This window comes from Hippopotamus amphibius, chromosome 6 (assembly GCF_030028045.1).
Source record: "Hippopotamus amphibius kiboko isolate mHipAmp2 chromosome 6, mHipAmp2.hap2, whole genome shotgun sequence".
In the NCBI taxonomy this organism is placed as follows: Eukaryota; Metazoa; Chordata; class Mammalia; order Artiodactyla; family Hippopotamidae; genus Hippopotamus; species Hippopotamus amphibius.
Window position 1 is genome coordinate 30,817,607 of NC_080191.1, and position 144,179 is coordinate 30,961,785.

At 36.6% G+C, this 144,179-nt stretch overlaps 1 protein-coding gene across 1 annotated transcript; it reads left to right on the plus strand.

The window, feature by feature from the left end:
- Positions 1-33,636: 33,636 nt before the first annotated feature.
- On the plus strand, positions 33,637-96,687 carry CLVS2 (clavesin 2). The gene is made up of 5 exons (XM_057740085.1): positions 33,637-34,195; positions 45,144-45,318; positions 83,020-83,130; positions 88,891-89,111; positions 95,583-96,687. Exons 1-5 carry the CDS (start codon positions 33,807-33,809, stop codon positions 95,668-95,670), a joined length of 984 nt encoding a protein of 327 aa, XP_057596068.1. The 5' UTR covers positions 33,637-33,806; the 3' UTR covers positions 95,671-96,687.
- Positions 96,688-144,179: the final 47,492 nt, after the last annotated feature.

The following is a 144,179-nucleotide window of genomic DNA, read 5'->3' on the forward strand; positions in this document are numbered from 1 at the left end:
GTAATCAGCAATTTTATGTCTTAATTCTGAAGGAGCTTTATCATACCAAAAATGATTTGTAAATGTATTTGTTTGATATAAATATACATATACATTATATAGATAATCTTAACCATCCTCTGCTTTTAGGCAGAAGAGTATATCTGTCTTTCTATGTTTTCAAGATCCAGATACAAATTATAGCCAATCTCTACACAATAAAGTCTTCAGAGAGAAAAAGTTAACAGAATTGGTATACCTCAGATCTTCCTTCCTTCTCAAAAACATCTAATGTCATTTTGACTGCAACTCGAAGTCCTTTCTAATATTGACTAAAGGAATTAGCTAAACAGGAATGAAGGTGTTGCGCTTGTTATATACTGATGACTGATTTAAGAGTGCACTTAGAAGAATATACCTGGTTTTTCGATCTAATTATTGTAAACAAATTTGCAATATATGAACCACAGCTGCACTGAAGAAAAAATGTTTTATTTATACATATATAAAATATAGCCAGAGCAGGGCTAGCGAGATACATAAGTATGCAGATCCCCCAAGCTAAAGGGTCTCCTTTAGTTGAGATTGCCCTCGGTTATCTCATTTTCATGGAATCACGACACATCCCAGTGAGGAAATGGACTCAGGAATCTGTGTCTGTCAGTTCAAGGCCTTTGCTATGATTATGCTGGACATACTGCTTCACTTGTCATATCTCTTGCTAAGCGTCAGTAAAGCCTGGTACTGGATAAGACTTGTGCTTTGGAACAGTCTATCTGATGTTCTCAGCCTTTGTGATCATGCTGCTTGTTTAGGTATAAACATCTACTATTCATGGTGTCTTCTAAAGAGAAATATGTTCAGGCAAACACACACATCTCATACGCTAGTTGAATACAAGCACAAAAGAGGAACTGCTGTATAATTTAAAGAATAAGGACTTTGCAGTTGGACCTAGGCTTGAATCTCATTTTTGTAATTAACCACTGTGTACATTTTAGCAAGTTTCTTACCTCTCTGAATTCTAGTTTCCTCATTAGCAAGAAGAGGACATATTAGTATTCTTAATAGACCATGGCAATTACATGAGATAATTTATTGATGGTATTTGAGTCTTGTCAAATAGTAGATTCTTAAAACCCCTGATTTTCTCCTTCTCTTTATTTCTCACAGGTTCCACTTGGAAGTCTTTTCTGGCACAGCTGTTACACTGCGCCACATGCATGTATACATAAATGTACCCAGTGACACACATACCCAATTACGCACTTAGATTCATTGAGGGGGTTTGATGAGCATAAATAATGATACCTGAATAGGTAAGAAGACAGAAAAAGAAAATTTTCTTAAAAATGTGAATCAGTAATAAGCAGTAAAATCAGGTATCAAAGGCTGAATATTAAATAAAGAACCAAGATTTTCTATTACAATACAGATATCACAGCTTGTGTTTTGCAAAAAATATCTAGGTTTTTGTTTTGGAATAATTTTCAACCTTGCACTCTATTTCCATACATAACCCATTTATAGTTTATATGTTAATCTCATGCCTTAGTCCTTCTTTGGATAACCTGGCACAGCCCGTTGCCTGTAATGGCTTTTAAGTGCCTGTCATACAACTATAGCATGGGAGGTTTTGATGAAGAAATTTGTTGGTTGCTAGTTATAAGAATCAGGAAATGTCAGCAAAAGGTAGAAAGAGTATTTTTTTTAGTGTTATCGAAATAATATTGGTATTATTGATTTTTTTTGAAGGGGTGTCTTGACATCACTTCCAGAAAGATACAGATCTAAAAATTATAATTTTATATGGTATATAGTCTAGTGCCTAGGGTTATGATATTTATAATTTTACATATATGCATATATTTAAATAATTATTTCCAGTTATAATTTTATTCATATTGTGTGTGTTGAACTACTTTCTGGCAACACTTTTGTTAAAAAAAACCCCAGATTAAGTAACTTAATGAGGTATTGATTTTGACTGATAGAGTGGGAATTCCAGCTTAGGCTCAAGCAATATTCCTATCTGGGAATCAGACATACATGGGCATCTCTGGAGAACTGGTGGGACAATCATATGGAAATCCATTTTTATGGATGGCAATTCATCCTAAGAAGATGGAACAATGCACAAAGAAATTGACTTAGTAAGAAAATTTAAAGTAATGGTGATTCTTCATTGTGTAACATCAGATTACTATGGAACGCTGGCATTTTGAAGACTGTAGTACATCTCCTTCCATGGAGACAAAGTGGAAATTAGATACCTTAAGACTGCAAGAAAGACCTTCAGTGCTCTTGTCAACTTAGAGGCAGTGGTGAAACAGAAACCTGCATGGAGCACAGTGAGCACGATGTGGAGTGGACTGATAATTAGGGATGAATTTTAACTGGTTCATTACATGGATTGAACTCAGTAAGATATGACCAGGAAACAGGGATTTTCTCCTAACACTACCACTCAAACACAGTCTCCAGGATCAATCTTTCCTACCCCTTCTTGGTATTTTGGGAAAATTTCATAGTTTTCAGTCATTTTCATTGCCAAGTGAAATCTACTATAAATCAAAATTCTAATTTTACCTACAATTTAAGGTCTCTCTCCCTTTTTTTTCTTTCAGATCTTTATTGGATTATAATTGCTTTGTACTGTTGTGCCAGTTTCTGCTATACAACAAAATGAATCAACTGTATTTATACATATATCCCCATATCCCCACCCTCTTGAGCCTCCTTCCCACCCTCCCTATCCCACACCTCTAGTTTATCACCAATTATCGAGTTGATCTCCCTGTGTATGCAACATCTTCCCACAAGCGATCTATTTTACCTTTGGTAGTGTATATATGTCAATGCTACTCTCTCACTTCGTCCCAGCTTCCCCTTCCCCCTCTCACTGGTGTCCTCAAGTCCGTTCTGTACATCTGCATCTTAATGCAAGCCTAACCCAAGGCTTAAGAACAGGAATGGAAAGGAGAATCAGAGAGAAAGAAAGCGAGAGAGAGAGCAAACACCTAAGCAAGCACCTGAGGTGAGGTGGCTATTTAAGAAAGAATCACTGATGAGTGCAGAAATCTCCCTTTAGAATGACAATAGAGTGGCATTTATGACATACTTAAAAAAATTGTCCAGACATTTCTGGTTAGATCATAAAATGTAACAACCGAAATCCATTTTGTTTCTTCTCAAACCATTTCTCCTGTGGAGTTGTGCAAAATGATTTAAGTAAGTGATAATGAGAGCAGGAGGTTTTCCTATCCTCCCAAATGCTTAGAATGTGTGTGTGAAAACATAAGTAATATACCCTCATCCCTGCAAAATTTAAGTGTGGAAACTGAGAGCTTGGAGTGTTGATATAGATTGAGGTTACCCTGGAGGGAAATAAGATATGCTAATGAATATTTATGTTAATAAATAAGTAAAGAATTTCTACTATGGATATATAGCTAAAATTGCTGTACTGAAATCAGGTTAGAGGCAATGAGGAACTGAAACATCTGAAGGTGTTCAACATTCAGTTGGAAATAGCTGTTTTACAAGCACTCTGTGAGTTCTTTTCAAAAAATAAGTTAATGTTGATGTCATGATGCACATATACTTAAACTTCTGTGGTTTACCAGTAAAACTTTGAATTAAAATTATTTTTCTGCTTTTAAAAATTCTACTCAGTGATGTATAGAAAAAATTTTTAAGAAAAAAATTAAAAAATTAGAAGCTGAAATTCTACCATCTAGAAATAACAACTATTGCTAAGTGTTTGATGTCTTTTTAGTTTCTTTTTCTGTATAAATATAAATTTATATACATATTTTATAAACATGGCATATAAAATATATTTTTAATTTGAACTTTTTAATCACATGATTTTTTGATAAGATGTCATAATTTTTTTGTTACTGTAAATCGTGCTACAATAAAAATTCTTGCAGTTCTATTTTAGGTACTGCTATGATCTGAATCTTTTTGTCATGCCCTCCCCTCACCAAAAGAGTCAAATATTGAAATCCTAACACCCAATGTGATGGTATTAGGAGGTGGTACCTTTGGTAGGTGCTTTAGTCATAAGAGTAGAGCCCGCATGAATGGAATTAATGCCCTTATGAAAGAGGTTCTGCTGAACTCCCCAGCTCTATCTGTCATGTGAAGATACTAAAAAGTCTGCAGCCTGGAAGAGGGCCTTCATCCAATCACGCTGGCACCCTGATCTCAGACTTCTAGCTTCCAGAGCTTTGAGAAATAAATGTTTGTTTTTCATAAGCCATCCAGGCTATGATATTCTGTTATAGCAACCTGAAGAGACTAATATAAGTACATACAAGACTAAGATAGGTTCAGGACTTCCCTGGTGGTGCAGTGGTAAAGAATCTGCCTGCCAATGCAGGGGACACGGGTTCGATCCCTGGTCCAGGAAGATATCACATGCTGTGGAGCAACTAAGCCCGAGGGCCACAACTACTGAGCCTGTGCTCTAGAGCCTGTGAGCCACAACCACTGAGCTTGAGTGCCACAACTACTGAAGCCTGCACACTTAGAGCCTGTGCTCCACAAGAAGAGAAGCCACCGCAAGGAGAAGCCTGAGCAGGGCAACGAAGAGTAGCCCCCACTAGCCTCAACTAGAGAAAGCCCACATGCAGCAATGGAGACCCAATGCAGCCAATAAAAAGCAAATAAATAAATAAATTTATTAAAAAAAAGACTAAGATAGGTTCATCATTTATATATACCTATATCTGATACAGTTGTATTTTTATTTTTATTTGTCTTTTTACCTTTTAGTGAACTTTGCCATAACTTATATTTGTCTGAAATTAACATGCTACCTTGGCTTTCTTTTGATTAGTTTTTGCAAAATATATCTTCTCCCATGTAAGTTCAATATGTGTGTGTGTGTATGTGTACTTATGTTTGTGTATGTGTGTGAGCGTTTTGGATGTCATTCATCGGCATAGAGCTGGATTTCTTTCAAAAATCTAACCCAACAATGTTTTTTTTTTAATAGCTGAATTTAATACATTTACATATATTGGAGCTAATGATTATAATTAATGAATAACAATATGGGTTTATTTTTGCAACTTATCTTGTGTTTTATGGTTTTTATATATTTTTTCTTTTCTTATATTTCTCCTTCCCTGCTTTCTGCTGGATTGTTTCTTTTTATTCCTCAATTATTTTAGAAATTTCATTCAGTTTGATATTAATTTGGCATTTTATGTATATTAAATGAATTATATACTAATTCTTTCAAACAGCTCCATGAGTTATATACTGTTAGCATGTTAATTTTATGGGTAAAGGAAAATGAGCCCTGGAGAGATAAAACAATTAGCCTAAAGTTACACAGTCAGTGAGTAAAAGAACAAGAATTCAACTCGAACATTTTTGCTCCAGAGTCTATGCTCTTCCCAATCACTGGGCTAAGTCAGTGCCATGGAGCAAAATATAGAGTTTTGGACAAGGCTGTAGGATATTTTGTGACAATATTATATACAATGGTAGTAAATAACATAGTAAGAAAAGCTTCATTAAAAGGTGATATTTGAGCAAAGTCTTGAAGGGGGTAAAGAAACAAGTTATACAGATATCTGAGGAAAGAGAATTCCAGGTAGAAACGAATACTAAGCCCTGTGCTGGTGGCCACAAACAGGGAGTCCTTGTGTCTGCAAGCAAGAAGGGTTGAATGATGACCCTGAGCAAGCCAGAGGCTCGGGCGTGCAGAGCCTTGTAGGACGATCTTTCATTTTATTGGAACACAAACGTACCCATTCACTTGTGCCTTGTGGGACTGCAGAGAAGAATGGTTCCAACAAAGATGATATGGATTGCAAAACCTAAAATGTGTACTATCTGGCTCCTTACAAAAAAGTTTGCCAACCTCTGTTTTACTCCAAAAATGTTCGTTGAATGAATGAAAAAAACAACTCAATTTTGATACTTTATCATGTAATTATGTTATTATAGACCACATAATGCATATTATATAATATATGCTGTATGCGTATTAAATACATAAATGTGATGTATTAATATATGTATATACATAAAAGTGTATATTGTAAATAAAATATTCATTTGATGTATACTAGATGCATAATAAAACCATGTTATATAATATATAAATAATATATAATAGTACAGCTATATATGCTATATAATTATATATAAGTATTCAACAATATGTAATTATAGCTCTTATATAATACTTATATGTGTGTGTATTAAAAATATATATGTCTCTACAACTTTTATTCTCCTTTCTCAACCAAATTCTAAAATAGGAACTATGCCTTATAATTTCTTCATTACTTTGTTCCCAATGTAGCCTGGTGTTAAAGTGTTTAATAAATACTTGAGTTGGCATAAAATTGTTTTAGTTATAGGAATTCTTAACCTCCTGGCCTGTTTTAACCATTTGCTCTTAACTTGGAGGTTTATGTCTCTTAGAGATCCAGAAGAAAGATATGAAATGGGAGTAAAATAAGTGATTCAAATATAAATCAGTAACTTCTTGCTGGAACAATTACATGTGTGCAGGATAAATACACTGTCTTTTGTGAGTTGTGATTAAGCAGTCTCACAGAGTTAATGAACTTCTTAAAATGCCTTGTTAGCAACAAATAGTTATACATAGGGAGTAGCTAGCTTGAGGTAGTACTGAGTCAGAACTTTCTGTGTTAGATTCGTATGCTTCTTTTCCACAGGGGTTTTGGTCCATTTTAAAAGCTATGGACGTTGATGGATTAAAAAGTAACATGGCCAACATTGCTTGAAACCATGTAGTCCCAAACTAGATGCTTCATTGAAGCTGCTTAAAGAAGTGCAACTCTTGTTTAGAAAGAAAATGTAAGTGACAGAAGTGAAAACAACTTGGAGGAAGCTAAATCCACAAGTGAAGGGCAGTGATGTGCGTCAAGTCTGAAAAAAAATGTCTTTAATAATGTGTTCTGAGAGTAAAAATCCATAGTAGGGTCATTTTAGAGCTAGCTGTCTCTTCGATTATAATTTGTCACTAGCTGTGTGGAAACTTTGTGTGTGTGTGGGGGGTGGGGGTGTGTGTGTAGACGCTTTAAAGTATCATAAACACTGCCTGACAATGCACAAAATTCAAAATCTCTGTGTTACACAATGGACACTATTTGTATTGGTGTCACTTATCCAATGACTCTGCAAACCATATAAATGATATAGTTCATAAATGCATAAATATTTCACAAGGGGACATGAAATACTAAACTTTTATTGTATCAGCTTAAATCTCTTCTAGCTTATTATGTGGCATGGCATCCATCTGATTGATCTTCCCAGGTCTCTACGAAAAAGATGGAAGTTTAAATCACAATTTACAGTTTAGAAGTTACTGAATCAATTGACTCCTGGAATTACAAATGGTAATATGCAGGACCTTAGGTCTCCCACTCCTTTGGCATATGCATTTATGTCTTTTTGGCTGAGTAAAACCCAGTGGTCTCCTCCAGTGCCTACAAGGCTAGTACATTTTCTCCTTTGCTTTTGTGTAAATATTACTGCCTAAACATATTCTGTAGAGTTTGGTGAGGGAACACTCTTTCTGGTCTTAAACTTCATGAACATGAACATGAACTGTCAGCTCTGGATCCCATATTCTTAAGCTCCTATTTTTATTACGTAATAAACAACAGTTCTCTCAGGCATGTAAATTAAGAGTTTTGTCGAAAAATTGGGGCTGAGGCATAGGGTAGGAATTGACAAGGGATTTGTACTAATCTTGTTCATGGGAACAAAAGACAAAAAGCATTTTTTCTTCTGGAGGAACTGTACTCTTTTCTTTGGGGAACAATGTGAGATTTATTTGTTTTTACCTTAGGAAGCAAGAAACAGGAAGCACTTTCCTTCATAAGTCTAAGGGTATGTGGAGAAAGAAATGCTGAGTCTCAGTATACAAGAAAGAAGAGGGAACTAATGTTTATTGAGAACTGAATGTGCGTGATGCTGATAGAAACTTTACAAACATTATCACATTAATCATGACAAGAGCTTTACAGATCTGAGAATTGAGCTTTAGAGATATTAATGAAGTTCTCCAATTCATCCCATTATGCTTTGGTCAGCAACTATTAAATTTATGACTCAACTTACACAACAAGAATTCATATTGCATGAAATTCAAAACTAAGGGTGGGCTTCAGTGTTGATTGATTTACTGAACCAAGTATGTTATCAAGGATCCAGGCTTCTTTGGTCTCTCTGTGCAGCCATACACAGTATTTGGGTATGAACCTAAGGCCAGTGCTTTCATGGCCATAAGATTCCTGTCAATAGCAATTGAGCATACTTCCTTGCTCTTATTCAAGGGGAGTGAGAAAGATTATTGCTTTTGGAGGCTCTCCCAGAAGAGGAAGGCAGACTTTCCCCAAACCTTCCAACAACAACAGCCCTTTCCTTGAATTTCATTGGCTCCAATGAAATCTCATCTAATTGCATTGCCATGGAACCCAACTAATCGCATCACTAGCAAAAGAGATGAGATGATCTTTAGCGGGGTCAGGTCCACCTCCAGTAGCTGGTGGTAGAGTCAATTCTCTTGGAAGTCAGGGACTGAATAGGATGGAGTGAATAAAGGATTAAAGTTGAGTTCTGTTAGAGCTAGATGCCAGAATAGGAAATCCCAATATTTCCTTTCCCCACACGGACACTGTATGATACACAACATTAACAGAACAAAGGATAAAAAACACATGGTCAATAGACAAAGAAAAAGCACTTGACAAAATTCAACACACTTTCGTAAAAACACTCAACAAACTATGAATAGAACAATTTATGTCAGTATAGTAAAGGCCATATTATGAAGAACCCACAGCTAACATCATCTCAATGGTGAAAACATGAAAGCTTTTTCTCTAAGATTGGAATAAGGCAATGATGCCCACTGTTGCCACCTCTATTCAACATAGTACTTAAAGTCCTAGTTAGAGCAATTAGGGAAGAAAAAGAAATAAAATCATCAAAATTGGAAAGTAAGAATTCAAATTATTTCTTACGGATAACATGATTTTATGTGTAGAAAACCCTAAAGACTAGCAACAACAAAAACCTGTTAGACAAAGGGAGATCAACTCGATGATGGGTGATGCCTTAGAGGGCCAGGACAGGGAGAGCGGGAGGGAGTCGCGGGAGGGAGGGGATGTGGGGATATATGTAAAAATACAGCTGATTCACTTTGGTGTATCTCAAAAGCTGGTATAAGAGTGTAAAGCAGTTATAGTCCAATAAAGAGCTTAAAAAAAAACCTGTTAGACCTAATAAATTAATTTAGTAAAGTTGCAAGATATAAAATCAACACATAAAAACCAGTTGCATTTCTACATAATAAAAATGAATAATCCCAAAGGAAATTAAGAAAACAATCCTATTCATAATAGAATCTAAATGCATAAAATAGTTATAGACTTAACCAGGAGGTGAAAAATTTGTACACTGAAAACTTCAAAATAGAGGAAAAGAAATTAAAGACAAATAAATGGAAAGATATCCCATGTTGACAGATTGGAAGAATTAATATTGTTAAAATTTCCATGCTACCTGAAGTGATCTACATATTCAGTGCAATCCCTATCAAAATTCTAATGGCGTGTTTTATTGAAAAAGGAAAAACAGGCTTTATTCATATGGAATGACGAAGGATCCCAAATAGTCAAAAGAATCTTGATAAAGAAAAATAAGGCTGGAGGCTCACACACTTTCTGACTTCAAAACATATTACAACACTGTAGCATTCAAAACAGTGTAGTACTGGCATAAATACAGACATATACACTAATGGAATAGAATAAAGAGACTAGAAATAAATTTAAGTATATACAATTAAATAATAGTCGATAAGGATGCTAAGACTACACAATGGGGAAAAGAAAATCTCTTCAACAAATGGTGTTGGGAAAGCTGGATATCCACATGCAAAAGAATAAAATCGAACTCTTATATTATACTACACACAAAATCAACTCAACTTGGATTAAAGACTTAAAAGTAAGGCCTGAAACTATAAGACTCCTAAAAGAAAACACTGTGGTGAAGCTTTACAACATTGGTCTCAGCAATGATTTCTTGGACATGACACTGAAAGCACAGGCAACAAAAGCAAAAATAGACAAGTAAGACTACCTCAAACTAAAATGCTTTGCACAGCAAAGGAAACAATCAACAAAGTGAAAAGGTAATATATCGATAAGAGAAAATATTTGCAAACTATATATACGATGAGGTTAATATCCAAGGTATATAAGAAACTCCTACAACTTAATAACACAAAAACAAATAACCCAATTAAAAATTAGGTAAAAGACTTGGATAGACATTTCTCCAAAGAGGACATACAAATGGCCGAAAGGTATATAAAAAGATTCTCAATAACACTAATCATCAGGAAAATGCAAGTCAAAATCACAAGGAGTAATATTCCATTGTATATATGTGCCACATCTTCTTTATTCATTCATTTGTTGATGGGCATTTAGGTTGCTTCCATGTCCTGGCTATTGTAAATAGTGCTGCAATAAACATTACGGTACATGTTTCTTTTTGGATTATGGTATTCTCTGGGCATATGCCCAGTAGTGGGATTACTGGATCATATGGTAGTTCTATTTTTAGTTTTTTATGGAACCTCCAAACTGTTTTCCATAGTGGCTGTACCAACTTACATATTACTCAGCTATAAAAAGGAATGAGATGGAACGATATGTAATGAGGTGGAGAGACCTAGAGTCTGTCATACAGAGTGAAGTAAGCCAGAAAGAGAAAAACAAATATTGTATGCTAACTCATATATACGGAATCTAAAAAAAAAAAAAAAAGGTACTGATGAACCCAGTGACAAGACAAGAATAAGGATGCAGATGCAGAGAATGGACTTGAGGACATGAGGTTGGGGGGTGCAGGGGGTGAAGGGGAAGCTGGGACGAAGTGAGAGAGTAGCAAAGACATATATATACTATCAACTGTAAAATAGATAGCCAGTGGGAAGTTGCTGTATAAAAAAGGGAGATCAACTCGATGATGGATGATGCCTTAGAGGGCCAGGATGCGGGGGGGGGGGGGGGGGGGGGGTGGGGGGGGGCAGTCGCGGGAGGGAGGGAATATGGGGATATGTGTATAAATATAGCTGATTGACTTTGGTATACCTCAAAAACTGGTACAAGAGTATAAAGCAATTATATTCCAATAAAAAAAAAAGCCACAAGGAGATACCACCTCATATCTGTTAAGATGGCCATTATGAATAAAAACAAAATAACAAACCATGATGTGGAGAAATTGGAAGTCGTATGCACTGCTAGTGGGAATGTAAAATGGTGTAGCTACTATGGCAAACAGTGTGAAGTTTCTTCAAAAAATTAAAAATTAAATTACCATATGATCCAGCCCAATATCCCATTTCTGGGTGTATCCCCAAAGAAATTGAAAACAGGATTTGAAAGAGATATTCGCCTTCTCATGTTCATTGCAGCATTATTCACAATGGCCAAGATGTAGAAATAAATTAAATATTCGTTGATAGGAGTGGATAAAGAAAATGCGGTATGTATATGCAACAGAATATTATTGATCCTTAAAAATAAGAAAATCCTGTCATATGCTACAATATGGGTAAAACTTGAGGACATTATGCTAAGTGAAATAAACCAGTCAAAGAAGGACAAACACTGTGTTATTCCACTTATATAAGGTAACTAAAGTAGTCAAACTCACAGAAGCAGGAAGTAGAATGGTGGTTGCCTGGGGCTGGGGGGAGGGGGAGATGGGGAGTTGCTGTTCAATGGGTATAGTCTCATTCATGCAAGATGAAAAAGTTCTAGGGATTTACTGTGCAACAATGTGCATAGAGTTAACAATACTGACTGTACTCTTAAAATTTTGTTGAGGGTAGATTCCATGTTATATGTTTTTTACCACAATAAAAACAATAAAAAACAATTGAGTTCTGTTAAAAGGAAGAACAGAGTTAAATTCTGGGTAAGTAAACAATGTATTAAAACAGGATCTTTGATTCCTGAGGAAACAAGACTATTTCAGCATCAGAGGTTGGGATGTGTTGGCCTATGACCAACTAGTTTTCATTCAAAATAGAAAACTTACTTTAGAAAAAGGAATGTATGGTATATACAGCATAATATTATTAACTACCATTACTTAAGTATGTGTCAAACACTTACCTAATCTCTTTATATATGTTACCTAAATTAACCCTCACAACAATCTTATTAAAGCAGGTAGAGTTCTGTCCATTTACCGATACGAAAATTGAGAGCAGAGAATTTAAGCAACTTGCTCCAGTTAAGCAAGGTGTAGAAGAAGAATTCAAACACAGGTAGCATAACTGCAGAGTCTGCTCTCTTAAAACATGTGAGAGAAAAATCCAAAGAGGGGTCTATTATGAGAAAATCTATGTTAGAGTTAACCTGCCTTACATGATTGACAAAATCAGTAAAGCAGCTCAAAAGCAACAAAAATATTAACATTGATTCACAGCATTTTGTGTGATCGCCTGAAGACAAAGGGAAGAACTAGGATCATTAATAATATTCATATTTTGTCTCCCCTGAGGTGACTCTAACATACACTCTTCTCCTTCTCTGTTTAAGTGTGATATGCTCTTGACTTCCTGACAGGAAAATTGTCCTTCGTTAATGCAGAAACAATTAGAGACCTAATGTTTGCATTCTTTTCTTTTAACTCCTGCCTACTTTGACAGACACAGAGTACAATTAAATGTTCGAAGAGGTGGCCATAAATCACTTAAGGTAATTAGCTACTCTCCACAGAAAGTTCAGCTCTGTATCTCTTTAGAAGAAACTGGAAAAATTGTCTTGACTGACCAGTACTAGCAGAGTCTCCAGGGGACATTTAATCTCTTGGGCTAAATATTACTTTTGTGTCGCTATGAGTAGGAGCAAAGCTGATGTTTTTCATTTCCATTTTTACTTTTACATTTTTACTTTATGTTCCTTCCCTTCCACAGGTGGCATGCCAAGGGCTGTCACACCTACACTGTGGTGCAATCACAAAGAATCTGTAGTCATTTTCCTGTGTGACACTTCCCCTGTATTGCCATATAAGGGTCTCAGAGTATATTAGTTGTCCAATATCATGATTTTTTTAATGATTTTTTAAAAATTTATTTATTTTATCTTTTAATTTTTTATTTTTGGCTGCGTTCGGTCTTTGTTGCTGCACGTGGGCTTTCTCTAGTTGTGGCGAGCGGGGGCTACTCTCCGTTACAGTGCACGGGCTTCTCATTGTGGTAGCTTCTCTCTTGAAGCACAGGCTCTAGGCTCACAGCCTCAGTGGTTGTGGCTGGTGGGCTCAGAATTTGTGGCTCGCGAGCTCTAGATCACAGGCTCAGTAGTTGTGGCTCACAGGCTTAGTTGCTCCATGGCAACACCATCATGATTTTTAAGGTCAAACTCTTCATTTTTCTTCTCAACACTGCATTAAATTTGTATGTATCCTTAGTCTTATTCTTGAATTATTTAAAACAATATATTCTAAGTTCCATTAAGTCTTAAATTTCTAGTGTGCCAAGTCATGGTATAATATAATTTGAAAATAATATATTCAAATTTATTTCTTATCATTTCCCTTTTCCACATAGTTCTTCTTATCCATTGTCCTGAGAAGGAATATTAACTTTTGCTTTTTTATGCATAATTTTCCCTTAGACTGTTTTTTTCTTTTTCTTTTTGGTTAGTCTAGGGAAAAATTTGAATAATCAGTGAACATTCTGAAAAGTGAAAGCTTTGTCTATTGAAAGGGGATGAATTAAGTGTACTATCCAGGTCTAAAACTCTAAGAACTGTAATCTTGGACTTTCTCCAAAATTATCCTCTTGTCAGCATCCCAAGGAATCATTTACTTGAATAATTTACCATCTATGCTCCCAAGTGTGTATTTCAAAATCCTCTTTAATTTCTTTAACTTTTCATTATGGGTATTTTCAAACATACACAAAGTTAGAGAGAATAGCATAACAAATGCCCTTATATCCATAACCCAGATTCAACAATTATCAACATTATCCCAATTGTTTTTAAACTTTCCACTACTCTCCATTGTTTTCTTAGTGTGTGCTTTAAAGTAAATCTGAGGCATCATGTCATTCACCTATAAATAGTTTCATTTGCATAGAGCTCTTGTTAAAGAGTTAGAATTGTGCAAGAAAAACATTCAAATGAATATGAAAATCACAGTTATCCCTTTAAATACACTCAAATAGTAGAGACTGAAAAGGAGCCTTGGCAAGCTTCTAGTTCCCTGGAGTTACAATCCTACTCATATTAACAATAAGATTTCAGTCATGCACCTTCCCTTCTGTGTCCTCAGGTCTCATTTCTAAAGTGGAAAATTTAAAATGTCTTTTACCTCAGAGACAAATACTTGGTTGTTATAAGGATGCAGTATACAAAGAATGTAAACTGACTTGGTAAACCTCAAATACAACGGCACCTTTTTTAGAAACTTAGCATAAAAGCACCAAATAAATATGTGTTAAATGGAAGAACAAGTATGTAAAAATGAGTTAAAGACTTTATCTGTACACTGTCAGATTGTTGTATGAAATATGTAAAGTTGAGTCACTTCAACAAATATTTTGCTCAACTGATATTGAGCAGTAGCTATTTAGTAATAGCAATTGAATATACAGTGTATATAAAATATACCTTTAGACCATTCGACATGTTAGTCTTTTGTCAATAAAATATCATATAATTTACAGACATTTTCATTCTTCATTTAGAGGCTTTATTATTATGTAGCAATAGCAAGAAATGCTATGTTTTGCACACTACTGTTTACGTTAAATGTCAGATCTTTGCATCTAGTCTGCAACCTGTGTGTTTAGGGCATTTTGTTGCCTAGAACAGTGACTAAATGGACGTTCTCACGTGAACTCCTGTTGATCACTGTTCACGGCGACTGCAGTGATTTACGGTTTGCAAGAAATTATGTTTTCTCTAAGAATTTTTTAAAGTTAGAATATTTGGGGCTGGTTAAATTAAACTCAATTAGACAGTAAAATACTGAATTTTGTCTCTTTGGAGAGTACCATATTTTGTGGCTGTGAGGGATGCAAAGATGAAAAAGTCACAGGCACTGCCCTTTAAGAGCTTGAAATTCTGTCATAGAGAGAAACATGGTGCCGAGACCAGCTCGGCGACTCGAGGCGAGTGACGGGTGCCGCAAGCTTGAAGAAGACACAGACACAGACTGAAGAGAAAAGTGGGACCGGGGGGCTCAAGACCTCTCGGATCAAGAGCCCTGCTGATTAATCCCACGTTGCTTTTATTGAGTTTTCGGCATAGTCTAAGGGTCTGACACTCCCAGGTTAATCCCATAAACAATCAAAGGCCTCACATGACTGGGGGCAATGATCTTTGTTTGCCTCCTGGGTCCTGATTTGAGCTGGGTGTGGAGAGCAAAGCAGCCCTGGGGGAGGGAGACCTCTCTCAGAAGGATTAAGGGTCTGTGCCCCACCCGTGTTGGCCCCTCTGTGACTGTGCCTGTCTTAGGTTGTTCCTCCCTTGAGGAATCTTACCTGTCTCTGGCTAACCAGTCATCCTCCAGGGCCAAACACGGTGATATAAGGAAGGCTCTATGCACCACCCCTGTTGGCCCCTCTGCGGCTGTGCCTGTCTTAGGTTGTTCCTCCTCTGAGGAATCTTACCCGTCTTTGGCTAACCAGCCATCCCTCAGGACCAAACAGGGTGATGTTAGTCTCCATGCCCCGCACCCTCAGCTCCTCCACTGCTCAAGCAGGACATTCTGAATCCCATCGCTCGGCCCACATACTTAAACATTTTCAAGGTTTCAAAAAGGTTCCAGAATGTCTTCCCACAACATGGCAAAAAAAAAAAAAAAGTCTGCTGCTAGACAGAATAAAACATATACTTTAATAGAGGTACAAATAAGTGAGGACAGAGGAAGGAGCAACTAAGGCCAGAGGAAAAGAGCAGGAAAGAAACTAAATGTTGGACTAGTTGGTTACAGTTTGTATCCAGAGCCTAAAAATAAAAATCAAATATCATATTCTTGATCTGAGATACCACTAAAAAAAATGCATGAAATAAGTATGAAGTCTAAAAAAAAATCAACATAGGCTTTTCCTTTCTTCTTTTTATCTACAACAGCAAAAGAAGGTTGGTATTATGTAGAGTATTTATTATTGACAATAGAAAAAAATCTATAAATAAAAATAAGAAAAAAAGAGGGTTTTAATCAGCATTTTCCCTAAATATACCATATAACATTGTAGAATTAAATAGTTTTTGTGGGGAAAAATGGCCCAGAGTCACAGTAAGCTTTTTAGTCAAAGCAGCTGCTCTTGTTATTCACATGAGGTTTACTGAATGCATATGACCCAGAGAGCTTACTCTGGCACCATAGGGATCGCTCTTTGTCTCATCACACTGCAATACCCAACAGTCTGCATAAACCATAAAAGGTTTACAGCATGTAATAAATGGAGCTGATGAGATTTAAGGCCTTTGCTCTCGCAAAGTAACAAACTGTGTAGAACCTCAGAATTTTATTTTTTCTGTTTTAAAAATGTTTTGGGGGAATCTTTGAGCGTATCATATCATAGCCACATAGGGAGGATGTGTTTCCATTGCTGTAAGGCCTGGTGAGGGATACGATACATTGGCACCCAACACTTTAAAGTCATGTAATTTATGCTTCTGTCCTCATAATGGACACCACCTGGCTATAATGGGAGAAGAGGCTTCTTCTGCCCCTCACCCAGATACTCCCCTAAGTGCAGGCTTCCTCCATGGAGAAGCTCTGGATGTCCCTGGGGCTAGCACTGAACAGAGTTCTCTCTACAGTATCCTCTTTGGGCCAACTGGTACCTAAGTCGATTGGGTCATGAATTGTGCGCTGTGTCTGTTTTTTCCTTGGCCACAGATTCTTTGGGACCATCCTTAGCTTTCCAGAACTTCACTACAGTGCTGTGCGACATACAGATGAAGCTCATCTCTCTTCCCAGCCATCTTCGTAGCTCCATTATTCTGGACAGTGAAGGGAGTATCCTGCTTATCATACAGATAGAGTCAATTGATTTCCATTCAGTGTGAGTCATGTTTGCTTTAATTGGTACATAATCAATGTCCATTCTACTAAAACAGTCAGTATGCTCTTTGATGAATTGCTTTTAATTTTGCTCTGACAGTTTGTGATAGATTCTCAAAGGTGATATTACCTTACTCATTTAAAACTGGAAATTCTACATCTATAACCACGTAGTAACATACTGACATTAAATCACACTCATTTGAAAGAGCATAATACTAATGTTTTGAATTCTCTGTGCCAGCTTCCATACTGCTCTAATTAAAGAAGGTAACTCATAAAGAGGTACTAATAAAAGACACAGAGTCAGAGAATAAAGACCATTCAATTGAAAAGTGAATTTCTATCTAAGATTGAATCCTAGTGATTAAAATTACTAAGAGTAGATTTAAGAGTGGGTTTCAAGACACCATTTAGAGTTGAGACAAACTTGTTTTCCATTTCAATTTTATTTAAGAATTAAAATTTTCTTTTAGTAGCAAAAACACAAAACTAAACCAATGTATAAAGAGAATGTGAAAGACATTTAATCAAATCATAATGGCTAAGATATATATTTACATATACATATATAATTTCATTTACTCCCATTTTACACAACTGAATAGAAGTAAACCATATTGCTAAATAACCTGGTAAACATTTATATTTCACATAGATACTACCTACATTTAATGTTATTATCTGAGTAGAGGATTTTAAATTTGAAAGAAATGTTAGAAATTGTCTAACTGAACATCTTTACTTTATAAGTGAAGAAAAAGTGGTTAAGGGATCTTAAATAACCTAACCTAATAGTTCAGCAAGTAAGAAAGACATAATTAATATCTGGTCTCTTGATTCCTACTAACGTAATTTCTACCATATAATTCATAAAACTTTTTCTTATCTGTTTTAAATTACTGCTATTATATTATTTTATTCAAGATATTTGAGTTTTTGAATCCACTGAGAAATCTGGTATATTCTCTAAACCAGAAAACCAAATGGTGTTACTTGTTAATTCAACATATATTTATTACAACTCTACAAGACAAAGCCCTAACTTTACAGTACTTATGCATACTAGGGAACAGAATAAACAGGAGAAAGCAGACAATTACACTGGAGCATGATATGTGATACAGTAAGGTTATCATACATTGTTGTGAGTACAGAGTAGGAGCACAGATCAATCTTGGACAGAGGTGGGTGGGTCGTATAATTAGGTTGTTTTCAAACTGAGCCCTGAATGGTTAGTAGTTGTCAACACCACAGTAAAGAAGGATGGAAGAAGTATGTTCCAGGATTAGGGAGCAGAGTGTGGAAAGGCTCAAAAGTGAGACTGTGCAGTAGTTTTACTTTCAAGGATGTGCTAGGACATTGATTTTACCGAAGCTGAGTGAATGACAAGAGAAATGAGTAGAGGAGTAAGCAAGGGTCAGATAATATATGGACTTTAAACTGAGGGAAATAGAGATGTGTTGAAGGGGCTTAAGGAGGAGATACAAAGTTCGCTCTGATTGAAGGGCAGGGACTGGCACCGCTGTGCTTAGCGCAGTCGTCTTGCTATGTGACTTCCTGCTTTCAATCATGCGATGGCTTCCATGTCCTTAGGACAGAGTCTAATCTCCTTACACATTTTGATAGCTCATCAAAATATTTTTCTTTGATTTATAATTGGATGAATATAGAAACATCAGAGAAGATGGGTGATCATGTACCTAAAGACAAAAATTATACTAAATAAATATGTGTGCATGACCTACCTTGACCTGTATATACGAGTCACCAAAGTATGTACGTGACTGAAGCAACTCCGATTTCTTCTTTCAAAGCTTATTGTGAAATATTTAAGACATGGCAATAGATAGAAAGCGTATTATGAGGTAACCCTTATACCCACTGATATACTAAAAAATAAAATAGTGCCAAATTACTTAAAGCCCCATGGTGTCCCTCTTTGATTTTATCTCCCTGCCTTCGCTTGGATCTGCCTCTGTTTCTTCTACCTTGGTGCCAAATTTCAGCCACACTGGAACATTGTGATTCATGCTAAGAAGTCTGGCTTCTGGGACATTGAAAATTCCCAGTACGTCAGCATGTTACTATGTGGTTTCTAACCTGGGACACTTCTCCTCTTCCTCCTTGTCCAGGTAGCACCTACTCATAATTTAGGTTTCAGCCCAAATGCTACGTCCTCCTTTCCTGAAATCACACAGTCCTACCCCAAGCTGTTTTTCATCTACTCTGTGTCTTCCAGACCAACTGTACTATCACTATCATATCATTGGCATCCATAATATGATTGCATGAAAATGCTTGTAGTCTTAAAAAAATCGAATGTGAATAATACGTGTAATATTATACGAAATAAGAATAATAAAGCCAATGTTGGAAACAGAAGTTGTGATTGCAAATTCACTTATCTTTCTCTTCACTGTCTATAACCTCTGCTCAGCAAATGCTTGTTGAATAAGTAAATTGGCCTAAAGCTGGGGCATTGAGACTGCTGTGAGGTGGTTACAGATGTGATGTAACCAAGGGAATGGCAAGGGCGTTGGAAGGAAGTGGGTGGTCTGTGGAACTATTAAAGAGACACAGTGGAAGAACGGCCTGAACCAAGGGATCATTTGTGAAGGATGATGGTAGAACAGTGGTTGACCTTCAGGTTCAGCTTACACAATGGCTTGCTGGGGGTACCAGTCCCTGAAATAGGGATCCCAGAGGCAGGGTACTTATGGAAGGTCAGATGAAGACTTCAGTTTAATGCATGTTGCATTTTTAGGCTGAAGGATCTACAAGTAGAAATAAACTCAAGACTGTGGTAGGTGGGTCTGGAGCTCCTCAGGGAAATTTGGGTAGAGAGGTGTGAGTCATTGGCATAAGAATGGCAGGGGAAGTGTGTAGAGTGCTAGAAAAGAGCTGGAAATGCAACCCTGAGGAGCAGAAAAGTTTTAGGATTGGGAGAAGAATAATGAAACTACAAAGGTACAGAGAGATAATAATAATAATAATAATGATAGTTAACATTTGCTGTGGGCTTACAATATACCACAGATGGTGCCAAGTTCCATATCATTTAATTCGCCTGACAATACAATGAGGTATATTACATCCCTATCATCTCTCACCTTTTCTTTCATATTTTATAGCTATCAAAATAATATATGCTTTTACAAAATTCACAATGATATAAACACATAATTAGAAGTTAGCTGTATTATATAATCCATTCTACAAAATAACCTTCAGCAAAGTTTAGTTCATAGCCTTCTAATTTTTCCTACTCTCTGCACATTTATATTGTGATTGATAATTCTTTTTTTTAAAGATTGTGTTACTTTTGTGCAACTTAATTTTTCCAGATGATCACAACTGGTTTACTTTATATTTTAAAATAGCTGCCAGGTATTTCATTGCATGGATGCAATAAGCAGTCCAACTAATACGGCAATGAGTAATCTTTACAGTGACGAAAGTTAGGCTTATAGGTAAAAATAGGCTTAGAGTAAAATTGTCAAGGGAAACGGCTAATAAGCAGTGGAAGCAGGACTCAAAAGAGAGAAGCCAAATGAATATCAGATCACAGAAGCCTAAAGATGTCTGGATAATATGTCAAGAAATGTGGGCATATTAAGGGTGCAAATGTTGCAGAGATTAAGTAATATTTAGCAAGAATTTGTTTGTGACAACCACTAATGCATAGTGAGTACAAATTTAATGGAGCAAGTCCAAGGGCATGACTGAGAATGAATGGAGGGCAACTAAGAGGAGATAGTGACTTTAAACAGCTTTTTAAAAAAGTTTAAAAGAGAGGAGATAGGGTGATAGAGAGGTTTATAAGGTTGAAGAACCGCATAAAAACATTTTTTAAAAATATAAGGCCGTTTTGATAGCTCATCAAAATATTTTCTTTGGTTTATAATTGGATGAATATAGAAACATCAGAGAAGATGGGTGATCATGTACCTAAAGACAAAAACCATACTAAATAAATAAATGTGCATCACATACCTTGACCTGTATATATGAGTCACCAAAGTATGTATGTGACTGAAGCAACTTTGACTTCTTCTTTCTTAAAAGCTTATTGTGAAACATTTAAGACATGGCAATAGATAGGAGGCATATTATGAAGTAACCCTTATACCCACTGATATACTAAAACGTAAAATAGTGCCAAATTACTTAAAGCCCCATGGTGTCCCTCTTTGATTTTACCTCCCTGCCTTAACCTGAGCAGTTACCAATATCATGAATTTGGTGACTCCTCTGCAAGAGGTAAACTAAGAATACATTCTCATTATGTCATTTTCATGAAAGATGACAGCTGATAGGGATTAGTATAATGCTGATCTATTATTTGACACTATGAGAAATTCTCAATTTTGAAAAAGTTTAAAATATGCTTTTGTACAAACAGGAAAGTGAATTTTAGAAGGTAGTTTAAGGCATACATAAGCTAAGTAAATTTTCATGTAAACCAGACAGTCTGGACATTATAGTAAAAGATAAAGCTTATGAGCTAAACTAAAGCTCTTGCTTTGACTGATGTTCCTAATTTCATGCCATTTCCTTATTCTCATGGTGTCTAATATGGTATTTTATGCTCAAAATGATTTTTTCCGGGGTTAAGCCTCTTAGGCTGAAACACCATTCTTCCTTGTGAATGCTGCAGTTCATTTGGTGGAAAGGCTGTGATGTTTATACAAGCAAGTCTCTCAGCAGCACAAGTCAAGGCACTGGGCTAGTGGTGTGAGATGAGGAGCAGAGAGGATGGGACAAAATTCCAGAAGCACATCATGAGATAGTAATAGAGTTCATTGCGCTTCCACATGGTGCTCCTTACACATCCAATGACTTAAATCCTGCTCACGTTAAAATCACTCTGTCACCAGTATATAGCTAATCATTTCCTATAAGACAGCAGTACTTGGTCTTGCACAGATTTAGCTTCAATTGTCTTTAGTGTTCCAACAAAGTGAAATATTTCAGCTTTATATTAATAAAGAGATGCAATTATTTTTACCAGATTACTCTTTCCCCTCTTTTTGAAAGACTCAATTACCTTTTGATTCACTGGTCATTTTTGAAACAAATATATAGCTCTTGATGCTCTGAAAATCCCACTTATCTCTGGAGAAAAATAATTTTCAGCCTCATAATCACAAAACATCGAATCAACATAAACATCCACAGCAGCTCCTTTGAGACATGATTGCATCAGGTGTTGGGAAGTCAATACAAATAAGATTTAATCCTTTTCTTCTGGAAGCCCAAGCATCTCCTTGTGGATGCAAGCGGACCCAGTTGTTCCTGCTGTTTCCAGGTCCTTTAAACCATAGCACACTTCCTGGGATTATACTCAAAGACACATTTAACTCAAACATCCACTGAGTTTCTCTGAACTTCTAACTCTCCAACATCTCATCTTCCTTGCATGAGACAGAGCAATGTCTTAGAGTCTCTGCCTTCCCTACAAGAGTCAAGGCAATCACATAAGATAGACCAGATAAATCAAATGACCAGCTTCCTAGGCTGCAGACACCAGCCTAGGAAGTGTCTAGCCTAGTGAATTGCAGTGGAAGTTGCCTCCCGAATCCACTGCTCCTATTCCCCATCACGGCTACCCCACAGTCCTGCAGCCCACTCTCCTGCAGACGCTTGATCTTCTGACCTGACAGGTGCAGTGCCATCAGTATGATCCTGGTCTTATTCACCAGCTCCTTCCCTTATTTCTTCTGTGCTTCTATTTCTGGTATTGATAAAATAGGCCCTGTCTTTTACTGCTAAACTTTCTTTCTTCCACTCTGTAGGCAACAGACTTTTCAGCTAAGCTTGCCAGATAAATCATAGGCTATCTGGTTAGTTTTAGCTTTAATTTTTCTTTAGTATAAATATATATCAAGTATTTTAAGGGACATACTTATGCTAAAGTTTTTATTTGTTATTTACCTGAAAATAAAATGTATCTGAGCATATTTTGTTTTGTTTGTTTGTAAATCAGGTAACCTTACTTTCTATTGGCTTTAGATAGCCCAGACACCACGTGACACTGTGCTTTTGGCCCCTGGGTGTTAGTCAAGCTCTATTAGGTTTGTAGCTCCCTCTGCTGGGAATCCAGACCACGTCTTTGACTGGAGCTCCACTGGGAAGCTGTGAGCAGGGAGTAATGGATGGCAATGGAAGAAAGTGTAAAGTGATGATGCGGAATGGTGAGTCAATCCATTTATGTGAAATGGGGTATTTTGAAGATTTGGGCCATACATTTCTTCCCTTAGTTGTTTTATATTTTGGGAATTCTTGCAACCGTATGAAGTCACTTACTGTTTAATTAATTTTGAAGTCGTGACACCAGTGTTTTATTTCTTCTGCTCCACAATGAATATATGTCAAACTATTTTAATATTCCTTTGTAAGCTGGATCCCAGAAAACTTGCAACTATCTTTAGAGTCCTGTTTTGTAGCTTCTGGAGGGTTATAGGATCAGAAGATAGAAGTAGGATATTATTTTCGGTGATGAGTGTTCTAGCAGTAGACAATTTGAAAATTTTAATTGGAGAAAATTGCTCCTAACAGTTTTTTTTTTATTATGATGTTATTTTCTTATTATGTTCACTCATTGTGAGAGTTGTTCAAATCTTTTTCAATAGTAACTTGAGAGGCACATGCTGCGAAGTTGCTGAGGTATGGGGAAGCATTTATAGTAAATATGTCTTTTAACCTCTGCAACCAAGTAGTATGAAAATGGACAGCTAGCAGGTTGACTGAGCCAAATGCCAAGTTTACAGGGCAGTGTATCCTGGCCTGTATATTACAGATGGCCTTCCATCCGGGGGCCAACAGCAAGCTCCCAGTCCGTTTCTTGAAATGTGAGGAGATACATAATCCAGAGAGTGGAGAAGAGAAAGCCTATTCAAGGTATATTTTACCTTGAATTGTAACTTTGGGAGACTCAGGAACAGTGTTGGCTGGATAAAGAAGAAAGATGGAGTCAAAAAAATCTACTCTCTGAGGTGCTACTGGGCTCTGGTGGTTCTCTGGAAGGGCCTATTTCCTTCCCACACAGTGTTGGGAGAGACGTGCCCTTGACCATGATTCTGGAAGCCACAGGTCCTGGGGCCTGGCTGCATGTTCAGGCAGTCAAGGTGCAGCCTCCAGCACTCAGGCTGGTGGGAGAACATTTAGAAACAGTGAGTTCCCGCTCAACTTCTGGAGAAATTTTCTGTTGGGGACTGATGCCTGGTTTCAGCTACAAGGCAATGTTCTAGCCACAAGGCGAGCAACCAGAACCAGCAAAGCAGAATAACAGATGGCTAGTCAGTGAGGAAGGGTCTGGGGCGTGCTTCGTAGCTCAATCCCATGGACGGGGTCCACCTATGGGTCAAATATGAGGGAGTTCTGAGGTGCTGTTACTCAGGGAATGTACAGGAGTGAGCTCTGGCACACCAAGTTCCAGGGAGTTTGGCTGCTAAAGCTGAGGGGCAGGGGAGGTGAGTGGGTCAGCACAACTTGAACATCTGGGAGCTGCAGTGAGTGGTCCACAAAATCTCAAGTTTGCAGCATGATAGAGGAATCGCTTAGGCAGAAAATATTAGCTTATGTCAAGGGATGAAAACCAGCAGCCCAGCAGATGTTCAGGCACCTTACACAGAGTGGAAAGAAACCAGAAGGTCCGAAAGTGGAGTGTGCTTTCAAAATTTGCCACAGTTACCAACACTCCCTGTGGCCTTACGTAGGCTGCTTCATATTTTAAGATACCAGCTGCTGGGTCCCTAATGCCTTTTGAATTTGGAAATGCTGGATGACACCTTCCTTTTATTTTGATTCATCTGGGAGGCTGAGAAGGACCAGAATCTTCAGAAGCAGCTAACACTGGATTTAGCTGTGAGAAGTTGGGTCAACCAGAGACAGAGAAATTAAGGTAGCTGCTGACATCACTAAAGAGAAAACTGTCATCAAAAGTACACGGCCAGGTGCTCTTAATTACAGGGAGCAAACTGACACACTTGGAAGGATTCCTATAACTCACTTTTCTTTTATGATATACTTATTTGAGTGGAAGAATACTAGATAAGCAAGCTTTTTCCAGGGATTGTACAACACCCAAAGATCTACCTGTTTATGGGTTCATGGGACAATACCTAAAATAGGTTGAGAAAACCTGTTTTTGATGGTTGAGAAAAATTTAGCTGATCCTAAAGAAATGCTAAAAGGATGCTCTTTAGGTTAAGGTATCAATTTGAAAAGCCACCAGAGAAAAGGGAACTCTCCTGCACTGTTGGTGGGAATGTAAGTTGGTACAGCCACTATGGAAAACAGTTTGGAGGTTCCTTAAAAAACTACAAATAGAACTACCACATGATCCAGTAATCCCACTACTGGGCATATACCCAGAGAAAACCATAATCCAAAAAGAAACATGTACCGTAATGTTTATTGCAGCACTATTTACAATAGTCAGGACATGGAAGCAACCTAAATGCCCATCAACAGAAGAATGGATAAAGAAGATGTGGCATATATATACAATGGAATATTACTCAGCTATAAAAAGGAACGAAATGGAGCTATATGTAATGAGGTGGATAGACCTAGAGTCTGTCATACAGAGTGAAGTAAGCCAGAAAGAGAAAAACAAATATTGTATGCTAACTCATATATATGGAATCTAAAAAAAAAAAAAAGAAAAAAAAATGGTACTGATGAACCCAGTGACAAGACAAGAATAAGGATGCAGATGCAGAGAATGGACTTGAGGACACGAGGTTGGGGGGGCGGGGGATGAAGGGGAAGCTGGGACGAAGTGAGAGAGTAGCATAGACATATATATACTATCAACTGTAAAATAGATAGCTAGTGGGAAGTTGCTGTATAACAAAGGGAGATCAACTCAATGATGGATGATGCCTTAGAGGGCCGGGACGGGGAGGGTTGGGGGGAGTCGTGGGAGGGAGGGGATATGGGGATATATGTATAAATACAGCTGATTGACTTTGGTGTACCTCAAAAACTGATACAAGAGTGTGAAGCAATTATATTCCAATAAAGAGCTAAAAAAAAAAATGAGGTTATCAAATGATGCTGCACAGATCACTTGAAAGTATCAAAAATTTGTAATCTATTTCAACTGAAATAAAACCAATAATTCAAAAAAAAAAAAAGAAAGAAAGAAAAAAAGAAAAGAAAAGCCACAGTATAACTGATAGTGGTCATTGTCCTGAAAGATTCTGTTTGAACTTATAGACCTTTGTCCATCTGAAACTAGAAAACATGACCTTAGCAATATAACCCTAAAAATGAGGCTTTTGTAAAATAACCCTCTAAGAATGCAGATAATTTAGCAACAACATATTCTACAGTGGTAAGCTAAAAAGGAAGCAGTTACCTAGCACAAGGCCTACATTGGTTCTCAATAAATATTTGGTGAAAGAATAAGTGAATTTGCAAAGAACTGAAACTCCATTCCCATCTTTAAATAACATTTTTTTTCGAACTTCATCTGAGGATCAGTCCATGACTTACTAGAATGATGTTTTAAAGCGCTCTTTGTATCACTAAGAGTGTCATCTTAATAATCTATCAGCACAGATCCAGCTGGACAGTTTCAGGACTTTCTTCAACTATAAAATCCTCTTTAGTAAGCCAGAAGATAAATAGTTTGGGAAAGTCATATGAATGTTTGTAACTGTTGCCTAAGAGGAATTGAACCAATGGAAATCTAAGGAAAGCACTTTCAAAGGATGATTTAAATGAACTGCAAAAGAAGTCCAAGAAAACCAATTTGTAACATTCAGTCAAATGTCAGACAACTGCTTTCAAAAATCTAAAATATTTTACTTATATATATATATTATGTAGACAATTTCCACTTTAAAAAATTTGCTTATAGTTGGAACACGTAGAGATTTTTTTTTTTTAACTCCACAAGTTTTACTTTTCTTCTGTTTGTGGCCTTTTGAGCATTTAATGTGTGCTGAGCATTGGGAACGTAGGCAGGGCAAACATACACATGGTTTCCACATGCTTGTTGTATAAAATTTACTTCAAACTTTCATGAAGTTTAGCTAATTATGTTCCATAGAGCAAACCCAGGTCCTATTAGATGATTATTAACAGATACAATGCAATAACAGGATTCTCAATATTTTGGAGAACAAAAATGAAAGAGACTCAAGTTTGAGCAGTTGGTATGAAAATATGTTATAACTGAAATTACATGCCTCAAAATAAGAGCAATAAGCAGAACTGAATTTGTTCTTATCTACTGATGAGACACTAGCAACAGGATGCCATTTAGTCACAGGCATGTTCACTGCCATTCACAAGCCTAGATACACTCCCTTTATTTAAGAAACGACAACTCTGGGAAATTCAGCAAAATAGTAGTTGCCCACATGTTCTTCTATTGAAGTATCTTCACTCTGACGTTCTCTTTAGTATTGTATTTGGGGGACTCATTTTAGGGGTGTTAGTGTTGCTTGTAACAAATTGCTGCCCATGGAGTGAGCACCAGCTGCTGATTGTGTTAAAAATAGCTGAGATTCATATACATCTCTTCGACCTTCACACACACACACACACACACACACACGCGGCTCCCCCACTTAAACCTTTTATAGAGTGTTTTCCCTTGAGGTGGCCCTCAATGATTATTTTAATCGTTTCACCTGTACAGCTATATTGGAACTATAGACATATAGAATTAAGTGATCCTGGCAGATCCTTTTAGGAAAGCCTTATTTAAAATCAGGGAGCAACTTTGCAAAATAAAATAACTAAATAATTAATTTAATATAGATCTATGATATGAAATAATAATTAAAATAGTTATATATAATACATATTATAAATTTAATAAAACCGGTCAGGCTAATAAGATTTAATGAAATCATCTCCTTGAGTACATTTCCTTCTCTGAAAGAAGAGAGAGCAGAATAATCACCCTCACTGCATCAAATAGGGTCTCTGGGAAGCATTTGCATCATCGGGGGATAGCTGGATCAATTTCCCATTACTGGTTTCTGTGAAGGTGTGATATCACTGGTAATACAACACTAAGATGAAATGAGAATTTGTCAACTACATCTGCAACACCTAGTCTATGCAATGCTATTGAAGGCCATACTCTTGTCTGCAGTATTACCTATATATGAAAAAGAGAGGGAGAAAAAAGAAAACCAAAATGAACCTCTGGAGGAAAGAATCTTGCCTATTAACTACCACAAGAGAAATGATTGTGACAATGGACTCTGGAATGAAAAACAAGGAAAAGGATAAAAATGTATGTAAATCTAGAGTAAAGATTGTCAAACTTTAGTGTAAATTATAAATAACTGAAAGGCTGGTCAGATGACATTTTGAGATCCCTCACCAGGATTTCTAATTCAGTATGTCAGGGGTGGGAATTTACATTTCTTGGAAGTTCCCTGGTGATGCTAATGCTACTGGTCTAGGACCCATGCTTTGAGAACCACTGAGAAATGCATATATGGGCAGTCATTTTGTGACAGCAGTAACCCTTCTGCTCAGAAGGAAAAAGAGATAGTCTTTTCAATGAATAGTCTCAATAAACAGTGCTGAATCAGTTGGATATTCATACACGAAAAGAACAATGCTTGATCCCTTTCTCACACCATGCACTAAACTCAGTCTCAGATAGATTGCAGGTCTAAATGTGAAAGGTAAAAGCAATAAAACTTCTAGAAGGTAATATCAGAGAATATCTCAGTGACCTGTTTAAGATATTCTTGAACAGGACGTAAAAAACACTACTTACAGGGAGAGAATTAAACATTAAACTTTTAAATTATGTTAATCAAAAGACAGTATTAAGAGAGTGAAAAAGCAAGCCACAGATGAGAAAAAGATAGCTGTAACATATGTAACTGACAAGGGGCTCATATTCCGAGTCTATAAAGAACTCCAACAATAATAAACAATCCACTATAAAAATGGGCAAAATTCTTGAAATGACACTTCCCAAAAAAGGTTATACAAATGGCCAAATATATGGAAACTGGCTAACCTCGTTAGCAATCATGGAAATGTGTATGAAAGCCACCATGCAATTCCCCTGTTCAGAATCAAAACATGGTTGCAATGAAAACATAGTGAAAAATGATGGATGATAGTAAGAACTTATGAGAACCGTGGCACAGTGAGAAACGTACTGTTGCGGATAGGGTGAAATGTCACAATCAGGATGTAAATAGTTTGGCATTGTTTACTGAATTTGAAGATGCATATCTCACACGACTCAGCAATTTCATTGCTCGTTATGTCCGTGTACACTAAGAGACTTGTACCAGAATGTCCATACATCATGATTCCTAACAGCCCCAAATAGAAAACAACCCAAATTTCCATCAACAGGAGAATGGATAAGTATGTCATTTATAAAATGGAATTCCACATATCATCATTGACTATGGTTAAACTAACTACATGCAGCAAGATAGGTGACTCTCATAAACATAATATTGAATGAAAGTGGCCAATCTCAAAATTACATATGAATGATTACATTTATTTAAGTTAAAGAACAAAAAACTAATTTGTAGGGCATAGTTACTTAGTTTCTAAAATTTTAAAGAAAAACAAGGAAGGGATTACTTTCGAAATGAAGACAGGATGGTTTTCTTTGTTGTGAAGAGAGGCCAGTAGTTATGAAGGGAAGAGATGGGGGCTTTTGAGGTAACTGCAATGTTCTATTCCTTAATCTGGGTGTATATTTACACAGGTGTTTGCTTTATAATATATCATTGAACTGTACATTTTGTTTTGTGCCTCTTTTGGTATGTATATTTTATTGAACAACAAATGTGATAAAATGCTTTAAAACATAAATCACCCTATCTATTTTTAAATACGGTGGTAAAACAAACTGTCCTTTCAAGTTGCTAGAAAACACTTGAAGTCCTTGATTTAATTATTTCCCAATTATGATTTAATTAAGCCTTTTATTTAGTTAATTTATTTTCATATTCTAGTTTCCACATTACTTTGCATTAATTTGGTCGAGTTAATATGGAATGAGAATCAAATGCTCTGGTGTCACCTGAATAAACACTTTAATTCTTAGATGGCTTTCCATATTTATTGTGGTTTCAGTACTGATTTCAAATGTACAGGCGAAACAGGATTAAAGTACCATCATTGAAGGACTTGATAGTTTGTAAATATAACTAACTGACCAACTCCGACAATGCTACTGCATGACAGGAGCTATCCAGATCATAAACTGATATGTTAAAATGAACCTCATTGGAGGCAATTCTATTATTGATATATAATGAAAATATCATCACTAACTATAAGTTCTGCCATACCAACCACCAGTTTTATTTTATAAACTCCTTTCTAAAAATATAGTCTAATATTTCCTTCTCAGAGAACAAAATTAAGCAATTGCATTTTAAGCAACTTGAAGGACTTGCAGGCTAACAGGTTGGATGGATGCACAGCTCCTGGGTGAGAGATGGAAGACTCAGACACAGCAAGCAGTCTGAGCATCAGCTTATTTTGGATGGTTTTTTGAGCCCCAATCCCCACAGGTCTAAGAGAAGAGGCTCAGGTTATATTTGCATACACAGTGAGCCGTGTTACAGGAGAGCAGCTCTGAGTTGAAGAAAACCAAGTAAGCCTGCTTGCCCTTTGCTCAGGAGACAGACAATATTTCTATCTTCTAAGGCTCTAAGCAAGCCTACCCTTTGTTCAGATGGAGGTACAATCTCCAGCTTCCAAGGCTGTACACTATGCACACAGCCTTGAAAAGACAGTCTCGAAAAAAGGATAGCTCGTGCCTTGCTCATAAGACATGCAGAAACACAAGAGACCCATGGAGAGCTGTCTCTCCATCTGGTGACAGCTAAAACCTCTTTATACAGTTGATATGAGACATTTTCTTCAGTTAGATAGTGAATACTGGCCTAAACCAAAATTTTTTCTTTTTTTCTGAAATGGGAAGCAAAATTTTTTCACAGTTCATATTGCATCCAGAATGCTTTTGAGAGTCATAATCACATAAAGTCCTAGAAGGACCTTAAATATATATATAGTATATACATTTTTTTCTGCCTCCCCCGTTTAAAATGTAAATTCCTTGAGGATAATGACTACAACGTGTGTATAATTTATTTTCTTATTCTGGTTCCTACATAACTTTGCATTGATTTAATTAATAGAGTGGTATAGGTCTGCCACCCCTCTTCTTACTCTTCGTCAACTCCATCACCTTGAGAGCAACAACAAAAAGTGTGTGCCTGTAATCTGAAGGTTCTAATAGTCACCAAATATGACAATGTTTTCTTATCTTCAAGACCACCTATCCATAGAATCTAGGATAATGGCTCACGCAAAGCGGAGCTCGGTAAATATTTGTTGCATTAGTTAACCTGAACTCAGGACCCTATTGGACAGTTTGTAAGCCAAAAGTTGCTCTTAGTAACATGTTCAGTAATACATGCTGTGCTTTGAAAAGAGAAAACATTCCTTTTTCTCAAACCCACAGTCATCTTAAGCTCAAAGACTTCTGTTCATTTATGATGATTTTAGTATACAGATGTGTAAAACTGAGGGAACCATCATATACGTCTCCAGAAATACGTGTTTTATTATGAGATGAGAAGTAAGTCAAGGAGTGCCTGTTTTTCCTTCCTCTGAGAACTGGTCCTTCCACCCTCACCCCGTGCTTATTTGCATCCTCCGCAATAGGAATTTAGCAGCCAGAGTTTATGGTTGAAATACTATTCATATAAGTTCTTCCGGAGGCTTAATCATCAACACAGTGCTTTGGAACCACTCTGGTCTTTTCTAAATTCAACATTTCTGTCAACAGCAAATGCGGAAAGTACAAAATGTTTCCGTACACCTTCCACATCAAAATAACCTCCTACAGGAACTAGAAAATGTGTGTCAATGTGAATTACCATCTACAAGAGCTCCTCGCCGCCGGGCAGCTCCGGGGGTCTAGCACACAAAGGGTGAGAGAGGGGCGTGGGGGAGGCTGCAAGGCGTCGCTGTGCTGCCTGGCCAGGCGATGCCCGCCCGGGTAGCCAGCCCCGTGTGGGGACCAGGAGAAGGCTAAACTTGGGGCTCGGGATATCTGAATGCCACGGAAACTGCGGTCCTACCCAAACGAGTCAGGGAGAGAGGAGAGGAGTGCGTGCGCGAGCTGAGTGCTTACGTCGCAGCGAGATCTGTGCTGGGATAATTAGAGAGTTGGGCTGAGCCGAGTCCTCTTTTAGCAGCGGCAGCCGGAGCCGCAGCAGCGGCAGCAGCAGCAGCAGCAGCCCGGAGGGGCGCGCCTGACTCCGGCCGCCGGGGAGCGCACAGGGTGAGGCCAGCGCCCCGCAGCAGCTGCCCCGCCGCGCCCACGGCCGCGGGGGCTCCCGGCGCACAAAGGCGGCGGCTACCCGCGTGGCCTTCTCCATCCAGGCGTTGGATTCTCGCTCGCTTCCTTCTCCTCTACCCAAGGCGAGAATGGCAGGGCCGGGAGAGGACCTGGGACAGTGGTGGCCCTAGCTCTGCTCCCCCCACCCCTCCCGCTGGGAGAGCAAGAGGGTTGCTCGCGGACGATGTGGTCAGGGCCGCTCCCCAGTGAGTCTTCTGCCCGGGTCCCGGCTGCCGTCTGCTCGCTCCATCCCACCGAGAGGAGTTGATGCTGCTCTCGCCGCCGCCTCCTCTGAAGCCTCGGCTGACGGATGCCAGGGAGTGCCGCATTGCTTACAGTCCCCGCCTCCGGGCTTGCTGGTAGGAGCCGGCTGCTCTTTCTTCTCTCTTGCTTTGGGGTATTACAGAAAAGGTAGAGATTTAAATTTTACTCTCCACTCCTCTTTTCCACCCTCTCCTCCCTCAACCCTTCATTTTGAAATGTACCTTCCCGGAGAAATCCCTCCCCCCGCTCCCCTCCGCTCCAAGTCCGTTGAAATAAAGGGCTAGAGAAAGGCAGAAGTTGGGGGTGGGGTTGGGGGGAGCCCACGCTGGTGCCAACGCCACCAAAAACCCTTCTGGTGCCTTATGAGATCACGGTGTATCCAGGAGGGGAGGAGGGAAGGTGCGCTATCTGCAGAGTCTCCACCGAATTGGATCATAATCGTTTTTAAATAGACTCCCACAAATGTCTTAGAAATAGCATCTTTGAATAAGCTCCTTTCCCCCCTCTTTCTCTTTCTCTCTTTTTCCTTCTGGCAAAGACGCTCTCTCCCCGCCCTGAGCTGAGCGCTGAAGAGCCACCTTGTTATTAATCAGAATTTCCATCGTTATCCCTTGGCAGGAGCATCCTTCAGTAGGGACCGCAGAAGCATCACAGTGCTGGGGCTGAGATGTGCGTGGGGGTTGTTTTTGCTACATCTCGGAAGAGAAGAGGACAGTACCGAGATCAGCACCACCCGTGCTGGGTGCAATTAGGGGTGTTTTGTTAGGAGAAAGAACAAGAAGAGGAGTGCAGGGCCACAGGAGGTCCACATCTCTTTGAAGGAAAGGAAAGCGGGAACCAAAGTGGGACGTTGTTTTTAGGGTGTCGGGAAAGAAGTTTATATCCTTCACAGAAAAGGTGTGGGAAAGCAGGAGCAACAGGATACTTGATTGGACACCAAGACAAATCATTTCCTGTAAAGAGGAGGAAGCAGGCAGCAGCAAGGTCTGGAGGCCAGAGTGTGGTGGTGGCCTGAGCCAGCTTTGTGGTGGGACAGTCAGCAAGAGAAAGGCCAGGCTCAGGAACAAGCAGAACAATGACTCATTTACAAGCTGGTCTCTCTCCTGAGACCCTGGAGAAAGCCCGCCTGGAGCTCAACGAGAATCCAGACACACTGCACCAGGACATCCAGGAGGTGAGGGATATGGTCATCACCAGGCCGGACATTGGCTTTCTCCGCACAGATGATGCCTTCATCTTACGCTTCTTGCGGGCGAGGAAGTTTCATCACTTTGAGGCCTTCCGCCTTCTGGCCCAATACTTTGAGTACCGGCAGCAGAACCTGGACATGTTCAAAAGCTTCAAGGCCACTGACCCTGGCATCAAGCAGGCACTGAAGGATGGCTTCCCTGGGGGCCTGGCCAACCTGGACCACTATGGCAGGAAGATTCTAGTCCTTTTCGCTGCCAACTGGGATCAGAGCAGGTAAATCCTAAATTCAACCTTGTACTAGGGCTTCTTTCACTCTCCCATTTTCCAGAATTTATCTTGAGTAAGTATCATAGTTTTACAGCTTTGATGTTACTATTTGGCTTGGAAAAAAGAGAAACCGGAACTAAGAAATGAGTTTTTGGTGGGCACCCTGGGGGATGAGGGGGTGGTTTTTATTTTTACCTTTGAAACTCTTACTTCACTAGCACTCAGTTTTCTACTGGAGTTTTAAGTGCTTCCTGAACCATATTATTGTGCTGTGTAATCTAAATCATTCAGCTTTTAAATAAAGATGCTAAATTTTGCAACTCCTGAATAAGTTTACTGTTCTGTGGAGAAATAAGTATGAGAATGGAGACAACTTTTCCTCCTTCCTCCTAAAGAAATTCTCTTTTTTTTTTTGTAAAGAAGTTCTTAAACTAGATTTATCATCCTCCTCCTCCTCCCCCCCTCCCCCCTCCTCATCTCTCTCTTTAGTACTGTGGTTTTAGTTTTTTAAGAATAGCGAGGCGTTCAACCAAGATCAAGTAGTTTTATTGCTTGGGAACTTTTCTTCTTGGCGATGTGTAGATGAAGGAATAATATGATGTGTGTCACTTTGATAAAAAGGAAGCCTTGTCCCCTCTGCCGCTGAGCTTCTGCTGACACCGAAGATAAAGGCTGGCTGGTGTGCTTGTCCTACACCTGTCACTAATCTAGAGAATGTGCTTCCTGTCTCATGTGATTTTTCATCTTTTGGAAGGAAGTGAAAAATGTTCAGATCTGTCAGTTGGTAGGCTTTTTGAGCTCTCTGGCTTTTTAATGGCGAACTAATATTCTTGTTTCATCTACCTTACAATAGAAAAAAACCAGACAACGGCTTTTCTGTGTCCTCAGTGGGAGGAACTATTTTCTCAGATTAAAAGATATAATAAATTATAAAAGACTCTTGTGTAAGGTAGTTTCAGTTAAGTTCAAAGTTAAGTAAATTTCATGGAACTTAAAAATGTTACCAGAATTATGAATCATTAGAAGCCTGTTGTTAAAATATGGGTGTATTTTTAGTTCTGTGAATGGTGATTTTGATGCATCTGATTAGTTTAAACCATCCCTGCAGCAACTTTAAAAGACTTTTACAGTTACTGAGAAAACTTACAGATCTTTTAGGTCTCTACGTAGGCTTCTCAGAGTCTTGGGATTTTAGAATGCAAATTAATATTTTTAACAGGTGTTTAATCCTTCAGTTGGTCTCCTTTCCTTGTACTTCTAGGTTGAGAAATGCTGGGATGATTTTTTAGGTGAATGTAAAGATAAACTACTACCTGAAGGATCATAAAGCTAAGAAACTCATAAAAAAAGTTAGCCATTGAGGGGGAATGGAGTTCTCTTTCTGCTTCTTACTTCAGTCAGTGATAGAGATTTTATTTTTTATCAGGTAGCAAAGTTTAAAGGCTCATGAAATGCCATCTTTGACCACAATTTCTCTTAAAAAAGTTTTTATTTCAGCTAAGAAGTACATTGTAGGGTCATGCAAACCAACTGTTGTGTATATCAAAGTCGAAAAATTTTATTTAAGAAAGAACCTAATATTTCTTATGTCAGTTAGATTTTAACTTAGTTTACTGAGTTACCATGAAATGGGAGCTGTGGAAATTGTATATTTAAATATGCCTCAAAGTCTGTTAAAGATATCCTTAAGGAGGCAGATAGCCCGTAGAGACATGAGTATACATCAAACCTATTTTCATTTATTTCTTTAAGTGACTAATATTCACATTGATTTATAAACCTAATTAAGATGAAAGTCACTTGTAGTTCTCATGTATATGGGAAGGTGATCATTCTGCATTTGCTAAAAACACTATGTTTTAGTTGTCTATCTCATGCTTTCATATAAAGGATAAGTTACTAGTAATCAAAATGTATCTCCCTGGAAATCTATAATGGGAGGGGACTTATTAATTGATATGTAGAACTATTTCTTTAAATCTACACAAAATCTTAAATATTAAAATTTTGTACATGTGATATTAAAAAATGAAAAGCTATGGCCTGTCAAAATACCTTAGAGGACCTATAGACTAATAATTGTGAATTCTCTTCTAAGGTTGGAAATGACCAAGTATGATCAAGAAGTTATAGTACTTCAAGGTCAAAAGGTATACAAGTGATTTAGAGCTTATCTAAAATTCAGTTGTTTCCTCCTCCTATATTTAAAAAAAGTCCCTCCCTCCTTCTCCCTGCCTGTACCCCTCTACCCTATCCCAGATCTACATATACATATACAAGGACTAATGGATAAGCGGGTCCATCCTCTTGGCATCCTCTGTAAACTTTTATCATTGGGAGATGTGTATAAGATAGCTGCTCTGAAACCAGCAGGACAGCTGCCTTTCTGACAGTACCAGGGTGTCACCAGCTCTTTTCCTACCTTTGGCCTGAATCCCCTTCCTTCCTCCACTATACATCTTCAAGGCTTATCTGACTTGATTCCTACCAAAGTCTCTGTCACCTTCCCTAGATGTTTACCTTATGATTGCTTTGTTAGCTGGATATGCCATGTGCCGAATTCTCTTGCTCCTCATCCCTCCCTTGTTCTGTGAGTCAGGTGTTCTCACCTTCCTGCTCTGATCCCGCCAGTCCACACAACCTGGGTCTCTGGAGAAGACTGCACATCTGAAGGTAATTCTAACCATCTTCTTTGAGTTGTTCAGTGAGTTACCTGGCTTTCAACAACTTAAAAAAAAAACATTGTTAAGAAACAAAGTAGCATTATTTTAAAAAAAGAATAGGCAAGAATTGTCCAGGGTTACACAAGGAAATTCCAGAAATGAGGTAGAAGAAAATGTCCCCCTTTATTTGGAAAACAGGTTATTTCCAACTTTCCAAAGGGAATAATCAAGATTTTCTGTGAATTTTGAAAAACTTTTTAAAGATGCCTGAAATAATTGATATGTATAACAAAAAAAAACTAAGCCTCCTGTTATTATAACAGCACCTGAACTAGAGTTAATGTTCAGTAAATGTTTGTTGAGTTGAGTTACGCATTTTTTAAAAAAGGAATTTTAAGTAGGAAGTTATCTGATTATACTTTCTCCCATATTAGATTTTTAGGACAGTCTTCTGTGCTTCTCAGGAGATTGGAAACAGTAAATGTGTGTGAGATGGTGACTATAAATAAAAGCATCTCTTCCTACCGCAATGTAGCGCAGGTCAGTTTCAGGTTATTGCAAATAACTGGACCATTTCCAAAGCCTTTACAAGCAATATGGAATCTTCAGGAAGACTAAGGTATAATATTTACAGTGTACCCACCTTCTAATAAAGCTAAAAAATTGGAAATATGAAATGTCCAAATGACTTTCAGTGTGGTTTGTGTTCTTTTTAAAAAAAAACATAAAACAGGTTCAGATGATTTATTACATTTATTGAGGAGGCTATCCTTGGAAAAGATTCACACAATTTTATCTTCTCTCTTTCAAATTGTCAAACATAGTTTCTGAAAGCAAAAGTAAATTCCACAAAATTAAAAACAATTGGATTGTTATCCTGCAGCACTACGATGCATTAGCCCCTCACACATTTAACATGCTGGCTTGTTTCCCTGAGTGACAGTGCCCTGCTTAGGACCCAGCAGATACCGTCAAGGTGTCTACCTCATTTCATCAACATAGTGTGATGATAATGTACCAAGAAACTGGAATAGATCACAGCACCTTAAGAAAAGGACATTTGGAATGAAAGTACAAAGGGTCTAGAAAGTAGTGGTCTAGACCCTAGGGCATGAGAGAAGGTATCTGAGAAGTCGACATTCACTGGCATGTAATTATTGGGAATATTCATGGGTAACTTGTGTCCCCTGAAACGTAATGATGACATGTATTCTGATAGTTGGCCTGTAATTTGTCAGTTAGCCTGCGGGTTGTATTTTACCTCCTTAGACTTATAAATTACTTCTCTATACTTAGTACAGCAAACAACCATTTATCTGGAATCTGGTTAACAGCCACTAGAAAACAAAAACAGCGAAGTTAGAGTGATTCTAATTCGGTGGCAATTCAGAAAGCACTGACTGTCTCGCACTATGTTTGGCTTGTCATAACGGACATTGATTATCACTTATAGTACTGAAACTCTGAAAGGGCTAGAAGCCTGATTGGTAAGATGATGCTATGATCCTCTAACTTGTCCTGGAATTTGCCTAAAAAATGTACTGTTGTCAGTTTGTTTGTTTCCACTGTGTGGCTTTTTCATACAAAGGAAAATATTATACAAATGGCCAGCTATTTGAAGCTTCAGTTTGAATTATGATTATGCTCTCATTTATTAAAATAATGTGGCCAATCTTCAACATGAAAGATGGCTATGATGATGGTAGCTTAAAATTAAAAAGAAATTACCCATAGGTTATACATATTTGCTTTATTCTCAGCCACAAAGCTTTAGTCTTCTGTGGAAGTGCATTAAAATAAAATATAAAATATAAAATAAAATAAAGTGACTAGAAATAGATTAAAACAGATAAGGGCAATTAACTAGATAATTAGGGAGAAACATTCTTACCTGGTAATTTTAAAAACAAACAAAAAAACAAGCCAAAAAAGGGGCTTAATTTTTTGGACTGATTTTTCAAGGCTTCTTGGCTCTGTTTACTAAAGTATTTAAATATTTCTCAAATTTTTTTTCTTGGTGTCATACATTCTGGTAGGGTCAGGAATCTTTACCTTCAAAATCTTGGAGGCGCTACTGTGCTATATTACCGCAAATTTTGAGATTAGGTCAGTACTGGCAATACTAGAAATGGCAGGTGTGGATTCCATGGAGTTTCTGTCTCAGCAGGGCTTCTGTATTGTTTCCTTATAGGGATGTTCTTTAAACAAATGCTCTAGGAACTGCTGTTTATTTCAAAATGTGCCCTTGGTTCATACCATGGAAGATGGGAGAAAAAATAAATTGTGTAAGAAATGTTAGCGAAATATTGGAACAAATCTCTGAAAAAAATAGGACAGTCTCTAAAAACTAGGGCAATTATGCAGTAATTAGTGAAATAATCCTGAAATAACAGCGATGACCAAGAGTGCCAAACTTCAGTAGGACATTGATTGGGTCTGGCCCAAACCAGGCTATTTTCATGTTTCAGATATGCAACTTTAAACAAGGTTGAAAAGAAGAAAAGGATTTGCTGTTACTACAGTGCCCTGAAAGGATGTCTCAGAAATGTTTAAAGATATTTTAAAACATGACCCAACAGTTAGTAAATTATTAAATTATCCTTAGTAAATTATTATATTTCCTCTATGCTGGGAAAAAGATTGAACTCTTTTACATCACTGAAAGCAGGAGGTATATATATGTCCTTAAGGTAAGCGGCACTACTGACATGAGGGAAAAGATGTCCCTTATGTTGGTTGAGTCCTTACAACATCAGGTAAACCGAGTGAATAGTAGTGGATTCAAATCAGTGTTTTAAAAAGTACACTTTTTTTCCAGCCTTTGCTACATACGTAGAAACTTAATAGGTGCTAGGGGCAAAAAAAAGGCATATAACACATTCATTGTACCATCAAGGAACATACAACCTCTCTGGGAAGAAAAAACATGAAAAGCTAAAAAACTACCAGAGAGGTGGTCAGTGCTTAATGAGGGTGCTCCTTGCCAGTGCTGGAAGTCCAGGGCAGGGGCAGCAACAGGGGGCTCAGTTTTGTGTCAAAGGACATCACCTGCTCCGATACTGTAATTTTTTCATTTTAATTAATTATTTCATTCATTCATCATTTAAAAACACTTTTTGTAGCATATGCTACGTGTCAGGCACTATTCTAAGCACTTTGTAAACATTAATTTATTACCTCTTCATCACAGTCATATGAAGTGGCTCCTGTTAATATCCACATTTTGCAGATGAGAAAACTGAGGCACAGAGCCGTTAAGTATTTCACCCATAACCGCACACCTAGTTAGTGAATTGGTCAAACTTGTTTTGTGTGTCCAGATAGTTAACCAACATAAATCTGGGACAAACAATTAAATATAATTATATCAAAAAAGCAAGCTCTGATAATTAAAAAGTTCATCTATGGTTTAGAAAATCTTGATTAAACATCAGAGTATTGACAACGAGGCATAGAAAGTTAAATTGGTAGAATAAATATTCTGAAAGCAAAGACTATGGTAAGCGGCTAAGCAAACAGAGTATTCTGCCCTGAGGAAGAGTTGCCTGTTCAGTGTTTGTATGTTTCCAGCACAACCTTTTATTTCATTTCATTTTATTTTGGTGGCAGTAGGTACGCATTTTTAATTTTTTTTTTCAAAGAAAGACGTTTTTCCTCTAGATGTTTCACTTCCAATGATTCTTTTGTCCTCACACACATTTCCACAGCAGTAAAATTAAAGCCGGGCTGAGACAGCTAATCTGTGCCTAGTGATACAAACCAGACATGATTATTTTGGAGTTCATATTTCCTCCAAGGTTTGTAGGCCGTTCTTCCCATTCTGACTCTTAGGAACGTCTTGTGGCTTTTCTTCTGCCAAAGCCCCCTGCTGGGATCAGGCTGGAGCTCCCCTGGTACCTGGCCAGGCTCCATGTTGGTATCGACTTTATGATCCATCTTCTGACAAACATTATGCCACTGAGACATGAAAAAGCAGAACAGCTATTCATCAAACTCTGTTCTAGGTCTAGGCACCATAAGGAGTGGAGAGCACTGTGGTGTCAGAAAGACCCAGCTTCTGGTTTTACTCCCATGGTGATTTCGGAAAAACTGTCTAAATTCTCTGAGACCTCATCTGTGTCCTCATCTCCAAAATAATAGGAACCAAGCCAAGCACAGAGACTTTGGGCTTATTTTGAGATTAAGATAATGCGTTTGAAATTGCTTTGGAAATCTTAAATGATTACATAGATAGAGATATTATTATTACCACTCACTAATAATAAATACTTTGATGAATTCATCAACTTTAGCACTAACGATACCCCGAGGCATTAATAAAGGTAATTCTTCTCCTTTGTCTCTCCTCCTGGCACCTTTCTAATACAAGTGCTTCAGACATTAGAAAATGTGGCTTAATGAAAACTGAGGCTTGGGTGCAGCCTTAATGAAGAATTTAATAATGGCTGATTGATTTAGTGACAAAGGGAAACCGCTTGCTGTTTTTCCGTCAGGCTAAAAGAAAGGGCTGGAGAGTAGGAGGGAAATGACCTGTTTGTGATTTAGGTTGCTCTTTGCATTGATTGTAAGCTCTAGTAGGGGATGAGGCATTGTGAACTGCAGGAGAGAAGCACAGGCTAGGTGGCTCCCCCAAACCTTGCAAGGCCAGAGACAGGAGAAGAAGCTTCCCTGCTCTGGATTGCACTGGTAATAAATGGTAGAAATTTTTAAAAAACATATTATAGCAGCTTTGATTTTTTTCAAGAGCAATGGTCTACATAGTCCCAGTTGTAAAATTCCTTACTGGTGTCATTATTTCATCCTCTCCAAGTTGATTTCGGATTCAGGCTTTACCTAATGCTACTTCGGGAAGCGCAATCAGAAGTTAAGGGCTCCATTAATGTGCTAGTTTGCTGTTTATGGTTTTCTTTCAACATAGAAAGGAAGAATAGCAATGGTAGAGCTACTATAACTGGGGGGTAAACCCCAAATATGAACTTATGAAATACTTAGTGGGGTGACCTCTAATTTGTAAAATACAACAGTTAAAAAATACTTTCAAAGAGAATTATGAAAGTAGGATTCCTGAAGACAGAAAATTCATAAAATGCTTCATTCCTTTGGAAGCTATTTTACTGACTTTGGCAAGGTCTCATGTAATAATGTTCTGCTTAGGATTAACCTGCTGAGCTGCTAATGGTAGTGATGTGACATGTTTGACAACAGAGGATTGGAGTGTCCAGAGTGGTTTTGACCTGACTTTTGAATGCAGTTAGCTAGGATATTTTCATGTTTCTTTTATTATACCTTTATTAAAACTTATAATTTATATAAAGATCATTTAATTCTCTTTAGAAGAAGATATTAAATTTAGAAAACCATTGGTTAGATTTACTCTTGAAAACTTTGCAAACCTGCTTTCCTCTATTGATGATCCCAGGATTTACCTTATTTTATTTCCTTTGGAGTAATGATGTGTGTGTAAGTTTTTCTCTTGATTTGACACAGTTTTGGAAAACCATACTTAAAATGTGTTACTTAAAACAAATTGCCTCTTGTTTTCAGCCCTTACTGGTGCCATGGTTTACTCTCACTGTGTACAGTGCATCATTCTTCCAAAGCTGATTTCAGATTCAAGCTTTACTTAACGCTATTTGGTATAAATGCTGTTTTGTATTCTTATAGGAAATCTAAGAATGATCATGAGGGGAAGGTCTGAGTTGGAGTGTCCTGATTTTTAATTTTCTTAACTGTGATGTTACTATGAATTTCAGAAATTAAAGTGATTTTTTTTTTTAAGAGAGCTCTAAATTTTAACCAGAAATACAGCCTTCCTGCTCCAACTTTCCAGTGTGTGTGGATTTATAGGCTTTTGGTTACAATACTGTGTTAGGCCATTATATTTAAAAAGGAGATGAGCTAGCCGTGAAGTGACAGATAAAGGTATTCAGTAGCTCATATTTCACAGATTTAAAGTAAACAAGTAACAGAGCTCTAAAAAAGTTTTATCTTATGCACTTAGGCAGTATTTTGGGGTGCCATATCCTTAAGTCTATAAATAGCCTGTATACGTCCCAGAGGTTTAAAAATAATCTCTTGATCCTTGCCTTTCACAGTAGTAATAAGCTAGCTAAAGATTATCATTATGTTTTATTTTTTATTTTTTTTGGCCAAACCATGTGGCACGTGAGATCTTAATTCCTTGACCAGGGATCAAACCTGCACCCCCTGCGTTAGAAGCAAAGAGGCTTAACTGCTGCATAGTCAGGGAAATCCCAGATTATCATTAATCTTTAAGTAACATTTACAAACAAATACTCTTTAGTTCTCATTATACCCTGCCTAGTGCACTATGTCTGTGGTTACCATTACAATAAAAAGTGTGCTGTGTGTGTATTCCAACCAACATTTACTGAACACATGCTGTATACCTAGCGTCGTGCAGATGCTTTCATCTGAATCATATCTTTAACTTCTCTTCCCATACCCCCTCCTCCTACCTTGCCACTGCCAGTGAGATACAGTGAGATAATCAAAGATGCTCTCATTTCTTCGTAGAAGGGACCTGAGCCTCCGAATGATAAATCATTGGCACTTCCAGGGCCACACAGCTAATGAGGGACAAGGAAGTGATTCCATCTTGAAGTCTTCCGACACCATGCCCTTTGCTTGATTAATGCTGGGACCCTAAAGAGATTCTATTCCAAACTACTGATTTTACAGATGAGGGAATGAGGCCCAGAGAAAGTGAGAAATTGCCTGCGGTTTCACTGTTAATTATTCCTTCCTTTCTGAACTACTATGCTTTCTCCATTCGCCTCCAAATGTTTTTAGAAGTAAAAATAGAACTACTCCCTCACATGTGCTCACTGTCTCATATGTCTTCCTGGGAGCCCATTTCTTCCACTAAATCCCAATGATTTCCACTCCTAATCCACCAGCCTCCCCACCCCACATTTTTCCTGAGGTCTGGATTTCCTTCTCTAGCTTTTCCTGGATGCCCCCACCTGGATGTCTGAGGAGAAAAGTAAACTTGAAATGCAGGCTGCCAAAAATGGAAAATTGTTGACATCTTCCATTTGAATTCCTCTTGAAATGTTGGGATTCCCTTTTAGGATAATTATCTCATTTTTATCTCAGCTCTTATTGCATTACCTCCTTCACTTCCTCGATATGCTTTTGATTCTGGAATTTTCAATCTTGAGCTCTCTCCTGAGTTCAGGATTTACTTTTACAGATGTTTACTTGATATATATGTTTCTAGGTATACGACATGTTTCTAAGTACAATGGATTCTATTCCAAATTCCACATTTCCAGCCATCCTCAACTGTGTCCTCTTTTTTGCATTCTTGATTTTGATGAAAGATTTTACCATTTACTCAGGCTCTAAAGCTAGAATCTGTGTGTCATCTTTTACTCGTCCCTCAATCTTAACCTCCATATTTAATGAAGGATTAATTTTTAGCGAGTTTACCTCTAAAATACTTCTCGAATTTTGCTTCTTTTCTTCTTGAAGACACTACCTCAACGAAGGCAATGAAAATGCCTTCGTTGAGACAGTGTCTTAGTGTACAATTAGTGTCTTTGCACTCTAGTTTAGTTCCATTTTACAAGAAGGTAAAGAGCATTTCTTGGTTTTTTTTTCCATGTGCAGGCACTGTGCTAAGTTGCAAGGTAGAAAAAGATAAAGACTCAAGCCCTAAATTTGGATGGCTTATGTAATAACAGACAGGTACATTTTCCCTTTTATTTGTATTGATTTCCCTTTCTGTCCATCCCACCTTTCCTTTTTTTTTTCTTTTTATCTTATGATATAAACTCAGTACAAGTAATTAAAATCAGTTGACACTTTCAACCATAGCTGTTTACATATAGTGTTGTTTATTGATGAAACTCCTTCACATCTCATTCTCAAATTTTCCACACGTGAGGGTATGAAATGTCAGTACCACTGAGAGCATTCCCGAGCTATTTGAAAGTACCATGCCTAGTTTTTAGGGTTGTTGAAATGAGATTTTATAAAATCATAGGAAGGCCTGGAAGGAAAGGAAATGGTTGTAACATGTGAAACAAATTGTAGCCTTTTCAAAGACACTGGAGTTTGTTTTTGTAGAATGCATTGTGAAGTCTAACCTGTCCCCTGAGTGGAGTGAATAAAGCGAACTTCATCTCAAAAGGAGAGCTTTAATCAGTCATCTCTTTAAGATTCCTGACGTATGTCAAAGGGGATTTTTAGTACGCTAAAAACTTTCCATCGTTTCTACAAAAGTGGTTGTCAGATATAATGCAGTACCTTTTTGTTGCTGACAGGTACACGCTGGTGGATATTTTGCGTGCCATCTTACTTTCTTTAGAAGCCATGATTGAAGATCCTGAGCTTCAAGTGAATGGATTTGTTTTGATCATAGACTGGAGTAACTTCACCTTCAAGCAAGCCTCTAAACTCACACCAAGCATGCTGCGCTTGGCTATTGAAGGCCTTCAGGTAATGATTTACAAGCCTCCCATGTTTGGCTTATCTATGGTAGAAAAACAAAAAGTCTTCCTTAAAGAATAATAAAAAGACATTAAAAAACTAGTTTTTAAGAACAAACACTTAAACACTACCTGGACAAAGGATCATGGAAAAAAAGCTTAAAAAAGGTGGGGCTTTTAATGCATGGGAGTTTGTGATCCTTGGCACAAGCCCTCATTGTGTCTAAACATGAGTGCCAGTGATGATCTGGGATTTTTATCTTTATAATCAGAACAAGAAGCGTCTTCTGGATTTTCATTATTAGCCAACTAGGCCTTTGTTTGTTTTTGTTTGTTTTTCTTTCCTTTTCTGTGTATAGTTGTTAATTAGCTAACTATCTGCTCCGTTGTTCCATTTAACCTGGTGAATTTGGGGTATGATTAGCAATATCTTCATGTGACCCAACAGCTGCTGGAAAGCCAGTCAGTCAGTATGGTTTTTGGTATCTAAGATATGGAATCACTGCTTTGAATTCCTTCTTTAAACTTAATTGTTTTTTGGTTTTGTTTTTTTGTTTTTTTTTTGTGGAAGGGCCATCACCTGGGATTGACATAGGAATGGTGCATCTTCCAATGAATGACGTTTAACTCATTGGGAATTATAAAATGGAAAATCAATTGTTATTTTAGTGGCATGTTATAAACCTAATACTGAGTTTCTTTTTAACTTTTAGGATGTCCTTCTTCTGCTCTCTACTTTGCTTTATGCTACTTTACATATAATATTTAGGGGATAAAATTTAAATTCTTAAAAAGTTTTGCAAATTAGTTTTTTTATTTTTTTAATTTTTTTTTATTTTTATTTATTTATTTTTTTGGGGGGGTACACCAGGTTCAATCATCTGTTTTTATACACATATCCCCGTATTCCCTCCCTGCAAATTAGTTTTTGAGTGATGTTATTCAGTATTTATTCTCAGTATGTTCAACATGTATTTTAGAATTTTGCAGTAGTTAATTTTTGTAACGTTTACCACTGAAAATATCATAAAAATAACCAATTTTATCCTTGTCATTCATCAGGCTAGGATGTTAGATTTTTTTTTTTAAGTCAAACAACCAAGATTTTCTATCTCTGCTTCACAGTAATTTCTGACTGTGTCTGTAGGCACCTAAATTGATGGATGATGACCCCCTAAAAAAGGGTCACTTCTCCAAGCAGCAGGACGTCTTAACCATATTGAATTCACAGTTTGGGTTTTGCCTCTAGAGTGAATAAGACACACTGACCCTTTCTCTGATGCAGGTTTCCTGACTTGCTCTTGGTGAGTCAGCCTTGCTCCTACCTTATCTCCAACAACACTTTCTTTTTAACAGTTAATAAGGGTTGGGAGAGGGCATGGGGAAACATAGTGTTTGGAAATGTGTATATCATATAGAATCAGCCCTAATTCTGCCTTATTGCCAGCAGTGTGTAAAGTGTTCTTCACTTCATAGAGAAAATTGGTTACTACCAACCATATTATTGATGCTTAACACAGAATGGTAACTATCTTTTTCATTGTGATCCCTATGTAACTGGCAAGAAGGGTAGGCTAAGCCTTTAGCACCTGGAGAACTCACATTATTTCCAAAAAAACTGAAAAAAACACCTCAAGGATAGACTAAGTATCTTGCTGTTTGCTAATTTACATACTTTATGAAGTCATTTAATAGTAATAAGTCATCACTGGAGAGAAAAACTGACCACATGGACATGTTTGGGAGCTTCCCCATTACCCATGGCCCCAGCCAGGACGTTTTTAAGTGCTGAGGTCCGCACAACAAGAGCTACGGTCAGATTAAACCTCTGTGCTTGTGTTAGAGAGGGAAATGGTCCCCCTCCCTGCAGGGACCTCCACTGAACTGCCTGATCTCTATGGCCCATCACTGTCCCAGTCCCCTTTCCTTGCTCCCAGGACCCAGGCTGAGTAAGCAGGGTTGATTCTTCCTGGTTGCCAATTGGGAAGCCACTTGAAGGAAGAGAGCTCCTCCTGGGAATACATTTGACATGTTACTAACTTTTAAACTTAGTTTTTCTCTAGTTCAAGTTAATTTTTAAATGCTCTATATCTGTGTCTATATCTTGTCTATGTCTATATGGATATCTATAAGCAATGGTGAGTCTGAATAGGAATATAAGACGTGCTAAAAATGTTCCATTGTGACGTGCATGATTTCATATTCGCTTTTATACTGAAGTAACATTTTCTGACTTTTCTAATTGACTCTGTTTTATTTTGCATTTACTATGTGAGAAATATTATTGTGTATTTATATGTATTTCATGCAGAGCATGAATAAACTTTTTTTGAGAGTAACAGAAAACCATAAAGTGTTTGAAGTGAAGATACACATACATAGTTTTAGATTGTTAACCACAGCTACCACCATCACTAAGACCACCACTGACACCACAATGATGAACCCCTTCCGATGAACCCAGTCAGGGGAATGAAGAGGTGAGAATATTTTTCATAACTCAGTGATAATTTATATCATGCCATCATTCTGCTATGTTACTTCTATTTAGGCAAACAACCTGGGGAATTAAACCAAAAGTAAGAAAAACTACCAGTGGGTCTAGTGCCAGGGAGGAAACTTAATTTAAAGATGTGTATTATTAATGGGATGTAACTGTGCTTTGAAGAGGACCCATCTCTCTTCTTTGTGAGGTGACTGTGTAAACTGTCTATTCACACACACCAATTCCCTTTTTCCTCAAGCAAAAGAGTGTTTGAGTGACCAAGCTAGAGATAAGCATCTTATACTTTGGATGAAAACACATAGACCGTTGCTGTAAGATCCACCTATGATCCCATTACAAGGCCAAGAGAGAGACACTGTTGAAGGATGGAAATAGAATGGGCTATAGAGGCAGACAGACCTGGGATTGGATGGCAGCCCTGCCACATATCAAATATTTGGGCAAATTACTTAACTTGTTTGGATGTCAGTCTATTCATTTATACCAATTTTAAAGCATTAAATTAGAAGTGATACATCTTGCACCTAGCAGGTGATATTAATGATTGAAGTAATTGATGTGGATAAGCTCATTTTTCAAGTGGCATATTTTTCTGCATGTGTGCTGGTTTTCTCACAGTTCAATGACTATCTAGACTGTGAAGACTTAAAGATGATTGACTTTGGGAATCTGAAAAATGTAATTTGCTTTTAGTGCACAGATGATAGATACACAGGTTGCACTTTTAAAAAGTCACTTCACTTTGTGGTTAAATAGCATCTAGATATTTTCATGTTAGATGCCAAATAATATATTTTTTCTTGTTGGAAGCTAAACAAAAAACATGAGACTTTTTTCACCTGGTGAAAATTAATCTTTGTTTCTTTTGGGTGACGCTCCAGGCACAGTTGGAAAGGTGGTGGTTGTGGAGATAGCCTTGGCCTTGAGGGATGAGCAAGAATTTGCTAAGCAGATAAGGACAGAAAGAGCATTTTGGGCAGGGAAATTTTGGGGAGGTGATTTGAGCAAACGTATAGCTACAAAAGGATGAACGTATGTGATAAATCTGTTGATATGGCTAGAGTGAGAAATGAATTGAAACAAATGACCAGAGGTCATCCGAGAAAGGCAGGCTGAGACCTGGCTCTATGGGCTGGAGGATGCTATGTGGTTTGGCCTGTGTTCTCCAGACGTGGGGACGTTTGGGACAGGAAAGTGACTTGGTCATTCCTCTGCTTGGAAAGAACTGTTGGGTAGAAAAATTGGCTTGGATCAAAGGAGAGGGGTTAGATGGAGGGAACCCCCAGACTATCCTGGAGGTAGCTATATTGATCCCATTTTGTAGGATGGATAATGAAACTGCAGGGAGTTGAAGACACATAAATTTTCTCCACAGACATCAAGGCTTGAATCCAGCTTGTCTGATTCCAAAGAATGACTGTCTTTCCTGAAGCTTGTTTCTGTTTTTTAAAAATTAAGAAAAATTTTTAAAGGTTACTTTCCACTTACAGTTATTACAAAGTATTGGCTATATTCTCCCTGTTGTACAATACATCCTCGAGCCTATTTTTACATCTAATAGTTTGTGCCTCCCATGCCCCCTTGTTTCTGTTGTTTCCAGGGCTGTGCCTAAGAAAAAATGGTTAGGCTCAGGTTAAAGTAACTTACCTCCCCCAGGCCAAAAATCCTCACATTTTAATACAAGTGAAATTTATTTATTGGGGTAGTACAATACTAAAATAGCCACAAATGGCTGACCTTGCACTTTTTTTGACACCAAGTGGCAGAACCATTTTCTTCTTCCCAGTGAGTGGTCTCCTTGAGTGACCATCAACCTCCCTGTGATCAAGGACAAGGGCAAGGCACTTTTCTGGTCGCCAAAGAGAACTTTTATCCTCACAACCACAAAGTGGTAAGCCACTCATTTTATCGATCCAAGGCAATTCTTTATGCTTTCTCTCTGCAGAATTTTCAAACATTTTTTAAAAATGAAAGGCATAAAACATTTTTTTACAAACACAATGCAGCTTCTTGATAGATGAGGCAACATCAGATATTTTTGTGGAAATAAAGTATTCAGGCTTCCTTGGAAAGAAAAAAGAAAGAGAAAATTGTCTTACACCTTACAAGAAGTTAATTGATTAGGGTAGTCATAGTAACAGGAAGCATCTTAGAAAATCAATTCAAGATTAAGTGAATGTGACTTGTTGACTCTAAGATATCTGCCTGGGAAGCCAATTAAAACATGAAATGTTTGGAAATACCTGGAACAGCTTAGACTGAATTTATAATGAAGTGGTGTGCTCTTAATATATTTTGCTTGTTGTTGCTCTGTGTTCATTTTTTTCTTATGAAATATTAGCATTCTTAAAACTCTTTGGTAAGGAAAAACTGAAATTCTCTTATGAATCCTGAGTCTCTTCTTTGTGATTTTTTTAAACATATCCTGCCCCTGTCTCTGTTGTTTGTTGCCGTTTGGATATATGCATCTGTTTTTCCCCTTAGCTCTGTCCTGCTGCGTCTCTATGCTTTTGCTTTCACAATTGCACAGGAATCCCCAAACTCCATCTGCTGAAAAGCACATAATGTAGTCACGATGTGGCCTGCTGGCAAGGGGTTTGGCTGTAACAAGGCGTTGAATAGCTCTTTGAATTGCCACATAAGACTCAGATGCAGGGCCATCGCAAAGTGCCTAAATAGATGCCAGACAGTGTAAGAACCCTTAATAAATGGGGCTTGTGAAAGAATAAAGAATATGTCATCAATTCACAGTACTTGATGCTGGCCCTTTCTTCTGACTCAAGGGTCCAGTGTTACTAGCCGCCACCAGTCTGCTAGGTCTGAGAGCGCCGGTCATTCATGTGGAAGGCAGAAAGTGCTGCCGCTACAGATTCTGGCTCTGACTGTTGGAAGCCCAGTCCTACCCAGGAGATCTTGCCAAAAACAGAGGCCATGCTAATGACTTGGAACATCCCTGTCCAGGGCTCGTGAGTGAGGAGTTCCATTAACTTCAGTCTAGCATTAGTTTATTTAGTCTTCCGAATCCCAGTTCCTGCTAGCTTTGAAATTGTAGGCGTGCGCGCACGCTCTTGGAGAGGTGTGTGTGTGTGTGTGTGTGTGTGTGTAGGACTATTATAGGAGAATATTGAAAAGGAAGTCAGTGAGATATTGAGTAAATTAGGCTTTCATAATAAAACAAAAGGACTCTGCTTTGCAACAGTGTTTTTTGCAATGGTTGTTAACCTGCCAATAGTTTTCAGGCGTATAATGCTTCCCACAATAGCAGAAACCTCTTGCATGCAAACTGCCTTGTAAATTTAAGGCAGCATGATGGTGCATTGATGGTAGAGGTCTGAAACAATACCTATCTTTTTGAAAATGAACACACGGCCTCATGAACTGTATTCATTCAGACAGCCTGGAGGTGGGAACGTTTATTTCCACATTTTGTATGCAGAGGCAGAACCATATTGAGAAACAGTGACAAGGGCAGTGTGTTAAAAAAGGTGACATTTTGTTCATCACATGCATAGCTGTCTGAGCTAAGTGTGCTTCCTTTCTGTTGTTTCTTAACCTAAAACAAAATGAGTGAAAACCCTAAAGTTGCTTTATTTTATGGTGTGAGAATGTGGCTTGGCTGAGAGGTTTAGTCCCCAGAAGGAGGATGTTGGAAATCTTTTTAAAAGCTGACGATAGGCATGTAAAAGCTATATATAATATTCAGTTCAGCAAGCAGGCTAAGGATTATATAACCTTTGCTAACAGGCTAGGTTAATTCTCTGTGTATGTGTGTGTGTGTGTGTGTGTGTGTATGTATATATATACACACACATAGTTACACGTACACACAACACATATATGTACCTATACATGTGTATATTTGCATATATCTCATTATTTTTTCTTCCATTAAAATTGCTGGGGTTTTTTTGATTAGCAGCTAAATCCATTTAAAATGTCTAGTTATAGGTAGTAGCTGTCAACCTTGACAAAAAATGAATCAATGAGTGCTCTAGACTTACGTAACATACACTTACTGAATAAAAGTAGAGAGTACCAGTAATTAGCAATAAAATTTAATACCGCTACACTTTCAATCACTGAAAAGGAGACTAGTTATCACTTTTCTTCAAATAGCCAAATAATTTAAGCAACAAAAGGAAGGGAAGCAAATAATCTTTCTGTTTGAGTCATTGAGATAATGATAAATGGATGGAAAGTAATTATCTGTAATAAAAAACTGAACAAACCATATGAACTATTCTACATTTCATTTTATTGGCTATGTTTAGACAAGTCCTTAACTGGAGAACAAAAAAGATGAGTAACTGCAAGTTCTCTCGTTCTTTTTATTAGCAATGAAAATGCATCTTGGTATATTCTTCTCTCCCAGTAGAACTTCATTTTTTTTCACTCTCTTCAAATCAAAATGGCAAAATGTGCACATTCATTTATCTTTAAAAAATTAGTTTAGGTACAACCTTAAAAAAGAAAAAAAATCCTGCCAGTTGCAACAATATGGATGAACCTTGAGGAAACTGTGCTAAGTGAAGTAAGCCAGGCACAGAAAGACAAGTACTGCATGATCTCACTTACATGTGGGATCTAAAAAGTCAAATTCATAGTAACAGAGAGGAAAATGGTGGTTCCCAGAGGTTGGGAGGTTGGGGAAATGGAGAGATGCTGGTCAAAGGGTACAACATTTCAGTTATAAGATGAATAAATCCCAGAGATCTAGTGGACAGTGTGGTGACTACCGTTAATAATAATGTGTCGTATACTTGAAATTATGTGAGGTGATAGATGTGTTAGTTAGCCTGCTTGTGGCAATCATTTTACAATGTATGTGTATACCACAACATCATACCTTAAATATATCCAATTTTTGTCAACCATACCTTAATAAAACTGGAAAAAAATTAGTTTAAGAGCCCAGAGCCATCAGATTTTCCTACAGATGTTGATAAAACTGACATGCTTACCTTTCAAATGTGTAGTCATTTCACCTTCATAAATGTAACTTCCTGGACATCTAAATCAAAATCTTTTGAAATCTCAAATTAAGGTGTCGTCTGTCTTTTCTTAAGTTTTAAAATGCTGGTATCATATTGCCAGAATCTTGGAGGCGAGTGATTCTTCTGTCCTATCCATGTGTAGCACTCTTGTAATAGTCTCTTAAGATTGATCTGAAAATCAAAATACTCTTTATTCTTCATTGTAACTGTCCTGAGAATTTGTTTTTGATGTCCTTAATTTTCTTCATTATCTGCAATTGGAGGAATCACAATAAGCTCATGAGAGGAATGCCTCCTTGGATTTATCCTGGGCTACTATTTGATGCACAATCCATAATAGTGTGTTTCTGTGACTTAAAGTCAACTGCATTTTGAAAGGCCTCAGTCAGTTGGAATTTTAAGATGTGGGTGAGTGTGAGGTAGTTATGTAAGGTAATGATAGCTGGTGTAACAAATAAACAAAAATGTGTGCATTGGCTGAACCATCTTGCAGTGAAGTCAAATAGGGTGCTTTGATTTAACATATGGTGCTTCTCCTAAAGAGTCAATAACCCACGTTCTTTCCACCTTGGTTCCCTGCTGTTTTCTGTGTATGGTTTCCCAGGTCACTTTGTTTAGTTTCATTACATTTCCCTATAAGAAGAAAAAGCATGGAGGATCACTTATGATACATTTCTATGGGCCAAACCTGAAAACAGTGTACATTGCTTTATTCGAATTCTATTGTCTAGAAAACTCAGTCAAGTCAGCACTCAAAACTATAAAGGAGGTGAAGAAATGTAGTCTCTGGTCCTAGGAAGAAGAGGAATGGTGGACACCACTTCCTCTCTTTCACAATGCTGATTCCCTAAAATAGCTTTGGTGACTCTTCTATCAGCTCTTTAGAGTAGGTTTGCTTATGTCCTCTGAAAGGAAGAGGTGATAATTAGACAGTATTTCAAGAAAATTTAATTCCAATATTCAAGCACAAAGGAATAAATGCAGCTTTCCTACAATTCATTCTATGTACTTGTTGTAGTCTCTGTACCCAACTAGCTTTGCCTAGGTAGGGGTGCTGGCAATTTCAATGTACCTGAGTCACTATAGCTATATCCCTACAACAGAGGTGATATGGCTGCAATTCAATCAATTCAGCACTCCTAAGATCCTGATTTTAAAAGGAGGAAAAAAGTAAAAAATTCTTCTAACATCTTAAGACTACATGTAAGACAACTATAGTGATGTTTTTGTTGCTTTATCTTGAAAGTTAGAAGCCCTCTGAATTGGGGATTTAATTTTCATAAAATAAGAATATGACTTTTAAAAAAATTTGAGATTATCTGCCTTGAGAGACTTCCCAAAAATAATATTAGCTCCTGAAACACTGAAAGGATTTCACTATAAAGTCTTCCTGCATAGACTTAAAGATTAAAATAAAGGTCAAACTTTAGGATATAGAGTCCACCACCTTTCACCATTTTGTCAATATCTATCAAGTGCTGTAAAAACCAGTTGGAGTTTTACTTATTGGTTAGTCATCTAGTGAAAACATGCAAAAAAGCCAATATAATTTTAGTACATAAATTAATAAAGTAAAAGTTACATTATCAGTACCTAGTTTTTCAATCATAGTGTGTACTATAAGGAATCCACTTTCCTCTTGAAGGTATTCTAGGAGGTCTTTATTTCCTGTTATGACTTTTTCCTCTTGTTTATTAGGTCTGTATTAGAGCTGTCATTCTAGAAAAATTTTTAAATTTCACTCGTGTTATATTCACTTTTTCCATATATTTTTTTCTACCTGAAAGAGTACAAGGAAGGTAAAGTTGCAGACCACTTGCATCCTCTAAAGTGTGTTTATTTTGTTTCACATCAGTTGATAGTTTTATCTAGATATAGAAACATAGATTCAAAATAATTTCCCTCAGTACTTTGAAATCATTATTTTATAACTGTTAGGCATCTGTTGTTTCTGATAAGAAGCCTGGATTAAGACAAATTTTTGTTACTTTGTAGGTACCTGTACTTTTTCTGTAAAAGATTTTAGGATCTTTTTTCATCTTTGGCATTTATAAGCATGCATCTGGGAACAGATCCTTTTATGTATCTACCAGACCTTAATGAATCCTTCACTTAGAAAAAGAAACGTTTCTGTTATTCTTTCCTTTCAGATTTTCTCTGATCCCTTTTCTGGTATTCCTATTGTATGGGCATTGTATCTGTGCTCTTAATCCTCCGTGTATCATAACGTTTCTAGATCACATGTTTTTTAATTAAACTTTTCATTTTTATTTTGAAATTAATGTAGATTTACTTGCAGTTGTAAGAAATAGTACAGAGAGATCTCATGTATGTTTTCCTCAATGGTAACATCTTGCAAAAATGTTGTGCAATCTCACAGCCAGGATTAACATCGATAGAATAGGGATGAACGCCCTGGCTACCCACTCAGTCTTCTCTTACGTGACACTGGAGGGGGCTGAGATACCTCATCACAACTTGGTGCGGGTGCCCTCGTCCTTTGCTGGTGTGGGTGGAAGTGAAGTCACATGGTTTTGTGTTTTTTTGTTTTCTTTTCCTCTAGTGTTTGGCGGGAGTAGAGTAGTAATTGCCTAAAAATTTTGTGTGTTGCTAATATGCCCCTTTCCCGGCCCTTTGACCAGTAAGAGCACGCTTGAGTTAGGGCTTTTTTGTCTGTGTCAGTTTCCAGTTGCCAGTTTCCTGAGCTATAAATCTGGGATATATGGGGCAAAATCAAACCCAGGGAATATGCTAGCATTTCACTCTTTGTGTCCCAAAGTCTCTAGATGGTTTGCCTTCTTCTCTTCACCATTTATAGTCTTCTTCTGTTTGTTTTATGTATAGTGCCCAGGTTTTTTAGTTATACTAAATGAGAAGAATAGGGAAAAGTATGATTATTCCATCTTTCTGGAAGTGGAAGTTAGAACCACATGTATTTTTTTTTTAATTGGCTGTGTTGGGTCTTCATTGCTGCGCATGGGCTTTCTCTAGTTGCAGCACATGGGCTTCTCATTGCTGTGGCTTCTCTTGTTACGGAGCAAGGGCTCTAGGTGCGTGGGCTTCAGTAGTTGCAGTACACGGGCTCAATAATTGTGGCTCATGGGCTCTAAAGCGCAGGCTCAATAGTTGTGGTGCACAGGCTTAGTTGCTCCGCGGCATATGGGATCTTCCTGGAGCAGGGATTGAACCCGTGTGCCCTGCATTGCCAGGTGGATTCTCAACCACTGGCGCCACCTAGGAAGCCCCAGAACCACATGTGTTTTTCATCTTCTAAAATTTTATCAAATATCTAATTTAATAAAGTTACTCTGCCTCATTTAGTTTTCATTGTTGTTGTAAATTTGTTATAGTTTCTACTGTGTGCTGTCACTTAAATTTGTTGAGGGAGGTGAGGATATTGTGCTTCATCTGCCTTATTGACTTGGAAGCTTCTTAATTCCTTAGGGCCAACCATGTTCTAGTTTATGATCACAAATTGATAGAAATGAAGGTCATGAGCCATCATTTTTATCTATAGATAAGGATCTAAGGGAGAAATTATCATTCTTCTATGTAGTAATAGCTTATTATTATTATGTTCTTTACATCCCCAGAGATATTTTTCTAAGATGGAATATGGAGTAAACTTATTTCAAAAAAAAAAATTCCTAGAGATATATCCATAATTCTTTGCAAATCATTATAGAACTAAGACTCTAAAGCTTAGAAAACCAGTTTTATTTGCCAGTAAGTAGTAATTCAGGCAGATAGGGAATTTTATCACTTGGTTTTAAAAGAAGACCTCAAAGAGATGCTGCCAGTCAGCCCATTCTAAGATGGCTAAGTAAAGCACCTTCTACTGCACATATGACAATGACGGGGTGCTAAAGAACTGGTCAACAAACTACATTTAGTGGTATTTGAGGCCTGCTGTCTCAATAAGGGGTAGATAATCAGCATCACAGTGGGTCACTACTATATGCTAAGCTTAGAGATAGAATTTAGTCAGTGAAAGGAGAGTAAATCATAACAAGCTGCTTTCTAGTTTCAAAAATATCTGGATCTGGAAAGTTCCTTAACTCAAAAAAGAGCTAATGTGACTTCAATGCTGCATGGAAACCATCAAAGAAGGCTTAGGCGGAATTGAGCAGCACCATGGAGAGCTCCCAAAAATTGGATTGCGGAGGCTTGTCTTCTCTGCTTTGCAGTTCTGGTTTTCTCTGGTCATCACTGCCTTTAAAGCAAGCCCCTCTGCCACTTAGAATAGGTCACAGTCCTCACAGAAGTAGAGGTTTCCTTCATTTTCCCTGAGTCTCATAGTTTCTTTGTTTGAGTCAAGGCTACATTTTTCATGTGGTCCAAGGTTTTCCTTTTAAGGCTTCTTTTCCTCTATTATTTATCTCCTGTGTTTTAGGAATTGTTTACTGCAAACTCATGTATTGGCATTGGAATTAGCACTATCACCTGTCTTTCTCCTTTATTCTTGATATCTTCCCATACGTTATTTATATCCTAATTAAAAAAACACAAACCATTCCTAAGTTGGATATAGGGTAAGAGAAATGACACTGTGACTTGTATTTCATCATAAGGCCATGTAAGGAAGAAAGAGATCGTCTTCTTTCACGCAAGAAAATTGCTAGGGAAGTTGTGGTTTGTTTATATGCTTTCTTCATAAAGAGTTATTTGAACAAAAATTATATAGGATATAGTTGATAGCAAAATTGTCAAGTGCTAGAATAGGTCAAACTTTAGAATCAAGCATTCCTGGGCTTAAATCTTGCCTCAGCCACATCAAGATTTCAATTTTAGATAGACTACTTAACTGATCCCAGTCTTTGTTGTGACATACAAAAATGAGATTAATACCTTCCACCTGGTGTTATTATGAGGCTTAAAGAAGATAACACATATGAAAGAGATTGGCATGATACCTAGTCAGAGAAATCACTTGGTTACAGTCAGTCCTGCCCATGGGCTTCTTCCCTGCCCTGTGCTGGAGAAGATAATCTAAATAAACTATGTAGCAAGAAGATGACTTCTTTAGAACAAAATATGGTTGTTACATAATATAACTAATCAACCTAAGTTGGCAGATCATAGAAAGCTTACCAACTAAAAGTAGGTGGAAAGAGTCTCCCCACCCCCATTTTCTGCAAATGAAGCATCTTTTAAGAAATTAAGTGGGTAATTTTCTCTTTGAAGTTTATAGTCCCTACCTTCATTCTTCCAAGTTGTAAGATAATGGTTAAATGTGATTATAATAAAAACTGTGCTTTATAACACGTGGAACTCATTGATTTGTTCCTAGGATGTAAGACTTTGGGGGTTTTCACTCTTGGGAATATCACGGATATTTTCTGTTGAAATACATGAAGAGACTTGTATTTACATGATTAATATATATATCTCTCCTCACTGTTCTCAACTAGATGATGACTTCCTCCATGGCAAGAATAACGTTTAGTTCAGATAAACAATTTGTTAATTGGCTGGCAAGGAGGATCATATCACTGGTCCTGAGTGGACTAAAGGCATGTTATAGACCTGTAATTCTTAAAACTTTCACTGTGGTGAAATAGGTTGGGATACTCATGGGAGAGCATACACTGGAGAATGCAATATCTAAGACATTTGAGAGCTTCAGGGGAATTAGTAATCAAAAGGACTATGATAAAGAGAGCTGGTACATTAGAGAAAGTCAGTGAAAGGGTTTCCTGAACAATGGGGATGACAGGGTTCAGAAATATTACTGACCAGGTGATGACATTTAAGCACCAGAAGTATGTTGGGTGCAATTAGTATAATAAGTGGTAAGGTTGGAGTGGCAATCATAAGGGCTTGGCCCTTGGGGAGCTATGAATGTGGTTATAAAACATGATGTTCTTATGGGAAAGAAAGATGGGAAGACAATAGGTGTTGCTTAAGATATTAAACCAAGGAAAAAAAGAGAGAGAAAAGGAATGAAGGCAGCTCTCTGAATATAAAGTTAGAATAACATGCCTAGTTTCCTGACCTGAGATGGTGCTTAGATGCAGAATCCCTGAGCTGAAGGGGAATATGGATCCTCGTGAAGAAGGACCCTGCAACACCAAGTTGTTTCTATGACAGATGACCTTTCAATTGCTAGGAGTAATGTTTGCAAAGAGTTTGTGATAATATGGGCAATGATTATTAATAATCTTAAGTGTGTCTGATAGAAATGAATGTAAAATATGATCCCATTTATGTTAATAATATGTTAAACAAAGAGGAGAAGAAAATGCATTGAAATGTAAGCAATGATTATATGGGAGTGGTAGGACTGTAGAGAAATGTTCTTTTTCCTACTTTCTGCATTTTACACATTTTACCATTGGGGACATGGTATTTTTACCATAAAAAAACTTTATTTGAAGTGGTCATGATATACAGTAGAAGATAAAGCAAATTATTTAGCAAATAAATATACAATGTGCCATGTTAAAAATGTTAGCTTCAGTTTTAAAGTGATATTAACATAGTCTGATGAGAAAATTAATAGAATCAGGCAGCTGCAGCTGCTCATCTTAAGAAAATTATGCAGTGCTAACACATATAGCTGTGATGGGTCACATTTGAGGACCACAAAGGAAATTTACAGCAAGACCTAGGAAAACAGAGTTAGTGGAAATGTAGATATGCTTTGGAGTTAAAGATCAGACATGCTTAAAAAGGCATGTTTTATGAAGCTACCAGTCTGATATATAATTCAAAATATTATGCTAATATACCTGATATGAACTAACCATGTTTGGTAAGAGAAAAGAAGGAAGTTGAATTGTTAAACAGCCATCAATAAGCCCCATTTAAAAGCATTTCTGTGCAAATCAGAATAAGATAGCCATGGATGAATTAAGTAAAAGACAAAAAGTGGACATAAATTACACCTTATAAAGACAATCATGCTTTTAAACAGTACATCTTATTTCTGCCTATCAGTCATACCCTTATATTATTAAAATTGATTCTGTAAATGGCACAATAAATTTTTACCGACAGAAATTGCTTAATAGTTCAGAGGAGTGAGTTGTGGTGTGTGGACTAAAATGCTAGAAATGTTTTATGGAAGAGTTAAAGATTGAGCATATCTTCAAAGATGATATGATTTGGTATATAGAGAGGCATAGGGAGGGAAACAGTAGAGCTAAGTACAGAGTGAAAATTCTAGGTTGGGTCAAATGGGATGGACTTTGAATTTAAACTGTATTTTATGAAGACTGGAGAATCAATGAAAGTCAGAGAACAAATCATGGAAAATGGCCAGTTGAAAAACTAATGTGACATAATTCATTTGTTCATGATTTCAGCCCACAAATATCTATTGAGTGGGATAATTTTAAAGAAAGAAGTTGGAAAATTGGGAATTTAGGAGACTTTTATAGTAGTCCAGCCCAGAGATGCTGAAAGTCTGCATTAGTTCAGGCCAAGTGATATGAAAAAGAAGTGGAGGGTACTTTTATTCTGTGTCCTTTCCGATTCACATTTTTTCCTATCCTCCTTTAAATTTTTGTTACCTCTCACCTTTGTTATCTCCAAAGATGAATCAGTGGCCCTGCCTCCAGCTGGACCCCATCCAGTTCCTCCTCAACATGGATGTGGTAATCACAGTTCTTTCTAAAACATGATCTAGTCACCAGACACTCTTCTCAACCCCATGTCTTTGCTCATGTTGGTCTCTTTGCACAGTCAAGAAATAAAGGTTCTGGCATGCTCCATAGACCCGGAGCTTGTCAAGCTTACCTTAAATGAAACAAACCAGAGGCTGTGGAGAAGCAACAGTTTGGGACCTAAATTAGAATGCCATTCAAAGATACTCTTGGACTTCCCTGGTGGCGAATTGGTTAAGAATCCGCCTGCCAATGCAGGGGACACAGGTTCTATCCCTGGTCGGGGAAGATCCCACATGCCAGGGAGCAACTAAGCCCGTGGGCCACAACTACTGAGCCCATGTGCCACAACTACTGAAGCCCGAGCACCTAGAACCCAAGCTCCGCAACAAGAGAAGCCACAGCAATGAAAAGCCCGCGAGTCACAATGAAGGGTAGCCCCCGCTCACCACAACCAGAGAAAGCCTGCGCGCAGCAACAAAGACCCAACACAGCCAAAAATAAAATGAATAAATTTATTTTAAAAAATTAAAAAGAAAATAAAGATACTCTTGGACTTCCCTAGTGGTGCAGTGGTTAAGAATCTGCCTGCCAATGCAGGGGACACAGTTTCAATCCCTGGTCCGGGAAGATCCCACATGCCTCGGAGCAACTAAGCCCATGCACCACAACTACTGAAGCCTGCACGCCCTAGAGCCCGTGAGCCACAACTGCTGAGCTTGAATGCTGCAACTACTGAAGGCCGCACTCCTAGAGCCTGTGCTCCACAACAAGAGAAGCCACCTCAGTGAGAAGCCCATGCACCACAACGATGAGTAGCCCCTCTCGCCACAACTAGAGAAAGCCCACGCACAGCAGTGAGGATCCCATGCAGCCAAAAAAAAAAAAAAAGATACTCTTAAAAAATTAAATTAGTTGTTACTCATGGTAAAGCCTTTTGTGGAAAAGATTTTCTTGAAAAGGTGTGTACTTCCATTTGCTCAAGATCTGAGGATAAATTATATTTGTGATATTTAAATACTTTGCACTTACAGAGAAGTGCAAAAAAATTAATGAATTAATTTTCTTCTAAAATCTGATTAAATGTTTGTAAATTATAAACAACTATTCACATATTTTAAATATTTAAGGGTTACAGATTCATGACTGGATTCCTCTTTTTCCTTTAGACTTTCTAGGCTAACAACTAAGTACAAATGAATGGAAAACCAAGTATTAAAATATCAGAGTATCCTAGTGTGATCTTTCTTATCTAACAGGGATGCTGTTTCTTGGCATTTATGTGATTCTGTATTGGGCTCTTGACCATTCTCTGATGATCTAAATTAGTTTCAGCAGGTGCACGACACAGGAGCACATTTTATGTCAGATGCTGTCCTGAAAAGCTTAGTGTAGAATCTTACAATCTTAGCATTTGAAGGAAACTTAGAAGTCACACAGGCCATCTTACGTAAGAATTACTTATGTGGTAGTCTTAAGAGATCATTCTGCAGCTTCCGCATATATACATTCTGAACAGTGCTAGCACAGTATCTCAACAGGCAGTCCTTTTCTTCTGTAAGAGTTTGGAAACAAAGTTCTTTCTTAAATTCAGCTAAAATCCGCTTCTGAATCTTGCACCCATTAGCCGTTATACCAAATCACCAAGACAGAATCAATGCTACTGCACCTAGTGTCTGCCCTTTACATAACAATATTTCAAAAACATAGAGTGTCTGTTCCTTTGAACATTTGGAGCTATCTGAATTTTTTTTTAAATTTTTATTGAAGTATGGTTGCTTTAGAACATTGTGTGAGCCTCCACTGCACAACAAAATAGATCAGCCATACATATACAGATACCCTCCTCTTTTGGACTTCCCTCCCATTTGGGTTACTACAGTGCATTAGGTAGAGTTCCCTGTGCTATATACTATGTTCCCATCAGTTGTCTATTTTATACATAGTATCAATAATGTATATGTGTGGATCTCTGTCTTCCACTTCCTCCCACCCCATACATTTGTTCTCTATGCCTGTGTCTCTATTTCTACTTTGCGAATAATATCATCTATACCATTTTTCTAGATTCCACTTATATGCGTTATTACATGATATTTGCTTTTCTCTTTCTGACTTACTTCACTCTGTATGACACTCTCTAGGTCCATCCATGTCTCTACAAATAACCCGATTTCATTCCTTTTTATGGTTGAGTAATATTCCAAAGAGGAAGAAAGAAAGGATAGTTATATTTTACTTAAGGAAAGGATTGAGAAAAAAGATATCCGTTGAAGGCCCTGGAAGGATTTTGAGAGAAGGGAAATGCGTTGTTAAAAGCATTATAGGCTGAGGGGCAGTTAGGGGGAGAAAAAGATATGAATATGTAAATGATGTATATGATGGGTATTAGCAAGTAGATTAATTTAGTTGTATCTTAGCATTCATGAAAAAGTAAAGTAGGAAATAAGGTTGCAAAAGTTAATTGATACCTAATAGTATAAGGTCATGAATGCTACTCTAGAGTTCAGATTTTTTCTGTGGGTGATCAGTCAAATTTTTGACTTGACAAAAAAAGTGTATTTTAATAGAAAAAATCTAGTGGGCCTGTCATAAAGGATGGATTAAACAGAGGGAAACATTGTAACAGTTGTGACATGCTGTTGGTTCACTTAGGCATACCATCAGCCCTGTTTATAGCAAATACTGTTAGATGATGGAATTCATAGGTAGCAAGGAAACTGTATATTAAAACACAGATTGATGAGGCAGTTTTTGTTAAAAGTACTGTGAGAATAGTTCTCATGAATCATCTTACATGGAGAATGCTGTTAGACCTGAAGATGCATTACTCTCACTTAGTGAAATCCTCAAAACCTCTGCACACCAGACCTTTAGTGAGCCATGCAGAGACAGCTGGGTCAAAGCTCTGTCACAGCTCCACAATGCCAACTGGAAAAAAGGCAGGACGTTACAGTTTATCACCATCACACTGTTGCCTTATAATATCCCAATGTCTCCTTTTATGTAGTCTTTTTCCTTACTTCTTTGAAATACGCTTTTAAATAGGTTGTTAATAAAAGTGTGTAAATTTAGTTCTTTTCTTGTTCAGTTTTATCTGTGTCTGATCTTTGATCTCATCTCTGGTCTTATGGAGCTATTCTAAGACATAGATAAGAGACTGGATTCTTGAATTCTTTGTGTAATGTTTAATCTCCAGTGGAGTCCCAGTTATCCAAGAACCTTATCTCATGTTCTGTTTTAATGTTCTCAGCGCTACAGGAGAGAGAAGCAGGAATGAGTCATGTTGAAATTAAGCTTTATGCCACCTAAAACTATATGTTGTTTAGATTCATATATGACGGCTTGGAGAATTGCTCACTCCCTGCTGGCTAAGCGTAAAGGTCAGCCCTATCTTCAGTAACATTTTCTTTAGATCTGCTTTCATAGCTCCAAACTGGACTTTGCTGTCCAGGTAATATTGGAGTGGAACCAAGGTGTGCAGATCCAAATGACAGCACATACTTTCTTCATCATGTTAATATCTGAGACTAAAACTTCTCTGCCAAGCTAGATGGAGTAAATCCTAGGGCCTTAATTGCTACTTTGCTACACATTAGGATGGGGTTGAAATAATTTTGTAAGGAGAATCTTAATCCTGTCTGAAAGGTTATCATTCAGCTCATCACAGAGTAGAGGAAGGATGAATTTCTGTTGTGTTAGGTGTCTCTATTAGGCCACCTCTAAAAGTTGCTTCTTTTCACAAGCAAATGACAATTCTAATTCCAGTTCACATATCTGCTCACGAATCTGATGAACTTCTAAGTGACTATTTCCAGAAGATTGTCAGGGATTATAACTCCAAATACTGCCACAAAAACACCCAGGGATATATCTGTAGTAACTAGTACTACATATATCTTACTGCATTAGTCTCATTACTGAGACTCTTGGTCTTATTTTTCCTTCTTTTACGCTTAACTCCATTTAAAAATATTATATCAAGATTTTTACATCTTCATAAGAAATAAAAGAGCTTGTAATTAAAAGTAAAAGACCTTTTCCCACTATTCACTGCTGGTATCTTATAGTCATCTTTTCATAATATTTACTCATGAAATTCTTTTTATTCTTTTAAAAAATCATTTTTTAGCCCAGTCATTTTTGCTTCTAATTTGTCATAATTGCTTTCTAGTTTTCCTGCATGACTATTATCCTGTATTGTTTTTCAGTGAATTCCTGGTTTAAATCTGCTGTTTCTTATTTAAAATCTCTATTTCTTTCTTCTTGTTTTCATGCCTGTATTGCCTCTGTTTTATTCATTAGACTTTTATATTCTTCTCCTATTCTAAAAATGCTTTGAAATAATTTATGTGATCATGTTTTTTTTTTCTTCATTCAGCTCACTATTTATGGTTTCATTTCCTCAAAAAAAATTCCTTTCCCATCATTTTAATGAAGTCTCAGGAGTAAGGGAGACAAATAAACGTGCTCAGTCTGTCACTTTAAATCAGAAAATGTTCATCTACTTTAAAATAATTGTATGTATCATTATAAGCCACCAAAATGCTCTCTGGTAAAGCATAGAGTATAAAATTTTTATTTCAACGAAATGGCAAAATCCATGGGTTGCAGGGATGGTATCTTGCCCACCATCACTAAAGGAATGGCAGAAAATGGGGCTTAACGAATGTTCCTTGAATGAATCTATCATCAATAACATGTGAAGTTCTTTTTTTCCTAAACTAAGAAGATGATAAAGGTGGGTATTGGCTGTAGAGTGACTGAAGCAGTGTCACTGCTTCAGGAGTATGTGCAGTATTTTCTTAGTATGATACTTAACTCTAATATTCAAATTTTAGTCTCTTTCTCACTTACTAATGGACAAAAACTTATAGCAGAGTGGACTAAGAAGTAGATTTGAAACTATGGTAGAATCCATGCTCACATTAACTAACAACAGCTTGATTAGGACTTTAATCCTTTAAATCTTTAAACTTTCTGTGTGTCTGTTTTCTCAGTTATAAAGTTCAGATCATGTAATGGCAGACTTGTCCAAGAGGCTATGGACATTCTGTATATCACATACAGCAAAGGTTTATTTGTTGTCTATTGTTTCCTTATCTGTGTCAGAGTTTTTTTTAAAATTATTTCTTAGTTGCGTATTTTTTCCTAGTAATTTTTCTCAGTCTTTAGATATGTAATTTTTATTCAGGTTTGGGGTGTATCTTTTTCATGTTGGCATAGTAATTTTTTTTTTTTTGCTTTAACAGAAACATTTCAAACTACATTATTTGGCCCATGAAATTGAAAGATATAAAATGGCAAGTTAATTTTCAACTTTTTCTAGGGATAGAATTGTTTCCTTAAAAATCAACTTTTATTTATCTTTCAGATAACAACATAGGGTTATATTTGGAAAATATTTTTAACTTACATCTTTAGAAGAAGTAATTTTGTTCTTTTTGTGTCAAATTTATATAGCCACAGTAATATTACATATAAATATTAGAATGTTGAACCGATAGAGGGATAAATACATAGGAAAATGGAGCAGAATAGAGGATCTAGAAATAGACTTACACAAATATGCCCTGATTTTTTACAGAGAAGTAAAAGCTATATAGTGGAGGAAGTATAGCTTTTTCAACAAATGATGCAGGAAGTAACTGGACACCCATAGGCAAAAAAATGAATCCCGACTTAAACCTCAAACTTTATGGAAAAATTAACTCAAAATTGATTATGGAATTAAATGTAAAACACAAAACTATAACTTCTAAAAAACCAAAGAAAATCTTTGTTAGCCTTGTTGTTGAAAGCACAATCTGTAAAAGAAAAAAATAAATATATTGAACCTCATCAAAATTGAAGAAATGTTTACTCTGTGAAACACCCTATTTAAAGGCTGAAAAGACAAGCTACAAGCTAGGAGAAAATATTTTCAAACCACAAATCTGAGAAAGAACTTTTATCTAGGAAACAACTCTTAAAAAGTCAACATTAAAAAAAAAAAGAACAATAAAAAATGAGCAAAATAAATGAGCAGATATTTCACTGAGGAGGATATACAGATGACAAATAAGCACAAGAAAAGATGTTCAACATTTTTGCCATTAGGGAAATGCAATTAAAACCACAATGAGCTATCACTACATTCCTATCAGAATTGCTAAAATAAAAACAAAAACAAAAACAGTGAAAATACTAAACTATGGTAAAGACACAGAGAAACCAGATCTCTCGTACATTGCTAGTGAGAATGTAAAATACTACAGCAATTCTGAAAAACAATTGGCAGTTTTCTATAAAAGTAAACATGCAACTATATCACCCAGCAGTTTCACTCTGAAGCATTTGTTGCAAACAAATGAAAACTTATGTTCACACAAACACCCACACACAAATATTCTTAGCATAACAGCCAAAAACTGGAAACAACTCAAATGTCCTAAAATGAGTGAATGATGGTACAGCCATACCATGGCATACTACTTAGTAATAAAAAGGGGGAAAAACAACTATTGATACACACAACAATTTTGAAATATATCAAGGGCATTATGTAAATGAGAAAAGCCGGTCTCAAAAGGTTATATACTGTGTGAGTCTACTTATATATAAAATTCTCAAAATAACAAAATTATAGAGATGGAGGACAGATTAATGGTTACTAGAGATGAGGGATTGGGGTCAGGTTGGGTGTGACTCTGAAGGGATAGCGGGAGGGAGCCCTGTGATAGATCATTTCTGGATCTTGAATGTGGTGAGCTACACAGATGATACAGATTGCACAGAAGTACATATACTCAGAAATTAGTACATGTAAAATTGATGTCATCTGAATAAGCTCTGTGGATTGTACCAATATCCCATTGAGAGAGGAAGGAGGAGTGGTGCAGGGGGGTTCCCTTTCAGTTTTGCAGCTTCCTGTGAGCCAGTAATTAAAAATTTAAAAATCAGTGAGCAAATAGTTAAATACAAGTACCTTCTGAAGGGAGAAAAAAGTGAAAATATTATAGAGTTGGATATCACCACCAGCCATGTGCCAATGTATTCTTAAAACAGTAAATACTTGTTGAATGAAAAATAAACACTTTTATTATCTCTTTTGAAGAAGACCATAGAATAGCATTCAGAAAAATATTTTTATTTTGCATCATTAGAATACGTAGAATAGTTTTTACTGTTTTGTTTTGTTTTTGATCAGATCTATAGGGCAGAGACTATTAGAAAGATAAAAGCAATGCTTTTTAAAGTAAAATCCACCCCTTTGGTAATATTTACTTGTAAAGGAATTTTTTGATGACTTTACATGAAGGTGGGGGTTGTATTTTTAGAGTTAATACATAAAACTTCACATGGAATTTTACATCAAATATATACATGTGTACATACATGAACACAGATAAGACCCACGTTGAAGGAGTGGTTAAGTAGGTGGTAGAAAAAAAAGGAATATGATCAAGACCTGATCCGATGACAAACTACATGAATGGTGTGGGGAGAGTGAGTTGAAGTTGGAGAAAAGGTGTAGCGCTCTGTGTCTTATCTCCAAAATCTCTGGAATCCACCTAAAGTGTAACTCACAGTTCAGCCATGGACGATTCTAAAGATTAGAGAGTGAGTTTTTAAAAGTTACACAGAACAAAACATTAGCCTAAATATGTCACATGCTTCACTTTTTAAAATGACATTCATTGCCCCAGTCAGATTTACACGTTATGTAAAATGGATATCTACCAGCTTTGTCACTAGTTCAGAATTGTTGTGTTCACTTAAGTTTAAAAGTCAGGTGAAGGACAGGGAAAGTAATCTCTTCTACTCATGAATTGCAAGGAAGAGATCGAAGCTAGGGAGTTTTCTGAAACACATACGTCCACCATACAGCAATCACTGGAGAAAACATTTTTTGCCCAGGAAATCTGTGCTTTCTTGAGAATTTTATGCAACTTTATAAACTGTGGCTGGGCTAGAATTTAATTTTTTGTGTATATGCCATGACTGAGATTGTGGAAAGAAAGACTACAGATGTGTGTGGCTGCCTGGATATGAATGCTTGGACGAATAGAGATGCTTGCATATCTTGTTCATGCAAATTGTCAGACCAAAGACTAATATGAACTCTCCAGTTCCATTGTAGGATTCAAGAGTGAAAGGAGCCCTTGAGTGCATAGGAATGCTATGGGGGAACAGTAGGTGCCAACCATCGACATCTCCACTAGGATGTAGTGCGCCATGGTGCAACAACTTGTTGAATACGACTACCTAAGGAGCTTTATTTGTAGGATGACTTTGAAGCAATGTGAAGGCAAACTTCCAGGGAATAGCTTTGGATGATTATTACTGCCAATAAAGTCACAGGAGGTAAAGCGAAAGAAAGAAGAATTCTACACAGCCCACATGAATTTCCTGTTGGTTTAATTAGAATCTTCTCAAATTAACTAAAATCGATAAGTGTCTTTGATTTTGTAATGAACACAAGGAAAGCACGGTAAAATCTTTGAAGCACTGAATTAGAAGTTCATTTTTTTGGAGATACGTTCATTACATGTTTTCAGATTTTGGAGGGGGGTGACCGTCCCAAGTTATACCCTTGCTTCCTTCCTGTAGTAAAACTAACAGGTAAGAGAAAGTAAATATTCCTAGATTAGCTAAACGGAGGCATCATCCTACTTACGCCTGCCTTGCAGGAGACCTTCGGAGACTGAATGGGAGTTCCTCGTTAGCAGTGTCAGAAGGAGGGGCTGCCTACACCCTGAGCCTGTTTTTCATGTGTGCTTCTTTGAAGGACACGTGCCTGAACATCTTTAGACCCTCTCAAGCTATCTTTATAATCCACTGCCTCGCCATCCATATGGACACCACACAGTCTTGGAAGGAGTTGGTAGAGCTAAAAATGTTCTGGCAAATGATTGGAAAACATCACACTGGCGTCAGTGACCTCTTCTCTCCTAGTCCTTACTCAAGCCAGCAACATGATATCGGTCAAAAACTTCAATTAGGGAGACAAATGTGTACTATTATCATCTTAAAATATACAGTTGCCTGTAGCCTTTTAAAATGTTTTTCAGTGTATTCACGAATCCCCATTTTTTGCTCTGTTTCTGCTTTTCTATTTCTCTACTCCAGTCTGAGCTATCCAAACTTGGGGACATCACCACATGGCCTACTGCCACTTGAAATTCGACATATCACACTTTCCCTCAAATATAATCCTTTTCCTCTTTCAGTTTCTGGTACAAGTAGTGGTCTCTCAACCAACCAAGATTAAAATGTACCAGCCTACTTTCAGCTATTCTCTTGTGTGCTCCCTCTGCATCCAGTATTTAAGTTATATAACCTCTGTCTTCCCCGTATTTCTAATGAGTGTTTTCCTTTTATAGTTAACACCTTAATATGACTCAGATTCGGCTTTGTTACCTGCATAGCGCTAATAGACTGGATCTCATGTCTCTATCCTCCCTTTCTCCCTACTTGAAATCAAGTAAAGTATGACATTTTGCAAGGCTTCATCAAACGAACTGGGCAGGTCAAAACATAAAATCACCCCTTTGTATTCCAAGAAATGTATAGCAGAGACACCCAGGATCCTTATTCCACCCTTATCTCCATTAGTTCCCAAGTCTTACACCAGCCCCGTCCCATCCCTAACCCTCACCACCAGTGGAAGGTGAGCATGATGGGAGGACCTGGTGGATGGATGTCTGTGTCACACATCACTTGGTCATTAAAAAAAAAAAATTAACACTCTAGTTGTTTTTTATTTTTAACCTGAGTCAGAATGTCTCTACATTAAAGTGGTTGCACGAAAACATACATATTAAAATGTCAAATTTCTATAAGAAACTACACAGCCCTGCTAGATGAATGTTCCCACAGCACGACTGCAACCTGCCACTCTTCTCAAGAAGGCCCAGTGCAAGATACACACAAACTCTTCTGTGAGACAGCTTGAACGGTTCAGGTGGACTTCAAAACCGTCTTCTCTGCTGTCTGCCAACACTTCTTCACACTTACCTTCAACTCCAGACAAACAGCCCTGGCAACTGTGTCCTGAAGGTGGTCCAGTCTCCCCGCCTCTAGTCCCACTGCTCCTTTTCTCTGAGATGCTCTCATCCACTCACACCGTTGCCTCTTCCACAGTGACCAGATTCTCACTGACACCCTAAGATTTATTCCAAATACTATCTCTTTGGGGAGTTCTTTTTTCATCATTCCAACTTCTGTTCCATCTGTCATTCTTTCTCTCCTTTAAACCTTATAACATCTTGTGGACCTTATCTTTCCTTGTTTTACATTACTTATTCTCTTTACCAGAATATAAATTCCTTCAAAGTAAGGACTGCTTCGTTCATATTCCTCTTACATTTCCTAGGCTTGAGCAGTTTTCAGTAAATATTTGTTAGAATTAATCAATGCTTAGTGTTCTATGTTATCTTTGTGTTGATTTTTAAAAAATATTTCTCTAAGTGTATGGTGTGTGTGTGCGTGTGTGTGCGTGCGTGAGTGGTATATGGTCATTTCAGAACATCTGAAAAATATGAAATATACAAAGAATAAAACAAAATCACCTATTATTCTATTCCACAGAGTTAACCAGGCCAATATTTGATGTATATTTCTAATTCTTTTATATTCTTTGTTAAAGTAAATTAACGTTTTTTCCTGGTTTATTACCTAATATTATATTTTGATTATTTTCTGTCATTAAGAATTCTTTGAAAATGCCATTTCAGTGGCTCTTTAGTATTATATATTACAAATACATTATTCATTTAGTCACTCTTTTGTTAAATAAATTTAAATTGATCCCAATGTTTTCCTCATTACAAAATATATACAAAATATTCAAGTACAGGAAATTTTGCCCCAATTAATGATAATTTCTTTACAATTTATTTCCAGAAATGGTATTAAGAGAAATAAAGTACATGCTTCAAGGTTTCTGTCAGGACTGTTTCACCAGTTTCTATTTCCTTAACAGAATATGACAGGTCCTGTCTTGCCAAACCCTTGCAGCATTAAGTTTCACCATTACAAACAATCTTGGCCAGTTTCACCTGCCTGATGTAGGCAGGAGTGTCCTGAAATATTCAGTTAAGGACTTCTGCCTAATTCTTTTTATAATTTTCTCTTCTCAATTCCTCTGGCTGAAGTTCTGCTGCTTCATTCCTTTTTGGCAATTTTGAATATGAGAAAGTCAGCACTTCTGAATGTGTGTTACTAAAGTAGTTTAAAAGTCGAATGGGAGACCTAGTTCATTATTGATATACTGGCTGGGGTCTGTAAGGCTGTCTTGCTACAGCTCACAGAGATTAAAGCCACAAGACTTAAGATACAGGTCGTAGAAAATTACTATGTATTATATTGTGGTTAGAAATGGCACAATTATCTGTTACCTTTGCTTTATGTTCAGTTTTAATAAAAGAACCTAGCATTTTCATAAGGTGGTAGTTTTTACTTTGGGTTCTCTCCTGCTGTTATAGTTGATTGAAATTGGTACTTCTTGGATTGTGAAGCGGTGTGAGAATGGCTTTGTGTCCTGTGCTCCAGGCTGTCTCACCCACCGCGTGAACCAGGCACACACCAGCAGAGACGAACTTAAATAAGGCTTGTGTCTTCATGTTAAGGCTCCATGGGCTGTGATTTGTTTCAATCTGTTTTCAACCTTCTCTGACAGGAGAAGGACCTGGGGAGAATACCAACTTAAACTCTGCTCATGAAAGAGACCTCTTCCTGCTCATTCAGTTATGTGATGACTAAACATATTACAAATTAATTTTCAGGGTTGGTTTTACTTTAAGAAATATTTTTAGCTATGTAGAGCTCTTTCGAGGAGGAATATTTTATATAATATCCCACTTTATGTTGCCTATATTTCATTGTACTCAAGACTCAGACATTCCCTTCCATATACAAAGTTGATGTCACTGTGTCACCAGTGTGATTTGAGAATTTTATCTAGGTATAAGGATTTATCCACACTAATATACCAACATTGCATTCTAGGGCTCCTCACAGGGTGGGAGGGGTTATATCTGAAGCACAGTTAACCAGCATTAGGTGATCAACTATAGGCATAAGAAAACAAGAATGAAATAATGATTTGTCTGGAATTAGGGTATACCTGAGATTTTGAGAAAGACTAGTCTAGTTAGTTCTAGCCCACAAATTCCAGAGACCCTGATCATATAGTCATAATGTACTCTCATAGGCTTTCTCTCCATAATAATCCCTCTGGTCTGTTTAATAATTCTGATTATGTGGCTGGGAGGAAGAGGCAGGGATACTTTTGCTGATGGAGGCACATTTACCTAATAGGTAAGTGGATTTATCCCTGGAAACCAGAAGCCAAGAGTGTTATGGAAAACTTCAATACATGTGTTCGAAACATAGGAACAGGAAAAAAGTGGAATAACATTTGTGTTTTTTCCTGTGGAATTAGTGTATAACTATTATTTATAAGTGATAATTTACTGGTGAGAGAGGAAATGAGGTTATTCTTTGTAGATTTAAACAAGCCAACTATACTGTACTTAAGATTTTTAAAACAAAATTAAAAATTGGGAAATGATGGTCTATATTAAGATTATAACAATAAGAACATCACAAAATTCTCATTTTAATGTGAGCAGGTGATAATCTTGTGCTGTCTTGGATGAGGAAAGGATCACTCCTTCCCCTTCTCTAGGCCTGTAGCTTCATGAGCTGGAGCAGCCCTTGGCCACCACTGGGTTCTGGGTGACCCAGAGAAATTTCCTCCTAGTCCTTTGGGGTGGAAGTTGGAAGACTCTCTCAGTCCAAACAATCACTAAAGCAGTGCAGTCAAGTTCCTCTGCCTTCAAAATGTTGGTGTGAGACCTGATTTCCCTACAGCACATGTCTACTCACAGTTTAAAGGATGTGATAATTTAATACCTTAGAATCCTATGGCACTTTTCCTAGGAATTTGCATTGAGAAGTTATAGCCCTCCAGTGAGTCCCTCTAAGCTTTCTTGTATGTTCCCCAGAAAGGAGAATATCAGGCAACATCATTGCACTTGGGCATCATTTCTAATTAACTTAAAAAAAAAATACAGAGAACACCCTCAGACAAAACGGAAAAAGAGCAAAGCTAGCACATCTCTATAATGGGAACTGAATTTTATAAAAGGAGAGTGACAAGGCAAAAGAGAGATTTATTAGGAGTTGTAGTGTCATAAAGTCTTTTTAGCCAAATATTGATGCATATAGGATGAGGGAAAGTGGCTATTTTTTAAATAGAAATGTCAGAAATTATATGCATTTGCCTTCGCGTAGAGCACATTCTGTTGGTCACTCTTAAGAGAAATACATGTTGACACACTTGTATTCATGACAGACACTTTAAACAATAGCTGACATTTTGCCAGAGGTCTTAAAACAAACAGCTACTCTAAATATGCAAATGCAAATCTAAGAACATCAATTTTCAAATTAAAAAATTTAACATAAAAAGTTATCCATATTTTAGTGCATATTTGGATTTAAGATTTTTAACCTTTAGAAGGACAAAATCAGTTCAAAATATATTCATATTTCAAAAATTTTTAATTCTAAAAAGAATGCCACATATTAATGGAAAATTAATGTATCCTATTCATCACTCTTTTAAATGATCCATCATGGTTAATCCATGTTTCTTAAAACACTTATTAAAATTGACACTGTTTTCTGAGGAATCATAAAAATTTAATTTATTTACATCCATTTTGATTCAGGGATTGCTTATCAAATAAAAAGCTTTGCTAAGTGCTTATTTTGAAATACAATGTGATATATCTTTGAAGGCTGACTTGTTTCCTGTAACAGGAATTCACTAGTCATTTTTCCAACCTTTCACCTATTTTTTTCTTCTCTTTTCTCTGATGACAAACTCTAAATGTTAAATAAAGTGGTTGTAGAAAATGTTAATCATTACTGTTTCCCTACGTATAAGAGTGTGTACTTTTTCTGGTGAAATTTTTTTTCTACACAGTTCTTTGCATCTAACCAAGTTGCTTTATTGTATGCCTACCTGGATAGCATGAGGTTTTAATGGATAGTTAGAAGTTAAGAAGATGGAGATAAAGCATCCTCCTGCATGTGTACAATTTCAATGTAAATTCTTATCTCCGTACCAGGGTCAAGCTCCTTTGTTTTCAATCTGTTATTTACATTCATTTACATATGGCTTATTGCCAGTTATGAGACAGGCACAGAAAAAGACATTCCAATTAGCTAATATTAAATACTTTCCTCTCTGTCTTCTTGCAATTTGACAGAAGGCACTAGTTAGAATGTTTTAGTAAAAACTTTTGTTTCCCTTGTGGAAGCAATTGAATGACTTGCCTGTGTGTCCACTATTGATGAGACTAAATATACGGAATCACAATTATGGTTCCATCCTTTTCAGTTCCAGACACTGCGTGGGGTCCTGGTGGTAGGAAATGGGAGCCGGGCTTTGGAACTAGAACAAACATGATTTCACTCAGGAATCTTGACCATCTGAAGATGGGTACAACATATAGACAAATAGCTAATACAACATTCTAAAACATGGATATGAGGTATTTTAAAATATTGTTTTACCATCTAGAAAGGTTACCCTCAATATACATATTTAGCAGAACATGCTGTGGTTAGCATGTCAAAGCAGACCAATCTTAAGAAGTTTGAACATATCTGAAAGAAACTAACGTTGATCCTACCTAAGGAACCAGCAGTACCAACTGCTACAATAATCACCTACTTTCTATACCTACTCATACTTTTCGAGAGGGTGATATTGTATATGTTGCACACACATGAGCCATTATAAAAGACTATTATCATAATTCCAGACTGTTAGAGTTTCATGGCATCTATATAAAACATAACTTGAGGTATGCAAGCATACATCAAGATGCTTAGAGTACTGCTTTTGTCTCTAGGTCTTAAGGTTATGAGTGACTTTTTGAAAATTATACTTTATGTTGTGTTCCAAATTTCTACAAGCGTATCTCATATTTATACGAAAAGCATCAGAGAAGAATCGTCCAATATTTTTGACCCTAGTATAACTTCAGGGATAGAGTTATGAAATTAAAATGTAATTTCTACGCACTGGTGCTACAATTTATCATTAAATGCATTTTGCCATAGCACATATGGTAGTTGCAAGTAAGTGCTACAAAAAGTGCAAGAAAGGAAGAAAAGAAAAACAAACACTAAAAAAGGCCAAATAGATTTAATTCTGAATGGGTGAGTTACAAATACAATTTTTGCCTGTGTTTACACTGAGGATAATTTTTAACACAGTTGATAAGTTTAGGAACCCTAGACAGTCTGGTTTAGGAATCCTAGACAGTCTTACTTGTGAAACAAGACGTCAGTTGTGGATGTAGTAATAGAAAAGTTCATTTTCCTCACATTTATCACCTCAAACTTTAATTACACCAGAATTATATTGATTTACGTTCTCAAATCTGACAATTTACTCGTAGTAGTATTAATCTTGATACACATTAGTAGTTCAGAGTCTCCAATTTTTTTTTCTTCAAAAGCTAGATATTTCGGGCAAACATTTTTTTGCTAGAAATATGTGAATAATTCACTCAAGTATATTTGATAGATATAAATGTTTACCCCTTTATATAGTGCCTATTGTGCCAATGTTTATTGTGTCTATAGTGTTTGTTTATATGCCAATGAGGAGAAGGTCAAAGCTTTGCTTCAGTTGAGCTTGTTTTGCAATTGTTTGCTGTGGCAGTCAACTCTTAAGGAAACTCACATATTACATGCTGGAAGTACTTCCAAATCCATCTTCTCCCAAAGAAGGATATTTATTTGAGTTTATGGTCAGCAGAGGCTTGGAGAGATGCTGAATTCCACTAGAGCTTTGGCAGGTCAAGTTTCCATTAATTGAAGAATTCAGGCAAGACAATCCATGCGTTGAGCACAAAGTGTTCTGATCAAAGGAAAACGAATGGAAGCAGGTGAATTGGCAAGAGCTCTTGGAAGACAGAAATTCTATTAACTTTCTTCAGCCCATTTTGGCTATACTCTCACTAATTGAAAATCACTTCTTATTTTGTTGTCTCCAGTGAAAAACAGTGTGGACAGCAGAGCCAATAATCAGGATATTGTATATTCTTGATATTTTGATTACTGTTTTGTACTATGTAGTGATATTTAGGGCCAAACGTCCCAGTAAACCATATTATAAAATTACCTCCATGGTCATTTTCATGTGTGTAAAGTGGGAGTTGATAGTTAATATGGTACCTCAGTACCAAGGAGGTGTGCTCAATAAGGAACGTCAATGGTTAGCCATTAGCAGTCCTATTAAATGTTGTTCCCATTTCGCAGATAAAGAAATTTAGCTCAAAGAATATAGTTTACTTAAATAATAAATATCAGAATCTATTTCATTTAATAAATATTCATCTAGCTTAGCTCTGGGACACACATACACGTTTCCAAAATGCTGGGAATATAAAGATAAATCAGGCATAGTCTGGATCAGCATTCAGTGCACAAAACAGAAATCTCTCTGGATAGTTCAAGGAAAAATGGACTTAAATACAAGGAGTGAGTGCTTAAAACCTCATTGGAAGAGCAGGAGGAATGAAAATTAGGGAGGATTATGACTGCTCTCTTGGTTTTGAGGTCACAACTCTGCAGATGTGATTCAAAGGTCAAGAAACTGGTGTCTTTACCCTCTCACTGCTTATGTCTCAGCATCCTTTTACCTTCCAAAGTGGCAACTAGAAAGTGGAAGTTGGTGTCCAAACACTGCTATAGACAATTGTCCCTCTAGAACTTGCTTAGCAGGTGTCATTGCAGCAGGAAGGTGACTGCTGCTGCTCTTTAGTCCTTTAAATCTTACTCAAGTGCATCTCATTCACAGAGCTCTCCTATTCAGAACCCGAGCTGTAAGATTCCTACATTCTAGGCTTCCATCCCCTGCTCTGTTAGGTGCGGCACGAAGTGGGTGGAAATGGATGCCCAGACCAGCACCGACAGGCCATATGGAATACAATAACCTCTGCACTCAAAGAGCTCACAATTTAGTAGAGGAGGCAGACAGACAATTTTAGTATCTCACGGCAAGTGCAATGATGGACTGTGATGGTAGAGAAGGGCTTTAGTGGGAGAGTAGTGGGATGAGAAGTGAGAAAAAGGATCAAAAGGGTTTCCTGGAGATGATATTGCCTGAGCTAATTCTTAAGGGATTAGTAAGAGCAGATCATACAAAAAGGGAGAGATGCATATGGGAAAGAACAGAATCAACAAGTGACGAAACAGCACATGAACATGAACAGACATGAAGGGGGTGGAGGGAGGAGTCACGACATTCCTAAGCAGGGAAATGGAGGTAGTGGGTTTTGGATTTTACCGTGATCACATTGGCATCATATGGAAGGTGAATGTGAAAATATGAAGCTACATAGAGGTGGGGCATAAATGTTGCAGGCCTTGGGGTGTGATCAGAAATAAAGAGATCAGACTTCCAGTTTCCATTTCCAAATAAAAAGCTTGAAACTTCCCACTCTGTCCTAACAAGGAAAAAACTGAACAGACCGAAAAATAAACTATTCTTAGATCTATAAAAGTGGTGTAAGGACATACGGCAATCTGCTACCACCAGTATTAGAGAAACAGGTGAATACAGGGAGTCTTGGCTTATTGGGGCAGAAACTCACCATCAGAAACCATCGTGGGAACCAGTGCTAGGGAAGGACAACCTGAAATATAATTCAATTTTAATTATAATTGACGAATTGCTGGAGGCTCATTGTACAAAATTCTGAGAGTTAAAAACTCCAGCATGGGGGGCAGGTATAGGGGGGCCCTCCATACTTTTGTGAGATTTACCTCCAGGATCTTGACCAAGTTCTCATGGTAAATATTTGAGAAAAATCCCCTTGTGTTTGCATCAGGAGGAGGGGAAAAGGAACCATTTTTAAGTATGCCAGAGCGCTCGGCCCTACTCATCAAGGCTTGCTCTCAGGAGAAACTAGGTAACCAGAGCCTAACCTGCTGGGGGATTATTATTGATAGAATCTAACTGACCTGGGGGGAGAGAAATTCCCAACTTTAGTCTTCCACATGGGAGAAGACAAATACCCAGCTCTGGGTATTTTAGCCATCCTGCTCCACCTAAGTGGGGAGAAAAAAAATCAAGAAGCACTCGTGAGTGCAACAGTCCAGAGGCACATGCTTGTTAAAGCCTGAGAGCTAATCCGTAGGCCTAGAGAACACTTTCCTTCCCCCAAATCTTGCCATCATATTACTGAATGCTTTTTACAGTAGTTCCTTTTACCTGGTACATCATGCCTGCTTATCAAGAAAAAATAATAAGGCATAACTGAAAAAAAGATACAAAGCAAAATTTGAAGAGACAGAGTAAGCATCAGAATGAGACACGGCAGGAATATTGGAATTATTAGACTGGGAATTTTAAACAACTAAGATTAATATGCTAAGGGCTTTAACGGATAAATTAGACAGCATGCTAAAACAGATGGGCAATGGAAGCAGAGAGGTGGAAATCCTAAAAAAGAACCAAAAAGAAATGCTGGAGATCAAAAACACTGTGACAGAAATGAAGAATGACTTTGATAGGCTTTTTAGTAGACTGGACACAGCTGAGGAAAGATCTCTGAGCTTGAGGATATATCAATAGAAACCTCAAAAACTGAAATGCAAAGAGAACAAAGAAAAGGAAAAACAGAACAGAATGTTCAAGGACTGCATGGGAACTGCAAAAGGTGTACCATATGTAGAATGGTAATACCACAAGAAGAAGACAGAGAAAGGAAATGAGTGGTATCACAGTGAAGGAAGGAGAGGATCAAGTATCATGTCCTTGTTTTGGACTTTGATACCAAATAGGACAGAGGTGGTCTTAAGTCAGAATTTTAATCTAGATCTACTTGATTGCAAAGTCAGTGCTTTCCTTTCTCTTTTGCACTGTCTTAAATGTGATTTGGTACTGACCAAGTCATTCTGTATCTAAGGATGTGTCCAAGAAATCCATGACATCATGTGTAAGTTATGTGTTTACATGTGCGTATTCCTTTTTCACAATAGATGAAGCATGACCTTCAAATGATTCTCAACGTTTAAAAATCACTGAGCTAAGACATTTGGCTTAATAACCTGATAGCTGGTATTCATTCAGTTTTGTTCTAGATATCAAATGCTCACTTGGGAGTATATTTTAAAAGCGTACTAAATAGTTCTGCTTCAGGTAGTGCTGTGGGTTCAGAATTCTTAAAGATCTCCCTGCCGTGAAACACCAAGGTGTTAAATAAATCACAATGAAAGTATGTCTAGATGCTCTACTGAACTCTGGGGAACATAAGACAAGTCCCCCAGAGACAAGGACACAGAGACTACTGGAAAAAAAAATGGGAGAATAAATGAAGCTTGTGTGGTTCTGGAGGCAAATGTTGACTTTAGGAACCTAGAGTTCTGGAGGGTAATGGTTGCCGGGGGAGTCAGGTGGGCAAGAGCAGAGATGAGACCTGCACACACTGAAGGCAAGCTGGGGACTGGATGTGAGAACCTGCATTCCTCCGGGTGCTACTTCCTTAGGGAAAGATTGTACTGGGAAAATCCCTGCTGGCCAGGAAACCTTTAAGGAAACCTCTCTGCCTTTCTCACATCCAGGTATAAAAATAATAACAGTAATAATAATGCTAGTATTGATAATGATGATAATAGTCTTCCCTGGTACCCTGAGATCATAATTGTCTCGTGTACCTGAGATTTGAATATACACTGCGCAAAGGAACTCTGAGATGGGAAATTAAATTAAAGCTAAACCAGGCTGATAGAACCTGGTAGGAGCTAACACAGATCTTGTCTGGAAGAAAGCATCCTCAAACTAGCTCTTTCAGGATTCCCAATGATGACTATTAGTCAAATATGAGCTCACCATAAACAAGATATCATGAACAAGATCAGCAGAGACAGCAAATTCAGGCACTCAACGACTCAGAAACAAAATACCTCTGTGTATGGTTATGTTATCAAACAATGTTATTAATGATGGAGTTAAAATGAGCAAAGACCAAGCAACTAGCAAATTAAAGCGTCGTGAGACTCTCTTTTATACCCACTAGATTGGCAGAAGTTAGGAAGATTGACAATACCAAGTGTAGTATGTGGAACAGCCAGAACTTTCCTGCATTACTGGGGGAAGGAGGAGTGTAAATGGGTACAACTCGATCGTACCAGTTTTGTAAAGTTGGACTATGTATATTCTATGACTCAATGTTAACACTTTTGGCTAAATACCCTGCACATACACCTGCAACATGCACGAAAGACATGTCGAAGAATGAAATCTGCAGAGCAGCTCTGCTGGTGATAGCAGAACAAACCGGAAGTTTGGAAAGCAATGTGTGTGGACAAAAGAAACTAAATTGACTGTGGTGTACCATGCAATGGTATGCTATACAACAGTGACGATGAGCTATAGCTATATACAGCATGTTTAAGCTTCAAAACAAGGGACCTCAAAAACACCGTTATGTGACCACATTCACTATGAAATTTTTATAAATTTTAAGTGATTAAAAATCTTAACAGTATATTCTAAGGGGATATATATATGTATATATAGTAAAAATATAAAATATAAAAATAAAGTATGTAAAATATAAAATAATAAATATGTTTATATATTTATTTATAAAATAAAATATAAAATGTAAGCAAGAGATATGCTTATATTTGAAATAGAATATGAAAATTTAAAATGTGGAGAAAGTGAAAGAATATAGAAATACAGTGAACTTCAAGGTTACCAACCATATTCTATTTCTTAAGTTGAGTGGAGGGCACATTTTAGTATTCTCTTTATTGTATATACATTATTTGTCTTCTTTTTATGTATAAAAATGATTTAAAAACTATTCAAAAACAACTAGGTCTGCATTTTTACCTGATTCATTTCTGTTTTGTAATACTCTTTCAATGAATGAAAACTACAAATTTGTAAGTAAGGCACTGACATAAAATAAGAAGGATTTTACCAATTATTTGAAGTACTGTGGTTTTTTTCATAGTGTGTTATTCTCAGAGATAGAAATTTCTTTGCCAAAATATTTGTTGACTCTGAAAATCAATATGCAAATTCACTAATTCATTTCTAATGCTCATAAGTACCCCCTAAAAACAAAATAGTTTAATGAGGTTATAACATGCATGTTTTTAAATCTTTTGAATCTTGTTCAAGAGAAAATTTAAATAATGAAAATAGATCTACAATTATTTCAGTTTCTTTACTTTTCTTTTGTTCCTTTTTATACTCTAACTAGAATTCAGCTGTATGCCAATTACCATGATGCCACTTGAGAGACACTTCTACTGGTATAGTTTTTAAAAGGAGACTTTTGTGGTCAGTTCAGAGGGGAATTTTGAACCAGTACAAAATTTAGGTCCATTTATGTAGAATCCATAGCACTGTCAAATGTTGTAATTTATTTGGCTTAAGGATTCTCTTCAGATTTTGGGGTGGACTATATATGCACCTATTTAGTCACAGATAGGAGAAAAAACTCCTCTCTACATCACTTCAAATTTAAACGTTACACGGGTGAGTTCTTGCGGAAGAAGCAGCTGGCTTTGGGTGAGCTCAGAGGTTTTGACTTTCATTTAACCTGGTGGAAAGCATTTGCAAATTTCTTACACTACAATTCCAGGTTTTTATTTTGCTTAAGCACGTTTCCTTTTTTCAGTAGTTGGAATAAGGAAAGGAGAGTGTTTGTTGTAAAGTTGATAATAAAATAAAGAGAATAAAGTGAGTTTTGATATGTGACAATCCTCACATTATAGATGACTACATTGAAATTTAATAAAACATTTTAATTTAAATATATTTTAATATACACTTATCTAACATTGATGCATTATTTGATAAATTTCTAATGTCTTTTATTTATATTTCTTGGTGTATCATGACCGTTAACAGTTTTCAGGCTTAAAATGTGGCACTCCTAAAAATACTGCAATTCCTATCAGCAACCTATTCTTTTTTTAAAAAAAAAAAAAGATTTATTTTATTATTTATTTATTTTTGGTGGCATTGGGTCTTTGTTGCTGCACACAGGCATTCTCTAGTTGTAGCGAGCAAGGGCTACTCTTCGTTCAGTGTGTGGGTTTCTCGTTGTGGTGGCTTTTCCTGTTGTGGACTATGGGCTCTAGGTGCAAGGGCTTCAGTAGTTGTGGCACATGGGCTCAGTAGTTGTGGCTTTTGGGCTGTAGAGCACAGGCTCAGTAGTTGTGGTGCCCGGGCTTAGTTGCTCCGTGGCATGTGGAATCTTCCCAGACCAGGGCTTGAACCTGTGTCCCTGCATTGGCAGGCAGATTCTTAACCACTGGGCCACCAGGGAAGCCCAGCAACCTATTCTTGAGAAAGATGTGCTTTATTACATATTGCTTCAGTTTCTGTATGAAAGTTACAGTGTTTAATTGCAGTAAGATTCTTCCTTCTTTCTTCTCCTTAGCTATACAGGTAATCTCATTTAAGTGTGTGGAATAACAAATTTGTATACCATATGGCCTTCCTCAAACCTTCTCAGTGTTTTAAAGTGTGTTTTGATTTTTTTTTCCCCTCCATCTTACTCTAGGATAGTTTCCCAGCACGATTTGGAGGAATTCATTTTGTCAACCAACCATGGTATATCCATGCCTTGTATACTGTGATCCGGCCTTTCCTAAAGGAGAAGACTCGGAAAAGGGTATTTGTTTCCTTCTTTGTTTCTTTTTATTTCCTTTCTGCTCCCCCATGCAATAAATTATGATGCATACTGTGTGTATAACATTTGCTACGGTAAAGTGTGCTTCTGTGTTGAATTTAACTATTTAACATAAAAATATTTTACAAAATTTAAAACGATTAATTCTGAACAATGTGTCTGTGAAAGAAATATTTAAAAGCTAGGTCTCAAAAAAAAAATAAATAAAAGCTAGCTCTCTTGCTTTTCCACAAACAGGGGGAACATTTTAGCACATTCATTATATATTAAACCCTCAGTTTAAAAATAAAAAAAAAATGCCATGTTACTATATTGTTATTGGTACACTTAATATCAAGTAATGTTTAGACAAAAGTGATAATTTTGTATGTCGATAAATGGGTGTTAGTTGTTTCACAATGTATGTTGCACTGAATATAGTGAATTTTGTGATATCTGATATAATTTTGTAGTGATTCTCATGATCAGAAAGACTGGTAATGTGTAAAAATTTAATTTCTTTAAATTACAAGTTACTTGAATTCTAAGATTCAGTTTTATCCAACAATGAGGATATTCAAAGTATGTACCAAAATAGCCATTTTTCTGAGAATGAGGTAATTTATATGTTATTTAACACAGCACACGGCACACTATAAATACCGAACACATTTATCTTATTAATAAGATTTTAAGATGCATTTTAACGTACATTATTTCATTTTATCCTCCAAACATCTCTGAAAAGTAAGCTTAGTAAGCATCATCTTCTGTTTAAAAGCTGAGAAAAGTAAATCTTAGAATGGATAAATAACTTGCTTACTCATTTACACAGCTGTAAAGTTGTAGAGTTAACATCTGAATCCAAATAGCTCTGCATTTAGAGATATTTTTACCACTGTGCTGTGACCAATTTTCAAATGATTAGTTCCACAGTAAAATATAGTACTTCTAAATCCATATGGAAGATAATTTTCCATGTTTCTCAATGAATAAGAAGGCACTTCAGGTATCTCAGTGCCACAAAAGCCTTATTGTGAGTGTGAAAGTGAAATTATAGTTAAGTATGTGTTGGTGTCAAACATTTGGGAACAGAGAGTTTTCTGTTTATGAATTTGTTGAATATGTTTCAGTAATTTAGGAAGAAGAATTCTGTAAACAATTATAATTTATATTAGGAATTATTTCTACCACCAAGTATCAAACTAATTTACATTTTATAATTCAGAAAAATATATTGACATGCCTCAGAAATAACACTTTCAAATACTGTTTTATGAAGGGATGATCAGGTGATCCAAAATACCTGCTGGGACTTGTGTAGTATTCACTCTACACTACATGCTGTTCTAAGTACCCTCTCTATGTTAACTCATTTAGTTCTTCCAACAAGGTTTTAGGGTAAACATTCTTATTTTCCTCCTTTTATAGATGAGAAAATGAGGCATGGAAGGTGAACTCATTTGCTCTGAATCACAGCTAGGAGATAGTAGAGCTGAAAATGTGGATTTACTGGGAAGGCTCTTCCAGGTAGAGGGAACAGCAAAGGCAATGGTCCTTAGGTAGGAACAGCCCTGGAATATTTGACAAACAGCAAAGAGGCCAGAAAAGTTGATGCCGAATGAGCTATTGGGGAGAGTAGTAGGGTACTGGATAGGCGGGAACATGGTGTACCAGCTCATAGAGGGCTTTGTACACCGTTGTAATGATTTGGGCTTTCAGTCAGAGTGAAATGAGGAGTGCTTGAAGGACTTTAAGTACAGGGGTGACTTCTTGTGACATGATGTTGACATGATTCTGCTCTGTTGAAAAGACTAAAAAGGATCAAGTCTATAAAACAAGGAAAGCTCTAGGTTTGGGCGTTATTTGATGGAATTTGATGATTTTGACAGTGTCTACAAGAATGCATTGCTAGGACTATTACAGATGAAAGTCAGGTATTTGAATTTTCCCATTTTAATTAAAACTACATGACTTGGAAATTTTCATCTGAGAAAATAATTATAGATTAAAAACCTTTAATTTCTACTTATATAATCAGTGCACAGTATAAAGCTATTATATTTCCTTACTGGAATTCCAAGTGACTCAGCATTACAGTATTACTCAAACACCTTATAATAAAGATGTTATAAATCTATATTCTGAAAAATTGGTAAAAGAAAATGTAAGGAAGAGTTGTGAGTCATCTTTCACAATAAACATCTAGGTCTTCATTTTCTTAAATTCAATCAGACTTTGAGTTTCCAACACATTGGGCTGATGAGAATGTCAGCCTTAGGGGTCCCATCTTCTCAAAATTTCACCAGTGTCTGGAATCTTTCATGTAGAGCCTAACTTCCCACGAATTGTGACCACTTTTGACATGCTCACTGTTTAAGTAATGTTAGTTCCTTGAATTAAGTTCTCCTTCTGCTCCCAAGCATCTTTACTGAAGCTAGAACCCAGTGGCTAGGTTTCCATTCACTATCCCAGTAAATTTCTTCAGCTGGTCCATGGATGTGGTCTTGCCACACCCCAAGAGCTGACAGGAAACAAGTTTTCCTGCTAGCTGTCACAAATTTCTACTTCTTCCTTAGTATCATGGACTCTCTCTTCTACTCCTTGCTAATTCTTAAAAAAATATTCTACACTCCTTCTGCCATAATTATGGTCACCTACCATAACCTCTTTAATGGCACCATTTAGGGAATTAAAATTTAAAAATTTACAAAATTTAAAAGTTAAAAGTTCAACCTAAGTATAATTGTAAGGTGATCTGAGCCAAAGGAGCCCCAAAGGACCAGACTTCTTGCATGAAATAGAGAAAGGAAAAATATATAAGGGGGAGAATATAGTAAAGCTTCAATAAGTAGTGGGACAAATGTGTGCATGGCATGTTCCAGCAGGGAGTGAGTTGCAGGAGATGTGTTCACAGAAGAAGTTCACAGAGGATCTTTAAAGGACTTACTCTGAGAGAAAGGAGAAGCCAGTGGGGGATCGTGAGCAGAATAACATGATCTGACTGATATTTTGACATGGTCATTCTGGCTGCTGTGTTGAGAATAGAGTGCTGATGGCAAGAGTGCGAGTAGGGAGAACAGTTAGGTGGCCAGTGCAGTAATACAGTGTGAAGGATGATGGCAGTTGAGTTAGGGTTGTAGCGGTGGAGTTGTTCAGATGTTTGATTTCAGGAGAGATTTTGGAGATAGTACCAAAAGAATTTACTGACAACTTAGATTGTGAGAGAAGTAAAAGATGAGTCAAAGGTTTTGGCTTGAGAAACTAGAAGTACATTTGTACCATTAACTGACATTGAAAATAGGGAGGAGTTGATTTGGGGTAGAAAATTGTAAGTTCAATTTTGAGTATGTTAATTTCCAGGTGCCCATTGACCATTTAAGTGGAGGTGTGACACAGAGAGTAGAAATACCAATATGGAGTTCAAAAGAGAGGTCTGGATTTAACATACAAATTTTCAGTGTATGGACAATATTTAAAGCTACTATACTGAATGACATCACCAAGGAGTGAGAAAAACATCCAAGAACTGAAGCCTGGAGCTCTCTAATGTTAAGATGTTGGGGAGGTGAGAAAAACTAGCAAAAGAGACTGAAAAAAGCATCTATCAAATAGGAGGAAACCAGGAGATCCTGGGAGAAAATGTTTCAATGAGTAGAGTCATCTACTATATCCAGTGCTGCTGAGAGTTTAAGAAAAATAAGGACAGAGAATTATTGGACACTGAATTTAGCAGTGAGAAGGATCTTGACAAGAGCTATTTTCATGCAATGGTGGGAGGCAAAGCCTATTTGGATTGGATTCAGGAAAAGTGGGACGAAAGTACTTGGACAATGAATATAGATAACTCCTTTGACGAGTTTTGCAATGAAAGGAAAGAGAAAAATAGGATAAGAACTGAAGTGGAAGTAGGGTCAAGAGAGGTTTTATGCATCTGTGGGCGAGGGGGGAAGGGCAGAGTAGAGTGGGCATGTTTGTTCTTTGATGGAAAAGATAGAGAAGAGAAAGGAAATTTGATGATGTGAGAGAGACAAGAGAGAATTGTTTGGGAAATATAACTAAGTGGAAGAGAGGATGAATTCTAGTGCACAGGTTGGAGGGGTTGGCCTTTGTAAAGTTTATTCTTCCATTGTGTTGAGAGCAAAGGCAAAGCATATGGACACAGATGCTGGTGGGTGGGTCTCATCTGGTTGCCCTATTTTTTCAGGGAAAGAGGAAACAAGGCCAAAGCTGAAAGTGATGTTGAGGGAGGAGGTAACAGAGTGTTAGCAAAAAGAGAAGAAGTAGTGTGAATTACATTTACTTTTCTAAGGATTTATTACCATAACTCTTGCATGACTTGAAAGAGAAGGTTTCTGACATGAAGTAATACATCTGATGAAATAAAGGTTGTATACCTAATAAAGTAGGGATTTCAGTGCTAGAATTTAATTTTCCCAGGAAAATTATAGGAGTGTGTTTGTGTGTGTGTGTGTGTGTGTATGTGTATCGTCCTGGGCTGTTGTGCTCTGTAAATAGGAGTGGGAAGGTATAAAATTTGCAATTAACCTGATTTAACTTGAGACAGTATCTTCCACTTCTTTAGGCCCCACATTATATATTCCATCAGCCACTTGCTGTGATCATTTTGGCCAGTAACCTGCTCTCATGTGCTTTTATACTCTTCCACAATTTGTTGAAATTACTTGTTGACTGGTGACTCCCATTCCTCTCATTTTATTTGATATAGACTAGTCTTTGTTTTCCAATATATTTACTTCAGTGGATTAGAAAAGTATGGAAAGCAAGATGAACGTCTTTGCCTCTTCATTTTGAACCTGAATTATGAGATTTCTAAGCCACTTATAAATATAATCTTTAAATAAATATATAAATGTATATGAGATGACCTCAGTACTTTATCAGAGAAGACTGATCCGAAGTTTTGAGATTGAAATGAAAGAAGAGGAAAGAGGTAGCAATTTATGGAGAAAAAAATGTTGAGTGTGTAGTTACCTCATTCTCCAATGTAACAACAATTGCACAATAGTAACGATAATTAACAGATACACACAGCTTTACAGTTTTAACCTATTATTCCGTTTCCGATTTGAATGATAAGCATGGAAATCTCTAGTGGAGAAGATGCTGGCAACATTACAGAGCGTAAGTCCTTTGGGATGTGAACCTTCAGTCAACCTTTCATTGTGATGATGCTAATCGACTTTTATTTACATCACATACTTTGCATTATAAAGCAGTAATTTCGTGGTTACAGCATTCTTATTTTTATTGATGATAAAGAGAGAGCCATACTGGTGACAGCTTTTGGGTTTAATAACTTGAATGGGCTCCGCAGTTGATGAGTCCCTTATGAGAAGAGTCTGTGTTAACAGCTTTCATCGTGCACATCATCAGCTTTGCACAACTAACAGCAGGATAATGTGCAGATCAATATGCACATGAGATTCTGCTCGTGATCCCAGCAATGAAGCAGGAAACTGAATTTCTGTTTCCAATTCTTTAACCCAGTAACCATGTGACCTTCTGGAAGCAACTTAAAATCCCTGAACCTCAAGATTTTTATACGAATTTTTAGGATTACAGTACCAGCCTGCCTGTTTCACAGAGTAGACAAGGGGCTGAAACATTTTAACAGACATGGAAAACTCTTGTTTTGGCTTTTTCCTATCCTCAGTCCTCCATCCTCCCCGCTCCCCCAGTTCCTGGCATCTAGGTGATATTTATTCTTCTCTTTCCCCCACCCTCTTCTTGCATTTGTAGATATTTTTGCACGGTAACAACCTGAACAGTCTACACCAACTAATTCATCCTGAGATTCTGCCCTCTGAGTTTGGAGGGATGCTTCCCCCTTATGACATGGGAACCTGGGCAAGAACACTGCTGGACCACGAGTATGAGGATGACAGTGAGTGCAGTGTGGACTCCTACAGCATGCCTGCCAAGGAGGGGGAGAAAGAACTCTCCCCCAAGTCCATGAAGAGGTATGTTGGAGATAGCTGGGAAGTGGGCTGGGCCAGGGTGGGGACACCCGATACTAATCCAGGCTTTATATGTTTCTGAAGTAAGTATTTGGTGGGATTGTAAAACCTTTCATGCTCCTATGACTGGATGTCTAAGGAGTTCTGAGTCAACAATAAAGTCATTCGAGGTAACCTGAACTCAGTGGTGCTCCAAATTCACAGGCAGTCTAACCGGCCCCAGTCTAGCCGACAGTCTAGCCAGCCACTTAGAAGTCACCCAATCCAGTGACTTTTCAAACTGTACTTTAAGCTTTTGGTTGAGTGCCTCAGAGCAAGGAGGTCGGGGGTGGGGACAGGGCCCATTGCCACTGTGGTGAGACTGGCTATCTAAACAATTTTTTGGACTTCTGTGTAAGACTTCATTTGAAGAACCGGATCCATAGCAAACACACACACACACACACACACACACACACACACACACACACACACACACTTCAGACACTAACACTCAAAGCTTATGCTCTTTTTTCAGTATCTCTGCCAAGTTTCTGTTTAAAAGTTTCTGTCTAGCCATTCCTGGGGCAAAACATCCCATTTCCCTACAGCTTTGATCTTCACAGAATTCATTGTTGTGTCAGACTCTGATTTCCTGCTGTGATTCTCATAGTGTTATTAGGCCTGTTTTCTCTCAGTCAATGTGTATTTATTCAACACATGCTCTGTAATAGAAGCTTTCCTAGGTATTTTGGATCCATTATGGATAAAAGGCATGTCCAGCCATAGTCTACTGATGATCGAGGGCAGAGGGGTTGCCAGACACACACGAATGCATAACAGCCTCTGAGTTTGCATTTTGTAGCAAACCAGATGACATCTAATTCTCAGGCTACCCCAGGCCACACCAGCCCAGGGTTCATTTGGATAATGGCAACAAATATTTTTTGGTTCATTTCCAATTCCAGAAATATAGGAACCACAGCTCCTATAAGTCTCTCTTCACCTAGTTCAGGGAGGACCCAAGGGCATCTCCCATGTCATCCCAAATACTGTCTTGCATCCTTCTCTGATGACAGCCTTATGGTCTTTTGGTCACCACTCTGACTCATGCAGTGGCATCCCTGTTTTCTGAGACTGGCCAGTTTTATTTGCTGCTGCTGTTACTATTGTTGGTATGTGTGTGTGATGCCTTTCTCTCCCCAGACTGCTCCACAACTCCTTGGAGAGAATGGAAGGGCCAGCGACATCTCCAGCTTTAATTTCTCCACTAATCGACATGCTTATGTTTAAATCCAGTGCAGGCTTTTCAGCTCCCTTCTCTTAAAACAAGGCTTCCTAATTTGAGTTCCATACTCTTCTAACCAAAGGAGTTCATTGATGGACTTTCGAAGGAGTCTGTTAAGGGCTAAAAGTTGTATACATGTGAATGTATGTGTGTGTGTGTGTGTGTGTATATATATATATATATATAATGCATTTTTTCTGCAGAGAAGACATATTTCATCAAATTTTCCAAGTTTTCTAAGACAAAAATGGTTAAAAGCTACTGCCTCAGAAGAGGTTCCTTCTGATGAAGATTAAACTCCTAATAGTGATAATCATTACAATCTACCATTTTTAATAAACTTCTCATGCGTTAGGTCCTTACTAGGTAACTTTTTTTGTAACATTCATTTAATTCTCACAACAACCCTGTAAAACAGGCATTTGTATCCTCAAAGTCACGTAATCTATATGCAGTGGAACAGGGTTCCAATCCATGAGGTACAGAGTCTTTCATGTTGTTGATATGAATGTCGTCTATGCTTCTGTGACAGCGTGACACACAGTGCCCTCACTCTAGAACTGAACTGTAGGAGGATTGGGAGGCAGCTCTCACAGGTGTCTCCTAGTCTCTTCCTTCGCCAGCAATGAGCAATGCTCATTTCCCTCAGCGCCTCATTCTGTGACTTGTAACTAGGGTGGTCCCCTCCTCGGAGCACACCTCCCTCCATTTCCTCTACAGCCTTCGCTGCATCCCCTTCACCTGCACCTCCTCCACAGCTTCTTACCTTCTCTCTTTGCCTCCACCCTTACCCTGCTCCCCTACCTTCCATTTATTATCCACGTGGCAATCAACGTAATATTTTAAAAATGTAAATAAGATCATTTCACTTCTCCGCTTTGAATTTTTAAGTGACTGCTGATTATACAGTGACTACAATCAACTCCATATCGTGACTTACAATGGGCTGCATGATCTCATCCTGCCTACCTCTCTCCTCTGTTTTTTTTACCTTTTCTCTCCTTCCCCACCTTTCAGACACAGCATCCTTCAGCCTCTCAAGCTTGTTCTTATCCAAGGGTCTTGTCACCTCTGGCTGTAGTGTTCTTTTCTACTCTCTTCCAATGGCTGGCCCCAGTCATAGGTCATCTCTTCAAGAGGGCTTTTTGGTCTTTCTCAGTCACCAGGTCTTAATCAGTTCTGCTTCCTCTTCATTCTAGCCACTTCCTATCAATCACCTCCTTTATTTTCTTCATAGTTCATTGTGGGTGTGTGAGATGATTGATTTTATTTAATTATTTATTACCCCCATCTTGCAATGATGCTTTAGTGGCTTTGTTTATCTTGTTTTCTTCTGAATCCTCAGTGCCTGGAGTGGAGCCTGGCACACAAAGGATGCTCACTAGGTACCAGGTAAGTGAACAAAGGAGTCCTTTGCTGTCTGTCAATGGCCCCTTTTAGGTGCAGTGTTTAGAATTGTAGAGGTGACATCTTCTGCTGTCATTACTTGCACTGAGGTTCCAGAATTCTGGCTTTGCACAGTAGACCTCATTGGCTTCCTTGCGTTGCTGTTGTCACTCTTACTCTCCTTCAGGCAGCCCAGGCACATTGCTGACTCATACTGAGCTCCTTAAAACTAGTCTCTTTACTTGTAGATCCTTATCCTCATAATTCTCTATTTCAGTGTTGAGCTTCTTCCTCCAAGCACATTATTTTAATTGATTGACATCATCTTGTTAGATTTGGCTCAGGCAATCCGCCTTTTGAAGTCGGTTTGGATCCTGACTTTCTTCTGCAATTAATTAGGCCCTGAAGACTTGGCTCATAGCACGACGACCTCCCCAACCCTGAGTTTCTTGCTTCTGACATGGGCCGATTGGAATTTCAGACATCCTTTGTTTGGTGTAGGTTTTGTATCCTATGAAGCTTATATGGTTCTATTGGAAAACTCTTGAAGAATGAGATCAAGAAAGTTGTTTCACTTGATCTTTATCTTCTCTCTGGCAGGGAATGGCAGTTCCCCATCAAGGATGGGAGACAGTTGTTTCTAGGTTCCACCCTGGCTCCATTTCCTTTCCCAGTTTTATATGATTCTTAGATTGAGAGGGGGAAGATCGTTCCTTCACCAGAGTCATAGATAATTGTTCCTTTCGGTGAATTTAGCTACTTGTATAGGAGGAAGATTATGTTCTCTGTGTGAATTTATGGAGAGTATAATCATGTGAAAGAATACAAAGGTCACTAGATTACGGGTTCCTTACACTGGGGGAGTATCTTTGACCTTATGTCTCTCGTACTTAGGGTGGTGCCTGGCACATAACAGTTGCAGTGAGCTTCAGCACTAATGTTGTAATGGTAATATGAGCTTCCATTATATATGTATAAACAGTATTCAGCATCTATTGTTACTACCTGCCAAACCCTATCCAATGCTTTGGATATATCGACTCCTTTGCTTTTCCAAACAACTAATAAGGTAATACTATACCCATCTTAGTGATGAGGAGACCCAGATACAGAGAAGGTAAGTAACTTCTACATATCACATAGCTACAAAGCAACAATGCTAGTACTGTAACACAGGCAATACAGCATTCTCTAAGCCATTTCCTTAACTGCTGCCATCTGCTATCTGGCAGAATTAGTGTTAGGGGTCATGCGTGCATGATTGCACTTGATCCTCAACACATCTGTATGATGTAGGTGTTATTTTCCCCATTTTACAAATTGGGGAACAGAACCTTAGGAAGTTTAAATAGCCTTCCCTAGGTCACAGAGCTTGTAAATAGCAGAAGTGGAATTGGAGTCCATTTCTATCCAAAATCTGGTCTTTTAAACACTAAGGTATAGCACAGTATTGTAGATGCATAATCAATAAGTAAATGATATCTGGATAATAAAAGTTAAACTTTAGGTTTTCATGGGAAAAAATTTATTTACTGAAAGACAGTAGAGGCTGGAGACTGCTAAGATGTACTATAAGTTAATGATAGATAACTTCATCTGTTGCAGTTGAAAAAAACCAATTCGTTAGCAGTTATGATCCTGCACAAATGACCCTGTTGTTTTGTATAGGAGAGCAAAAGGAAAATCTAGACTAAAACAACAGTACACTTGGGGCAATTAAATATTAAAAAAAAATCTTAATCGGAAATCGTTTCTGTCTGCCTTGCTTTATTGAGGAATTGTTCTACATGTAGAGCCAGCAAGCATTTATCATCTGACAATTCTGACATCTGTATGCATGATAAAAGCAAATTAGGAACTTAATCCCAGCGTGAATAGTGCACTGTAATTGAAAATATTTTATTAAAATTGCCATATCCTCTAATAATTTTTAAAAAGTAGTCAAGGAACATAAGGGTTTAAAAGGGGTGTGTGTGTGTGTGTGTGTATGTGTGTGTGAACGATGTGTGTTTTCATAGAACGTTATGGCAAATGCTTAAATTGTAGACTCTGTGCTGTCTGAAGAGCTTTGGTGTGTACTTAATGAATATTATTAGGATATACCTCAACATTCATATATTTAACTTTGAGAAAACTTTAAAATCAAATTTTTTGTAAAGAATTTCTTTCTCCACAGGATAAATTGCTTTATCTTCGTCACTCTTTGGTTTGAATGCTTGATACCCAGTTTCTTTCAGTATGGAAAATATTTATTGGATAAAAGTTAAGACATTGAAATCCTACTGTGTAACACACTTTGTGACACACATTGTGTTTACAGCAAGGAGATAAAATCCCTGCTTATAGAACTTACAGTCTAGTGGGTACTAGTCGTCAAATTAACGCTCTAGTGCAGGACATTAAATGAACCTCTGTATATTTTAGCATGGATTCATCTTGGGAAACCAATTATCTCAGTTGACTCTAAGAAAAACAGTGTTACAGTTCTAATAATTGCTTTGTGCAATTGTCAATTGTGTTAAAATGTATTTTATTCATGTGCTTTTTTCCTAAGATAAATTATCATTGCTCCTTCTCTCTCTCTCTCTCTCTCCTCTCTCTGTCTCTCTCTCTCACACACACACACCATTCAACATAGTCAGTCTCCATTCTGACATATGCATCTAATATCTACTATTGAAGTAAAATAGTGAAAATGACTTAGGAAATAAATATCCTCATGTTAATGTTCTCACCTTCCTTTTCATTCTCTCTTTAGAAATGAATTTAAGTTTATTTAAATGGAGTCAATTTATCAGTTAATCCTGTAATTATTTTTGCTTTGATAATTAGTTCCATCGCTGTTCTTTTTCATTAGCATGTGTGGTTGGTTGTATTTTAGCTTATAGTGTTTCTTTCTGAAAGTTAATGAGGTCTGCTAAGAGGCATATTGCCACAGCAATAGCCAAATGGCTGGAATGCAGCAGCAGGGGAAAAATTCATTATGGAGGAGAAATTTAAAAGGGCAGCTGCTTCTTTAATGCCATAGCCATTAAGATGGCAGCTTCCTGCCACCACAGTCGCACGTTTCATTGACTTTCCTCCTTCCCAGTTTCATGTTGTTTCCTAGTGACGAATTGAGATATAATTCCCACCTGCTATCAAAGGCCTGTGTAAGGGATTTTCACATTATTTGCTTTCTTAATCACAAGGTGCTGTGGCCTAAACAAAAGGGGTTTCTACTTTTTTAAAGTTTTAAAATGTTTTGTGGGTTTTCAAGAGTAAAGATGATTTTATTCAGATGTCCTAGTGGAAAATTTAGCAAAACTCATATTGAAATATTGACTTTTTTTCCTAATGTGCTCATTAAATATAAAAGATGGTTAAAAATGCACATTCCTGTTGAAGTTCTTTCACAGAGCCCTTTAAGAGAGGAATCAAGGCCCCTATTATTTCTACTTCATTGCTTATAACAATAAGTTCACTGTAATAATTTCCCCATTTGGTGATGTTCTCTTGGAATACACCAGTTCTGTACTAGAAATTCTCAGTCTCAAAGAAAAGGCTCTTGCTCGATTGTAAAGAAGAGAACTTAAGCCTATTACTATGTATTTAGAATCCTCTGCTGTGCATTATTCTTTTCAGAGGCCAGAGGGGATTGTTTCCTCTGATGGAAAACATCACCATAAGTGTATCTCTCTAAATGTGCAGCATTCTCAGTTCATAAATCCCTTGATGTAGAAGAAGCTAATCCGCATCCATGAGAGAAGTAATAAAGGAGTAAAGACAGAGAACGTGATTGTTTGGCAGTAAGGCACTGACATTGGCTTTATCATTTCCAGATCCCAATCAGTTGTGGATCCTACAGTGCTAAAACGCATGGATAAAAACGAGGAAGAAAACATGCAACCTTTGCTCTCTCTAGACTGATAACTTCTCTACCCTCCCCACGGATTAGAAATGGAAGGTATTTGTTTTCAGCACCAGGGCCAGCGCTGTGGAGGAATTACCAGCTGGAAACTTATTTATTCATGTTAATGTAGCATAATATATAATAAGACATCAGGCTTTCCCATTTGCCTGAACCATGGGTGCCCTGGTCTGGATTTAAAAAAAAAACAAGTTAATAATTTATTCTGTAAGTGCCAAGTTCTTTGTAAATACAATGTAATCTTCATGTCAAGTTTGTAAATTTTGGTAGTAACTTAAATTGGAAGATTGGCTTATGGGTCTGTGCCAGTGAAATGAACTATAACAAGAACAGAAAAGACACATAAACAATCAAAGCTAATTAAATGTAGCCCTGTTTCCTATGAAGCCATATTTCAGCTCTCACAGTGATTGTTCAATTGTTTTTCTCTGAAACTCTGTCATACTCAAATGTACATTGAATGGGCACTGGGAACTAGATGACTCTAGGAAATTGTTATGATAAATGTATTTCCTGTCTAGTGATTTTCAGTTCACAGAAAAACTACCCTAGTGACTATTACTGGCCTTGAGTTTGGGAGACAAGAAATGGCAAATGACCTGGTAAACTCAACACTTGAACCTTTCTATGTTGCTTAATTCCTGGAGTCTTGTGAAAAAATATGTTCCCCAAATTAAGATGTAGGATTCTGAAAGAGAATGGATTCTTTTTAAACTGCTGTTTTCACAATGTGTCCTTTATTCCAGACCCCATTTTATCCCTGTCTGATGTGCTTTAAGAATCTTTTTCCCCAAAACTCTTTGACCAAGAGAAAGAGAACTCATATATGAATAGTGTTTGAAAACTAATTTTGAACATAAAAGTTGCCAAGTATCGATAAGGGGCTAATTTCTAATTCTTGTGCACTGGTTGAAAAAATATGTATATTCACACACATGTATATATTTTTACTGAGCTCTAATAAATCCTTGATGTTACAGGCTTATAAAATTAATCATAAATATTCAATGGTCTTAGAGATGTTATAGATTATTATATGAGATGCTAACTCTGGAAAACCACTTCCACTAAAGTTAGTGAAAATGAGGTGTAGTGAAAAATACTTATTTAAGGGAATTCAACTTAATTTGTAATGCACTCGACTCTGTGCCATTTTAGTGAAATATATTTTTTATTCAAAAAAACAAAAGGTATCAGTATAGCATAGGCAGTATCAGGTGACAGAGAGTAATATTGTTTTTCTCAAATTTAAGTTAATTATCCTAATGATCCAGTAAGTACACATTTTCTTCTCAGAAAAGATTTTAAGAACATATTGCATCCAGGAGACATAATGAAAGCTTCTGAGGGCATCTGAGATACTATATTATAGTCCAAATCTAGATTTGGAATCCTTATGCTAACGTTTTCATTTCATAAAAGTTCTGCAATGTTAGCACATTTAAAAAATTTAACTTTAAATTTCAGATTCTAGTGTGAAAAAGCAAGATTTTTACCACCTTTTCAGAGTGGTAATTTTTGAGACTGAGGATTTACCATAAAAATATTCTTTTGAAAGAAAAACATCTCAAGGAACTTTTGGAAACCAACAGAAATATAGGCATGTAGCAGCCTGTATATATTTTTTAGTCAAAAGCTTTAAAAAGTCCAGTTCTGATTCCACAGCCAAAATCAAGTTCAGTACACAATTCTGCAGTGTCACCAATGGACTGTCTAGTATTTGTAAAAATACATAAATATACATAATAATATGAATGAAAGATACCTGAAAAATGCAGACCTCCAATCAAGTGAAGAAGAATAATGACTGTCAGGTACTCTGCTCCACCCATAAATATTACAGAGATTGGAATCCATTGGAATAAAAAGCCACAGCAACTCTTATTCTTTTGAAGAACCCTAACCAATGGTGTTCTTACATTTTTGCCTACCTGACATACATTTTTTAGCCTTGGGCTTTATATACTATACAAGAAAGTGTTAGACAATACGGTGTATTGCAATAAAAGAGAAACAAACTAAGTACAGAGGGCAGTCAACTTTTCATTTTCATGAGTTTCTTTTGATATGCCCCATTTATTGCCAATTTTCAGATTCCTACCAGCTTCAGATGTCAACCAGCATAGCCAGCTTTTTTCCCCTGTCATAGGCTAGTGTCATATATAGAAATAACTCAGAAGGCATATTTAAACCTACCCAATTATGAGTATCATTCACACTCTTTCCCTACCCAACATTTGGAAACTGCATTGGCATTGCCGCTCAACTGCTCTTCTTCAAATGAGCAATTGAGAGTTGGCTGGATTGTGTAAAATATTTTTAAATGAACGAACAAATTACAACAATGATGTGTTTTGAAATTGCTATATCTAGTTCAGTCTGCCTATATCTTTTCAGTCTGGAAAAAAAATTTCCAGTAATGTTTTTGAAACTGCTTAGAGAACATTTGATCAACTTTATGAATTTTCCCCTCAACACCAGCGAATTAAAACTGTTTAGGAGTTTTCTTTATCTTCATGTGATTTTCTGTGTTATGTTGCTATGTCTACTGTTAAATAACTTAGTAAATAAACGCCCTCATATTCTTTCAATTTAATTGAGATAGTACATCCCCACTCACACATACATACAAACTCTAGACTGTTTGCTCTAATGGTTTATCTCTCTCTTTTGAGAGCTATACTTTTCTTTTCCAGTTATCTTGTTACTTAAAATTTGTAGACATCAAAGAATTACCACATTTGATTTGGAATAGGCCAATAATTCATTTACTTCCCTCACTCAGCCTGCCCTACCTTCTACTTCTTTTATCACTTCTTTTCTCCAGTGTTTCAGGGGCAGCTGCTTCCAAAGCTGGTTTAAAAGTAAGTAACTTCCTTATGTTGTCAGTGATATTTGCACACATTTTTGACTGATATTTTAAAAGGAAAAGATTATCATAAAAATATACTCTAAGAAATATGAAGAAGTGCCTCTTTAAAAATGGAATAAAGCAGTGATGCTAGAATATGGAGTCTATTTGTTCTCTCTCCCAAAAAGTAAATACATGCTTCTATATTATAAGGGTGAAATATAGATATCATTTGAAGAAGGATATTTGAGGTCTTGCTTTGAGCATTCTCTTATACCCTTACGTCTTTATTGTGAAAGTTCAATACAGTAACTTGAACATGTTATTGACAAACCTGGCACTATGCTAAAACAATATGCAAGAATTAAACTGAATTTTACGAGCAAGTTTTTGAAGTGGGCATGCATGATTACTTTTATTTCAATAATAGTTTGCATAACTGTAGGCAGAGACATTCCTCAAATGTTTTCATATAAAATGCTTGTTTACTTTACAGTACTGAAAATTCATACATTCATAAGTAGGAAAGCCAAGCAGCTGGGTTCTTTTTAATATTAACTAGGTCACATTGTTAAATTAAACATTTGAAGTTTCTATAATATTCCTGAGGGAACAGAGCTACCTCTAATGCATCAAGAAAATGCAGTTATTTTAGACATAAAGAAACACGTTTACTACTCTTCACAAAAAGAAACTTTCAGAGAGATGGCAGTGTGTCTTCAGGAACGGACTTCCTTTTCTTTTACAAATAACACAAAAGCTTATGGACATGCCTGTGGTGCTTTAGAGAAGTTGTATCTAGAAAACCTGCTGAAAAGTTGTACAGTCTTCTGTTCTTTTATTTAACAATCTGGCTGATTTGGTTGGTTAATAATATCTCTTTTGCTTCTTATTTGGTGCGTATTTATTAATGATTACTTGAAAAATTGCCGTCAGTTATGAGGACATTTCAAAATGACTTTCAACACACAAAATAAAAGGAGTAGAGCTCTGGCACGAGGTGCGAACTTTCAGATATGGTATTTACATTTTTTGCATCAATCAGCTAATAGGAAAATGTCCCATTTTATATGAGCTATATAAATATATAGCCTAAGATATAGTGATACATTTTCAATTTATGAGGCTATTAGATTGTGTAAGATTCAGCAGATTATCTAAATATATTGGAACATACGTAGAGGATTGGCTAAATATGCAGCATGTGTAATTATATTTAGTAGTGAAAAGGGTTTGCTTTTTTATTTTTGTTGTAGTTGAAAAAACTGCTTTCTAATATGCTATTGGAACTAGTTAGCACTATTACTATTTGAAAGGGAGAAAATAAATATAAAAAGAGGCTTGGCTTTGAAATATTGTTATATCACAACTTTAATGGCTTAAAGAATATAATTTTTTCATGAATTGAAGTTCTTATTTTGTAAGTATCCATAAGTTAGCCCGGCACATGGACATAATATTATGGAATCTATTCTGTGCTAAATGTAGGAATTTATTCCCCTATACTGTAGGAAAACAATATGAAATAGCAGTTCAGTGGACTGAAACGCCCAAGTTGTACTATTTTTTAAAGGAGTGCAAATGATACTGTTGAAATAAAAAAAAAAAAATTAGAAACCAAATAAGTATAGGTCTTAAATACAATAAATGCACTTTGATAGTAAATAGTGGACATTGTTACAATTTAGAAGGTGTTTGGTCAGTATTTGACTTAGTTTTAAGTATTCGTGCAAATATTTTTGTCCTTAATGATATCAATGCACTTATTCTGTCAAAATTAGTTTTCATGGTGAATGAGAGGGACCTAGATGAGAATCAAAATAAATGTTGACAAAACTATTGAGTGAACAAATCCTAAACCATAGGAAAAAATTGCAATGGATTTTAACTGGTTTACGTATAACAGAGGTTCAAAGCTTTATCTTGTTTCTAATTCAGTTTTTCAGTTTTCATATTTGTGTCAAAGAGAAATAAGACTTCGCAAACTAAATAGTTTCTGTTTTCAAAATAGATTAAATAAGATGTCTAAGAGGTAATTATACAAGTCCTTGATAAGAATACTGAGCACACTATTTACTCTTTGGCTTAACTACCTTTGACCTTTTGAGAGAGCTGTTTATTCCAATACAATATTAGAAATGGTAGAATATAATTTTAAATAAATATGCATTTCTGCTTTAAAAAAAGCCTTGATTCTGCATACGGTAAGTGTTGAATTGTGCAGTATGCATCTGTTGCATCTACAAAGTGGAGATTTCTAAAATGTCATCTAAAAATGGAGAACAATAACTTTCTTTTGAGAAAAATTGTAGTTAGCTATTTTGGTTAGGACACCTGGAATTTTCTGATACTTGTATGTTTGGGGCTAAAGGGGAAAACACAATTCATTTCACCAAAATTACATTTTTAGTATCCTATGACTTCTAGACAAGCCTTTAAAGGAGAGCTTGAATGAAGAAGTAAGTTAACTTTTAAGTCGCATGGTGCAATGGGAATGATCAATAAGTAAAATGACTAACATTTTCACATTTTCATGCAAAGTTATTAGATTGGACAAAGAACTAAATTGAGATATTTGAATCCTATAAAACATTGATTTAAATAAATCCTATAAAAATAATTCTGGTTCAAAATATTAAGTAAAATAAAAATATTCAGCCTGACTTGAAAAAAATGCTTACTCAATAAATACATATTTGTATCTTCTGCGAGTTTTCCTCAATTATCCTACCTGTGGATGAAAAATCATTTAATGTGGGAAAAGAGACATGTAACTAGAATCCTCTGTAACTGATTTTATGACTTTCTTTAGCTCAAATGCGTATGTTTTTCCTGTGCACAGCTTTTGAGGTTATCAAGTCTCATTATTGCCACCTCTTCCTAAAGCTCTGTCAGGAGGAACACAAGTTTCTAGCACCTACTGACTGCAGAAGCATCCTGAGTGGGAACACAGGGCAACCAGAGAATACACAAAAAGCCAGAGATATGGTCTGTACTTCTTATCACTTAAAAGTGCATTAAACTGTATGACTAATTGTAAATACAGAAAACGATTTCAAAATGTCATGAGTTTCTGATACCAAGAGTTAAATACTTAGCCCAAGAAAAGAGGCCTCAGGGACATGATGGGCAGGGCTGTCATGTGTAGTCTGTGTTCACAGAGCAATGCCACCAAAGCCATTATCTAAGTATCACTTTTCTCTAAAAATAAAGTATGTTCTTATTCCCTTTTTTCTAACTGGAAACATAAAAAGTATCAGTTGAAAACCATAAATGCTTTGTTATCTTTTAAGAAAAAAAATTACTACAATATACGCATACAAACACAATTCACTCAGTTGCATAGGACTAAAATATTTGCATGCTCATGTATAACTCCTTCCTAAAAAATTTTAAAACATATATAATAAGACTTTATTGCTAGAAAAATTATTAAATGTTCTTTGTATCTGGGATTTGTGGAGAAGACTGGTAACATCTTTTCTGTTGAATTAATCTATCTAAACATTTTGTTTGAATGTTTAATGGACATCTCACATTTTACATTTACAAAACCAAACTTCTGTATCCTGAACTGCTTCCTCCTTATAACCTTCCCATCTCACTGAGTCAAGCCTAACCTTCCAGTTTCTAGGGCTTAAAACTTTACAGTCCTTCTCTCTCTCCTCTCTTTATCTCAAAACCACATCCAATCTGCTAGCGCATACTTTTAGCTCTTTTTCATAGTATGCACACTCTGACCACTTCTCTAACCTTCATCATCAGTACCTTGCTCCAAGACTTCATTTTCCACCTATGATAGTTTAATAATCTGAAAACTAGTCTCCTTGCTTCTGCCCTTGCCCCCTAGAGTCAATTCATAATACGTTAGTAAGGGTGAGTTCAGATGATTTCATTCTTCTCAAAACCCTCTACAAGAGTAAAAACCAAGGTCCTTATAATGATGTTTGAGGAGAACGGATATGAAGTTTGTAAGCAGCCGTATAGTAGAAGAGCATATTTTCTGATTGGGCTGGCAACTTTGCCTGTATGATGCAAACGTCATTGTTAAGTAATTTCCTGCTTCTTAAGTCCTAGACCCTATACCCTCTCACCCCTGACCCTGACTTTTCTTAGATCTTCTCTTAAGCTTGCATCTACTCTTTATTGTCTTGCTAAACTGTCATCCTTGCACTTCCAGGAAATTGCCAAGCATTCCTCCACCTCAGAACTTTTACATTCTGTTCCTTCTGCTTCTTCCCCTCCAACCCCCGTATATCCCCATGGCTGATTTCCTCATCTCCTTCAGATCTTTGCTCAAATGCCACCTTCTTAGAACTCTCTCTAGATTTCCCTATTTAAAATTATGTGGCCCTGTCGTTCTTCACATATTTTTTTCTGCTCTATGTCTTCTCCATAGCTTTTATCACCTCCTGATACATCATAGAGCTTATTTATTTTGTTCACTTTACATCTTCCCCTAACGGAATATGAACTCCACACGGGCAGGGATTTTTGTCTACCTTGTTTACTGTTGCATTACCAGTGCCTTGCATAGTGCCTGGAATTTAGTAGCAAATCCAAAAAGAGTGCATGAATATCTTAAGTTGTTTCAGCAAGTTATATATTAGCCATTAGTATACATTTAAGGAGAGCCCTTTTTTTCTTAATAAGAAACATTTTTTTAATTCATTATCAAAGTGGGTATTTTTACCTCTCTGATGTTGATGGAATCACAAGCCAAGAATTTTATTCCCCTTTCTCCCCAATCTGGTCTCTACCCCAGGGTCTAAGCTTTACATCAACATTTGAGCTTCATCTTTGGAAGTCACTCAAAGATCATTAGATAATGTGTCTGTATATCCATGGCTTATATTACACCTAGAGCGACTATAAGATACCTCACATGAAAAGTCATTTTGAACTCAAAACCATAGTAAATTGTTATTCATTGATTATCCTAGTTAATTCCAATTTTAAAAATTGCAGGAAATTAAAAGACCATAGTTCCTCCAATATGGGAGACAGATTAAGAGAATATGCTTATATACATACTTTTACTGGGAAGGAGAAAAAAAAAGAGGAGGAAGGGGAGAGTATGATCACTCTTTCTCTGAAACAATAAGATAAATGAAGAAGTGTTTTGGTGTTTCTAAGATCTTCCCGTGATCTAGAAATCTATATATTACAACCACTCAGTCTATTAGCTCTCCTAACAGAAGTCTTATACCAATTGGGTTTTATATTTGATATCTTTACATATGTTTTATAGTCCCGACCCCATGTGACAGAAATTGATCAAGCTCATATATTCTAACTGGCTTTCCAACTTTCTCCCTTCTCTGTATTTTACTTGCAGGTATCATTTTCTGAACTTTACAGTCATATTTTTTTTTTTGTCCTTAACTATCCTCATATTTTTTTTACTATTCGGACAGAGTTACCCATAATTTTGTAACCAAATATCTTAGATATTGGTTCTTGGTCCAACAAGTTTCTGATTTTTATCCTTTGCAGTTTATCTTTTCATTCTTACTAAACCTATGCTATTCCTTTTCCTCCACTACACTTTTGTGCCTTCCCTACATTGCAATAATTCAGTGCTCCAGTTTTATAATTTCTTACCAGGACTTCTATTAAGACTACACTGAAAATAAAGGATTGGCAGGTGGTATTGAAGAAGGAACTATAACTTGAAAAATAAGGATAGATGTTTGAAACTGTTTTCAGATATAACCAGTCTTTAGTGACTTTGTGATGGATACCCTGTACATTGGTACTCAGCATTGATCATGTTTCTTGTCAATTACATAAATATATGGCAATCAGGGTTAATGGATAGTTTGGAAACTTTCTTCTATAGAGAAGAGACTAAATGGTTCTTGCTCAGAAACAAGGCAGCATTTTCTTGTGTTTATATCCTGTGGAAGCCATTTGCCTCTGGGCATCCTTTTTTGCCAGTCTTCAAGAATGTGTTTAGCTCCATTTCAGAAACAAAGTGTTCAAGCTCAAGTATGCACACTACATGGAAGATACTGTAGTTCATGTTATCTTCTACTCAATTTTTTTTATAAATTATTTTTATGATTGAATCCTAACACTATATTCTTTGATAAATTTATTGATTATGTTCACTTTTTAATGGACTTAGAAATTTTACAAAATAGGTCACAGGTCACTGTTAATTATATTCTTAAACCCATAGTATTAATGTTTCATTTAATGTCTAGATTATTTCATGTCTGTTGATTTCTGAGGACAAATGGAGTTCTGTTAAATAAAATGTCACTGAAATTTCAGATTCTGAAATGTGGATGTACATAATGCCCTTTCAATCTTTTCATCATAAACTAAATTCCTGTAAATTTAGAAGATGCATCATATCAAATAGCTATGAATAAATTTGTCATTAAGCATGTAGACATATGAAATTGGTGATAAGTATAAAATACTTTTAGAGGGACTTTCAACATGTGTGGACGTATTGTAATATTATTTTGTATTTATTGTTGACGATCAAATACAGTCGATGAGATTGTTATAAAAAACAAATTGTTATAAACGACAAATTGTTATAAACAACAAATGACAGAATGGAGATCCAAGCCAGTGTCAGTTATAAAGTCCTCCACTTGAAACAGTGGAATGGATTGGTTGATGATTTTAGTTTATATTTCATTTTTAACATTAACAAATATTTATTGAGCACTTATGCTGTCCCAGGTACTGTTCTAGGCTCCAGAGGTACAGAAGTAAACAAACACAAGCCTGTGTCCTTATGAAAGTCTCATTCTGGTGTAGATGACATACAAAAAGAAGATAAGCAAAATTATATATTGTCAGGTAGTAGGGTAAGTACAATGAAGACTTATTAGTTTAATTTGTGTGATCTCTCCCACACTCCTCACCTGTAAAATGGGGCAATACTTATACCAAAAACATGAGCTAGATCTTGTCCTATATCCTCTTGTTAATCTGGCCTCTTACTTTGCATGGAAAAATACAATATGATCTCTCCATATCCATGCTGGAGTTCTTTGGTCCCTTCTTTTCTGCTCAACACTGGCAGTGGTTGCCAGGGCTGTAGATGCTCACAGAAAATGCATCTCACAAGCTGCCTTTCAGGGTCACCCAGAGGTGCCAGCTCCTGCCCAGTTTTGTCCTCTTTAAGGGAAATTCTGTACTGCTTTAATTCATGGTAAGTGAAAAATAAACATTAATTTTCATCAGAAAAGAAGACAAAAAGAACCAAATAAAAATGAATCCTGATAGACTGCATTCCATTTAATGTTATTTTCCCTTATCAACAGGGAAAACCACAAACCCATGGTTTTCCTGAACAGGTTTGGGTGTATTCTATGTACCAGAGTTAAGGAGAGCTCCAAGCATTATAGATCCAGAAGTGTTAATTTAGTTAGAATTAAAAGGATTACTTCCTGCTGGTATGTGAAACTTAGTGAGAAGTTTTGCTTTTTATAAAGTTGTCATATTATAAAATACTCTGTGAAATATATCATGGAAAAGTCTGAAAGTTTGGACAGAGTACAGGACACCATGAATATTGATTATAACCCATCGAGGAGGAGCCGTGAGCAAATAAAAGTTTCTCTCATGAAATAGAGGAAAAAAAAATACAGCAAATGACTTCCATCTTAGGAAATCGTGGAGCGTCTCTATTTCTGTTCATACAGAAAAATCACTAAATAAAAGTGTCTACGTTAGGGCAGGCTGGATGCCATGTTAATTAATTAACAGAAAAATTGAGTCTTCTTTCACATACTTACGTTCATAAAGGAATATTTCAGACCATCAACAACAGATTCATTAAATTTATGGTTATAATAAAACATCTTGTTTTTGAAAGCAGGAAAGTATTGCCAATTTTTTTAAACTGATGTGTTTCTGAAGTCTTTATAAATTTATTTCCCTCCTTGATTATATGAAAGATCTTAGCAGTCTCTAGAGAAAAATAGTGATTTTTTTATACAATTTACATACTAAAAGTTAATTGAAAGCAATTTTTCTAGTGCAAAGAATTTTAAGCCTTATTTTGCCACAGTTGCTCTTTTGTCATTTAATGGACATTGTAAACATGTTTTAACAAAATTTCCTCAAAAATAGCAAAACAATTATAGATATAATTCAAGACTTTAAAAAAAATCTAAGAATCTATAAGCATACATATTTTTAACTTGGAATAATTATGAGGATATCTGGTAATTATTCAATATATTTGATTAATGAAGACTGACAGACAATTGTTAACACAAAGAAAAAAAACAAAAATTGAAGCTTTCTTATCATCCCTCAGGCATGGCCCCCTTCCCCATAACCAAAAACTACCTCTCTTTTTGCTTCCCTTGAGAATAATAGATGCTACTGCTGGAAGTTCCTTTAGAGATTAAGTAATCCAAATTGCTTGTTTTATTAGTAATCCAAATTGCTTGTTTTATTAGTAAGGAAATGAAAACCTATAAGGTCTGTCTTGCTAGAAGTCACACAACTATTTAAAGTAAATGTTGGTACTAGAATGACAACTCAACCAATTTGGTGATACTGTTGTTGCTTTTAATAACTTCTTCCTTGCTCTCCTAACCCTTTTCTAGTAAACTCTGTTCTGCTTGCATATGTCCCATTTCATTTTTTCCATTTTTTTCCCATACCATTTACTATGCTTGGAATTCTCCACCGGTATTGTATTAGGTAAACATCTACTAACACAAAGAGCACAATACTCAGGGATATTAAAATTAGAAACAGACTGTACATATCCACTATTACCAGCCTCTGAAAGGATCTTAGCAATCAGTAGATGTGGCGTAAGCCCAGTCCTGCATGAAGATGAAACTTTATCAAGTCTATGACTAAAAGTAACAATAGTCACTCAATGACACCAACTATCTTGTGATTAGAAGCATGTGTTCCTTGATTTCAAGAAGAAAATGGGATGGGGAACAGCTCAGCACAACTACTCACTCAACTTAACTCTTGACTATCTTCTCTACAGTTGTCAATGATTAAAGGCAAGTCAAAGGCCAGGAGGTTAGTGACTTTTTCCATCATGATGGCTGCCAATCAACTATGTGTTCTGTGGGAGAGTTGTGGTACTGTTTGGGAGCAAGCTTCCCCCAGGCATTTCCCCTTCTGTGTTACCTTATGATATATTTTTCTCTTAGGATTTACTAGAGGAATTTTATGGGCTGGAATCTTTAACAGATTAGATTTTCTTAAATCTTAAGAGAAAATTGGAGGGAATTTCCAATTTATTACTTATCTTAACAAATTTGTTGATATAAGCATATGAAAATACTTAATTCAATTCACTAAAAGGAGTAAAAAGGTTCTGTATCAGATTTTACCTGAGATTATCTCAGCATTGCTATTGCTGAGTTTGAGAAAGGGTGACTTTGGAATTACTTGGCCACTATCATTTTACTTGACTTTTTAACTGCTTTTTTACAGTTTTTAAAATAATGTGTGAAAATATAGTATTAGACCCATACTGAGCATATAAATGTTACACAGAGTTAACTATCTTAAAATAAAGCACTTAAAAAAACTATAGTACTTATAATACTATTGTATTCTAAGTTGAGAGTAATGTAATTTAAATATGATTTCTCTTTGGGAAACAAAATTATGATTAAAAACAGCAGAGCTTCATATATCATACCACATATTATAATAAATTTCAAATGTGAGTCATTTGAAAGTCAAAAGACAAATGACAATTGGGAAAATTTTTCAATTCGTATCACAGACATAGAGTTAAATTCTCTAATATATTAAAAGGTTTCTAGAAATTGATGAGAAAAAGCAAAACCCAGTAGAAACATGGGCAGCTGATATAAACATATGGTTCACAGAAGAGAAAATATAATTATCTCTAAAAATATGAAAAGATGTTGTACCATGCTCAAAATGAGAGAAATAAAAGTTCAGTGGAGTAATTGATAGCACACTCTCTCTTAAGGAAGCTATGGGTAAATAAGTTCTTCCTCACATTGCTTTCAGAATGGATGACAGTTTGGCAATATCTATCAAAACCACAAAAAGAATTGTTCTTTGACTCAGCCAATTCACTTGTGGGAATTTATCCTTCAAACATACTTGCACACATGAGAAATATTTTATAGGATATATTCAAATACATTTCCAAGGCTATTCATAGGATAATTGTTTGCAAGAACAAAAAATTGAAAGAGAAAAATGTTTAAAAAATATATGCTATAGCCATAGAAAGAATACTATACAGATCTGATATAATCTACTTCAACCAAAATACTATACAAACCTAACAAAATGAGGAAGCACTTTAGGTACTAAAGTAGAAATACCTCTAAAATACGTTGTTCAGAAATACAGCAAGATACAGAATGTTGTTCAGAAAATGTTATGTTTAATATAAAAAATGAGGAATGGAATAAAAATAAATACACATATTTGCTTGTATATTAAGGAAATGCAGAAGAATAAAAGGAATTAATAACATTGCTTGTCTGTTAGAGGAATTGAAAATTGGGTGGATTGAGAAAGGGTGGGAAGGAAATTTTCACTTTTCACCTTTCTACATTTTTTAATTGAACATTGTGCATGTATTATGTATTGAAAAATTAAATAAAAACTTAAATTGTTATTGTCGTAACCATTTTGACATTGCTAATAAGTTAAAAGTTTGTAGTATATGTACAGAATAACAGGAATTCCTATATATCCACACCTCACTTCTCTACACGATGCCCTCTGAGATCACTCAAAGGTAACTCTCCCAAATTATGTTATTAATTCTATTTTTTCTATAGTTTTACCACTTATAAGTATATTTATGAAAACTATAGCATTGCAAAGAGCACGATTGGATGTTTTCTTCTTCGAATGGCAAACTCAGTTAAAATTATCTGGGGCTGGTATTTTCCTTATGTAAATATTTATAATCTTAATCACATATCTTCAATGATTTTAGGACTATTGCAATTTTCAGTTTCTAGTTGAGTTAGTTTAGGCTATTGTACAGGCATACCTCATTTTATGTGCTTTTCCTTATTATGCTTTGCAGATATTGTGTTTTTTTTTTTAATAAATTGAAGATTTGTGTCAACCCTGCCTCAAGCAAGTCTATTGGCTCCATTTTTCCAGCAGCATTTTCTCACTTCATATCTCTGTGTCACATTTTGGTAATTCTTACAATGTTTCAAGCTGTTTCATTAATGTTATATGTGTTATGGTAATCTGTGACCAATGATCTCTGCTATTACTATTATGACTCACTGAAGGCTCAAATGATGGTTAGCATTTTTTAGCAATAAAGTACTTTTTAATTAAGGTACGTACATTTTTTAGACATGATGTTATTGCACACTTCATAGACTACAGTATAGTGTAAACATAGCTTTTATATGCACTGAGAAAGCAGAAAATTTGTGTGACTGGCTGTATTGCAGTATTAACTTTCCATGGTGGTCTGGAACTCAACCCACAATACCTTCAAGGCATGCCTACCTGTATTTGTTTTTCTAGAAATTTGATCATTTTCAATAAACTTTTCAAATTTATTTGCATAAATTTTATACTACTCTCTGTTTTTTTAAACACACATGCTGTATTTGTATACACCTCCCCTTCCTACTCATATTATTAATATGTGTCTTTTTTTATTGGTATTGCCCTAGGCCTTCTTTATATAGCTTAGTTGAAACTGTATTGTACTTTTGTTTCCTATTTTACTAACTTCACTATATTATTTTTTATTTGCCTCTTTCTTTGTGTTAAACTTTTTGGATCTTCGTTTTTTAATATATGAATTCTTAATTTGGGTTCTAAACTGTTAATTTTAAGTTTTTCTTATTTTCTAACAAAAATTTTTGAAAGCTATGCATTTTTTCTTTAGAAAATAATGTTTTCATCTTTTTTCCAAAATATTTTACATTTTTGTCTCTCACATTTAATCCTTGACCTCTGTGGAACTGATGTTTGTATGTAGTGAATGGTGGAGATCAAATATTGCCCTCTCCCCTTCAATCATCTAACCTCAGTCTTAGGTAGTCCTAACTTCACTTATTGTTGTGTGTTTCAAATGTTCCAGCCTCGTAAGGGCCCCTGCTTTATCTCCCATACTTTTAGTAACTATTCAAACCAAAACCTGAGATGAAACAGGAACGGGCAAAAATTCCCAGGTCAATGATAGTCATCAGCCTTGGAAATCCTTCCTCAGATTCTCACTATTGTATTTATCATCTAAGGATTTCCTTTATTTTCTTGTCAGTTTAGCACTATTTAGCTAATTTTTTTTAAAACATAGCACTACTTTTTATTTTATTTTGTCACAGTATCTACCTATCAATAATGCAAGAAGTCTTTCAAATTGATTGCCATTTTGAGAACTTTTAACTCCAGCAAAATAAAAGCATTGGAATAAAAAGCCCGATCAGTTTTTAAGAAATATATATTCTAGGAACTTTGCTAGTCCCTGTTTTTGGTGATGTGTTTTCTAACACCAATACTTTTGACATGTGCCTCAATGCAATGTGTTCCAATATTGTACATTAAAAGAAAATAAAATATTATCAGTGTAGGAAGCTTAATACTCACTGATTTAATAAATGTTATAGATATTGTAGATGCATATTAAGTCAGGTATTCTATATCGGGTGGAACAGACAGTAAGTTTCCTTGGAATCACTATTGCCTAGTCATTTGTTTCTCTCGTGCATGTAATTTATGTATTGGTCTAGGCAAAGAGCTCTCAGGTTTCACCTGCTGCCTATGCAGTTTTCCATAAGTTTAGACAGGATTTTCTGAGGTCATGGATATACAGAAAGCATTCAACAAGAAGTCTGTCATTTCCCATGGATTCCTTCTGTTTAAATAATCACCTATCAAAGATGAATCCTCTTGGGGTTAAAGGAAACAATGTTATGGTAAGCAAAATACTCAAATGGGATTCTTTCTGTCTCTAATTTTCTAGGGTTCAGAACCTCCAAGTTGTTTCTAAAATATTTCTTAGCAAAATCATTTTATACCTTTTAGAATGGGTGTTCCAAAGTCAGAGGTGATCTCTTATAAGATTTGTCGTTTGTGGACCAACAAGAAATCCATCACAAGTTACTCAGCAACTAAAATGACTTGTAGATTTTTTTTAAATAAATTTCTTTTTCTTCCTTTCTTTCTTTCTTTCTTTCTTTCTTTCTTTCTTTCTTTCTTTCTTTCTTTCTTTCTTTCTTGGCTGTGTTGGGTCTTCGTTCTGCAAGAGGGTTTTCTCTAGTTGTGGCAAGCAGGGGCTATTCATCGCGGTGACGGGCTTCTCATTGTGGTGGCTTCTCTTGCTGCAGAGCACATACTCTAGATGTATGGGCTTCAGTAGTTGTGGCTCACGGACTTAGTTGCTCTGCTGCATGTGGGATCTTCCTGGCCCAGGGCTCGAACCCGTGTCGCCTGCATTGGCAGGCGGATTCTTAACCACTGTGCCACCAGAGAAGTCCCTAGATTATTAAATAGCTCTCTAAAATTGCCTGGATAAAAAGGTTCAAAGTGGGTATTAATAATATAGATAGATTAGAACAACTCATGCATATTAACAAATCAGGGACAGACAAAAATATCCATGTCTGCCATGATACTCTAGACTAATGTTTAGCACTGTGGCCTCTCAAGGTCAGACACGTGAGTTTAAGTCTTTTGTGTAAGTTTGCTAGAACTGCCTTACCAAAATACCACAGACTGGGTGGCTTAACCAACAGAAATGTATTTCTCACCATTATGGAGACTACAAGTCCAAGGTCAAGGTAGCTGCATGTTTTGGTTTCTTCTGAGGCTTCTCTCCTTGATTTGAAGATGACCAGATTCTCACTGTGTCCTCACATGGACTTTTCCTCTGTGCACCTGCACCCCTGGTGTTTCTCCATGTCCAAATTTCTTCTTCTTATCAAGCTATCAATCAGACTGGATTCAAATCTACCCTAACAGCCTCATTTTAATTTAATTACTTCTTTAAAACCCTATCTCCAGATGCAGTCATGTTCTTAGGTATTGGGGATTAGGACTTCAATATATGAATTTGTCAGGGCGGAGAGCAGGGAAGGTACAACTCAGACCACAACATCCCTGTCTGCCGTTCATCAGCTGTGAGACATCAGGCCATTTTTTTTTAATCTTTTTGTACTTATTAGGATTACTGTGACTATTAAAGAGTAAGAAACATTCAAAACACTTAGCATAATGCCTAGTAAATAGAAAATGTTAACTCTCAGTGTTAATTATCATAAAATGGAAACTGTGCATTTTTACATTTAGGTAAAAAATTAGGAAGTACAAAGTGTTCTGAAGACATCAAGTAAGTAAAGTGGGTTTATAATGTTCATGTATTCTGTTTCCTTGTTGATCTTCTGTCTAGTTGTTCTATCCATTATTGAAAATGGAGTTTTGAAGACCCCAACTACTGCTGTTGAATTGTCTGCGTCTTCCTTCAATGCTATCAGTTTTTCCTTCATGTTTTTTGGGGGTCTACTATTACGTACCTGAAGGTTTATAACTGGTATGTCTTCAATAGATTGACCTTTTTTATCATTATAAACTGATCTAAGTGTTAAGGAGAACATCTATAACTGAAAGTCATAAACACTTTTTGCCTCTTTCACTCCATATTCCTTCATCTTTTATATTTATATATGTAGTAGCCTTTTCCTGGCCTTGGGGCCCCATTTGAAGAGAGGGGAAACTACTACAGTGCTTTTGACCAATGTCTCCTGCTAGACTTGTCAGGACACATTTGCAAAATCTGTCAATTAAAGGAAGATTGAAGACATAGAAGATCTCGTAAAACAGAACTGTCTGCAATGTTGAAATACTCAGTGCAAGGTAGTGACTGATGACGTGGAAGTTCTGGTGGGCATATGTCACTATTTCTATGTCAGAGGCAAAGCTAAGTAAAAAACAGGAGTTGAAGATAAGGATGGACATTCTCATAAAGAAGGTTTACGTATATTATCTCAGCATGTATGTGTATTATCTCAAGCTACTTGGAAATAATCATCAAGAAATGGCTTCTAAAGTTCCTGATAACTGAGAAGAAATGTGGCATGTGTTACATGTGTTAAAGCTTTTTAAAAATTGGGTTTTAAGCAAAAGTATCTCATGAAATGAGAAAAACATGAGAAACTTATGCTCCGATGACTTACTATTCATGAATGAGTGACTTTACTTAAGATACACATGATCGCCATACAGCAGAGTATGGGGACACTGAGAGTGTCTCTGGCTCTCTTCTTTCACAGGACAGGTTTTTTGGGTGAAAAGAAATTCATAATCAAGTGCTTACTCTTATTCTTATCTTCTCTCATTTTATTTTATTTTATTTTTTATTTATTTATTTTTTTGGCCGTGCCAGGAGGCATGTGGTATCTTAGCCCCTGGACCAGGGATGAAATCTGAGGCCCCTTCCCCTGCCATGGAAGCTCAGAGTCTTAACCACTGGATGGGGAAGTCCTTCCTCTAACTTTAGAAAATCTCTTACATTGATTCCATTTATCTAATCCTATTATGTTGCTTTTTCTTTGAGATGACATAGTAGGAAAAAAAAGATGTTTAACAGATTTCTGGGAACACTATTGAAACAAACCTTTACTTAATTGATTATATTAACCATATGACATCTACCAGTTTCCTAAGAGCAAATAAGAACAGAGATTTTGAAAAGAAAAAGAAGCAAAAATAGAGACATAAGATATATAAAAAACACTTCGGTTGATTAAAAAATTTTTTTTCCTGGATGGTTTCTCTGGAATAAGAAGTGAGAAGTTACATAGACTGAATCATTTGATTCTGTATATAGCTAGATAAGTGATATTAAGAGTAGATCAGCTGGGAAACTGCCTGGAAAGATGTTCTGCGTGGGACATAAAAACATTATTGACACGAATTGGAAAAATTTAAATTGTCCCTGCTCTTACTCCCAAGTGGTGGAGATGAGGAACATTTCTTTTTAGCACAATATCTCAGTTGTTTTTTGTTTTCGAAATTTACTTGACAGCAGAAATTTGGCAGCCCGTCACAGTAAGTTGAAATTCTGAAAATAAATAATTCATGATGCAGGATTGTATATGGGAAATTAATCTGAATTTTAAAACCTTTGCTATACCTCCCAAGTGATTTCTGAATAGAAAATAAATGCATAAAAATGCTGAAATGAAAATAGAAACTATAAAACATTTATTAATTTTTTTAGACTGTAAATTCTTCTTTATCCAATTAAAGTGAATCAGTAAATGAATCTATTTGATATACAACACTTAGAAAAGCAGGTCATCCATTTATAGCAATACTTATAAGCAACAAAATAACTAGAATGATCCCAATATTTTTTAATCCTTTTAAATGCATAGCTGGGCAAGCAAGAAAATAAGGGAAATATGAGGTATGTAAAGATATTGAAGTACTTGAATTATATTGGGTGGTGGGTTTATGGAATGCAGGAGTGGGAAGTTATGTGGAGGAGTCTACTATTTTACTTTGCTTGGGTTGTGACAGTTTAATGAGGTTTGGGTCCAGGGAAGGGGCGGTGAATCAGAAATACGTACCTACACTAAGCTAGTCCCCTCCCAAAAGGCTACATTTTTATCAAAAGAGTAGAATAGCTACTCCATCAGGAAACCCACCCTCATAAGGAAACGTACAGGTAGTAGTTTGGGCCGTGGTGGGAAAAAAAGTGCTGTTCTGAGAATTCATAACTATGTGGATCTGGGGTTCCAATTTATTCGACATGAGTAGTCCAGAAAACCATAGTCAGAAATAACATTTAAATAGTAATCTTAGATAGAGCTACCTCAAGAGTGCCTGGCAGACGCAAAACGACAACCACTCAACAGCCAAACTCACATTTTCCCAGGACTTCAGAGGAACCTTGAAGATAAGTTCATAATACAAAATTTAAAATCCATAAGGAACAATTTACCATGAGCAAGAATCACCAGATATAACAAGCAGTAGAAAAGATACCAATCCCCCTAAAATTTTGGATATTAGAACTATCAGGTAAATATTATAAAATTAGTAAGCATGCCTACCAATTTATTTATTCAGTATCCTTAGTAGATTAACACATTTTTTTTTGCATTTCAATGTGTTAAGATTTTTGAATGTGAAAATAAAACTTTAAAATTTCAGAAGAAAGTATAGATAAATATCATGATGCCAGGATAGGGAAGAATTTCTAAACCCCCTCTCCTAAGAACTGTAAAGGGAAAGAGAGATATATTTGCTATATTAAAATTAAAATTCTCTATACGGCAAAAGATAAACTTATTTAACTATAAACTGTAAACAAATTTATTTATGATGAGCTAGAGACTAGTAAAACCAATTTGCAATGAATTTGAATCTAGACTATATAAATAACTCCTAAAAATCATTGATAGATAATGCCATAGAAAAATGAGCAAAGGACTTAAGAGAAAAAGGAAGCTGAATTGCCAATAAACACATACGAGATGCTCACCAGAGAGCGGAAAATGTGAGTTAAAATAATATGATGCTAACATCACACACCCAAAGAGTGAAAAAACGGAAAATATTTTCTACTAAATTTCGGTGAAGTTGTTAGGTGGTATATAATAAGTGCCACCACTTTAGAGGGCAATTTGGCAACGTTTCATAAAGTTGGAGATACGAGATCCCTTCATTCTTAGGGGCATATTCTTGATGGGGTTCAGGTCATGCTACTCCAAAATATGACACCTTGGCATATTGGCTATTTTAAGATGAAAGAATTTGAGAAAACAGCAGAATAAGGAAGGTGACTCTGATCTTCCTTCTGCTCTCTCCTGGAACAGGTCAAAAGGCCCTCATGTGTAAGGTGTACTACCTGTACCTAGAGAAAAGGAGCATCCTTATCTCTGAAGACAAAGGAACACCAAGAAGAATCCTAACACAGTCCCTGCTAAGTTTTCTCCAGTGTATTACACTTAACTCATACTCCTTGACCTATCATATTTCTCCACAACTGTCCACTCTATGAAACCTAGCATAAAATACTAAGGTTTAACCATTTCTTTGGGTCTTCATTTCCTTATGAAGGCTCTCATGTCATATAAAACTTATATTAAATAAATTTGTGTGCTTTTCTATTTTTATTCTGTCTTTATCAGTTTAGTTTTTAGACCTTCCAAGGAACCCTAAGGGGGTCAAGGAAAACTTTTTCCTCCCCTACAGTTTGTAGAGAAATTTTGAACATTGACACAATGAGATAGGTACCAAAATCCTCCATCAGTGTTGTTTGTACTAGTCAACAAATTAAAACAATCTAAATGTCCATCAAAAGAAGAGTGAATATTTACATCATGACATAGTCAACCCTAGAACAATGTACAGCAATTAAAATAAAATAGCTGGAGCTAAACGTATAAAAGGAAATGTGGGATTGACAGCTATATGACAATGCCACTTATGTGAAATTTAATAATCAGTAAAGCAATAGTATATTTATATGAAGCAAAAGTATAAAGACATCATGCGTGGTGGTGAAAAAAGACAAAGTAATAATTATCTCTGGGGAAGAAAAGAAGGAACTATGATCAAACAGAGATTCACAGGGGCTTCAAATGTATCTGCAATATTATATTTCTTTGAAAAGAACAATATTTCTTTGAAAAGAATTATTTTAAAATAATGTTTTGATTAATTTGGATTAATACCTGAGTATTCATTTTATTATTCTTTACATTTTCCTGTACGTTTAAAATATTTCACTATAAAAGAGAAAACAAAGTTTTTTTTATCCTACTCACTAAATCAATTATTGGTCTGATAACTAAAAAATTTTGATGAAAAATTGCCATTTTATTAACTTGCCTAAATGGCTGACATGCCTCGGTGTTTTCCAGGCCCTGTAAAATGTGATTACATTAGTCCCTGGCCCCACTAATGGGGAACATCATTCTCCTTGGAAACCGCCTGTAGGATAATGTTCACTATTCCAGTGTTCCGCTTGACTGGGGCGGGGAGATTGAGGCTCATCAAGTGATTAGTCTGCAAGGCTGTTGTTATGGACTGAATTGTGTTCCCCTAAATTTTGTATGTTGAATCCCTAACCTCTAATATTACAGTATTTGGAGGTAGGACTTTTATGGAAGTAATTAAGATTAATAAATGAAGTCATAATCTTGGGGCCTGATCCACTAAGACTGGTGTCCTCATCAAAAGAAGAAAGGATGCCAGAGAAAAGAGCATGGGAGCACACAATGAGAAAGTGGTTTTTCACAAGCTTAGGGGAGATGCCTTAGGACAAACCAAATCTACCAACACCTTGATCTTGGACTGCCAGCCTCCGGAACTCTGAGTAGATACATTTCTTTTGTTTAAGTTATCCAGCCTATGATATTTTGTCATGGTAGCCCTTGCAAACTAATACAGCTATTGTAACATGTAACATGAGACTGGAAGCCCAGAATTACGTCGAAGACCAGAAGTAAAAAGTTAGTTCATCTGTTTACTAAAGGAGCCAAAATAACACAAATGGCCACTCCAGCAAAGTTGTTAGTAGTATTAGACTAGTTAAGACAAAGATGACTCAGAGTGGGCCGTGGCCTTATTCAAACATCAGGTGATTGCCAGCCTGGCTGAAAACCAATTGTAAACCCCACCTGAAGGTAAAAATAAATTTATTTCAGCTGTTGTATGAATGGGTGCTTTCTTTGCTTTGAGTTTTACACTGTGTTTGTATAATTGTAACACAATACACTATGGATTCCGGCATATTAGAAAAGACTCTACGGTTTAGTGCCCAAATGCCTATTTTTTTTAATGAATTGTTTCTTTTTTTTTAAAGTTTATTTTATTTAATTTATTTATTGGCTGCGTTGGATCTTCGTTGCTGTGCACAGGCTTTCTCTAGTTGTGGCGAGCAGGGGCTACTCTTTAATGCTGTGCATGGGCTTCTCAGAGCAGTGGCTTCTCTTGTTTTGGAGCACAGGCTTTAGGCGTGTGGGCTTCAGTAGTTGCGGCACGTGGGCTCAACAGTTGTGGCTTGCAGGCTCTAGAGCGCAGGTTCAGTAGTGTGGTGCATGGGTTTAGTTGCTCTGCGGCATGTGGTATCTTCCCAGACCAGGATCAAACCTGTGCCCCCTGCGTTGGCAGGTGGATTCTTAACCACTGCGCCACCAGGGAAGTCCCCCCAATACGTAATTTTAAGTCTATTCATATTTTTAGAAATCACACACAATAGCAAAGGACAGACAAATAAACAAAACCAAACACCCCAACCAGGTTGTAAATAGGCCTTGAGTTCAATCAATTTCAAATACGTTAGTGTTTGAATTTTTTAAGTAATATTAAAGTAATAAAAAAATTACCATCTTTTCTCAGACATGAGTAAATTTGTATTTTTATTCCTTTTGGATGATTAGATTGTGTTGAACTGAAAATTAATATATGATATCAAGGGTTAGCCTGAGGAGAGTTAAGCCAAAGGAATGACTAAATATGACTAAATATAAAGAAATGAATGATGGTAGTGACAGCTAAAAGAACATTGGATTGTTATGGAAACAGATAATATGTCCCTAATAATATGTCCCAGTTTTTGAACCATTATCCTGCACCTGGTTCTATGTTCTGCCTTTTATATATCAGATTCCATTTAATCCTTAGAACTACCCTATGGGGTAGATACTAAGAATGGCCAAAATTCTTAGATGAGGAAACTGTGATTTAGGGACACCAATTAATCTGCCCAAGGGCACATAGCTAGTCAGTGTCAGGATCGGAATCCAGTTCTGTCTGATTCATAAACCTAGGTCTTTAACTACCACAACATACAAGGACACAGAGCATACAAGGACAGACATTACTTTTAAGGAATTATAAAAGTCAATGTGAAGCTTTACATTCAATATCTCTTGTGCATCGTCAGCGCTCAGAAGCGAACAAAGCTCAAGACTGACTCAGTTTTGCACGGCATCGTTTCAGAACACTTTGTTCTCCAGCTCATGTCTGCTGATGATTCAAGGTGGCTGACATCTCCATAACACATCAATTAGAGCAGGGAAGCAGGGCTCTCTCCAAGCTGAAGCTGGCCCTCAAGGTAGTGTAGACCAATCAGAGACCTGTCATCAGAGGATTCCATAATCAGATTTGGGAAGTCTGGAAGGAGGCCAGGCATTCTATTCAGCAGGAGTGGGCTGGAATTCAGATGTAAATAGAAAAGAAAGTTGGCCATGGCAGTGGAAAATAACTATGAGCCCTGGATTGCCGATTTAGCATAAATGCAGCAATGATTCATCTCAGAGTTGATAAACGTTTTCCAAAGTGAACGGCAGACAGGATATAGTTTCCAGCTTGGAGGGCGTCATTACTGAATGGTTTCTAGAGAGAAGCCACTTGGCCCATGCTTCCATAATGCTGGAAATGGATTGGTGCTAGGGGCACAGTTTTTCCTTTCGGTGAAATGCAGACAAGAGGGAACTCAAGCAGTTTATCACAGCATAGTTAGTGGGGCTTTAACCTTACTTTTCTTATAGTTCACATAGTGATGCAGCCCCAGTGTCATATTCAGGGCTCACACTGACAACAGGCATGCAGGAAATGCTCACTGACTCACTGATATTGCCACCGATATGTTCCCAATCCTGGAAGGGAGTTAAAAGGATCAAAGACTCAAAATCTGAACATTTGTCTGGCATTGTTTACTCTGGGTCTACACGTGGAAAGAAATCAGGCACATAGCTACCAAGCAGATGCATGGAAACTACCACATCTAGGTTTCCTTTACTACACATCAAGTTTATTTTACAGGTTCTCTTTGATATGCTAGTTCAACCCAAGTTCACTACCACTACCACCCCCAGGTTTTCAAGAATTGCTTTATAATTCACAGGGGAGAAAGAACCTTGTGCTCACAAGTAAACAAACTTCCAAAGTCTGTTTGAAAGGGGAAACTGGTAATGAGCATTTGAAAGGAGTTCAGTTACATTTGAAAATAATGAAACAGCAGAGTATTTTCAGAAGATAGTATAGCATACATTGAAGAACTCTACAAGGGGCCCGATGGTGGTTCAGGGAAACAAACTGAGTATTAGAAATATTTTGTTCATGGAGTTTTTCACTTTTAGAATTTGTGACAGGAGATTCAGTTGATTATGCATGAGCTAACTGCCATTTTATTATCTAACAGTGTCAGGCAAATTGAAGGTAAATCACTAAGTTAATTAAATAAATACACAATTTAATGGTGAAATATCCAAGTGCTTTATCACTTAGGCATTTGACTATAGGTCTAGGGCTTAGGAGAGAGGTTGTGATAGAAATATAAATCTGATTTATATTCATGATTTAAAGGAATAGAAGAATAAAAAACATTTAAGGAATGAAGATAAATTGAAATATGTAGCTTAGATCTGAGCCCTACAAAATTCCAGTATTTAAAGGTCTGGTAGTTGGCAAGTATCACTAGAAGCGGTTGCCTGAGAAATAAGAAGAAAAATAAGAAAATGTTCTGTTAAAAGAAGAAAAGAAAAGCGGTGTTTCAAGAATAGGAAAATTTTGGTTGGCTTGTTGAATCTGGCTGAAAAAAAATCAAACAAGTTTTCCTGTAATTAGCTATTAGGGTGGCATTGATTTCATTTACAAGAGCAATTTTTTTAGAGTGGTAGGGTCAGAATGCAGAATGGAGTAAACTGAAAAGTGAGGTGAAAGTGAAGAAAAAAATCGTAGAAAGCTCTTTTAAGAGGGGTCTATAGTGAGATTCATCTAGAGCTGTGATTTTGTCATTTGCGTATAATGATAAAGGAAAGCACAGGGAAATTAGTTGCATCTGCAACAGAGTAGCAGAAATAAATATCTATGGAGTTGAAACTGTATAGGGAAAGACTTTAAGTGCGAAAGGCTGTTAGTATAGTAAAAATGATAAGGATAATGGACTGGTGATCTCAATGAGTTATATATGAATAACTGCTTCAGAAGATAGCAGGAGGTACCTGACAAGTGGCTGGAAGAATGAGATGTTGTGGTCAGAGTGGGATATCTGAAATGGGTACCTTGGGAGTGGCTGAGTTTCCTGAGAAGTGCGAGTTCAAGTTGTGATTGAGGGAGCAGGTAGCTTAGGTGAAGTGGAGGAGATCATTAGGAAATTCAGTGAACACAGAGTCTAGACTGTTGGATGGTTTGTCCATGTGGCTATTGTATTCACCTGGATGATTACAGCAGCTAAGGTGAAGATGAAGATTGTGTAAAGTCTTCAAGGAGGACTTGGAGGTTGGAGTAGGGGAGAGTCCTGAAGTTGGATGATAGGGGAATTTGGATGCAGCTATTGGAAATCACGAGGACACAAACCCCACTGCTTGGGCCAGTGCTTAAGCACTGGTGGTGTGGAAGGTTTATTTCTTTTGTGGAAAACAAACAAAGAGACAACAAAATAAAAGCACCTTACCTGACTAGGATAAAGGGGAAATTGTGTTTTCTGGGGGCATCTACGTTTCAGTTAAGGTCATTTTTTGAATAACATATAATTTAGGGGAATATCAGTGGCCATTGTGGAAGGTTTGAGAGAGAAGATTAGAGTGAGACATTGGGTCAAAAGAAAATGTGTTTACAGCATTGTGGGGGTAAGAGTTGAAGAGCTGATTGAATGATCTGAAGGACTTGGACTCTGGCAGTGACTAAAAAGGGAAGAGAGATATCATATCCTTAGTTCTGATTGTGTCCTAAAGGCAGGTGATCTTATGAACCGATGGAATCAGCTGCAATCTGGAAGGCAGGCCTAAGAAGGACCAGGGTTCTAGTGGCTGAGTGTTGCCAGCTGCGGTGGGGATAACACTGCCAGTGGCAGCTGTCAGTGGTGCTTTACTGGGAGTCAAGTGATTCTTACTGGGGGACAGCTTGGGGTTATATGTTGGCAGCAAGTGTAAGTGGGTTCAGCTAAATCTCTGCTCTGTGTGGACATCCCAAAGATTGATCAGAATTCTCCATGCCTTTCAAATGGCTGGGACCAAATACTTCTTGAGGCAGCCCATGCGGCCCACCACATCCACCTGTAGTGGTTGTCTCCTGGGATCCCCAGCAGCAAGGGAGGAAGGTTTCAGTAAACACAGGCTTAGCACTATGACAAAATATCCCTTTAATTTTACACACTGCAAAACATGATTTTGGTTATATACTGAACATAAATTGGAGATATTGTTGTTAATACCATACATTTTGAGTTTGAAATCTGGTTGCATCACTTACTTTAAAGAACGACACAGAGACATTATCTTTTCTCAGGTTCAGACTTCCTATCTTAAAATGGAAAAAATTAACCTGTAGGAATAGCCTAAGTAATAAATACAAATACAATTTATACATTTATATACATTGCATACATATACTATTTGTATAGGTACAAATTTTATATAAATACATGTACATATATACACACACACATATATATACATGTATAACCTTGTACAGTTTCTAATAAATATGAAATAAATATGTCTTATTTTAATAGGATGTTATTCAGAGGTGACAGTCAAATTATTTAACAATTAGTGAGGCAGAGGAAGAGGGACTGCCTAACCAATGAGAATGCATATTGGCTAGTTTGTGGTATCAATTCTGTAAAAACTTAATAAACAGAAACTTCAATTAAATAGAGTTGGGAGACCAGAAGGAATAGCTCTCACACCCTGAGATGATAGCAGAGCCCAAAATGAAGAAGAAAGACTCCTCTTCTTTCCTGACAACAACTCGGCCAATGAAAAGCATGGACTCTGTTTACTATAGCCCTCCCAACTTCTTTTTCCTGTCTTCCCTTGCCATGGAGGCCCTTGCATGTGGCTCGCCATGGTGGCAGACCCCACACTGCAATTCTTTGCTGATCTGGCAATAAACCCATTTTTGCTGGAGAAATAGCTGGCAGTCTGTTTGTTTTAGATCAATGAAGCATGCCATGATGAGCATCCGTTCTGACGCTAAGTACATTGAAATAGTGCTGTCCAAGAGCAGCTGGACAGCAGTCCATTCGATCATAGACACACAGTCTTGTGACTTTACTCACAATGGTCTAGCTTCTCAGTTTTACCCACTGGAAATGCAATAGGCAGTTTCCTCTACTGAAAATTAGTGTCATTATTTCAAATATATCTCATTGTAGGATTTAAACAGATTTCTAAACTAGTCTTCATGAGTGTAGAAATAGTATTTCACCTTCTACTAACAAGTTAGAATTGCCTAAAACAGGTACAGTTGTCCATCAATATCCATAGAGGACTGGTTCCAGGACTACCCACGGATACCAGAATCCACTGATGCTCAAGTCCCTTGTACCAAATGGCTAGTACAATTGGCCCTCTGTATCCATAGGATTCACATTCACAGAAACAGAGGGCTGACTTTAACAGCTAAAAGCAATTGCTTCTTGATGTCGTCTTTGGAGAGGTCAGTATTTTGAGGAGGTGGTAGCATTTAATTCCTTAAGATCCTTCTTAAAAATATGTTTATTTCAGTTTATAACAACTTGTCTTTTTTGATGTATGAGTCAGTATTTGAACATCGGTTCTATCAAACTATTCTGTTATTAAACTAAGGAGAAAAGAGTAAGAAGATAGTCCTTTTCCAAAAATTCACATTGTATTGAATTATGTTCTGTATTTATGTTGTACATTAAAATAAGGAATTTAGACAGTTTTTCAAAAATTTAGGTCTTCTTTCTCTCCCAAACCCTATCACATCCAAGGAAAAATATCTAGAAAATGGAATCCAATGTTAAGATTTAGACTTAATAATTAATAAGTGATTCTCCATAGCATGTGAGGTATGGAAATAACATATCTATATCACGTATATATGTAATCCCTGGAAATTTTGAAAGGCTTTGAAAAAGTTCCCACCAGACTTTGATAAAAATTTGTTGAGATTTATCTGGGGCATTATTTAATCCTAGTACAATTTTCATTTACATTGTGAAATAAATATTTTTCAAGAAACTCATAGAGGAATATGTTGGTTTATTCTTTTCTATATGAATCTTTAGATTTCATGATCCTTGACCATGAAACATAAAAAATTTTTATTTACTTCTCTCACTCTAAGAAAGTATTTATTTTTCCTGGCATCTAGGATGCCATTCTAAGTTTTGATTAAAAAACATTTTTATTTTATATAATAATTCTAAGTTTTTGCATGTGGCATTACAATAAAATTGGTTCTTTGCTGATATCTATCATGTTTTTTAAAATAACTTATTCCCCTGGTTTAAATGATTTGGTCTGTGAGAAATTAAAGACCTCAAGGCAAGTGTTTCAGCTAAGTCTGTATTCAATAAATATTTATTAAATGAAAAAACTAAGTTATAATGACAATTACGTTATTATTATTTTAAAATGTGCTCCTTAAAAAGTTGTAAGTGCCCTTTTAAAAAGTTATTTTATCAAATTATGGGGAAATCACAATACTAAGCACATACAACAAAACCAATCTAGGTAACTTGTGTATCCACCCTTGCTCTTGTTTCTGTGAAATAATAAGATTATTGTTGAGCTAGACTCTTTTGGCTTCCTTTGTGATTCTTACAAATTGTTGCATAATTGATTGCTCTGTAGGTTATCTAAATAAATAAAACCCATGGTCATGGAGAACTCAATGCTTGCTCTGTGACAAGATTTCATTTCAATTCAGCTCAGCAGATACTCAATAAGCATCTAACATTTAGTGCATCCCATCTAGTTGCTAGGATATGAATATGAATACAAAACAGCTTTAATCTTTGAGGACCTTATAACCGAGTGAGGCAGACAGATGCATAAGTACCAGTGAGTCTCATGTAGCATGAAGAGTGATAGAGTCATACCATGGGAGGACTGATGAGGAGGCAATTTTTTCTGAATAAGATTAGAGGGTTGGGAGTAAAAAGAGAATTATAGAAGCTGCAGATATAAGGTAACGTTTGAGCCAGTTCTCGAAGCCTAAGAAAATCATTTTCTAGGTAGACTAACGGAGTGAGACATTCTATGCCTAGGGAAAAGCAAGGTAAAGGCCATGACCAGAGGACCTAAGTGTGAAATATTTCTTGCTGGGCAATAGCGACCCACCAAGAATGGCTATAAAGTGAGATTTTGTGGGAAGAGTGTGGAGGCAAGATAGGAAAAGCAAACTGTGATGAGTTTGTGGGTTAAGTGGGGCTGGTGGTGGGTGGGGGTGGGAAGGTGGGGAGCAGTGATGGTGCCTTCCTGCTCTGGAAAGTGGAAAGCAAGCAGAGGCTTTTAAACAAGAAGCAGATGGGGTCTGAGTTCAGATGCAGATAAATCATCTCAATCTATTTATTCCTCCTTTCATTAAATCCGTTTGCATTTTCCTCTTAGAGAAAACCTGCTTTTCATCTGGCTATGTTTTACTGAGAAGAGCAATTACCTGGCAGGACTCAAAGTAGAAGACGAAACATGGGAAAATGGGAAATGGGGAGAGTAATCTATATAACCAGGAATTAAAACGAATGTTGAAAGGTCATGTTCTGTCCTCTGCCTCCTTAGGCTAGTAAATCTAGGCACAAAGAATCAGAGCTGACACGTCTGATAGCCCTGAGGATAAGGATCCTGAGATTCTTTCACAGCACGGATGCCTCTCACTGTGCTGCTCATCAGACAAGTCTCCTCCCTCGGCTCTCCTGTGTATGCGTCCCTCACTTCAGTCCTTCATAATGAATTGCAGGACCTAGAATTCACTATGCTTTCTTTCTTCTGTGCCTTTTAATATGCCAATCACTGAAGTTGTCTCTTCTCCAATGCTTTTTTTTTTTTTAAACTGCATAGTTCTTATTTATTCTTCAAGATTCAGTGCAGATATAATCTGCTCCTGGCAGCCTTCCCTGCACATTTTGAATCTGGGTTAGACCTCCCCTTATGTGCCTCAATGTCATCATCCTGTATATATTTTGACATTACCACTCTTTCAATTGTATTGAAGTTGTTTAACTTTTCCCCACATGAAACTGAAAGCTTTCGGTAGGCAGGCACTATGTCCTCTATATTCTTGATGTCATATACTTGGAACATCCCCAAATGTTTGCTAAATCTAATGAAACAGAATAGAATGGAAGAAATGAATAGATTAATTAAACTTGATTTTTTTTACAAAACCTTCACAGTAATTTAATCAACTTTGTGTTTTATGTTACGTAAAATTTTCCTTCCTTCCTTCCTTCCTTCCTTCCTTCCTTCCTTCCTTCCTTCCTTCCTTCCTTCCTTCCTTTCTTCCTTCCTTCCTGTTTCTTTCTTTCTTTCCTTCCTTTTAACTTGATTCTTATACAAAGAAAAGCGAAAATAAGATAAAGTAGTCCTCCACAACCAAGGCTGGGCTATTTCTAAGCCAGTAAATTTGGGTGGAGCATAAAAACAGCAGGTTTGCCAGGCAATTTCAGATTCAAACATATACAAGTGCACATACATGAAATGCATGAAATACATGATATGTGTGTATATATATATATATTCTAATAATTCAAAGAATAGTGTATTCCTTTTGGAATAGAATCTGTTTTTTTCCTCCATATTCAGGAACAAAAAGGCTGGATAGCTTCCCCTGAGATAAATCAACTAATATTTGTTCAGCTGTAATGAACCATTCAGAAGCCAGGACCTTCGGGGCGTAAATCCACCACACCATGAGCTTCTGAAAGCCAGAGACAATTCTTTATTTATTCTTGCCATGACCTAGCACCATGTCTGGGACATCGCATATACCGAATAACAGGATGGAAAGGGAAAAGAAAAGGAGAGTGTAAAGATAGGTCAAATGTTGCTTCCTGGTTCCCAGCGTTATGACAATTCAGATCAATATATACTTTCTAATATACTACTTGGGGTTTATCTAGGTAATGTGGGTCAAAAAGTTGATTTTCTTTCTCTTCTTTTAATCAGTTTGGGGCATTGGGAAATTGAATCTCAATCCAAAGCAATTAGTGATGTTTTATGAAATAAATATAAGCTTAATCACTTGGGGGACTGCATAACTTAATAATAATGTCCTTTCAGGAACACATAAATACTTGAATATATATTTACTATTTTTCATCAGACGTTCTTATGTGAAAAATGTTATCATTCTTCATCACACATCATATGATAAAATTATAATTCAGTATTTATTTGTGAACTAAGTAAACATAATAGACTAATTTTTTATACTGATATTTTACTTTTATTTATTTTTATTTTTTTAAGCTCTTTATTGGTATATAATTGCTTTACACTCTTGTATCAGTTTTTGAGGTATACCAAAGTGAATCAGCTGTATTTATACATATATCCCCACGTCCCCTCCCTCCCACGACTCCCTCCTGCTCTCCCCATCCTGGCCCTCTAAGGCATCACCCATCATCCAGTTGATCTCCCGTTGTTATACAGCAACTTCCCACTAGCTATCTATTTTACATTTGGTGGTGTATATATGTCTATGCTACTCTCTCACTTAGTCCCAGCTTCCCCTTCATGCCCTGCCCCCACAACCCCATGTCCTCCAGTCCATTCTCTGCATCCTCATCCTTATTTTTGCCCTGTGACTGGGTTCATCAGTACCATTTTTTTTTTTTTAAGATTCTGTATATATAAGTTAGCATACAATATTTGTTTTTCTCTTTCTGGCTTACTTCACTCTGTATGACAGACTCTAGGTCTATCCACCTCATTACATATAGCTCCATTTCATTCCTTTTTATGGCTGAGTAATATTCCATCGTACATATGCCACATCTTCTTTATCCATTCATCTGTTGATGGGCATTTAGGTTGCTTCCATGTTCTGGCTGTTGTAAATAGTGCTGCAATAAACATTATGGTACATGTTTCTTTTTGGATTAGGGTTTTCTCTGGGTATATGCTCAGTAGTGGGATTACTGGATCATATGGTAGTTCTATTCATAGTTTTTTAAGGAACCTCCAAACTGTTTTCCATAGTGGCTGTACCAACTTACATGCCCACCAACAGTGCAGGAGAGTTCCCTTTTCTCTACACCCTCTCCAACATTTATTGTTTCTAGATTTTGTGATGATGGCCATTCTGATCAGTGTGAGGTGATACCACGTTGTGGCTTTGACTTGCATTTCTCTGATGATTAGTGATGTTGAGCGTCTTTTCATGTGTTTGTTGACCATCTGTATGTCTTCTTTGGAGAAATGTCTATGTAGGTCTTCCGACCATTTGTGGATTGGGCTATTTGCTTTTTTGGTATTAAGCTGCATGAGCTGCTTGTATATTTTGGAGATTAATCCTTTGTCCATTGCTTCGTTGGCAAGTATTTTCTCCCATTCTGAGGGTTGCCTTCTTGTCTAGTTTATGGTTTCTTTTGCTGTGCAAAAGCTTTTAAGTTTCATTAGATCCATTTGTTTACTCTTGATTTTATTTCCATGATTCTAGGAGGTGGGTCAAAAAGGATCTTGCTTTGATGTATGTCATAGAGTGGTCTGCCTATGTTTTCCTCTAGGAGTTTTATAGTGTCTGGCCTTACATGTAGGTCTTTAATCCATTTTGAGTTTGTTTTTGTGTATGGTGTTAGGAAGTGTTCCAATTTCATTCTTTTACATGTTACTGTCCAATTTTCCCAGCACCACTTATTGAAGAAGATGTCTCTTTTCCATTGTATATTCTTGCCTCCTTTGTCAAAGGTAAGGTGCCCATATGTCAGTGCTTGGGTTTACCTCTGAGGTCTCTATTCTATTCCATTGATCTTCCTTTCTATTTTTGTGCCAGTACCATACTGTCTTGATCACTGTGGCCTTGTAGTATAGTTTGAAGTCAGGAAGCCTAATTCCACCAACTCCATCTTTCCTTCTCAAGATTGCTTTGGCTATTCGGGGTCTTTTGCATTTCCATACAAATTGTAAGATTTCTTGCTCTAGTTCTGTGAAAAATGCCATTGGTAATTTGATAGGAATTGTGTTGAATCTGTACATTGCTTTAGGTAGTACAGTCATTTTCACAATGTTGATTCTTCCAATCCAAGAACATGGTATGTCTCTCCATTTGTTTGTATCGTCTTTGATTTCTTTCATCAGTATCTTATAGTTTTCTGCATACAGGTCTTTTGCCTCCTTAGGAAGGTTTATTCCTAGGTATTTTATTCTTTTTGTTGCAATGGTAAATGGGAGAGTTTCCTTAATTTCTCTTTCTGATCTTTCATTGTTAGTGTAAACGCATGCAAGAGATTTCTGCTCATTAATTTTGTATCCTGCTACTTTACTGAATTCATCAATTAGTGCTAGCAGTTTTGTGGTAGAGTCTTTAGGGTTTTCTATGTATAATATGTCATCTGCAAAGAGTGACAATTTTACTTCTTCTTTTCCAATTTGGATTCCTTTTATTTCCTTTTCTTCTCTGATTGCTGTGGCTCAAATTTCCAAAACTATGTTGAATAATAATGGTGAGAGTGGACACCCTTGTCTTGTTCCTGTTCTTAGAGGGAATTCTTTCAGTTTTTCCCCATTGAGAACGATGTTGGCTTTTGGTTTGTCATATATGGCTTTTATTATGTTGAGGTAATTTCCTTCCATGCCCATTTGCTGAAGAATTTTTATCATAAATAGATGTTGAATTTTGTCAAAAGCTTTTTCTGCATCTATTGAGATTATCATATGGTTTTTATCCTTCAATTTGTTGACTTGATGCATAATACACTAATTTTAAGTTTTGTTATTTTTGAAATGGAGTAAGATTTTGTTTCCATGAAACTCTAAAAGATAATAACTTCTTCAGGAAATTATTTATTGAATTGCTTTCTCTTATTAATTCATATTGATTTTACCATTGCTCTGATGTGTTACTAAATTTGAGGTAGTTGTTATTATCTGATTAAATAATCCAGGGGACTTTGCTCAACATCTCATCATAATGCATAAACACCAAAATTCCTTGAGGTTTTTTTCAAGATATGTACATCAAATCCCTTGAAGATTTGACTGATGATATTTTGAGGGCAGGCTCTGTCTATGCCATTTGAAAGATTTCCGTGGCCCTGGACAATGCTCTGGGCCCCAGCAGCTCCCATCCACCCTCCCTTCATACATTTACCTCTACATACCTTTACCACTGCCCTCCCTCCCCTCTGCCATAGTGCCTTCCATAAACTGTGGCTTCTCATCCTTCATGTTCTCTTCATCTGCATACTTAGAACATATCGATGGGTTTTTTATTGTTGTGTAACAAATTACCCAAAGTTTAGCTTAAAACAACACATAGTTTCCAAGGGTCAGGAGTTTGGGCGCACTTCGGCTGAGTCCTCTGCCTAGGCTCTCACAAGGTTGCAATGAGGTTTTAAGTCTGGAATGTGATTTCATCTAAGGCTCCAGGTACATTTTCAAGTTCACTGGTTGTTGACAGCATTCAATTCCTGTGGCCATAAGACTGAAACCCTCAGTTCCCAGAAGTCGCCCACCATTCCTTGTGTCATGGCTCTATCAAAGCAAGGCTGTTTGCGCCTTCAAGGCCAGCAAGAAAGTATCTCTGCTGCTTTGCGTCTCTGAACTCTGGTCCCTCTCTGAAAGCACTGAGCTGACTAATATAAGCCAGCCCAGGAAAAACTCCCTTTTGACTAATTTAAAGTTAACTGATCAGGAACTTTAATTATATCTGAAAAATTCCTTTACCTTTGCCATATTAACCTAACCTAATCAAGGGAGTAATATCCTATCATATTCACAGCCTCCATTCACACTCAGGAAAGGGGGTTTCCCAGGAGGTCATCTTAGAATTCTGCTCCTTACTAAGATGTGTAATTTCACCGGGGCTCATCTTACCTGATCCTAACACTTACGAAAACGGTAATCTAATCAATCAGGAACCATAGCTCGAAAGCCTACAGAGCCTGGAAGCTTTTGTTAAGGAATAAAGTGATAGTAGGGAGTGATAGAGAATGTGGTGAGTCAGAGAGCCTATGGTCATCTAAAGAACCCAACTCTCCTTTGCTCTAGCCAATCACAGTTTTGCAGGAATGCTGGCCCAGGGAGCCAGATCTGATTTTTGTCAGATAAGCCAGGAATCCAGATTCCTGTATGTGTATGTGTATGTGCCTGTGTATGTCTGAGTATAAAATCTTAAATGTTACAAATTAATTCAAATAATAAAAACACTCTCCAGGCCAATACTATGGCAGAACAAATAAATATACTTGCAGGCAGGATTTGTCCTTGTGCATTTACTTTGCAAATTTTGTCTTAGTGATTATTTGTGCTACATTTTTTTTTTTTTAACATTTGACCCCTCTAGATCATAAGTGCTTGAGGTCTTGGATCATGTCTGTCTCACTTAGTCACATACTTCAGCACCTAGCACAGTGCATGACACATAATATATGATCAATACATATTTTTTGAATGAATTAATAAATGGGAACATTGTGCACTCTCTCAGCAAGGTAGACCTGGGTTGAAAACTTGACTCACCAACTGGGCTACTTAATCCTTGACAAATCGCTTAACATTTCTGAGCTTTAATTTCATCATTTATAAAATGTAGTTATTCATAACTACAGTTGTGAGGGCTAACTAGAATAACAAGTATAAACTGCTTAGCACAGAGGCTGCTCATGGTAAGATGATTTCTTTTCTTAGGGATGGTTCATGGATGTGAGTACTCTCTACCTTTGTATAATTTTCATGTTTACAGCGGTGGATGCATTTGATCAAATTTACATGTTATATAGAAAGTTTATGTGTTTTAGTATACATACCTGGAAGACATATAAATGTGAATAATGTATGTATGTGTATAAGAATGTATATATATGTGTGTATAGGTGTGTATATATATGTGTGTGTGCGTATATATATATATATATATTAACATATGTGTGTGTGTCAAAGGCTGATGTGTTTTGGTTAAGGGAAGAGAAATGGAAAAGTATATCCCATGGGTCCTTGGCAGGAAGAGCAGGGAGCATGCCACAAGGATGTTGTATGCAAAGCCCCTCTTCTTCCTACCACATAAAATCTGTGGAAAAGGAGTTTCTCCCTATCATCAATGAATATTTTAAAAGGAAATGAAACCCAATTTGTTTCTTTATTCCACAAATGCTAACAGGAAGGGAAATCCTTATGTTTACAGGGAATGAATTAAATTCTGGATTGTAGTATTATGCTTTTCCCGGCAATAGTTAAGCATTATTTGTAAGTGGACAATTATAGATAGCTTATAGCTCATTATTAAAGGTTAAGAAAATGGAGATATAAAATAGAATATCTGTGTCCTCCTTTAAAATCATGAATGTTTTTAAAATCATCAGATAAATCCATAGTAGCAAAGAAAAAAAAAAAGCCACAAGAAGAAGCCCTGCAGAAAGAACATTCCAGAATTTATAAATATTCAATTTTATGGTCCTTATTTCATTCTTTAAAACTTTTACTGTATCTGAAATGAAAGCTATTTTGTTTTGTTGTATATCAGAAGATGAGTATGTGCTTAAGGGAATTTGATCCAATTAATATTGCATTGCTGACCTTTAGTAAAGAATACAGCAAATAAATTCAAAAGTAGGACTGAAATAGGTTATACATTGCATGTAGTCTAAAGGTTCAAAAGAGTAAAAAAAATTACTTTGTGATTACAAGCAAGTGCTTTGTAAAATTTAAAAATCTGAATTGTTCATAGCCATAGGGCATCATTTCAAGAAACTATCCTTAGGGGAGAAATATAGTCAAATGAAGCTGAACCATGTAACAAAATTAACAATATGCATTTGGAAAACAACTTTCTTCTAAATGAATTAATATCATCAGGGCTTATCTCTCCTATCTACAGAAAATAAACCCTAGAAGAGTAAATTACTTCCACAGTTTTCCAATTTGCATTATTACAAAACTTATGAAATTATTTTATAAATCACTTCATAAGACATTATCTTCATAGTCATTAAAATTTTACATGGCTATCAGGCATATTTTTAAAATGAAGTTTTAAGTTTAGATAAAGGGGAAAAATCTGGCTGAAAAATAGAGCTAAACAAATTTCTACTTTATTTTTCTCAAGGTCAGGACAATTCAATTTTTACCCCTTGGGAATGCTGCACTAGAACTAGGCCATGAAGAATAACTTTGCATACATAAAACAGAGCCGATTTGGAATTAAGAGATGCAGAGTTTAACATAGCTGGACCTTATTTTTTGTAGCACACGTATTTCCAAAACTATATATGCATGTGAACAAAGTAGGAAATGATTTATGCATGTAAGTGGTAGCTGAACTGGTAGATGAATAATATTGGCAGGGAGTATTTGTATCCATCCTAGCTCCAACTGAGTTGTCCAAATTTATCCCTTAGTCAATGCAAGAAGATGTATCTACAGTGGCTCTTGCTTCTTTCACAGGGGTTTTAGAAAATATCTTTGGCTGCTCTAAACTACACGCTATTTTGGAATCAAACTTAGGTGGTAAGTTTCTGAAGTTATTTCTGTGGGGTGGCCTTTCTGATCCTCAGTTCTGCTTCAGTGGCTTGAAAATGTGGCACTTACTCCTACCCCAGTGTCTTTGGATCAGATCATCCACACTCTTAACATCTTTCCATGTCTGCTCTAGGTCCTGGCATCTGTTGCCCTACTCAAGGACTTCACTCCAGAGGTTTTACTTCTTCTTGCATCACTGTCTTTTCCTGTTTACTGGATCAGTCACATCAGCAAATATATACGCTATGGTTTTCCCCACCTTTAAAACAAAACAGTCAAAAAACCCTTGACTTCATATTCCTTTTACATATTTCCCAATTCTTTGCTCTCCTCTAGAGCAAATCTTTGTATATAAAACTTTTAAAATATTTGAACTTTTGTGGGCTCCACTTGTTTACTTATCTTTTGAACTCATCTCAGTCTTTTGTCTCCACCTCTCTACTGAAGTTACTATTGTCAAGATCACCAATAACCTCCATAGTTATAAATCCAAACTCCAGTCTTCATCTTCCTAGACTTTTCAGCAACGTTTGAAATAGTCTCTCTCTCTCTCTGTTTTTAATTATTGTCTTCTTAAATACGATTTCAGTAGTCTTACCTGGATTTGACTCATCTTCCCCATTGCTAAACATGTGTGTGTGTGTGTGTTTTATCTGCTCAGATTGGAAAGTAAGCTAAATATATGAAAAATCACACTATTAGACTTGGCTTTATCAGTGTATAATATCTATGTTGTAGAACTTCAGTGATACTAAGAAAGTTTCTCTGCCCAAAAATACACACATAAGCGCTCATGATAGTGCTAACTTGCACTTCTAAAAATGTTCTTTGGGAACTGAAGATTCTTTTGGTCAGCAAGAATCTTTATAATACTCCAGAGAGATGATACTATTGAACAGTTGATATTTTAAGGGAAATTATCTTGCTTTCTCAATTAGCAACAGTTAAGAGAGCCTGCTCTACTGGGACTAGAAAGAAATATGCCTCAGGTAGAGAGTAGAATTATTAGGAAGGAGGGGAAAAATAGCAAAGATAATGATCTATTTCACGATTTTGCTTAGGGCTGGTTCAGAAAAGTGGTCTGTTATTGACATACTGTGATTCTTCAACATTAAACTACAGTCTTAGAGAGAAGACCAGCATCCATCTAAGAAGGCACCACTCCTGTGTTTACCTAGCAGAGAGGGGAGCAGGTCCTGTCCTTTATTCTGAAATGGGTCAGAGCACATTTGCCCAGGCCTTTGAAGCTCATATTCTTCATGCTTCTCACGAGAGGCATGACTCCCTGGTAAAGGACCATGCTGCCAAGAACAGTGTCATAATTTCTCTACGCTTTGTGTAAAAAAAGGGGATAAATATTAAAGTGCCTGAGATAGTCAACACTCTCTTTGAATTCAGTAAATACAACCTGTACTGTAGTTTACGTAATACTTTTTTTCTGATTTATTCTTAAATTGACTCAATTTCTTTACATAGTCTTACCCTAAGAATTAAGGGCTAAGTGATTTCTATAAAATTATTAATATGATAAGCCATATATAATAACATATGACCAGGGACAATTAAATACTTTAAAATATGTAAAGTGATAAATGCTCTCCTTTGAAAGCAAAAATATGTCATACTGCCCTTCAGCAAACATTGTGCTACAATATAATATGTTTAAAATATTTTGTATTTTTTCACACTTTAAAATTTTAGAAGATTGTTTTCTTTAAAAAACTGTATTGCCTTTGACTGCTATTTATGAGTTATTTAGCTAAAAATCAATTAGTAGTGAAGCTGTGGATCCAAGCAATTGGAGTTCCTGGATGCAACCACAACCCATCTCCACCACCAATTTCTTCCACCATTTTATTTAGCACTATGAGCTAGGCACTGTGCCAAACCTTTAAATGCTTTACTATATTATTTATTCTTAAATATTACATATTATCTAATCTGTGCAATAATCCTACGGTATGGGTCTTATAACCCCTATTTTATTCTTTGTTTTTTATTATTTTTTGGGGGGTACACCAAGTTCAATCATCTGTCTTCATACACATATCCCCGTATTCCCTCCCTTCCTTGACTCCCCCCCCTCAAGTCCCCCCCACCCTCCCCGCCCCAGTCCTCCAAGGCATCCTCCATCCTCGAGTTGGACTCCCTTTGTTATACAACTTCCCACTGACTATCTATTTTACAGTTGGTAGTATATATATGTCTGTGCTACTCTCTCACTTCGTCTCAGTTTCCCCTTCACCCCCCGCCCCCTCCCATACCTCGAGTTCTCCAGTCCATTCTCTGTATCTGCGTCCTTGTTCTTGTCACTGAGTTCATCAGTACCATTTTTAGATTCCGTATATGTGAGTTAGCATACAATATTTGTCCTTCTCTTTCTGACTTACTTCACTCTGTATGACAGATTGTAGTTCTATCCACCTCATTACATATAGCTCCAACTCATCCCTTTTTATAGCTGAGTAATATTCCATTGTGTATATATGCCACATCTTCTTTATCCATTCATTTGTTGATGGGCATTTCGGTTGCTTCCATGTCCTGGCTATTGTAAATAGTGCTGCAATAAACATGATGGTACAAGTTTCTTTTGGGATTATTATAACCCCTATTTTAAAGATGAGGAAGATGAGGCCCAGAGAATTGAAATAAAGGCCCAAGATTACACAGATGGTCAAAAACAGAGTTATATTCCTAAACTAGATTTGTCTAACTCCAAAGCTCATGCTCTTTATACTACCTTTTACACTGTATCACTTAATGAGTACCAGATAATTCCTTTGTTTTTTGTATTTGGAAGGGATCTGTTTTTCATCACATGGGGAATAATTTCAAAATAGTAGGAAAAGTTTTCTCTCACAACCATAAAGAGCTGAAAAGAAATGATTAAAATATACTTTCTTAACCAGAAATTTTTTGGTTTGGCAGAACAAACTAGCACTTAGGAAAATAAACATGGGTAAAGTAGAGAATAATTTTGTAAAGTGATATTTTCGCCCACAAGGGTGGTCTCTTTCTTCTCTTCAGCACACTTAATTATTTCTACTCAATTTTACTGAGAAAAGCAATTTCTTGAGTTCAGTACTCTATAATTAATGGCCAACATTTTTCTCAAGGTGTTAATTTTCCATTAATGAGCAAGTGCCCTGCTTGATTTGCTTTATAAACTGAAATGTATACTTTTAAATTAGTTAAAATATCTGATTGCAATCCTAGCAGAAGGTAACATTAGACACTTTATGAAATGATCTATAGTTTTTTTTTATTAAACACAATTATATTGCTTGATAATATGTACTAGCCACCAAGAGTCATAGTATACACATTTTCTGCTCACCAAACAAAATCTTATGGCTCGTAGATGGCTTTTCTAAAGCACTTTCTTTGAAAATTAATTGAGTTTTCATAATGGAGCTTAATGTAATGAGGCTGATTTTCATATGTTCTTATACACTAAAAATTATTTGACATTTTCAATATTTTGAAAATATTTCTACATTATATTCAAACTTTGGAAAACATGAATTATAACTCTAAGCATATCTGCCATATTAGAACACAAAGCAAAGGTTAATTTTCTAATCTAATGTTTCTTCCCAGATGGAGCTATTGCACTGCCTTTCATCAACATTTCCATTAGCATGGCTGAAATTAATAGCGACCAAATCAGAATCCTAGAGCTTATAGGGGTCTCAAGTTCATTCTCTAGCATCTAAGCTGAAATATGATTAATTCTCCCCTGGCCCAAGACCCTCTCAATGTGATGGTGTTCAGTTTTCAAAGGTTTCTTCTTTCCATTTAGAAACATGACTGAGGACTATAATGATACATTACAGGAGCGTCCCCTCTAATGCAGTGTTAGAATGAAGTAGAGATGGTGCCCACTATTCTTTTGGGATGAGGTGCTGGGAGCGGGGATATTCCCTGTTTTGAGCTTCTCTACAAGCAGAGGATCTCTGGTGTTTTGCCTGCTCAGCATCACATACTCCTCGTCTATAAATATCACATCAACCGAACATTACTTAAGTCTGGTTCTTCTCATTCCCACCTCTTCCACTTGAGAGGTGAGTGCAGGCCAAGGCCTAAAAAATGGATGGTAGGCAGTGAAGCCCACATTTGGAGGATTTCACATTTGGAGGATGCTAAAGGTCATATCTTTGACCACTGCCCATTTCAGTGTCCTAGATTTTAGATAGTCACATGCTACATTGAAGATATTCCCCACTGCTAAATACCACCTGTTCTGCAGTTTATTTAGTATTTTTCTCTAATTTGATTTCATCAACCAAACTTTTTAAATTTTGAAATCATTTTAAATTTACAAGCATTTGTAAATATTATAGAGATCCTTTGTACCCTTTACCTAGTTTCCCCCGATGGTAACATATCACACAGATATAGTATAAAATCACAGCCAGGATATTGACACTGATGCAATCCAGCAACCTTATTCAGATGTCTTTAGTCTTACTTGTATTCATTGGTTTGTGTATGTGTACTTAATTTAACTACATGTATAGGTTTGTAAATCCACCACCACAATGAAAAGACAGAACATGTTCATCACCAAAAAGATCCTTTTTGTTACCTTTTTATAACTACCCTTACCTTCACCCTGTCTCTGAACCCTGATAACAAATAATCTATTCTCCCTCCCTATAATTTTATTATTTAAAAATCTTACATAAATGGAATCATATAGCACTCACTTTTTATGGTTGGCTTTACTTCACTCAGTCAAATTCTTTGGAAGTTCATCCAGGTTGATGCATGTATCAATAGTTCATTCTTCTTTATTGCTGAATAGTGTTCCACAGTTTAGATATAGTTTGTTTAATCATTCATCTGCCTTCCTGTGGGTTACTTGAACATTTTATAAGATTTCATTATGATTTATTTATAGTGTTCTTGATTGTAGCATTTTGTATACTTTGGATATCATATTTGTATGTAACATCATAGTCTACTAATATCAATATCTATAACTTCAAGTGAAATGTGTAAATTTTGCTTCCATTTTTGTCTCATAACCTTAATCAGCTTTAAATACTATTGTCTTTAGTATTTTTAATTGTCATATATGATTTAGAAATTCCAAGAGGGTAATTTATTGTATATACTCGTATTTCTGCTTTTTCCATTTTTCTTTCTTCCTTCCTGATGCTCCAAGTTTTCTTCTTTAATCATTTCCTTTCTGTTTGAAGAACTTCCTCTTCCTTTGTCTGAGAATGTCTTTATTTTCCCTTCTTCTCTGAAGGTTAGTATTGTGTATACAACTGTGGTTGACAATACTTCTCTCTGAGCACTTGAAAAGTGTTGTGACACTGCCTTTTTGCTTCCATGCCTTTAGATGGGGAATTTGCTGTTATTCAAATCAGTGTTCCCCTATATGTAATGTGTTCTCTCTGCTTTCATGATTTTTTTCCTTTGCTTTCAGCTTATAGAAGTTTAATTATGATGTATCTTAGTGTAGTTTTGTTTAGATTTATCCTGCTTGGATTTACTCAACTCCTTGATCCTATTTGTTATGTCTTCTGATAAATTCTTTCTGGAAACTGGAAAGTTTTCAGCCTTCATTTCTTTGAATATTTTTTTATCCCCACTTTCTTCTTTCTCTCTTTTTGAAACTTCAGTGAACATAATATTGGATTTTTTGTTATTGTGTTACAGGTTCCTGAGACTGTTCACTTTTTTCTGTGTGACAATCTATTTTCCTCTCTGTTGTTCAAATTGAGTAAATTTTATTTACCTCTCCTCAAGTTTACTGACCCTATCTTCTATCATCTCCACTCTGCTGATAAACCCATTAGGGAATTTAGTTATTGTATTTTTCAGTTCCATAATTTCCATTTGATTATTTCTTTTTTTAAATTTTTTAAAGCTCTTTATTGGAATACAATTGCTTTACACTTTTGTACCAGCTTTTGAGGTACACCAAAGTGAATCAGCTGTATTTATACATATATCCCCATATCCCCTCCCTCCCACTACTCCCCCCCCACCCTCCCTGTCCTGGCCCTCTAAGGCATCACCCATCATCAAGTTGATCTCCCTTTGTTATAGCTTCTATTTGTTTTGTTTTTGAAACAGAGAATGCTTGCTGACATATTTTTAGGATGACTGCTTTGTCAGATAATTCTAACATCTGATATATCTTGGCATTGTCGTCAGATGATTGTCATTTAAGTTTTGACTTTTCAGAGTCCTCATTTGGTTGCTCGTGTGTTATTTCCAATAGCTATAACTGTACTTAGTGGGGAATAGCAGGGAGAACAAGTCTATGCCATCTTCTCTGGGTCAGAAATATCTAATTTTATTTTAAATTAATTTCTTTACACAGAATCATGTAAGAGTTAAGACCTAAGTGAAGTGATTTCTATAAAATTATCAGTGATATCATTGATATCACTACATATATAATTGTAAAATACATAATAAATTATAAAATAAAAAATGTTCATCTAAAACAATTGGATATGTCAATTGTAGTATGCATACCATACAATATTGGGAAATATTATAGTACAATATTATACATTTAAAATAATTTGGGGTTTTTATACTTTAATTGATTAAAAGATTAATATCTCCCTTATTAACCTGTTACTTGCTCAGAACCCAACTGCCCCCTCTCGGAACACTGCTGCCATGTTATGAGAAACTCAAGTAGATGGAGAGTTAGCCACTTGGGGCGCCACTCAACAACTCAGACTTGAGTCATTCCAGCCCAGATATAAGAAATGAGAGTGGAGAGGATTCTAGCCCAAAGCCAGCTAAGTTCCAGTCACTGCAGAGCAGGCACAGCTACTCTTACTTCACCCCATCTGAATTCTTGACCCACAAATCTGTAAGCATAATGAAATGACTACTTTTCATGCCACTGATCTTGAGGTGGTTTATTATGCAACAATAGATACCAGGAACAGCAGTGCCGTACATTAGTATTCTTGTAATAATCTTGATGAGATTTAGTAAAAATGGAATTATCGTTTAATTACATTTGGCTGTTGAACTGTGCTTATTGAAAGTTGTGTAGCTTGGAGACGACCCCATCAAGACTGGATATTAGTGTAGTGAACTGGATTTTTAGTTCAGTTCAATTAGCATTTGTTTAACGATAAGCACGTAAAAAACACTCTCCAAACACTCTAATCTTGATATTATCATCTATTTAAAGTGCCACACTCTAGCCAAGCAATGTTATTCACATAATGGTCCTTAAAAAGCCACCTTTGAGTTTTGAAATTTTTAATTTCTAGAAAAAAATTCTTTATGACCACACAGTTGTTCTTTTGATGTAAACTCATTATCAAAGCCTGTGATGTATTTTTGGTAGAAGGATTATGGTACATATGTCTTAGAAAACTTTAACAACTTTGAATCTCTTCATTATGCATGGAAATGTGATTTGTGAAAATGTAGTTTACTATGGAAAACGACATTTATTTTTATGTGCATGCTAAACTTTTATTAAGATATATTTGTGATATCAACAATTATTTTCATGCAGTTTTTTATTTTATTGGCACCTTTTTTTCTTCTGCAAATTGCTATTCATATTTTCCAGCAGTTGATCTACTGTTACCCATTAAACCTCTAGGGGTGGTTCTTTATCATCTTCCATAAGAAGACTTTCATCCATGTCTAATGGAGCTTTGACTGAGGAAGTTTGTTCTGATCCTACACCTACATTGGACTTTATTCTTCCAGAAACTCAGAGGGCGCTGGCATGTCACAGTGAATTCTGCAAGTCTTGTTAAACCTCAGGGCCTCATAAATAAATTTTCCAATATATACTCAAAGAATAAATGGTATACATTTTACTATATCCCCCAATAGGAACATCAAGAACTAAATATGAAATAACCCTATTCTGCCTGAGAACATCAAGATGAATCAGGAACCAGTCTTATCTGACCTCAGAGGCTATTAAAGAAAGTTCTTTCTTCAAATGAAAACATATTTCTTATCTGTATGGCAAAGTCAAATATCCTATGGAATATAAGCTTCTCTCAAATCACAGTTGGAGAAATACAAAACTTATTCGTTGAGTAAATTTAGTTATTTCCTCCAAAGTTTATGTAAAGCAAAATATAACAACTCTTTGAAAGCAGGGTTCATGTCATTACTTCAATGTAGCTCAAAATCTTGCCCCTCATCCAGCACATAACAGGCATCAAATAATTTTTACCTTGAAATGATTTGAATTTCACATACAACTAAATCCTGAGGTTCACACATATTCCAACCCAACAACAATATTAGCTAATGCAGGAGCCAAGATGTCCCCGCCAAATTAGAAAAATTAATAAATCCCTCTTTTACAGGAACTTGTCAAACTATAAGCATCCAACTGAGTACCCATCAGTGTATATATAAAAATCTACTTACACTCTAGTAGGAATCTGGAGGCTTCCTAAAATCCCACTATTAATACAACTAATTTGGGAGAAGAAGAGAGAGAGAGTCTTTCAGGATCAGAAAGCAGTATGAGACCAATCCAATGTGAGTATAGTCTAGCATTTTGAGGTCATGAGAACAGCACTAAAAACTCCTGAGAATGGAACTAATCAGATAAAGACTCAGGTTCACTTGATTTTAAATATTTTCTTTTTCACCACTCAAGGTTTCGATTGTTATGCTTTAGGCAATCTCTTCTTTTTTCATTACTTCCACCATCTGGTATAGTCAGCTGCCACTCAGTTGGGAGCCAGGAGACCCTAGTAAGGTAGCGTCTCTAAGTCTATGTCTAAATTTTCTTTATCTCTCAGTCTGTGATATAGTCACAAAGAGGAGTGGAGACAGACTGTCACTTCAAAATGTTGAACCATATTTCACTTTATTTAACCTCTAAGGTGCTACACAGTTATCTGGGAATTACTTGTATCAAGTATCTATAAAGTTGACAGAACCATGTGAAAATGTGCTTTAATCTATTTGTTCTTTTGTCTTATGTGAGTTGGTTTTAATGTACAGTCAATATTGTGGAAATAAATGGACCTACAGAAATTATTCTGTGTAACTTATTTGGTGGGGGTTTTATATCATGCATACATAAGCATGTATATATTTATAAATCTTGACAGTAATTTAAGTGTATTTTCTAATACTCTTGAATAGATTGAGAGTCTCTCAGGCAAAACAAAGAAAGGAACAATTGTTTATATTCAATGGAGTTCAAGAAGCAAACTGTCTACAACAAAAAATAAACAACGGTACTTATTTTTTTGTTGTAGTGAATTTGGTTCTGAACTCCATTAAGGATAAACAATAAATACAATATTGCCTGCCATATCAGTAAACAAAGGTGTCATGGTCATCAGCGACTGTGACCCTCCAACAGTGAACTGGTGAGCCCTGAGGGAACTCAGGAAGGAAGCAAAGAATACCTGCCAACTACCACCCATCAGACTGCAGCCAATCCCAATGGCGACCCCTGAGGAAACTCAGGATGTGAAAGTAAAGAATACTGGCCCCAGATAGCTGCTGCATATCAAGGGAATGATTTCAATGAGTCCAGACTCTTGCATCTTCCCATACACAGAAAAGCACTAAATTCCTTAACTTGAGATATCTAGTTTTCCTTTATTAACAGCAATCTTTTGTCCCTACTACCTGACCTTTGTTGCAAAACTCCTATATATCTCAGCATCGCCCCCCCCCCCCCCGCCCCGCCCCATCCTCAGAACAGTTCCCTCAGAGTTACTTGAGATGCTTCCCCATGGGCTTGAAGTCCTCAGTATGTACACCAAATAAAACAGAATAAAAACAAAAACAAAACAATGGTACTAATTAATGGTAAAAACAGAGGAAAATTATGGGGAAAATTAACTTAAATAGCAGGAATAAATTAGACCAAGCTAACTTGGGATGTCAAACAAAATCTTAGGAGCCAATACTGGCCTAAATTTCTCTGCTTTTTATTCGTATTTTTGTTAATGTTCAATGTAGAGGGAATTTTTAATAGTATTATATATTCCCTAGCTTATAATTTCTTAGAGTTGTTTCTATGGGACTAGAGGCTCTGTGTGTGTGTGTATGTGTGTGTGTTACCTCAGACAGTTGGTGATGTTCTCAGATGATACAGATGACAAAGGTCATCAGGACCTGTACAATTTTTTTTTTCAACCTGGCACACAGGATCCTTTTATTTTTTTTTATTGAGGTGAAATTCACATAACATAATATTAACCATTTTAAACTGTAACTCTATTGGTATTTAATACATTCACTGTGTTGTGCAACTACCACCTCTATCTAAGATATTTTCATCACCCCAAAGGAAAAC

Coding starts and splice junctions, on each gene's coding strand:
- CLVS2 (XM_057740085.1), top strand. CDS start 33,807: ATGACTCATTTACAAGCTGGTCTCTCTCCTGAGACCCTGGAGAAAGCC. Junction 45,319..83,019: donor TGGCTATTGAAGGCCTTCAG/GTAATGATTTAC, acceptor ATCTTACTCTAG/GATAGTTTCCCAGCACGATT. Junction 89,112..95,582: donor TCCCCCAAGTCCATGAAGAG/GTATGTTGGAGA, acceptor TATCATTTCCAG/ATCCCAATCAGTTGTGGATC.